The sequence below is a fragment of the Aulonocara stuartgranti genome, assembly GCF_965226115.1.
Source record: "Aulonocara stuartgranti genome assembly, chromosome: 11".
Lineage (NCBI taxonomy): Eukaryota > Metazoa > Chordata > Actinopteri > Cichliformes > Cichlidae > Aulonocara > Aulonocara stuartgranti.
This window is the reverse complement of record NC_138947.1, coordinates 3,533,758-3,673,810: the sequence shown is the minus strand read 5'-3', so window position 1 is coordinate 3,673,810 and position 140,053 is coordinate 3,533,758. Positions and strand designations below refer to the sequence as shown.

Here is a 140,053-nt window from a genome sequence, read left to right as displayed (position 1 = left end):
CACTGCACCCAGCCAGTAAGGAGCTCCCAAGCTGGTCAAATCTCCAGGATGTGTGCTTGTGCGTCCGGGACCAAGCCCAATGTTAAACAGCCCCACCATGATCTGTATGGTCTGTAAAAGAATAAATCACACAGTCATACCAATGAAAAATGAATTTTTTAAATGAATTTGAGTTCCCCTCACCCCAAGAACTGCAAATGCCCCATTAGGCATCGCCCCCCTGAACACTGGACAGCTGGTGAAAGTCTTGAGGGTTTGATGCAGTGGTGGAAATCTGCTCTTTTTTGTGGTCATCACAGTGACTATGGATAACTCTCACATCTGCAAAGTGGCAAAGAGATTTTAGGAGGCATGGTTCAACAGACACACTGAAATTATGAATCCCACTATGAAGCCAAAACAGTAAATCACAACTCAAACAACACAAGACTGACATATCGCTATGACTCAAATATATGCAGTGAGAGTGTGTAGTGACATGCTGCATAATGTAATCCTGCTGTGTCATATAATTTTACATAATGATATTTCACAGATAACTTGTCTCTATACACTTAAGCATTTGCACGTGTGACATATAAAGGAATATGTGTTATATCCTATGTTATAAACACCTGTTTCCAAAGAAATTGAGAAGAGATGTAAATAAAAACAATAAAAAATATAATGATTTCTAAATCACTAATCAATTTTATTGCTACTCTATAAGTACAAAATTTAAAAAGTAAAGAAGAGGTGGGAAAAAACACTCTTCAATCATGCTATGACTGTCCACCAGAGGGCGCTCTGCAACTTCGCTGTTTGCTGCTGTTGGAATGCCACAAAAAGAATAACCAGCAACCTTAGAGCACAAACAAACAAATAAACGGGAATAAAGGGAAAATTGTTCTCATTTTTCTAAAGAATATATATATATATATATATATATATATATATATATATATATATATATATATATATAAAAAAAACACCCAGCGCGCCCCTGCGGGCGGTTTATCCTTCAAGCTCGGGTCCTCTACCAGAGGCCTGGGAGCTTGAGGGTCCTGCGCAGTATCTTAGCTGTTCCCAGGACTGCGCTCTTCTGGACAGAGATCTCCGATGTTATTCCCGGGATCTGCTGGAGCCACTCGCCTAGCTTGGGAGTCACCGCACCTAGTGCTATATATATATATATATATATATATATATATATATATATATATATATATATATATATATATATATATATATATATATATATATATATTAGTCGACATATTGGCATATCGCATTTTGAAATGACAAAATATGTGTATTTTTTAAAATCTAATTTTTTTTTCTTTTAACAAAATAATAAGCACTGGATCGCCTTAATGTAGGTTTTTCTTTTGATTGCCGTTTGTTATCATAACTACCCAAAGTCCCCGAACTGTCAAATTATAAGTTGTTTGCTTTGTTTATGGCAGGTTTATGAGTGTAGGAACGCTTGGATTGTTGGTTGAAGAGAAGAAGAAGTCAGTTTGCTCCGTGGGAAGTGTTAGTGGTCCTTTTCACTATCATATTACACTTCACAGCTACAAACGCTGGAATTTAATGTGATTGACATGCGTAATTTCAAAACAGGAAGCGCTGCTTGGTATTTGAAAGAGTAACTGTGATTGAATGCTTACGAACGGGTTTTGTCTCTCAGCAGATGAAGTTCTGAGAAATCTTTGCACTTCCTTCAGCCTCTTATATTATAGCAAAGATATGTACTCAAATAAGAAATCAGGGTAATTGAAAGTGACCTTGAAAATCAATTATTAACCCAAAACAGCTAAAATAAAACAAAATCGAACAAAATTAAAACGAATAGGCTACATGATAAAAAAAATTAATGTATTCAAAGTTTAAGTTTAAATTATTCCTTGTCTATTCATTTCTTTTGCAAGCAGTGCAAACATTGAGAAAAATCCGCATCATACAGTCCGCGGCTTCACGTTAAGTATTATAAAAGACTGCAAGTGTGCGTTTCGTGCAGATGACTTACCTGGCGAGCTGCCTCAATCCCTGTAACGCCAACAGTTTCGTTCGCTGGTGACAAACTCAGGTAAAAATAAAAGTGAAACTTCCTGTGTCACACTTTTCTTCAAAATAAAAGCCATTTAAAACTGAATGTGCAAAATCTATGACCAGGTTAAAGTTCAGCATTTCTGGAACATAATACAGTGATGCCACCTGGTACTCTGTAAATAATTACTCCCAGCTCTCTTTATTTTGTTCCTGCTGATTCGATACACAGTGGTAACGTAAAGTTTGTTTAACACAGAGACAGTTCTTTGTCTTTTATATAAAGGGACGATTTTCTGCACATGAAAAATATTATGTGCAGACTTTATCTTAACATTAGTTAACAAAAGAGCAGTGACACATCTAAAAAATAATAATATGGTCTATGAATAAAAATACATGTGACGAAGGTTTTTAGATTTTTTTTTTAAATAATAAAATTGTCACGTGATGAAGGTATTCCAGAAAAAAATATGTTCTAGTGTTTTGTTTTCCTCTTCTTCTATCGTTTTAATATTAATCATATTAAAAAATGATAAGTGCTGTAACTGAAGAGTCATCATTGTTTTCATTATGCTTTTTAATTAAACGAGTAAGAACAATACATAAAGCTCATTATTTTATTTTTTTTTTATAGGTTGGTTCATTTTACAGTTTCATTTCTAATTCACTGTGTATTCTTTCTGTTGTCATATGCAGCCAAAAGCTAAAACAACATTTGGGCCCTTTTTCAAAACAAACAAACAAAAACGGGGAAAATAAGTGAAAATAACAGTGAAAATATTTATTAATTAAAATTATCATTTTGCAGTTTGCTCCATTCACTCAGTGAAGTTACAGTTTATTAAAAGAGCTAAAAATACGAGAAAAAACAGACAAACTAGTACTTCCATACCGTGCATTGATGTGCTTTGCTAATGTGCAACCGTGCCATTCAATTACTATTATATGTTTGTAGAATAGAAAATCTGCAAGTTAGAAAATGATTAGAATGAATTAATTGAGTTAAGAAACAGCTTTGCAGTAACAGTCATTAAACATTATTACTGTTGTAATGCAGTTTTGATTTGATTCTGCTAGTAGATCTTGAGGATTTATTTCAAGGATCCAAACATTAGAGTGAATCCTTTTTCAGCACCGGGACTCATCATGAGGACTTCCTTCAAAATTGGCTGGGAAATCTCAGTATCTTTGACACCCTGCAGACACAAAACACAGTGCACTTCAAGAACATTACATCATGATTTACTGATGGGTTATTTTTGTTCTGTGAGTTGTCAATTTTATATCTGCACAGGTGCATTCTTATCATTTATTGTATGTGTGTGTAGAACAGAGTCTTCTCATTTGTTTACACAATGACATCAGAAAATTAGCATAAAGAAATATTTCAAGTACTTCCCAACGGTGGAAAAAGCCAGAAATCCTATGAAACTGAAGAACAAAACAAATAGTTTTGCTTCTTTTTTTATTCAAGCATCAAAGAAATCATCTACAAGCAGATGAGGATTTACAGAGAGATACTGGGCGGGATTATTGTCAATACTTTCTGCTGGAGTTCAGAGAAACAGAAGTAAATGTGCAGCTCATGCATTCATGTGTTCACGAGGTCAGTTTTCATTTCTGGGATGGATCAGGATGATCTCTTCCATGATTTGTGGCAACTGTTCCTCGACATCTTTGTCACCCTGTGGACACAGAGCTCTGATGCCCCAAATAGCATAACGAATATTGACAGCCAGCTGAAGAAGAGCCAGGATGATCAGTGTGATGTCCAAGGATTTCAGTAATTTCTGATGATTTTAGAACACAGTAAAATAAAGAAAAAACACAATTTATCTCAAAAATTGTCATATAGCACTGTCAGAGCAACTCACATGACAACTTTGCTGCAGTTATTGTACACTGTAAATGTGTGTTTAGGCTGGATTACTTGGGCAAAAAGCGCTACATTTCTGCAGTTGTCTTCATCAAGAACAGCATCATCGCTGCTGCGGTCACAAATCCAGAGGAGAGAGGTGTCTCTCAGGTCCATGCCATACAGCACAATGGCAGTAATGGCAAAGATCCCACCAGCAATATTCATGAAAACAGAGAAGCCCATCTGAGAGGAGACATTTAGAAAATTAAAACTTAGAAACAAGTTGTTTAACACATTTTTTATTGACAATCTTATTTAGAGTACAGTCTTAAGTCCTTCATGAGTTTTCTTACCAAACAGGATGAACGGAGTTGTCCAGCCAAAATGGACACAATTCCACTAACAATGAACTGGTGAGAGGTCAGTAGACACGATGTTAGAGGTGATCATAAATTCAAGAAAAGTCCTTTTTTTAAAAAAGAAAAAGGTAATAGACCATTTAACAAATTGTTAATGTATTTATCGAAAAGTTATAGACTTTAGTTTCGGGTGATTTTACACCTTTGCTTAGCAGGTGAGTTCCAGCTGGAAACATAAATTCTTTTGAGATTGTATCAGGAAGGAGATCTGGTGTAAAACTCCACCAGAGCTACCTGCTTTGGTGACCCTTGTGACAAAGGGACAGCTCTGGTCATGTCAGGCAAACAGCCCCACCTCACTGCTGTAAAATCAATCAGCAGAAATTTGACACATAGGGAGAGGAGCTACAACACCAAGCCCAGCATGAGTTATGAAGTAATTGATCTGAGCTATTGTGAAGTCCAATTGAGAGCTGCCACGAAGTGTACAGTTGTAGGTTGAAGAATGACTCCCAACATTAAATATTTGGACCTACAAATGACAGGATAACTAACATGTGCATAAAAGACACGTTAATTTAAGAAAGGCCTTCTTTTTTCCTGCAGGTCAAAATAAAAAACTCTTCTACCACAAAAAATGCTAAATATGCAACAATAAAAGGAAAAAGAAGATTATTTTACCACAGCACCCAGCCAGTAAGCAGCTCCCAGGCTGCTGAGGTCCCCAGGATGTGTGCTTGTTCGTCCCGGCCCAAGTCCAATGTTAAACAGGCCCACTAAGATCTGTATAGTCTGTAAAGGATTCAGAACGATTAAAGTAAAAGCTTAAAATTATCTTTTAACAGCTGGATGATACATTTCTTTTACGTTCTCACCCCAATAGCTGCAGCATCAAAGACCTGCAGCAGATGCAAACAGCAGCAAATCTTTGGACTGCAGCAAAGAAACTTCAGGATGTGACACACTGGTGGAAGCATCTTCTCACTATTTGCCAGCTTCCTTTTTTTGATGATGGACCGACACCTAAAACTTGAAAGACGTTTCTGTCCTTTTGTTCAGCAGTGGGAATGTGCCTCCCACCAAAGAAATGTGTCGTCTTGCTACTGACTAGAGGTTGGAGCTCACGCATTTGGTCTCTCATTTTTGGTTCATGTGTGCATGTGAAGGGTGGGTATTTGCAGAGGACCCACATTTGAATGTGCCAAATTCTCAATGCTTAAAGCAAACAGAGTCACAATTATCAGTCAACAAACCTATCAAATCCAAACATGCAGGTGTATTAAAGCTGTGGGTGTGCTCTAAGGCAGTGAGATAATGCTTGTGTCCTTTGCCTGCCATTATTTATTTAGTAACTGTAAAATATGCAACAGAGGACAAAGTAAAGCTTGTTGTGTTTCTGTCTTTTCTGTCTTATTCTTTAATAATACATATTTTTATTAAATACTTCTGCTTTTTTAATCTTCCATTCACCTGTGATATGTATATATTATTAAGTGCTGTATGATGCAATGGTGGCTTCAAGTGGGACTTGGGGAAAAGGTCAAAATGTGACATTTCTTCTGTTGCAGCTAATAAAAAAGATAACTTGAATGTTGTCATGGTTACTTGGATTATGTATATGTTCCTTAGCTGTTAGTTTCCTTTTGTGATTCCTGTCTCCCTGGTTGTGTCCTTGTGTTTGTCTGGTTTCTCTGTGTTCCCTCTCTTGTGTTGTTATTATATCTGTAGCCCTGCATCCTGTGTTTCTCCCTATCCTGGTCCCACATTCTCCTCTCTGTGTTTCATCTTTTTGTTTTTCCAGTCTTTCTGTTTTTCTTCACTCCCAGTGTCAAGCTTATGTGTCTGAGTCTCAGTGTGGATGTGTTACTTTCCTATTGTGTATATATTGTCTGTTTCTGCCACTGCTCTTTGTTACATGGTCGTCAATTTTTCCCTCATCCTGGCTGGCCTGTTCATTTAGAAGTTTCCTGTTTAGTTCCTTTTTATTTCTAAGTGTCAGCTTAGTGGTAGTGACAGACAAATGAAGCTTTCTGAAGCATCGGAACTTGTATCCATAAAGGGTTCATTACTCAAAGTCTTTCAACATAATCTTCTTTGGTAGCATCTGGTGGCCAAAAATATGAAGCAGGTTGAATCTACAACTTAAAAGGAACTGTTTCCTCATGGTTGCCCACACAAGAGAGCAGAGTTGACAGCTTCTGTTTAATAAAATGTAGCAGTTCTACCTGAAATCATTCTAATCATTCTAACATTGTGGAGTTTTGTACATGTTTCTTTTTAACAGTTCCAGTAGACTGAGTAGTAGTACAGGCTTTTTGATCTAAATCCATCACAGGACAGCAAACTAACCTGTTCATCCTGCAGTAACCTGCAGAGCATTTTTAAGCAGCCTATAAATGACACAGGTAGTCTGCCTCAGTTTGATTTGTAGCACCTTTCACAATCTGAAGAAATATAATGTCACATGTAGCCTACAGACCCAAAAAACAATAACAATCCCCCCCCCCCCCCCCCCCCCCCCCACACACACACACACACACACACTAAAAAGAAAGAAAGAAAGAAAGAAAGAAACACTCAAGTAAACTTCAGATGCCTGAAAATTCTACTTAAGTACAGTGACAAAGTATGTGTACTTCGTTACTTCCCACCTCTGCAATCACCACAAAACACGCAGCGCAAATCCCGTCAGTGATTCATTTTCTTGTAAACTTTTGGAGGATTGGCGCAGTTACGATTTTCTGTCACGTTCACCTGTGTCTTAAATTTTTAGCAATAACGCTGTTTCAAGCTTAATAACAATAGTAGTTATTTAATATTTAAATGCCATCCAAAATTAATTATAATTATGTTGTAATATAACACACTTCTTGGAGGTTTGCTGTGCTTCCACTAAAATCCTACGAACAGTCATTAATGTGCATTTCTACAACAATTTGCTGTTTCACTTAATGCCTAAATAAATAGATAAAAATCGGCGCTTTGATTATTATAATCTGTTTCCTTATCCTTAGGTTAATGTAGTGACACGTCTGATTTCATATGTGTGTCCACCAGAGAGCACCGTAATTCTTTTCAATAGTCCCAAATTTGATGAAGCCTCATAAAAACGTTTATTTGCTAGATTATTGTCAGAAATGATCATCATTTTAGCTAAACTTTTTAGAAAAATTGAAAAAAAAACAACACAATGTCAAAGTAATATAAAAAAGTTTTGCAGATGTTTATATAAATATTTATAATATATAGTTATAACCGGAGTTCATTTAAAATATTGCTAAATTAGTCCACCAACGTTTTCCACTGTGTTGTTCCTTTTTGCTAGTGAGGGTAATTCTTCTATATTGGATTATTTTCAATTATCAGTGTGTTTAACTGGACGTTGAGCAAAGGGTTAATTTGTTTATATCTTCCTTGTGGGCGGAAGAACAACGGGCAAAATTTCGCATCCAACAACAGCTGCGCAACAAACATACAACCAGATATTAATTTGATCTTGCTTGCTTTTCTTCTGCTCTGACAAGTAAATCGGTTTTTGTTTTATTTTGTATTGTAATTTAGGTCAATGTGACGTAATCATTGGTAAACAGGGGCTGGAGATCAAAGCGGGCCTGTAGGACTAACTTGGAAAGCTGCAATGCCCTTCGTGGTGCCAGTCACGGGTGGAGCTGTATTACTGTAATAGTTGAATTACGTCATACTGCGCCATATTATAGTGTCCAGAAAAAAGGCTGACCAAAAGCATAGCTCGATTTTCCGGAACAGTTGACGCAGTTTCGCTCCCTGCCGCTGGTAGCAGGGCAGTCACTTTCAAACATTTACAGGAGTAAAGTCGAGCTTCTTCCGCTTTACAGCAGATTAACGTCGAGTTTTCTCTCTGGTAGGTAACAGCACTTTCCTTATATGAGGATAAAAAAAACAAAAAACAAAGGCCAGACGATTTCAAAAATATCAACAAAGCTAATGAAAAGAGAATTAAGTTCAGAATTTTTCATGCAGCTTTACGCTGTTACTTAATTTCACAGGAAGATGGAATTACAGTACAATCTGTCTGATATTTGTTTCATGATTTCTCAGTCTCGGTTTCAGAAATACTCTCCAATGCCACTTTATCGAGTGCATGCTGCTAATAGGAGCCTTTGCCTTCAGAGCTGGTTTAATTCTGCTTGGCACAGATATGCTTGCGATTCTCAGCCTGTTGCTTCTACTCATTCAGACGTTCTATTCAGACTGCCTTGTCCCAGAGAAATGTCACCCTGATTTTAATTAGTTATGATGTGTAAGCATGTTTGCAAATCCTTCTGCAACTCAGCACGTCAGCCTCAATAATTCGATTCAATTATAGCACTGAATTGATGCTTTTGACCTTTATTATACAGAGTGCCAACTCTTAATGAGCACAACTGGAATGTGTATAAAAAAAACACATAAAAACAACTTATTTAATCATTTTATTCCTAACACCTTTGTTAAAGCTCAAAGCAGTCTGGCCATTCTTCTCTGACCTCTATAATAAACAAGGTATTTTTCTCTCATAGACCTCACTGAATTTGTCATTATGGACATTTTTCTGTAAACCTTAGAAATCATTGTCTAAGTAGATCATCAGTTTCTGTAATATTCAGACCAGCCCATCTCTTACCGAAGACCACTTAAATCACCTTCCTTCACTTTAACCTCAGCAGGTCATCTTTCCAATATCTGCATGTTTAAATACTTTAAAGTGCTTTCATTAGATATTTCACTAACAAGCAGTTTAATGGTTAATAAAGTGACTGTGAGTGTTTTTCTTTAGTACTGTTATTCAGTTAATCATCATCTTTATCTAATATTTAAATGTATAGCACATGGACAGCAAATGTAAACATAACTGCATCACTTTATGTAGTAATTTATTTATATACAAGTTATTTTATTTAATTATAATTAACAGCCATTCAGTATAAGTTACCGTTAATGGAGCTCACCTTCATTATAAGGTGATTTTATAAGAATTAATATAAGACAATAGTGTGACAGGGTGTGGTTGGTAGCTCTGCTGCAGAGGAGGAGTGAAGCAGTGGGTTCAGGGTGTGGTGTCAGGGAAGGCTGGTGTTTACAGTCGACGAGCATCATCTAATCATGCCTTCCCTATTTCAGTAGTGGCCGGGCTGGAGAGGAGAAGAGCTGCTGGAGCAGAGCACTGGTGCAGATCTGGAGCCGAAGAAGTGTGCGCTGGAAAGTGCAAAAAGTGATATTGTAGCAAATAAACAAAGGCAAAACGCACGTTTCTGCATCATGTCGGTGTTTTGGGTTACAGTGGTGCTGAAACCCAAGCTCCCCAGATGACCCCCCAAGCAATTCTGGAGGTGTTCCAGGCAACCACGGTCGCATACTAGTGGAAGCCCAGGTGGCGGCGCTGAGCCTTCTCACAACAGTGTACGTGTCCTTTCTGACGTTAGGAGAGCCATCGTGGACTGATTGGGGCCCTCCCCTGAGGACCATCAGCGCCCCTTCCAGATGGGATGGGAGGACTGGCCCTTGGCGTTCAGGAGGCTGCATGGCGCTGCAGCACTGTTTTGAGAGTGTTTTGCAGTTATGTTCTGCCATACAAATCTCATGAAGCATCACTTTGAAACGCAGGCTGGTGTGATGGTGTGTTCGCACCACTACATGTTACCTGAGCACGAAAGACAAATTGTGCAAAACGAACTGGCAGAAATGTTAAAGCTGGGAATAGTAGAAGAGTCGCACAGTGCTTGGTGTAGCCCCATAGTTAGGTCTATGTGGTTCTGTGTGAAGTATTGCAAGATGAACGAAGTGCCACCGTTTGATGCCTACCCAATGACCCAGGTCGACGAGCTCCTGTGTACATCATTGACTGCCCCATTGTGTACATCAGCTGAAAATTGTCGGAGCATGAGGCCAGGTACGGTACATTAGAAAAGGAGTGCCTGGCCATCTGGTGAGCGGTCAACTCCCTATTTCTGTAGCGGCAGGGCCGGAGATGAAGAGAGCTGCTGGAGCAGAGCACCGGTGCGGCTCCGGAGCTGGAGCAAAATTCGCTGGAACGTGCAAAAAGTGCTATTGTACAAAGAAAAAAACGACAAAGCACAAGCTTCTGCGTTGTGTCAAATCCTTTGGGTTACAAATCGGTATTGAGGGAATTAGATTTTTTATTTTGTTATTTGCACAAGTTAAATAAATGTTTTGTCTTAACACTTCAATGAGTTCAGCCATTTCTCCACAGCTGGGGCCTTAATGTGATTCAGACTATGTTCATTTTTTTCTACTCTTCTCTCTTTCAGTCTCCAGGATCTCAATTCAGGATGTCTGTCACTGTGTCCAAGGCTGATGGAGTCACTATACTCACCTTGACCTCTGACCCTAATAGCCCTTGGCCTCCTCTGTGCCAGATCCTCAAGAACCTTTGCAGCAGTCCAGTGTGCTGCAAAGTGTCTCAGCACCTGAGGCGCCTCAAAAGACCTTCTGAGATAGTGCTGGGGGTGAGCTACAACCTTTAAAGCTTCAGATAAGCCTCCAGATGTTCTATTAACTCATTCACTGCCAGCCATTGGCAGTGAATGGGTTAAACCCATTGACTCATGCACTGCAATTGACGGCTGTAGACGTCAATGGCAGTGAATGAGTTAAAAATGCAAATGAACTGCTAACTTAGTCTGATACACGTTTAGTTAATATTCTTTTAATGAGCTTCTTCTTTGCACCCACCACATACTTCTTTAAAGGCTTACAGACAAACTCACTCATCCACTTGTACATTTAAACATTCAGGAGATAAAACACTGTCAGAACTTTTGTTGCCTCCTATTAATGTCAGAAAGCCTTCCAAGAAGACAGAGTAAAGGTAAATTTTATGTGTCAGGGATGCCACTGGCTTTGTATCAGTGTCATGTTTCCTTACCCCACGTGAGTCTAACTCTCACGTGAGTCTAACTCTCTCACTGACAAATTTATTGGACTTAAAAGTGAGACGCTTTTATCCACTGTGGTTTAAAAGAGGGCAGCACGATGGTTAGCGATGTTGCCTCCTCCTGACTTCACTTCCACCATCAGGCTGGGGTCTTTCCGTGTCGAGTCTGTCCAGGGTGTACTCTGCCTCTCGTCCTAAGACAGTTGGGATAGGCTCCAGCCCCCCCGCAACCTTGTAAAAGGATAAGCAGAAGAGAATGGATAGATGGTTTAAGAGTTTTCTCATCACACTACAGAAAAAGCCTGAGAGAAAGTGCTCCAGTATACAGCATATCCTATGACTGGTGTTGAACACCACATGATCACATGTTGTTCATTCTGTGCTTCTTCTTTCTCAGACTCTGCAGATTATGATTGGGCTTCTCAATGTTGTCCTCGGATCAATCCTTATAAGCCAACACGATGGATCATGGACCATGAGTTATACCGGCTATCCTTGTTGGATGGGAGGGTTGGTAAGCAAGCTAAGCAGCTTTTTCCTCATGTTTTTTGAACTAAGATTGGATCCACATAAGTAAATACTACTCAAAGGAGCTGCTGGAGAAACATTTTGCAGCGTATTAGGTTAACTGGTAACAGGGCAGAAATATCTTCTCTGGGCCAAAGCTAATTTAAAAAGCAAAGTGTATAACTGTTCTGTGGTCAGACGAATCAAAATGTGGAAATAATATCCAAAAACATTTAATTTCTTCGAAGGAAGTACAGGAGAAATATCTGTTTTTTGAAAAGATTTCATTTGCTTTGGCAGCGCTGGACCTCTGTGAAAGCAGCCATGTGACTCGACAAATAACATGACCCTGAATTGGGCAATACAGTTTTATATCCCAACAATAACACATTACTATTATGACTTTCTTCTTCTGGAACTGACGTGGCAGTCCTGTTGTCACCCTTTGAATCTCCTTCCCCCGCTCACGTCTGTTCACATCCCTCATTATCTGCTCCTTTCCTGGAATGACACAGACAAAAAAAAACCCTCCCTGCCTTGCTTTGATATTATCCTGATACCGATTTATTATCTAAGTTTGGGACATTCTGTTCGGACTCACTTGGCCCAGAAAATATCTTCCTGACTGTTATTTGGTGTGATGAAAGACCCTCTGCGCTTTATGCCAATTCTCAATATTTCAGTCCAGACATGGCACTGACAGAGGCTCCCGACCCTCAAAAACACAGAGCGCCAACAAGTTTATGAGTACATGTGATATGTATATAAAAATATCAAAAAACAGATTTTGTCTGTGAAGAATTTAGCGAAGTCTTTGCAGGCCATGGTCGAATGAAGTTCAGCTGAAGTGAAGGCCAGTTGGTTTCAGAGATTTCAGCTCGCCGTGCCCTGCTTGTGATACGTCCTCCCCCTTCCAGGAGACATGATTTATGTCATGTTTATGTCAGAGTTTTATTTCTTGGTCACATTATCTGTGCTCCTTAGCTGTGTGCTAGCTTGCTCATCGCCATTGTTTTGAATCAATGGCGAGGTTGTTTCATTTCTACACAGTGCATTTACCTCCACGTTTACTTCTAAGCGATGAATTTTTGTCTCCAGTACTGCAATCTTCTGCAGGAGGCTGTGGTAGTCATCTGTGGAGAAGGGAGGCATCTTGTTGCCAGTTAGCCTAGCGGTTAGCACCTTTCACTTCACTGGATAACCGGTGTTCCCAGGTGTGCTGTCAGATCTAGGCAAACTCAAAAAGTCAGGCAGAAGCTCCAGGTGTTGTAGTTTGTACCCCAGTTCTTTGTGATGACGTTTGTAATTTTTGGGCTTCAACTTGTAATTTGTGGTCTGGATCTTGGATTCTTACTTGTCTTTCTTTTCCTCTTAGCATCCAATAGCACATTAGTGATGGGATTTCTGGCTCTTTTTAGCGAACCGACTCTTTTGGCTCGGCTCACTAAAAAGAGCCGGCTCTTTCGGTCGCACGACTCAAAGATCGGCTTAAAATGGGCCAAAAATCGCACAGTGTGAGCCCGGCATAAGAGCCGTTTCATTCACGATTGACACACCACTTTAGCACATATCTAAGGTTGTCATCACGTGCTCTCGCTTCTTGTCCATTTCCTTCCTCCTGATTTTCTCCCTTTTTTCGTCCATTCTGCTTGCTCATATTCTTCATTAGCTTGCTTCTCTATTTGGAATATGGTTGCACTCCTGGCTGTTGCCCCCACCCAAGACAAGATGCTATATCTAGGAATAAGGACTCGCTTACTTGCAGGTCTAATTATTATTTATTTCCTTTACTTTGCTGATATGTTTTTTCTCTGTTATTCTTTGAAATTTCTTCATCAATTGCTAAGAATTAGACCTCTATTTGAAAATGATGACAATGCAATGTTTTTCTCTTTTCACAAAACTGCAAACTTCAACTGTAAAGAAAGTAATACTGAAATAAAACTGCAAATGTAATTATTCTAATTTAACGCAAGGAAAATCAAAGCAGTGCAACCCAGCTGGTAAAAAAATTCAAAAACAAACACACTGTACTAAACTAATAAAAGATGAAATCAACAATGTCAAAATGTAAGAATTAACTAAAAAAGAATCTGTATCAATACTTGATTAGAAATGAATCAAACAAAAATAAAAGTCAATTTAGCAATCGACATAGGGGTAATTATCTTCAGAATCAAAACAAACAAAAATGAAAATTAATTTAGAAATTGACTCACGCAATTAACTGTATATATGAATCCAAGAAAATCATATCTGACAAAAATCCATTATAGGATCAAATGCAAAAACACTTGTCATCAACTGATGACAGAAATTAATCCCAAGATCAAATCCAAGGATCAGAAACAAACAGCAGTTACTCTAAGAGTGTTAACTGATAACTCAATTAAATGATGAAGATACAAAGTCCAGATGCAAAAACAAATAGCAGTTAACTCTACAGCAGTTTACTGATAACAACTAATGACAGATCATTTGTTTCACACTGTAAACTGTAAAGCTGCTACGTTGGTCATTTTGAACCGCTTCAAAGTCAGTTCAAAATTTCAATTGTAAATTTTTAGACTGTTATTAACCATTTTTGCCTCAAAGTGTATATTTTACTCCTCTTACCTCAGTCTCAAATTGTACATATATTTATTCTTCTCATTCTTACTCTTCCTATATTTATTGTTGTTCTTTTGCACTGTATAGAACTGGAGCCTCTTCGTCTCATCTCTCTATATACTGAACTGTATATAGCAGAGGTGACAATAAAGTTTACTTTGAGTGGAATTGAAAGGTCAAACTGCAAAAACAAATACCAGTTAATGCTAAGTGATTGCCAAACAAAAATAAATGTCAATTTAATATTTATCGTCAGAAACATCTAATTGTTTATCAAACAAAACAAAGTCAATTTCGACTTTGTTCCTCATTATCTGCTCCTTTCCTGGAATGACAGAGATCATGACCACTACTCATGCTAGTTCCTTCATCTGGGTAGGAATCTTCTCCGGGACCCAGGTCAGGTTCTTTTCAAATATTTATCTATTGGTATTACATGCTGCATCGTCTCACTGCATGACTATTATGTAATATCTCCTTCGTCTTCTTCTGTTTTACTGGCAGTTGGCAACCCATTTAATTAGAGCAGGTAGTTGTACTGTCTTCTAGTGGAAGAGAATGTAATTGTTCTGCCCGTTACTCATGCCAGTTGCTTAGAGTACGAATTAGGTGGAACCAGATTATCTTCCACGGCACACCTGACCATTTCTCACAGCACACCTGTGTGCCACAGCACAGTGGTTGAGAAACCGGGGTTCAGAGTATGTAGAGTATCAGACTTGGTGCTTAAGACAAATCAGGAGGATCTTATGAAATCAAATGTGTTTTATTACTGGAAATCTTAATCCCTTACTTCTATGGTTTTATTGATATATTGCAGTTTCTTGTTGTCACCTTAGACACATGATGTGTCTCCTCATTCAGTTGGAGGAATGTAACTTTATTGTCTTTGTTTTTTTGTCTTGTGTAGTTCATCATGTTTGGAATTGTCAGCATTTTGTCTGACAAGTATCCAAGTCCATGTCTGGTGAGTAGTTCAGATGTACCTTAGAAGGACAACTTGAATTTCGTGTGTCTTCTTTTTCCTGTTTAAGTTGAAGATATGAAAGTAGAAGTATACTATTCTATTTCAATATACAAGTTTACACCAGGTCTCATGTATGCACATCTATGTATATGTATTTATGTAGGATGGAGCTGCAGAGCTTTAATACCAACCATTGCAAGCTTTCCGGCACTGACTGACTGTAAAACTTTTAACCGACCAGCCTTCTAATGTCTAAAATTTTATTTTACACTAACTGACCCATCTTGTATTTCAGGTTATCGTCAATGTGATTCTGAATCTGACTGGCGTTGCTTTTGCCATTGCAGCTATTGTGCTGTATAGCATCAGTGTATCTAATCTATATTGGCCGGAAATGTGTTATGAATGCTACGGCGGCAAAACAGTAATTATGGTAAGTGTAGTTAAGGTTAGTTCAGGTTCAAATACCTAAGTGACAAGTGGAAAATATATGGTTTTAATTGTTTTGTAGATATAATCACAGGTTTCTGCTTCTGAAATCTGTGGATTTGCAGCTGGTAATCAGATAGGTTTTTGACTGTAGGAGGATGTTGCGATCACAGTCACGTCTGTACAGAAGTCTCCGCCCACTCTCCGGTCAAAGGGTCTGAGCCTCTGATCCTTTTATTACTGCAATAAAATTGAGCACTGTTGTTTGTATCCCAACAGATGCTCTACAGAAGCATCATTGCTGTGCTAATTGTGCTGTCAGTCCTGGAGCTCTGCGTCACCATCAGCTCAGTCGTCTTGGGGATCAAGAGTCTGAAGAGCAAAGAAAAGGGACAAACCAAGGTAACAGACTAGCGTCGCAGAAAATGTTGGCTGTAAATGTGGAGGGTTTTTTTGTTTTTGTTTTGAGTTCTTGTGTGGAAGTTTGTGAATATTTGGTGACTTGCTCAAAAGCCAAAAAGATTTAGTGTCATTTTACTTCACCAATCTTTTCTTTTTTAGAGCACTGATGACCCAGAGCTCTACAAACCACTTCTCGAGGAAGTTACCACTAAGCCTACAGTCTGAATGTAATTGTGCTGTGAGGAATTGTAAGCATGTGCCTTCATAGCTTTGACTCTGTACTACGACTATATTGGTCCATGTTACATAAAAATAACGGAATCTGTTGCACGTTTCATCAGCATTTGACTACAGACGTGAGGGCTGTAGGTCTTTAGTCATTGAAGCTGAGGCACTGAGGCAACACTGTCTATATACTTTTGGCAGTGATGTTATTATTTTAGTTGTGACCATCATGGATGCAATGTGTTTTAGTGGCGAAAGCAATCACTTCTAACATTATAACTATGCTTAAAAAAGTGATCACATTTTTAAGCATAGTTATATTTAGAATAAACTTATTTAAAATTTTATAATGATATCTAATTTGAAGCCATCTCTAAGCTTATGAGATCATGCATATACTGTATATAGATCCATGATGTCAAGAGATGGGTTATGAAGCCTTTTTGTGAAGCTGTGGGCTGAGTGTTTTCGTCATCGTAGTGTTTTGAAATGACTCGAGAGTTTTCAAATTTCGTCTCCTTTATTAGTGCTAGTACGACTGGACTGAGGACGATCTGCAGGGCAGTTTGGACAGATACTAGAACCTTTTTGAATGGTTTTGACAACTTCCCATGCTGTGGATTTTTGGATGACATGTATATCTATACCCCAAGTGGAGGAGTTTAAGTATCTCAGGGTCTTGTTCACAAGTAACGGGAGAAGGGAGCAGGAGATCGACAGACGGATTGGTGAAGCGGCCGCAGTACTGGTCTGTTGTGGTGAAGAGAGAGCTGAGTGTAAAAGGAAAGCTCTAAATTTACCGTTCGACCTATATCCTTACCCTCACCTATGGTCAAGAGCTGTGGGTAGTGACCGAAAGAACGAGATCGCGGATACAAGCAGCAGAAATGGGCTTCCTCCGTAGGGTGGCTGGCCTCTCCCTTAGAGATAAGGTGAGACGTTCAGCCATCCGGGAGGGGCTGCCTTCCGGATGAGGGGTCCCGGGCATGTCCCACCGAGAGGAGGCTCCAGGGCAGACCCAGGACACACTGGAGAGATTATATCTCTCTGCTGGCCTGGGTGTTCCCCCGGACAAGCTAGAGGAGGTGGCTGGAAAGAGGGAGGTCTGGCTTCTCTGCATGGGCTGCTGCCCCCGCGACTCAGCCCCGGATAAGCGGAAGAAGATGGATGGATGGATGGATGGATGGATACCTATATACCTGCACTGAACGTCACCAGACGTTTTGCTCCAATGGATTACAACCAAAACATGTCTCTTAAAAAAACAGAAAGTGTGCAGCAAAAATAGTGAACAGATCACAATAAAATCACCTTAAGGATCATAACAGTACTATATAATCATATATACACACACTTTACCTACACTGAAGTGTTTATATATATATATTAGAATTAGCATTTTAAGCATTTAACCTATATATATGTATATATATATATATATATATAAAAATTGTATGTAACCAATATATTTAGGCCAAGTATTATCCACATCATAAATTTATGCATACTGCTTGTTTTGTGATTTAATAATCAGGATTAATGTCTGACATTTGACATGTTGTGGCCTATTGTGACAAAGCACAACAATGGTTTCTTTTTTTAAATTTATTGATTAGCATTCAAATGTATTCATTAAACGTGATCCATCTGAAGATGGCTCCTGGCCACACCCCTGACCTGCACCTGATCCTGCATCTGCTGTTTTTGGCTGGAGGACGAGTGGAAAGTTACCCAGTAGCAGGAGTGATTCCTGACTCCTATAAAAGATGGGTCAGCGGTCCACCAGGCTCTTTTCTGTCTCTCTTGGTGAGACTCTGCAGTCTGTGCTTATGGCTCTACACCCCAGGGTTTGCTTTGCTTCTTTCTATCTGTTGTTTTTCTATTCTGTCTTAATGTACTATCTTGCTGTTCACATGAGTCTGCTTATTAAATTGTGTTTCAAGAATGCCTGCTACTTCTTTCCAGAGGATTTTGTTTTTTTGAGTAATTTGATTTTCATTGGATTTAAAAAGTTGGATCTCCAAACCATTGGCTAGATAAGGTTATCATGTTGGCTTTAAAACCTGCGACCCAACACCTGTCCTGGAAAATCCAAAGAATTTCACTGGAGAAGATACTCTCAACAGTTATCATACAAGGATACATGAAAATGATTTGATATACCTTTATTAGTCCCACAAGGGGAAATTTCATAAGGCTGCCGACCTATTGCACACAATGGCGGCGCCATCTTACCCTCCGACCATACATACATTACACAAAAACATCACATGGGGAAGACAGGTCAGAGAGGTATAACAATGGAAAATGCACCACATGAGGAAAGATAAGGAGAAAAAATAACTCCCCCCAGACTGAGCTCCAACAGGGAGATCAATTTGAGACTGGAAAAAACACCTCTGCACATGAAAAACTCTTAATACACCAAAGAAACACATGACAAGCAACAGTGGTGGGTAAAGGGTGCAGCATCGGAAGGGAATAAGCATCGAAGGCGTTTGGAAATGGAGGGGGGATGAGTGTGTGCATATCAGTGTATGTGTGTGCGTGTCCAGAGTTCAGCTGAGACAGTGTCGTTCGCCCTGCTAGGCTAAGTAAACAGTCTTCCAGCCAACCCAGGTGGCCTTGCATGGAATGGGAAGGAACAGACTAAACACAGACCGCCGCTGGCGCCAAAGGGGCTATCCACATGAAGTGATAATGTGGAAGTTGATACATTTTATTAGCCCATAGAACATGAAAGCAGTAAAGTCAGAGACACTGCACTCTCATTAGGAAAGCCTGGTTGTTAGCCAAGTATTACTCCTTGGATCATCCTACTTAACAACTTTTATAATAACCATAATTTACAAAATTAACTCTTTTTTTCTCAAAGTCCAAAGTATAATTGGCTATTTTGGACTTATTCTTTTCAGCTCAACTTCACGTGTCTGAATTTGGTTGTTTTTTCATTGACATATTAACACAACTGATCTGAAATTACACAAAACACAAAATCCTAGTGGTAGTTTTTTGTTTTGGGTTTTTTTGGGGTTTTTTTTACAAAAAAACTTCATAACTTGAAATGAAAATATAAACTGTAAATTTTGAAAACGTGTGCACAAATTCTGTAAACATATACAAATATATATTTAAAAATGCAGGCATTACATTGGAGGGTTTTTTTTTCATTTTGTGCAACCATTTAAAAACACTACTATAACTAAAATGAAAGAACAATCAGGTGTCACAATAAGATGCCCCACAAATTATTTGTGCCATTAAAAAACATATTTGTCCGCTACAAGACAATCCATTTCCAAAAACCTGTTGAAATCTCAAATGCCATAGCTGGGCTGGCCATCGGGCATACCAGGCATTTGCCCGGTGGGGATGACTTATTTATTTTTTTGTAACGCATGAACAATGAAAGGTGGTGGATTGACCAGATGCTGGCCATGTGTAAAAATAACTCAGTTGTTTGGTGGTGGCTGTGGCAGAGCTTCCACAGAGGCCAGCAGGTGGTGGTCTGAGTGTCAGGTGAACTGAACTTCAGGTAAGAAGTTATGACCTGCAGTCTATCTGGGTCAGATATAAACCAAGTTTAGGTGGAGTTTATTTTCGTTGTGCTAACTTTTTATAATCAGTTACAATAACTCGTACTGCGTACTATCTAGCATGATGGAGTTTCTATACAGCTGGGTGGGTGCTATGATGTTACTGATAGTGAACTTTATTTTATTCATAAGGTTAGTTAGTAGAGTTGCCAACGACTCCTTAAAAAATGGAATGGTTACTTTTACGTGTTTCGTATTGAGCTGAGAAGGGACGCAGTTTGTCCCGGACTTCAGCTAGAATGGAAAAAGGCACAAAGCTGGAGTTATTCTGTGTCTTTGCTGCACAGCTGCATCTTCTTCTGTTATTCTCTGCCCCCCTCCTGTCCTACTTCAATCATGAAACTGATCAATGATCAGCTGATCGGCTTTTCTCTCGTTTGTTTATCGCCCACTTTGCGCCAGAAAAAGGAAACCGGCGGATGTCGTGCTAAACAACAGCAGCATGTTTAAGCTTGATCAGCTGTTGTTATAATTTATTTAATATTAATTTCTAGCAGCTGATGTTTGCTGGAGCCTGTCAGTTTGGATATGTGGTGAGAGGGAAACATGTCCCCGTCCGGCCCTGTGAAATGCCCATGGTTGATTGAAATGTGCTCTGGCACAATCATAGGCATTACCACTGAAAACAAGAAAAAAAAGCGCTAAGGGCTGAACCAGTGCTGGACTGGGACAAAAAAAAATCGGCCCGGCATTTTGGCTGGAGACCGGCCCACCAGGTCTTATACACTGAAAAAAAATTGGAGTGACATTTACTTAAAAAAAGCTAGGCAACTTTTTCCACACAGAAAGTGCTTGTAATCTTTACTCGGGCTATTTCTAAGTAATATTTACTTACTAGAACCATCTATTTTTTATGTGAAATACACAAGTAAATTGCACTGGCAATACTCATCTATAGGTTGTAACTTTTACTCAGAATACCATTGCATCCAATTACAAAACCCAAGTGAACATTGCTGATATTTCTTTGTGTTTCTTACTCATCTTTTCTTTGTTATATTCTATGTAATTATTAAGTAATATTTATTATGAATGTACTAGTTAATATTAATCAAATTGAATAAATATTCTTATTATTCTATTAAATAATAAATCAATATTTTCCAAAACAAATATTTGCAGCTTAAGAGACACTTTTATTTCACAGTTGAAATGGCATAGATATATTTAAAATATCTACATAACATTATAACCACAAAAAACATGGCCATAGAACTTCTTGATCGCAAATTTCAAAACAGAGCATATACACATATACAAAAAAACAAAACAAAACATGCTATTCAAAAACTCAGTGTGCACTGTCCCCTTTCTTCTAATCAACTTTCAGAACACATACATCAACTCTGTCCATTAACAGTTGCAATCACTACCTTTGCAGACATTCTCAGAACGTTCAGGACAGAAAGAACTTGTATAAAACTGAGCAACATTTGAAATTACTGTCAGAAAACAGACAAAATGCAAACAAATTAATTGTACTGGACAAAAGCACAAATAACACTGGAACACTCACGCTAAAAGTTTCTTGTGGAGAGACTGGACCTTTGGTGACATTTTAAGGATGTCAAGCTCAAGAAACAGCTTCTGAAATACCTCAAACGTATATTTCAGTTTCAGTGGGTAACTTAAGTTGACAGCATAGATGACACCCATGAGCAGGAGGCAAGCGTTTGTCACACTTCCGCAGTCCTCCAGAATTTCTGTCCCCTCAATGATGACCGACACGTTCACAGGATCTTGGTTTTCCTGTGCCACATTGGGATGGATTACGATGATCTTCATCATGTGATTACTGCAGTCCTCTTTCAATGCTTCTTGGCTGACGTCCTCCTGTGAAAACAAACAAACCACAATTAGAAATAACTAGAATAGATTCCAAGTAAAAGAAAAGGTTAAGAGAAAAAAAATGTAAAAATAAAAAAGAGGTATACTCAATTTAGTATACTCAAATCAAACAATATTCATATGGCACTTTTCATACGTAAAGTTACAGAACGTGCTTCACAGAGGCTGACCCTGAGACAAAGAAAATCCCTTTTGGGGGCCATCCAGCCTGGAGCTGTCCATGGGACGTGCCGTGTTGGTAGACCAGAACCATTAAATCATTAAAATAGGTTATAAAGGTATAATCAAATTAAATACTCTTTTGCTCATAAAATAAAGTTAATAAGTGATCGTTAAATAGTCAGAAAAAAAACAGACAAAAGGCAAGTTAAAGTTTAAGGCAGATAAGATAAAGATTAAATATGATTTAAAAAATAAAGGGTAAGAGCATAAAGATTTAAGAAATTAGTTAAAAGCCTGATTGAAAATATTAATCTTGAGTCTTTTTTAAAAAACATCACGAGTGTAGAGAATCTTTGACCTTCAATATATCATCACAAGTGAAGACCAGATTATAAGGTTAGACAATTTTAATACAGTCATTATGATCATCAGATACCTGATGGTCTTTGATCAGCTCCTCTCCACTCTCTCCAAGATACTCAACTAAGCAACGAATGATAATGTCCCTTCTGCCATCGACATGATGCTATTAAACCCAAAAAGAAAATTTATTGCAGAAAATACACAACATAACATATGTAACATACATACATAACAGCACATACAGATGTAAACAGAAAGTTACCCATGGAGAATGTAAGCCTGCAGCTACATTCTAACGTTGTGAAGTGTACAACTTAACATGAATTTCTCAACGATGTGTGTTAAGACAAGAGTCCAGTGCATGTCATAATCTGTGGGTCCAGAAACTGTCTCTGCCCAGTGAGGAAAGTTTTCTGCCTCATCACTGGACATGCAAATGAATTTTTTGCAACATATCAGTACCTCCTATCACAATATTAACCAGTCAACAAATCCTGCCACAGAGTGCGCCCCCAAATTATCTGCCACCACACTGACCACAGTCCCTTTAATGGCTTTCCCTAACGCTGGAACAAAAAGACCATCTTTCTCCAAGCTTTGGATATCTGTTAACAGTGGCTCTAAAACTCGCTGGAATCCAAACTGCTTGGTGTCTTCAGCCTTACACAGAATTGCAAGGTAGATTGATGTCAATGTGGAACGTAACTGCACCGGAATGTTTCCCAACACCCAATAGACAGCTGTGACTTTGTGCTTTTTTCGAGATGTCCCAAGAGGATTACATACCTCAAAGTCATCAATGTACAGGATGAGACTCACTCTGTTCTCCTCTACAGAGAAAAACTTGTTGTTTTGATAGTGAGATCCATCACGAAATGTCTGGTACTTAAAGTCATTTTCAGTTTTTTTTTCACCTTCAAATGTGTTTTCTTGAAAAGACTTACTTAGGACCTGCACCAAGGAGGGCAATATTGGGACATACTGGAAGGTTTTGCCCTTTTTTTTAATCAAGTATGTGTTCTTCTGGTTCAACAACTGAAAAATGCTTCTTCATAAATTCTCTTCTCTTGTAATAAGTTGTGAAAGGGCCACCTGTCCCCAAGGCAGTACTTATAGGGTGTGTCTCACAAAGATTTTTCACTAAATCTGAGATAATGGCTGGATCCAGATCACAGTTATGGCTTTTCAAGGTGGACACCACCACATCTCTTAAAAGTGGACCAGATGCAGAGGTGGATATAAACTGAAGCTCATCTACTATTTCATCAATGCATTTGTTTGGGACATTGATCATGCTTTCTAACTTTAAAAATAGATGGCCAAATTTCTCTTTTATATCTTGAGACAACTCCTGTGGTTCCCCATCCCAAAGCTCTAAGCTCTCTTCCACATAGGTCTCATCCTGAGCAAACATGGGTTCATTAGGTTTGCTTTTTAATACTTCAGTTTTAAAATCCTCAAGGGTGTGTGACTGGTGTTTTCTGTGTCTATGTGTAGCAAAGGTGGAATAAATATTTGTACTGAAGTTGCAGTCTTTGAAGACACATGCAACTACTTCAAACTTCCTTAAGTGGTTGTTAAGATGCTCAAAATACTGCTTCTCTGAATTAAAAAAAACAGAGCAGCAAAGTAGACAAGTAAATGAAAGAGGTCCACTTTGTGTGACCATCTTCACATGGTGTCGAGACAAATGGGTCTTAAGGGCATTAAATGTTTTAAACGAGCAAGGGCAATCAGTGTGAAGACAAGGGACTGACTGGCTGCGACCACCATTTCCATGCTTTAGTCTGTAGTGTTTTAACAATCCCAACCTCTTCTCTGACTCAAAGCTACATATCTTACACATCCATCTCATGTTGTGGCACCTTAAACAGACAAATTATGTGACAAGTTAAACCTAATCGTTACTAATTTGATCTTACCTTGTGGAGTTCAAATTAGCAGTCAGAAGGTCCTATGTTCTGTAAAAAAAAAAAAAAAAGAAAAAAAAAGAAAAACGGTTATCTATATGCTTTTCAACTAATTTCTACTAACTCAAGGATGCACACTGATATTAATTTTTTTTTTTTTTTTTTACATATGTTAGTTCGGTGGCAAATTTAAAACAGGTCAATATGAAGACTTGAGTGAAATCGAGTGCGTATATCGTTTTTTGTTTTGTTATTTTTCAAAATACACCTCATGGCAGCTGTGCAGCAATTATTTTAAACTGGACCGTGGTCGTTTTATTCACAAAGACGTTAGTTAAGGCAGCAGGCGTGTGTTGTTTAGGTGGCCATCTAAGCTGTAAAGTGCTGTGGGAAATTCTGGACATACCTCCTGCCAGGAAAGTTAGTCAGCAAGTCTAGCAGGAAAATACACTATTTGCTAGCGCAGCTTCTTTCAGTGCGGAGAAACTGACTTAAGTAGGTGAGCCAACAGGAACGTACAAAGTTTGTTCCGCTTAAAACTTACATTCATGGTTCTACTTCTTCCCATTTCCGTCAAGTCTGCCAACCGTCGAAATGTGAACCATGGTATGTCTGAAGAAAGACCGCTCAAATGTGGGGAGGGGCTTTGACGTCATGCTCCGAATGCAGAGAAGGTGGCCATATTCACTGATGTCACTCCATTACATTTTACTTGGAAATATCAACTAATTAAGCCAATGAATTGGTTTAGTGAATATTACTTGGATCGAATGATTCAATTTACATACAAAACTGAGGACACATAATTACAAACAATCCTCAAGTAATGCACTACAAGAAAAACTGCTATTTTAAAGTAATAGCACTGAATTTGTATTTTTTTGTAAAATTTATATAGCTAATTGAAATAATAATTACAGGGCCAAAAAAACATTTTTTTCAGAGTAGGAACGGCCATAAAGCCTTTGACAACAGGCATCTCCAAAAACGTTAGAGCACTTTTGCAAATATGTGATGGCTTGATAAATCGAGCAGGTATTTGAAGTTTACACAGCACCATTATCGCATGAAAATATCTTTAAATTTTATTTTGTGATCAGAAAGAGTAATATTCCAAACTCTGCCACTCTGTGTTCCTCCGCCACTGCCTCCTTTGAGTTTTGGACGAAATGGATTCTGGGATATTGCATTTCGTCATTTCGAGCTGATTGGAGAGCACAACAGCCAATCAGATTTTTTTGTATCCAAGTCTGTGATTGGCTGGTTTTGTGGCACAAATATAACGGTGTAGAGAAAGAGTTGAGCGCGCATGGGCAGAAATGTTGAGAGCGCGAGCAACACATTGCGAGCGAGCGCAAATGCAAAAACTGAGCTGGAGGGGCTGCTGGTGTTTGTATGTGGATAATAAAAACACTGAAATACATTTTTTGCACGCAGGAATGAATTTTGTTCACTCAAATTCAGCTTTTCTTCGCTCAAAATAAATTTCTCCTCAAAATTCAACACATGCACCTGCAAACTTTTTTTACGTGCGCTCAAATTTTTTTTACGTGTGCTCAGAATAGTGGCACAAAAATAACGCCATAGCTCTCGAGGCCTGGAGTTCCCCCACCTCTGACTTAACACAGTAACCCCAAGTCAATCACACTTCCAGTGAAAGCAAACTGTCCACTTAGGAAACAACCGAAATCCAAAATTCATTTACCTGGATTTCTACAACAATTTGCTGATTCACTTAATGCCTAAATAAATAGATCAAAATCAGTGCGTTGATTATTATAATCTGGTTATTAGTCCTAAATTAGTTTAGTTAAATTAGTCCACCAACGTTTTTCACTGTATTGTTCCGTTTTGCTAGTGAGGGTAATTCTTCCACATTTGATTTTTTTCAATTATCTTTGTGTGTAATTGGATGTTGAGCAAAGGGTTAATTTTTATATTGTCCTTATGGGCGGAGGAACAACTGGAAAATCTCATCCAGCAATAGCTGCGCAACAAACACACAACCAGATATTAATTTGGCTTTTGGTTGCTTTTCTTCTCCTCTGACAAGTAAGTTTGTTTGTTTTATTGATTTTGTATTGTAATTCAGGTTAATGTGACGTAATCATTGGTAAACAGGGGCTGTAGATCAAAGCGGGCCTGTAGGACTAACTTGGAAAGCTGCAATGCCCTTCGTGGTGCCAGTCACGGGTGGAGCTGTATTACTGTAATTGTTAAATTACGTCGTATTACTGTCGAGAACAAAGACTTTGATCAAAGACTTTTTTTACATACATGTTTGTTTTTGTGGTCGTGGCTCGATTTCCCGGAACAGTCGGCGCAGTTTCGCTCCCTGCTGCTGGTAGTGGCGCAGTCACTTAATTTTTTTGGACTTTCACTCACAGGAGTAAAGTCGAGTTTCGTCCGCTTTGCAGCACATGTACGTCGAGTTTTTTCTCTGGTAGGTTACAGCACTTTCCTAATATGCGGAGGAGCCCAAAACAAGTTTAGAGGATTGCAAAAATGTCAACAAAGCTAATGAAAAGAGAATTAAGTTCTGAATTTTTCATACACCAGCTTTACTCTGTTACTTCGTTTATATTCGTTTCATGATTTCTCAGTTTCGGTTTCAGAAAAACTATCCAAAGCCACTTTATTGGGTCCAGCCAGGCTTTTGTTTACACTAAATTCTGACCTGCGTCCAAAATTTGCAACGAAGCTTCGACATGTTGAGCGTTCAGAGCGTTCTCTGCATACGTTGGTCGCGGTGAGTGATTATGGGAGTTAGTCTTGCTTCGTTTATTGTCAAAGCAGTCTGGCCATTTTCCTCTGACCTCTATAATCAACAAGGCATTTTCTGCAGGTCACTGAATTCTTTATTATGGACATTTTTCTGTAAACCTTAGGGATAGTTCTCTCATCATCAGTTTCTGTAATATTCAGACCAGCCCATCTGTCACCAAAGACCACGCCCCATTCAGAGTCATTTAAATCACCTTTCTTCACTTTATCTTTTCAATGACACTGTGGTCAGCAGCACAGGAGCACCACAGGGAACTGTGCTGTCCCCTCTTCTCTTCACCCTGTACACCTCTGACTTCTGCTACAACTCTGAATTATGCCACATTCAGAAGTTTGCAGATGACACGGCCATCATGGGGTGTATCTGGGATGATCAGGAAGAGGAGTACAGAAGTCTGGTGAGGAACTTTGTCGCATGGAGTCACACAAACCACCTGCAACTCAACACCTCAAAGACTAAGGAACTGGTTGTGGACTTCGGGAGGTCCAGAGAAGGTCCACTGCCGGTTCAGATAGAGGGGGAGGAGGTGGAGGTGGTCAACAAGTACAAGTACCTCGGGCTGTGGGTGGACAATAAACTGGACTGGTCATGCAACACAGAGCACCTGTGTAAAAAAGCCCAAAGCCGACTGTACTTCCTCAGGAGGCTGAGGTCTTTTAACATCTGCAGGAAGCTCCTGAGGATGTTTTACCAGTCGGTGGTTGCTGGAGTACTTTTCTATGCTGTGGTGTGCTGGGGGAGCAGCACAGCAAAGAAGGACTAATCCAGGCTGGAGAAACTGATCAGGAAGGCTAGCTCTGTGTTCTATGGTGTTCCTGTCTCTGCGTCTCTCTGCCCCGCACCCCTTTTGTATGGTCTCAGGTTTGTCACTTAGTTTCTCCCAGTTTAGGTTTCCGTTTGTAAAGTACTCATACCTCGTTGCCTGTTTTTGTCACCACCACCTTTGTAAATAAAACATCACTCGTATCATCAGTTTGCTGCATCTTGGGTCCTCCTTTTCCTCCACACCACACGGCTCCCTCCGCCAGCCGTGACAGTACGAGCCGACCAAACATGGACCCAGCAGCATCCGCACCTTCCCAGGAGTTTCGGGAGGAATTAATTGACTCCGTTTCAAGGTTGGTCAACCTATGGCTCGAGCATGAGGGGGAAGAGTGTCTCCGCGCTGTAGAAGCCAGGCTACAGCAGCTCATCTCTGCTCACTCCTGGCTGCTCGGCTCTCTTCACCCGCTCGCACAGGACTTCATTCTTCACGAACTGCACCTTCACCCACCAGCCGCTACCGCTTCCCAACCCAGCCCGCCGGTGAGGATTTTGCCCGGCCCGCCGGAGGTTTTGCCCGGCCCGCCGGAGGTTTTGCCCGGGAAGAAGCGACGATCGCGCCGTCGGCGCGTCTCCACACAGCCGGGGAATAGGACTTCAGAACTGCCGGCTGTGGTGAGTGGGAAAGATGCTCCATCTGTTTCGCCAGCTCGTATGACAGTTTATTCCGGGGCTGTGTTTGTTGAGTCAGCTGCCCAGCAGTCGCTAACTCAGTCATCTGCTCAGTCATCACCTCCACCACAGCCAGACTTATTAGACACTATGTTGCAGTCCATAGCCCAGTCAATAGCTCAGTTGGTAGAAGACTCATCAGCCTTGTTATCAGCTCAGCCACCTATTCAGCCATCATCTTCACCAACCCCTCCTGTACAAAAAGTTAAGTCCATCCAACCCGAAAAGAACTGTTTTTCATCTGTTCATTACAAGCAGAGAGACACACCACATAACGCAGTAGTCAGTCCCCAACAGCTGGCCAGTACAGAGACTGTGACGCACTCCAGGGCCTCCCCAGAGGCTGGGCTCCAGCCCCCAGCCGACTCTGGACCCCTGGAGGTTAAGAAGCCAGCTGAGGACTGCACCGGACTGTCGCTGCCTGAGCTGAGTCACTGCTCTGTGCAGCCGCAGTCTGCTTTGTGTTTGCCAGAGGCCCGTGTGCCTGCTGGTTCCGACCTGTCCCTGCCAGAGGCCCGTGTGCCTGCTGGTTCCGACCTGTCCCTGCCAGAGGCCCGTGTGCCTACTGGTTTTGCTCTGTTCCTGCCAGAGGCCCGTGTGCCTACTGGTTTTGCTCTGTTCCTGCCAGAGGCCCGTGTGCCTTCTGGTTCTGTCCTGTCCCTGCCAGGGGCCCATGTGCCTGCTGGTTCCGATCTGTGCCTGCCAGAGGTCCCCGCACCTGCTGGTTTTGTCCTGTGTGTTCCAGGGGCCCCTGTGCCCACTGGTCCTGAGACTGTTTTCGCTGGGGGGCCCGAGGAGCCCGTCCAGCCTCCTGCTTCGCCAGCTGGGGGGACCGAGGAGCCCGTCCAGCCACCAGCTGCTCCACCAGCAGCCTCATCTACACCCGCAGCAGCAGCCGCATCCACAGTTTCATCCACACTGCCTGCTGCAGCGCCTCCGTCTCCGGCTTCCACGCCGCCGCCAGCTGCAGCCTCTGTGTCTCCACCCACGCCAGCTGCAGCCTCTGTGTCTCCACCCACGCCAGCTGCAGCCTCTGTGTCTCCACCCACGCCGTCGCCTGGTCCGGCCTCCGCTTCTGCTTCAGTCTCGTCTGGTCCGGCCTCCGCTTCAGCCTCAGTCTCGTCTGGTCCGGCCTCGGCTCCGCCTTCGTCTGGTCCCGCCCCGCCCGCCCTGGGTTGGTCGTCTGTTTTTGTTGTGGGCTGTCTGGAGCCAGCCCTTGGAGGGGGGGTACTGTCATGGTCCTGGGTCGTTGACCCAGCGTTTTGTGATTATTTTCCTCTGTTCTAGTTATTCTGTGTCCTCCCCCCTTGTGTCCGGTTCGGGTTCTAGATTTCCTGTTTTGTTCTGAAAGTCTGTGTCTGTTGTCATTGTGTTCAGCTTGTCCTCTGCTCCTCATGTGTATTAGGTTCAGCTGTTCTTCCCTCCTGTGTGTGATTACCTGATTACCTTGCGTGTGTATATTTAGTGGGTGTCGGTCTATGTTCATTGTCGGCTCGTCTGCGTTCATCCATGTATCACTGCATTCATCCGTCTACCTCTGCGTTCTATGGTGTTCCTGTCTCTGCGTCTCTCTGCCCCGCACCCCTTTTGTATGGTCTCAGGTTTGTCACTTAGTTTCTCCCAGTTTAGGTTTCCGTTTGTAAAGTACTCATACCTCGTTGCCTGTTTTTGTCACCACCACCTTTTGTAAATAAAACATCACTCGTATCATCAGTTTGCTGCATCTTGGGTCCTCCTTTTCCTCCACACCACACGGCTCCCTCCGCCAGCCGTGACAATTTATCCCCTTTGTATATTTTATTTATATTTGTGTGTGTGTGTGTGTGTGTGTGTGTGTGTGTGTGTGTGTGTGTGTGTGTGTGTGTGTATAAATAAAACAATTCTGTAACTTCGGTCGTTGCTGTGCTTTTTTCTGGAAGTCGAATTTCCCAGAGGAACCCACCCGAGGGATTAATAAAGTTCTATCTTATCTTATGTCCACATGCTTAAATACTTTAAAGTGCTTTCATTAGATATTTCCACTAACAAGTAGTTTAATGGTTAATAAAGTGACTGTGAGTGTTTATCTTCATTACTGTTATTCAGTTAATCATCATCTTTATCTAATATTGAAATGTATAGCATCTTGTTATAACTGCAAACACAACTGCATCACTTAATGTAGTTATTTATTTATATACAAGTTTTTTTTTAAATTTCATTATAATTAACAGACAGTGTAAGTCACTGTTAATGGAGCTCGACATCATTATAAGGTGAGTTATAAGAGTTAATATAAGATAATAGGTATCGAGTGATTTGGATTTTTAATTTTGTTAGTTGCAGAAGTTAAATGAATGTTTTGTTTCAATACTTCGATGAGTTCAGCCATTTCTCCACAGCTGGGGCCTTAATGTGATTCAGACTATGTTCATTTTTATGTACTCTTCTCTCTTTCAGTCTCCAGGATCTACAGGCAGGATGTCTGTCACTGTGTCTAAGGCTGATGGGGTCACTGTGTTCACCTTGACCTCTGACCCTGATAGCTCTTGGCCTCCTCTGTGCCAGATCCTCAAGAACCTTTGCTACAGTCCAGTGTGCTGCACCGTGTCTCAGCGCCTGAGGAGCCTCAACAGAACCTCTCAGACAGTGCTGGGGGTGAGCTACAACCTTTAAGGATTCAAATACCTCGCTTCTGTCAGTCTGCCCCAGGGCAGCTGTGGCTACACCTGTAGTTTGCCTCCACCAGTGTGTGAATTAATAGTGGAATTGTAAAGCGCTTTGACGGTCTCGAAAACTTGTTGTTCCTAGAGTATTTAAAAGTAGAATGGGAGGCAGAGCCTTCAGTCTTCAGGCCCCTTTTCTGTGGAACCAGCTTCCAGTTTGGATTCGGGAGACAGACACTATTACTACTTTTAAGATTAGGCTTCAAACTTTCCTTTTTGCTAAAGCATTTTCTCACCTTTCTCACTCACTATGTGTTAATAGACCTCTCTGCATCAAATCATACCTGTTATTGATCTCTTTCTCTCTTCCACAGCATGTCTTTATCCTATCTTCCTTTTCTCACCCCAACCAATCACAGCAGATGGTCCCGCCCCTCCCTGAGCCTGGTTCTGCCGGAGGTTTCTTCCTGTTAAAAGGGAGTTTTTCCTTCCCACTGTCGTCAAAGTGCTTGCTCATAGGGGGTCATATGATTGTTGGGCTTTTCTCTGTGTCTATTATTGTACGATCTACTGTACATTATAAAGCGCCTTGAGGCGACTGTTGTTGTGATTTGGCGCTATATAAGTCGAATTGAATATATATAGTTATATATAGCTTTTATAACACAGAATATAGTTTGTACTCCCCTTTACGCGTGTGTGTGTGTCGAGTAATTCAAATCATTTTAAACATTCAGGAGATAAAACACTGTGTCAGAAAGCCTTCCAAGAAGACAGAGTAAAGGTAAATTTTATGTGTCAGGGATGCCACTGGCTTTGTATCAGTGTCATGTTTCCTTACCCCACGTGAGTCTAACTCTCACGTGAGTCTAACTCTCTCACTGACAAATTTATTGGACTTAAAAGTGAAGAAAAGTAAAAAGTTATCCACTGTGGTTTAAAACAGGGCAGCACAATGGTTAGCGATGTCCTCTTCGGCTTCCTCCCACAGTCCAAAGGCATGCGGTTAGTGGGGTTAGGTTAGGTCAGGTTAATTGGTAACTCTAAAATCGCTCTAAGGTGTGTATGTGGTTGTGAATGTTTGTCTGTCTCGATGTGTTTGCCCTGTGACAGACTGGCGATCTGTCTAGGGAGTACCCTACATCTCGCCCTCAGACAGCTGGGATAGGCTCCAGGCCCCCACAACCCTGAATAAGCAGAAGAGAATGGATGGATAGTTTAAGAGTTTTCTTATCACACTACAGAAAAAGACTTAGAGAAAGTGCTCCAGTATACAGCATATCCTATGACTGGTGTTAAACATCTACATCACCAGTTGTTAATTCTGTGCTTCTTCTTTGTCAGACTCTGCAGATTATGATTGGGCTTTTCAGTGTTGGACTCGGAACAATCCTTGTAAGCCGATATGTTGGATTATGGACCATACGTGAAACCGGCTACCCTTTTTGGATGGGAGGGTTGGTAAGCAAGCGAAGCAGCTTTTTCCTCAACTAAAATCCTCTGAGTCGGAAAAGAAAGGGACAACATTCCTCTTCCAAAAGTCCATCGGCTGCTCTCTACAGTTCCCAAATGTTTTGGGCTGTTGTTAAAAGAGGGGAGCTACACAGTAGTCAACATCAGATAAAAAAAATTCTCCTTTTCTTTTTTGTAATTGCAAATTTTCTCAGTTTTACTGTAAAATAAATAAATAAATACATAAGGGCATATGAAGTTTACCAATCATCGCATTCTATTTTCATTTACATTTTAAACCCATTTCAACTCTTCAGAATTGAGCCTGTAGTTCAGAGTATGTAGAGTATCAGAGTTGGCGCTTAAGACAAAGCTGGAGAATCTTATGAAATCAAATGTGTTTTATCAATTGAAATCTTAATCCCTTACTTCTGTGGTTTTATTGATAAGCTGCTGTTTCTTATTGTCACCTTAAACACATGATGTGTCTCCTCATTCAGTTAAATTACACATGGGAAGGAATTAAACTTTATTGTCTTTGGTTTTTTTTTTTTTTGTCTTGTGTAGTTCATCATGTTTGGAATCGTCAGCATTTTGTCTGACAAGTATCCAAGTCCATGTCTGGTGAGTAGTCCAGATATATCCTAGAAGGACGACTTGAATTTTGTTGTCTAAGTTGAAGATATAAAAGTAGACGTATAATATTTCAATATACACACTTGTGCCAGGTCTCATGTATGCACATCTATGTAGATGTAAGATTAATGCCAACCATTGCAAGCTTTCCTGCATTGATTGACTGTAAAACTGTTAACCAACCAGCCTTCTAATGTTGAAAATTTGATTTTACATTAACTGACCCATCTTGTATTTCAGGTTATCGTCAATGTGATTCTGAATCTGACTGCCGTTGCTTTTGCCATTGCAGCCATTGTGCTGTATAGCATCAGTGTATCTAATCTATATTTGTGGAACATTTGTGGGGAGCCCGACTACTGGTATGGCCATCATACAACACCAAGTCCGTCTCCTGAACAGATGATACTACAGGAGAGATGCTTGGAGGCCAAAGCTTTAATTAAGGTAAGCGTTAGTTCAGCAGTTTACATACAAGTTAAATTACCTAACTGACAAGTGGAAAATAATTGTTTAAAGTCGAATAATTATTAAATTGTTTTGTAGATATCATCACAGGTTTTTGCTTCTGAAATCTATGGATTTGCAGCTGGTGATCAGATAATAGTATACAGTGGTCCCTCGCTAAAACGCGGTTCACCTTTCGTGGTCTCACTTTTCCGCAGATTTTTTTTGTGCAATTTTGCATGCTCTTCAGAAAAAAAATTTGACTCCTGTACAGAACGTCAAATTTACATAAATCTTTGATCGCTAGCAGTGTAACTCTGAAGTGCTGTACTATATGTTTGTAAGTTTTCTCTCCAACTGACACAACAATGTCAATGAAACGTTTGGCACCATCAAAGGAACCTGCGCTAGCACCCAAAAGGCAGAGGAAGATGCTAACCATTGCACAAAAACTTGGACTTCTGGACATGCTAAAGGAAGGTAGATGTTAACGTAGTTAATTACCACTATGGTGGCACCACTACCATAGAATTTACAGAAACAGTCAGATAAGTCAAACTTTACTCAACTTCTTCTTGCTTCCTTTATTTCTACACCATTGATTCATTGATGTTGGATTCTCTGGCAGCTTCTCTATTCTCATGTTCTGGACCTGAAAACAGTGTTTGATCTTTGGTTTCATTCTATAATGCTGAAATTATTTTTCTACAAAGGTTTGAACTTTGAGAGCATTTTCAGAACGTTACTCCCATGATAAATGAGGGACCACTGTATATAGGTTTTTGATCTTGCGATCACAGTCACGTCTGTACAGAAGTCTCCGCCCACTCTCCGGTCAAAGGGTCTGAGCCTCTGATCCTTTTATTACTGCAATAAAATTGAGCACTGTTGTTTGTATCCCAACAGATGCTCTACAGAAGCATCATTGCTGTGCTAATTGTGCTGTCAGTCCTGGAGCTCTGCGTCACCATCAGCTCAGTCGTCTTGGGGATCAAGAGTCTGAAGAGCAAAGAAAAGGGACAAACCAAGGTAACAGACTAGCGTCGCTTCAAGGTGAAACTGTTACTTAAGCAGAAAATGTTGGCCGAATATGTTTAGGGTTTTTTCTTTTGTTTTTGTTTTGTGTGAGTTCTTATGTGGAAGTTTATGAATATTTGGTGACTTGCTCAAAAGCCAAACCGATTTATTCAGTGTCATTTTACTTTACCAATCTTTTCTTTTTTAGAGCACTGATGACCCAGAGCTCTACACACCACTTCTAGAGGACCACTAAGCCTACAGTCTGAATGTAATTGTGCTGTGAGGAATTGTAACCATGTGCCTTCATAGATTTCACCCTGTACTGCAACATTATCATGCACTTCTCTTGCACTTTTATATACTGCAAATTGAATGTATTTCTAAATCTCTACTTTTTCTCTTCAGTGTGCCTTCCTCCAGATAGTATGCCACATGCTTTGTATGCTTTGTTGTTGTTTTTCTTTCCTTCTTTCTTTTTTTTTTTTCTTTTTTTTTTTTTGACAATATTGGTCCATGATACATAAAAATAAAGAAATCTGTTGCACATTTCATCAGCATTTGAGGTCCTTTAAAAAATGTTTTCAAAGGTAATTGAGAAGTAAAAATTGTGTGGTAAAATCTGTGGAAAAAGTGTGGGGCTAATTCACTGCAGAACACTTTGTAATGTGCAGCTGTCGAGAACTCTAATCAATAATCAATGGCTGATTGGGATCTTTGATTATCTGCTGTTGTCACTGAATAGAATAGGATAGAATAGAATAGCCATTTATTATCATTTTCCCTGTACAATGACCAACCTTGCCGGAATAAAATATAAACAGTAGACAGCAGGAATAAATGACAAACAGGACAAGTTTATACAATCAAGACGGAAATATAGAAAACAAGAGAAATTTATACAAAACAAACAAATGGTGTTTATTTGCAAATGGACTGATTCTTATATAGTGCTTCTCTACTCTCCTGAAGCACTCAAAGCACTTAAGACAACATACTACATTAATTTTCTTCTATGCTGCTTAAGTACTTTCTATTTAAACATTCACACAAATTGATTCTCTGATGGATGCAACTTGCCCAAGAAAATTTAGCATGCGGACTGTGAAAGCCAGAGATTGAACCACCAACTTTCTGATAAGTAAGCGACCTGCTCTGCCTCCTGAGCTACAGCCATCACCACCGTCAGAGCTGTCTGAACGGTGAGTCTGGAGGTGTGGGAGCAGCAGCTTCTGGTCCAGTTTATTCTTCCTCAGGACTTGGAGGAAGTGCAGCCGCTCCTGGGCTGTTCCAAAACAGGGAGGAGACTGAGTCATCAACTGAGATGTTATTATAATGTGTTTGGTCAGTGAATAAATCTTTAGCTTTGAAATCAGCACAAATGAGTTTCAGTGTTATAAACTACATTTAAAGTAGCCTACACAGATACATAAGAAGACACACGTGCGATAAAACACATACAGTTAAAACCAGATATTTACATACAAAAAGACACGAATACCTTTTTTTCTCTTTTTCGTCAAACATCAAATCAGAGTAAACTTTTTGGTTTTAGATCAATAAATATTAACATATTTTTTGTATTTGTGAAACACTTTCATCAAAGTCAGAAGTATACATACACTAAGTTTATTGTGTCTTTAAACAAAAAGAAACCTTCATACGATTTTATGCTGAGCCTAAGAAGCTTCTTATAGGTTAATTGAGTCCATTTGAGTTAATTGGTGGCACACCTGTGAATGCTAATAAAGGCACACCCCAAACACAGAGACTCTTTCTACACTCCACATTAGTTGGTGGCGGTAATGCACCAATTTGTTGTTTGCCAACTGCCAATAAACAATATGAAGAAGGAGGAGGAGGAGGGCCTCTTTCTTTGACATCATGAGAAAATCAAAAGAAATCAATGAAGGCATCAGGAAAAGAATTGTGGACCTACACAAGTGTGGCTCATCCTTAGGTGCAATTTCCAGATGCCTGAAGGTCCCACATTCAGACAACAATATGCAAGTATAAAAAACATGGGGATGTGCAACCATCATGCCGCTCAGGAAGGAGACAGATCCCCAGAGAGGAATGTTTTTTGGTGTAAAATGTGTAAATCAACCAACAAGGACAACAGCATAAGATCTTGTGAAGATGCTGGTAAGACAGTGTGACTATTCACAGTAAAAATGAGTCCTGTAGCACCATGACCTCACAGGGTACTCTGGAGGAGAAAGCCATTACTTTAAAACCTCAATAAGCTGGACTACAGTTTACAACTGCACATGGGGACAAAAATCTCTATTTCTGGAGACATGTCGTGTGGTCTGACGAAACAACTGAACTGTTGGGCCATGATAAACTGTATATTTGGAGGAAAAAGGTGGAAGCTTTGAAGCCTCAGAACACCATCCCAACTGTGAAGTATGGGGGTAACAGCATCATGTTGTGGGGCTGTTTTACCGCAGGAGGGACTGATGCACTTCACAAAATAGATGACATCATGAGAAAAGAAAATTATGTGGATATATTGAAGCAGCATCTGAAGGCATCAGCCAGGAAATTGAAGCTTGGGCCCAAATGGCTCTTCCAAATGAATTTACAAATTATTTACAAAGTGGCTTAAATACAACAAAGTCAAGGTATTGGAGTGATCTCAATCACAAAGGCCTGATCTCAATCTGATAGAAAACATGTGGGTGGCACTAAAAGGTGAGTGGGAGCAAGAAGGCCTGCAAGCCTGACCCAGGTACACCAGTTCTGTCACGAGGACTGGTCCGTGATGCCCATCAACTACTGTAGAAAGCTGGTGGAAGGATACCTGAAACATTTGGCCCAAGTGAAACAGTGTCGGGGCAATTCTACCAAATACTAAGGAAGTGTATGTATGCTTCTGACTTTAATAAAAGCCATAAAAATACGTAACAGTTCTCTCTTTACTCTGACATTTCACAAATAGCCTACAAAAAATGTTACTATTTATTGATCTAAAAGAAAGGTTTACTCTGATTTGATGTTTAATTGTAAGAATTTTTTGTTGTTTTTAAAGTGTAATATCTGGTTTTAACTGTATGTGTCAGTATTTATCTTTATTTTTATTCTTTTCTAACTTTTTTTAATATTGTCATCATACATTGTGGAATGGCAAAGAAAATAACCCCATATTTCACAAGAATAAACACATTTTTACCAACAAACATAATTGAGTTTAAGGCACTTTTCTCAACTTAATTTTTAGCACAACAATGAAATTATCAATCGATTCAATTTGGTATAATGTCTTCCTTTCAAGAAGCACTTAGGAAGACAAAGTCTTAATTATTATAAATCATCAAGACATCAAGTTAGTTGTAGGTCATAAAGGAACATGATTCCTGGTGACTGATAGAACAAAGACATTTAGGCTACAGCCTGTACAGTGACTTCCTCCAGCAGTGGTTTGGTCAACTCTGAGTCATCAGTGCTCTACAAGAAGAAGAAAGAAATGGGAAAGTACGTGAAATGTGCTGACGATTACACAAAACTGAATGAGCTGTGCTTTTGTGCTTCGTGCGGGGAGTTTTAGTCTGCGCTTCTGTAACCACTCTTTTCTTTTCGGGTAAATTATGAGCCTCAACACTGTCAGACTTTGCATCAACAAAAGTTCAAAAGCATCCTTCTTTCTGTTATACTGAGCCACGGTGCAGTCCCTGAGTTCATTCCCTGTCTGAACCGGCTGTTTTAGCCTCTTATCATTAAAGACAAATTTAATTTGATTTAATTGAATCTGATTGACTGAATTGAACTCAGTTGAGTCAAATTCAACTGAATGCCTGTTATAAGCAGACGATTTGAACAGCATGTGGGTGGGTCCAGTGTTCTTAGACTAAGCTGTTTTCCTGGGACAACTTAGGTCACTAAGGGTATCCTCTCCATGACATTACAAATAGCCAAGAGTTGAAAAATAAACTGTATGAAACAAAAGGTTTAGAGCCGTTTGCAGACCTATTGACCAACAGGGATTACTTTAACAACAGCAAACATTATATGAATCTCTGTTTGAAATTATGAGATTTGTTTTAAAACCATGTCTAATATGAACATCCAGTAAGATGTATATAACACAAAGGGGAAACAACATTTTGGGGAAAAAAAGAGAGAGAGATTTAAATTGACGATTTGAGAAGAAAAAAAAAAAAAAGAAAAGAAAACCTTTATGTTACCAGACAAATGTTTGGGCACCACTACTCATTACATGAAGACAGAATCAAAACTATGACCTAAAAGTAATCTTTTAAGAACTCATATAAAACTACTGTCTACTCAACATTTACAGATTAATTAAGATGTTTATCAGACTGTGTTAGTTCATACTGTATATCTTGTACCTCATTTTTTCCCTTGTCCTTCCTCCTCAGAGATTTGATCCCCAGGATAGAAGAGCTGATGGTGATGCAGAGCTCGAGGACTGACAGGACAATCAGCACAACACTGATGCTTCTCAAGAGCATCTGGTGGGACAAACATCAATGCTGCATTTCAAAACAACAATGTTACCTCAAAAGCTTCTGAAAATAGTTTATCTTTGTATCGATTTAATGAAGAATTTGTTCCTCATGATTTAAATTGTCTTCTTAGATGTCATATTTACACGTTTTTTATTTTGGTTTTTTTGCTTATTTGGTTCAACCAAATAGTTCATTTGGTTATTAGGTTCAAATTCATCTTCTTTGCTATAACGAATGTCTCCCTGTTTGTTTTGTCCAACCAACGGTTGGAAAAAAAAACTTTTAATTTAACTGTTGGCCTTTTTCAAACTTACCTTCATCTTTCCTTAATGATCATCTCCTCAGGAGATGGAACAACTGCGGTTGTTGTACGCATCCGGTACCAGTATGGATTGTAGTCATTATCACACTGCGATCCCCACCACAGGTATATGTTTGCTAAATGGATGCTGTAGAGCACAATGGCTGTGATTGCAAAAGCAACCCCGGCAACATTTAGAGTCACAGTGAGGATGAGCTGAAATAGGAAACATATCACTTGATGTACAACCCAAAAAAAATATCTCTGAATATAACCTACATACAATACAACTTTACCTTTTCCCATTCTGTCACAACAAAACTGACTTTGCAATTTTTCGGCAGCTACAACTCTGTTAGTCTTGTAAGAAATGTTTCAGGCCCAGTCTCAGCTGGTGTACATCCCCACTACTTGTTTTGCCGTCAGTCTGGATCCTTGATATTGAAGATTCCACAGGTCCCTCATCCTTTTTATGTAACCCCTTCCACTAGGATTACTTGCATAGTATCTTTCCAACAGTGCAGTCCAATCATAATCTGCAGAGTCTGTGAAAAAGGAAGGACAGTATTGGTGATAAACATCTGTGGTGCAGTGATGCTGTACAGTGGACCACTTTGCCTTTTTGCTTTTCTAAATAAACACCTGAAGCGATTACATCCATGAGGAGTGACAGCAATATGAAAAAAAAAAAAAATCACTAATTATTTCATCAGCAGAAATGATTAACTCAAAGTTTAGATCAGAGTTCTGAAAAAAAATCGAATACGTATATTAATTGTTACACCCCGGCCTAGGCAACCGGAGTGCAACACGAAAAAAGTAAAAGGGAAAAAAAAAAAAAAACCACACACAAAAAACCCCCACTAAAGCTCACCACCAAAATCCCGAAACGAAAGTATCGACAAATCTATTTACAACAAACTATTTATTTACAACAAAACACCAAACTATTTACAACACGGGGGAGATCGCGACCATGACACACTGAAACACAGGGTTTAAATACCTAGAGGGAGCAATCAGGAAAATGGACAACAAGAGGGAAACACAGCTGGGGCAACTCAGAACTGACGAGACAGGGAAACGTAAACTGAAAAGACTAAGATAACACAGACTTTCAAAGTAAAACAGGAAACACATAACAGTCACGCCAAAAACAACACACTGACAACACCGAAACGTAACAGTTTGATCCAGACAGACGAAGCCGATGAAGGCTGGAGTGGTCCCACTGACCCTCCAGCGAAGGCGGATGAAGGCTGGAGCGGTCCCACGGACCCTCCAGCGACGACAAAGGCTGGGGCGGTCCCACGGACCCTCCAGCGACGACAAAGGCTGGGGCGGTCCCACGGACCCTCCCCTCAGCGAAGGCAGACGAAGCTGATGAAGGCTGGAGCGGTCCCACTGACCCTCCAGCAGACGACGAAGGCTGGAGCGGTCCCTCGGACCCCCCAGCGAATGCGGATGAAGGCTGGAGCGGTCCCTCGGACCCCCCAGCGGAGACGGACAGCTGAAGCGAAGGCAGACGAAGATGATGAAGGCTGGAGCGGTCCCACTGACCCTCCAGCAGACGACGAAGGCTGGAGCGGTCCCTCGGACCCTCCAGCGAAGGCGGATGAAGGCTGGAGCGGTCCCACGGACCCTCCAGCGAAGGCGGATGAAGGCTGGAGCGGTCCCACGGACCCTCCAGCGACGACAAAGGCTGGGGCGGTCTCCGGACCCCCCAGCGAAGGCAATCCCGGACCAGCCCCCATATGTTACACCCCGGCCTAGGCAACCGGAGTGCAACACGAAAAAAGTAAAAATAAAGAAAAAAAAAACACACACACACACACACACACACACACACACACACACACACACACACACACACAAAAACCCCACTAAGCTTACCACCAAAATCCCGAAACGAAAGTATCGACAAATCTATTTACAACAAACTATTTATTTACAACAAAACACCAAACTATTTACAACACGGGGGAGATCGCGACCATGACACACTGAAACACAGGGTTTAAATACCTAGAGGGAGCAATCAGGAAAATGGACAACAAGAGGGAAACACAGCTGGGGCAACTCAGAACTGACGAGACAGGGAAACGTAAACTGAAAAGACTAAGATAACACAGACTTTCAAAGTAAAACAGGAAACACAACAGTCACACCAAAAACAACACACTGACAACACCGAAACGTAACATAATGTATTAGTAATTATATGGAAACTATCTGTTCTATCATAAAATAAAATATTTTTTTGTGTTTACACTCAGTCTTTCAAATAAATGCAAGTGAAACACAGCAGAAAATGAATAAAATCAAAGACTCAGCGGTAGTGATGGGACGTTCTGTATCGAAATGATGACGTCCGAAGCCTCGCTGCCCGGCTGTACCACGTGACTGGTTCATGAAGCGGTTCGAACTTTGCCGCAAATAATCATTTTCCATACTGCCAGCATAAATATACACAGTATACTGCCATCACTACAATATACATGTTTTACACACTCCTTTTGTTGTTGACATTTACAGGCTGTGTGCAAAATGCCACACTCTTCAAATTCATGCCAGCTATTATTTTTACGTCCAGTAGGTGTCCTGCTAGAGCAAATGAAGCTTCATGAAGCTTCGCGTTGGGGTGAACCAATTGGATGAAAAGCTCCAGTGCTTCATGGGGCTTCATCTGCCCATCACTACTCAGCGGTCCTGTTGCTCTATTTTCACCCGTATAGCAGGCGGCGGTTTGCCCTGGTTCAGGTGTGCCGCAGCGGTCAGTGGAAGAATCCGCGAGTTTGTCTGTGAATTTCCCATTATGTGGTAGCGCACTCGTGCTTGCTCGGAAGTTAACCTCTTAACCCCAAAGGGGGTTTCTGAGCTTCCTGCTCGAAAATGTAATGCCCAAATTTAATTGATTATTTCTCTGCAATTGCAAACTCTGTCCTTACAATCTGTCAGAGGTTGTGTGTGGAGGCGAGGAAGGGATGACCCAAACGCAGGACTCACAGTGCAGAGATGATGAGGATTTATTGGAGCAGGTGAATGAACAAGGCAGGAACGACGGACGGACGGACAGACTGGCTGGCTGAAAGACTGAAAGACTGGATGAATGGCTGGCTGAACATACATATGGAGGGACGACATGAACATCAACATCAATGACACGACCGTGAATGGGTAGAAACAGAGGGCTTAAATACACAGACTGGTGATAATGATGATAATGATTGGAAACAGGTGAGTACAGGGCTGAACATAATCTGACTAATGACACGGGAGACAAGCTGACACGGGGAAAAAACAGGAAGTGAGGACATTAATGTGGCGAACTAAACTGAACATGAACAAACTGAAATCACTGGGTCAACAACCCAGGAACCCTGACAGTAACTTCCCCCCCCCCCCCTTCAAAGGCCGGCACCCGACGGCCAAAAGAAAAAAAAAACAGAACAGGGTGGGCGGAGGGGGCCCAGGACGGAGGGACGGAGTCCACACAGAGACAGTTCAGGTGGGCGGCCACGTGGAAGGCAGCAGCGACCACTGAGCCGGTCCGGTGGGCGGCTGCGGCGGCCGAGACGAGACAGTTCAGGGGGCCGATCGTGCGGAAGGCAACGGCGGCCACTCAGGCGAAGGCGGTCCGGGGGCCGATCGTGCGGAAGGCAACGGCGACGACGACAGCGCTGGTCCGGAGGCCGGCCGTGCGGAAGGCAACGGCGGCCACTCAGGCGAGTTTAAACATAATTTGTTTTGGACGATTAGTTTTATAAACTGAAACGAATTCATTAAAAGTTTTTGAATGTGATATAGAGGGTTTTTTATTTTATTTTAGGGCAGTTCCACACAGATCCGTGTCTTCTACCCGTTCCTACCTTCTTTTTGGTTCTGATTTCTAAATTCCCCTGATCACACTTAAGATGAGTGAAAGGATGAATATCCGTGCTGCTTGGTGGAGAAATTGTGCAAAAGCATCAAATCCAAACTTCAGTTTTCTTCCTTCTTAACCACTTATCCAGTATACTTACAAACAATAACGCCATGTAACAGTTATAGATGGCATCATTTTTGTTCTACATGTTCCAAAATTAAATTATTTTTAATAAACAAACAAAAAAAAACCTCACTGGTAGCAATAAAGAAGAACACCAACAATGGTGGAAAACTGACTGTGTCAGAATCAATAAATGCAAGGTTTGAAAAATACAAGCACACAGCAGGAATGCAGTCTTTAAGCAGCACTTCAAGAAGAAAACTTTGTATAACTCAGTGATGTTAAAGGACAGAGGCAACACATTTAGGCTATAAGCTGTGCAGTGACTTTCTCCAGCAGGTCTTTGTAGCGCTGTCGATCATCAGTACTCTGAAAGTGAAAAACAGCATGGGTAAAGTGCATGAAAAGGTGCTGACACATTCAAACCATGAACAACAGCAGTGACCACTGCTCTAACTACTGCGACGACTGCACAGACTGACTAAGTGTGGTGTTTTAAACTGAGCAGACAGTGAGCAGGACAGTCACAGCTGATGCATAGAATCAGAGATCCACCTAATCATTCCTGCTTTTTCCATTTCACAATTTTTGCTGTTAACTATTTAAATATTAAAATAATTATGTGAGTGAAATTTAAATGGTTTCTATCCACTGAATATGAACCTCTCACTATCTCAGTTGACTGACATTGTATGTTTCCATGTATCTTCCAATGAGTTTGAACTTTAAACACAGCATGTAACTTTTAATAAAAAGGTCCTAAACTAAACCTAAACTCAGACTGGTTGCTTGCTGTGCAGTTTGGAAAACAGAAACCAGGAACTAAATGCAGACCTGTTACAATTAGTTCTTCCTCATATTTGGCAGAAGTGAGAATGTGGTTTGGTCTCCATCTGATTCACGATTACGAAATCTGAATAAACACACAACGCACAACAGCTGAACCTTTCATGTTTTATTGAACATGCCAAGAAATACAATCCAATACAACTTTATTTGTATAGCACATTTAAAACCAGAGATACACCAAAGTGCTTCACAAAATCCATTAAAACAGTAGCAAAATACAAAAGCAGATACGCTAGCAAGTGGGAGGCATTGATTAACCAAGTATACAAGTACGCAGATAAGCAAGTAAGACTTAAAAATAAAACTGATAAAACAATATAAGCAAAACAGAGGAAAATGGGGAGGGCAAGGAAGTACACTTAAAAGGCATGCTTTAGGAAGCTGGGAAGGCTAAACTAAAAAGGTGGGATTTCAATCGAGCCTTGAAGGTCTGGATTGAGTCAGATGCGTGAATAGCATGAAGGAGGTTGTTCCAGAGGTTAGGTGCGACTGAAGCGAAAGCATTTACAGCACAGGCTGGGAAAAGTAAATTCTTGAGTTTCTTAACATTTCAAACCTCATTTAAAAGTAAAAACCTCCACCTGACATTCCCTGTTTACACATTAAAAAAGAAAGAAAAGAAAAGAGTTACCAGTTTGTATTTTGACTGAATAAACTTCAGGTTATTGCACAGCGTCTGAGCTCAGGACTCTGACTTATAACAATAATTTTGTTGTTTATCAATCACTTTTTACCAACCCGGTGCTGGGATCTAACTAAATATAAGATATATGTCACTACATTAACACACAGTCATAATTTGTATATTATCAGTTAGCTGTTAGTAAGAATGTGTGTAAATCGCAGACATTTCCAATCACAGAGCCAAGATGTTTATGCCACAGGCTGTGCAGTGACTTCCTCCAGCAGAGGTTTGTGGAGCTCTGGGTCATCAGTGCTCTAAAAGAGAAAAAAATATTTGTGAAGTGTCGACTCCCTCCAATCAAACAACCATGACTGCGCACACTTTAATGACAATTTCATGCAGGAATACAAAAAGGAATCAATGTTTAATGAAATATTTAATGTAAGTCAGCATTAAAAATAAAGTGCAATTACAATTTATTTTATTGTTATTAAAACAAACTGTGGTAAGCTGTTGTTGTCCACACTAACAGAAAGTTGGGCACAGCTGTTCAAACTTCCTCTGGTCTATTTTTTTATTAGTCCCAACAGCTCTTCTTCCTCATGGCTCTCTCTCTCTCTCTCTCTGCAGCAGTTACACCATGAAGCTCTGATTCACACAGTCTCTCCCTAAAATCTGCAGCCTGAACTCTGGACTTGCTGTCCTGGGCCGGTCCACGTGGGAGCCAGTTTCTACAAAGAGTTTGAAGTTCCACAAATATTCTGGACTGACTGAGCTTCATGTCTTAAAGTCATGATGGGCTGTTGTTTTGTTTTATGTTGTCATCCTGCTCTCTGTCTGTACATCAGATATAAACTTTAACTGACTCACTCAAACTGGTAGAGAGCATGAGAACACTGCACAGACTCACTGTTACCTGGTTTCACTGATATTCAGACAAAACAAACAGAATTCCTGCAAGAACACTTCATGTGTTCAGCCAACATCTTCTACTATTTAACATGTTTATCAGAATGTGCTTGAACCATTGTGTTGTCCATTATCTACCTTGTTTTGTCCTTTTTCTTTGTTCCTCAGAGCCTTGATTCCCAGGACAGCAGAGCTTATCACAACACAGAGCTCCAGAACAGACAAGGTGATCATCACAGCACTGATGCTTCTCAGGAGCATCTGATGGGACGCAAACAACAGCGTTTCATCTACAGTCTCAAAATGTTATATACTGCAGTATATAAGATAGTATCATATAGTGTATATGTGCCATTTTTCTTTCCGCTTTCCCTAACTTACCACCAGCACTGCTCGGCCCTCGTAGCATTTCTCCTGAAGGAGTTTTTCCTCCAAAGATGGAGACCTTATTGTTTCCCTGCCATACCCGTAACCATTGTAACCATTGTAACCATTGTAGCCATTGTAGCCATTGTAGTATTCATAACAGTTCCACCAAGAACGAATGTTTCCTAAATTAATGCTGTACAGTGCAATGGCTGTAATGGCAAAAGCACCTCCAGCCAGATTCAGAATCACAGTAAGGATGACCTGAAAAACAAAAATGACCAGTTAATGTACAAGAAAATATCCAAACCATAAATGACACTTAGTGCATTCTTAGACTAAAGTATCATAGCCTCTGTGAGTACGCATGTTTACGTAGTCATGTCTGGATTCCTCATTAATCTAAATGTTGGTTTCTGTCTAGTTGCTGCTTTAGGATATGATGGTTGTGAATTTGGGTTTGGGGTTTCTGTTTTTGGTTTGTTAATGTTATTCTTCACTTCAGATTAATGAAGTATCTGATTCTGATGATTCTTCAGATTTGGAATCTCTGTCGTAGATGTCATGGTCCGGAATCTGGTGAGTCCATGCTTATGTTTTGTGTTTATCAATTTTTAGTTTTCTGATTTTTTTGTTATTTTCTTCCAGTGTTTAGGTGTTCACTGTGCTCCCTTGTGTTCATGTCTTTTTACTTTGACGGTCCCTTGTCTCATGTCTGTGTCCCTAGCATTGTCTCCCCTTAGGCTACATCCACACTAGCCCGGATAGATTTGAAAATGGCGTTTTCATCTGAAAACTCTCCGCGTCCACACTAGCGCTTTCAGTCATTTTCACAGAATTGTGCGTCTACATTGAAACGGCCCAAAACGCTTACGCTCCAGTCCTGCGCAAAAGCGAGTGAGAATTAAAGAACTTAAATAAAAGCTATCTGGAGCACGTACAAACTGATGTTAATCTTTTTTTAGGGCTGTCAAAATTTATACAGCAATCAAAACAACTGCTGTATAATGCACTCCGCTATCTTTGTTTAATTGGTCACATGACTGCATCACATGACTAAAATGCATCATCGTTTTAGAAAGTCTGCGTTTTCAAACATCCACACTGCAATGGGACAGCTCTGTTTGGAAATATATGCGATTTCGAGAGCGCTTTCAAAACGCTTTGGTGCAGTTGTGGATAGTTGTGGACTTTGCTGTTATTCTTTGTGATTTTTTTTTTCTAATGTTTTTTGATTGTTTTGTTTTTTTGTCTGGCAGCTGACACAGTCTCTCAGAGGATGGGATTTTTCATTTTAAGGGGGGTGACAGGAGGAGAGAAGCTGCAGAGACACATAATAAAACTGCAACTCTGCTTCCTGGTCCCAAGTCTAGATAATCACATTTGTGGAGGGGGGTTCACTAATTTGGCCAGATTTCTAAAAAATGAGAGCTTCTTCAACGTGAATTATAATTTTACGGAAGTTACGTTTAAACTTAGGCAGCAGTTTTTTAACCTTAGCCAGCTAATCTGCCTCTTTTTCATTTTCCTCTTCCTTTATTCTTCTTGACATAATGAAATATAGAAACAGAACAAGTTCTGGATCACATCCCCTATTCAGTGTAATGTTCAGGAAATCTATTGTGACTGTTGTCTTCATGCATGCTCAATCATCCAGGCAAGGAAATCCCAGAAAGCTGGTTCAGTGGGAGAAACGTTTGGTCACTCATCCATCCTCTTCAGTCTCATTTGCATACTTACTGAAACTAACACCACTGATGAACAATGGGCTGTGAGGTCAGTTTCTTGACCATTAGTATGCAAATTGTCACGACCGCTGAGCTACAACTACTGATCAAAGACCATTGATCAGTGGCCATGAGTACCATTGAATATGAAAAGTTGCAGGTTAGCCTTCTTAGACTGTAAGATTTCCATCAGTAACGAGAGACATTTAAATGTTGATGTGTACCGTAAAACCACGCATACAGATCAGTATTTAAGGTTTGACTCTCACCATCCAGTGGAGCACAATCTGGGTATCACCAGTGCGCTACAACACAGAATGAACACCATCCCCACAGACAAAGTGGTCAGGGAAGCAGAAGAACATCACCTCAAGAAGGCCCTGAGTAAATGTGGTTATCCCAGCTGGATGTTTGTCAAAGCTGGGAAGGCTCCTAAAGAAAGCTCCAACTGATCCAGGAGAGAAGGACAAGTGCTGCCTAAGTGAAAACCCTTTGTGATCCTGTATGTGTCATGAGCATCGGAACAATTAAGACTCATTTTTTCTAAACACCGCGTCTCTGTGGCTTTTAAAACCCTGAACATGCTCCGCCAAAAATTGGGGAATCAGGGAAACCAAACAACCTTTGGAGAAATGGATGGTACCACACAGAAGAGCTACCTCATCAGGCCAGGACTCTGCAGTCTATTCTCACCTACAGGCCAGTGGACAATCTTTCCATGATGAGGATGTAACATCCTGATTGTTGTTTGTAATATAAACTGTTTCAAGATGCAGTGCGAAAAGTTGGAGGTGGGGTCAGGAGTGGGAAATCATTTTTATCAAAGTATTTTATTTGCTAAAAATAATTTAGCAATTATATGTAGATTAGAGGGGTGTTAAGCCCTCCTTCAGCAAACTTCCCTCCAGTATTTATGTAAGTGTGTGTATGCTGTAGGACATACTGTACATGTTTAGTATATTTATCATGAATGCAAATAAGAATAAGACATGACAACAAAAAGTCCTTTAGAGATCATATGAGAATGTTTTACAGCTGAAATACTCACCAAACATGGACTTGGATACTTCTCAGACAAAACGCACACAGTGCCGAACATGATGAACTAGACAAAAGACAAAATAAATAAATACATAAATAAAGTTCACGTCCATCTTTTTACTGAGTGCAACAGAGAAAACAGAGGGGTCTTTATGGACATTTTATCCCCTCTTCTTGCAGGATATGTTGTAAATAAAACTTTTCACCATGAGAGAGCAATTGTTTGTTTGTGTGAACTGCTATTTTGAACTATAGCTAATTTTTAATGTAACCTAGCAAAACTATGAATCTGTGTTTGTAAATGTGCACTGGTGTCATCACACTTAAAAAGATCTTGGACAAAACTTGGCAATTAAGCTTTCTGTCACATATTTAACTGTGGAAAGATATGTTTGACCCCCAAAATGATCTTCTCGTAAAGATTACTCAGTTGATTCCTATTCCATTACTGTGACAGGTTTGGTTTACATGGCACTTTGTTGGCATTTCATTTCTCATCTTGTGTATCCAGTATGACCTGATGTGAAATGGAAAAACAAATCTGGTCATCTTTTTTTCGTAACCAAATCTCACTAACAAGGGAGCAACACAGGTCACCCATTTATGACAAACAGACAACCACACACTCTCATTTCCACTCCTAAGGACAATTTAGAATGACAAGTTAACATGAAACACATCTTTGGGCTGTGGAGGAAACCGGATCACCCAGAAATAACTCGCACACAACTGACACCCAGTCCAGAACCTTGTTGCTATCAGGCAACAATAACAACCACTGTGCTGCTTATTAGACAATGTGTATATCTATCTATATATATGTATATATATATATATATATGTATAGCAGCTGGATAGCGTAGTGGTTAAACTACACGCCTTTGGAACAGAGGATCGCAAGTTCGATTCCTGCCTGGGGCGTCTGTATCCAGTAAGGGTCCTAAGGCTAGACCCCCTATGCTAAGCAAGCCTACCGCAGACATGAGCGAGACAGATAAATATGAAGGCATGCCGGCTCGGACGTCGCCCGGATCAACAAGGTCCGCGTCAGGTGTTGAGGAACCAGGGCACCCTGACGAAAAGTGGGCTACTGGAACAAGAAGGCATCGGTGGGCAAGGGACGAAAACATGGCGTTGTTGGAATGCTACTACGCAAGTAACCCCGGCGGAAGGGGCTACATGAATAGGATGAGGGACCTATGGATTCTTCGATACCCAACATCCACAATGACGGCGAAACAACTAGTAGCTCAGTGTTCCAACATTCGAAAGAAGGGACTGCTCTCACAGCTAGAGATTGACGAGGTACAACACAAATGCTACGGCAAGGAGGAGTCAGGACGCCAGGTCAGGGGGGAGATATCATCACCCCCACCCGAGATTGGGTACATAGCCCCAAGTGCGATAGGAGAAGGATCGTTGAGTGCGAGAGGAGCTGACCTGAAAAATAGGATCATGGCCAAGCTTGAAACCTGGATCCCCCGTAGCCGGTTACCAAGATTACGTGAAGTACCCTCAGAAGGTCTGCTAGATGATGTTAATGCAGCACTACGGGCAATACCTACAACCACGATTACCGACACTAACAAGCTGATCTACAATACGGCAGCAGTGATCAGTGAGATGCTTGGCTACAAGTTGAACAGCCACAAGGGGCAGTACCCTCCATGGAGAAGGAGGCTAGAGGGCAAGATCAAAGTAGCACGGAGGGAGGTTAGCCAACTAACAGAGTTGCAGAAAGGTGCGACAAATAAGGTGCCTAAGAAATACAGCAAGCTGTCCATACCTGAGGCCTTGGAAACTGCCAAGCAAAGACTCACAGCCTTGGCCAGCCGCTTGAGGAGGTACACCAGAGAGATAGAAGGCAGGAGAATAAACCAGCTGTTCTCCACAGAACCAGCAAAGGTGTACTCTCAGTGGCAAGGGAACAATAAGAGAACAGCACCACCAAGGCTGGAGACGGAGCAATACTGGAAGAGCATATGGGAGAAGGATGCAACCCATAACGGCAATGCTCAGTGGCTAGAGGATCTGAGGGCAGACCACAGCGACCTCCCTGAACAGGGTCCAGTAACCATCACAGTGGCAGATATCCAAGAAAGGGTCTCCAGTATGAAGAGTTGGACAGCACCAGGGCCCGACATGGTTCACGCCTACTGGCTGAAGAAGCTAACTGCACTCCACGAGCGTCTGGCAGCACAAATGAACCAGCTGCTAGTTAACGAGAGACACCCGGAATGGCTAACTGAGGGGCGGACGGTCCTGATCCCCAAGGACCCCAAGAAGGGACCGGTCCCCTCCAACTACCGACCAATAACCTGCCTCAGTACTACATGGAAGCTCCTGTCAGGCATCATATCGGCTAAGATGAACAGGCACATGGGTCAATACATGAGCGGGACACAGAAAGGAATTGGCAAGAATACCAGAGGTGCAAAACACCAGCTACTGGTAGACAGAACAATCAGCCGAGACTGCAAGACCAGACTGACCAACCTGTGCACTGCCTGGATTGATTACAAGAAGGCCTATGACTCAATGCCCCACAGCTGGATACTGGAATGCCTAGAATTGTACAAGATCAATGGGACCCTAAGAGCCTTCATCAGGAACTCAATGGGGATGTGGCGTACAACACTAGAGGCCAACTCCAAGCCCATAGCACAAGTTACCATCAAGTGCGGGATCTACCAAGGAGATGCTCTGTCCCCACTGCTGTTCTGCATAGGCCTGAACCCCCTCAGTGAGATCATTAACAAGACTGGCTACGGATACCGACTACGGAACGGAGCAGTTGTCAGCCACCTCCTGTACATGGATGACATCAAGCTGTATGCCAAGAGTGAACGAGACATCGATTCACTGATCCACACTACCAGGCTATACAGCAATGACATTGGAATGTCGTTCGGACTGGAGAAGTGTAGTCGGATGGTAACAAAGAGAGGGAAGGTAGTCAGAACTGAGGGGATTGAACTACCAGAAGGCAACATTGCAGACATAGAGGACAGTTACAAGTACCTGGGGATCCCGCAGGCAAATGGGAACCATGAAGAGGCCGCTAGAAAGGCTGCAACCACCAAGTACCTGCAGAGGGTCAGGCAAGTCCTGAGGAGTCAGCTGAATGGTAAGAACAAGATCCGGGCCATCAACACATACGCCCTGCCCGTGATCAGGTACCCTGCTGGGGTAATAGGCTGGCCAAAGGAGGAGATAGAAGCCACTGACATAAAGACAAGAAAGCTCCTTACCATGCATGGAGGGTTTCACCCCAAGTCCAGCACCCTGAGGCTGTACGCTAAGCGGAAGGAAGGGGGCCGGGGACTGGTGAGTGTCAGCACCACAGTCCAGGATGAGACAAGGAACATCCAAGAATACATTGGGAAGATGGCCCCAACTGACCGAGTGCTCAGTGAATACCTCAGGCAGCAGAAACCCAAGAAAGAGGAGGGAGACGAGGAACCATCATGGAAGGACAGGCCCCTGCACGGTATGTACCACCGGCAGATAGAGGAGGTGGCTGATATCCAGAAATCCTACCAGTGGCTGGACAAAGCTGGACTGAAAGACAGCACAGAGGCACTAATCATGGCAGCACAAGAACAAGCTCTGAGTACAAGATCCATAGAGGCTGGGGTCTATCACACCAGGCAAGACTCCAGGTGCAGGCTGTGTAAAGATGCCCCAGAGACAATCCAGCACATAACAGCAGGGTGCAAGATGCTAGCAGGCAAGGCATACATGGAACGCCATAACCAAGTGGCCGGCATAGTGTACAGGAACATCTGTGCCGAGTATAACCTAGAAGTCCCGAGGTCAAAATGGGAGATGCCCCCAAGGGTGGTGGAGAATGACCGAGCTAAGATCCTGTGGGACTTCCAGATACAGACGGACAAAATGGTGGTGGCTAACCAACCGGACATAGTGGTGGTAGACAAACAGAAGAAGACGGCCGTAGTGATCGATGTAGCGGTTCCGAATGACAGCAATATCAGGAAGAAGGAACACGAGAAGCTGGAGAAATACCAAGGGCTCAGAGAAGAGCTCGAGAGGATGTGGAGGGTGAAGGTAACGGTGGTCCCCGTGGTAATCGGAGCACTAGGTGCGGTGACTCCCAAGCTAGGCGAGTGGCTCCAGCAGATCCCGGGAATAACATCGGAGATCTCTGTCCAGAAGAGCGCAGTCCTGGGAACAGCTAAGATACTGCGCAGGACCCTCAAGCTCCCAGGCCTCTGGTAGAGGACCCGAGCTTGAAGGATAAACCGCCCGCAGGGGCGTGCTGGGTGTTTTTTTTTTTTTTTTATATATATATATATATATATAGATATATATCTATATATATATATATATATATCTATATATATATATATATAGATATATATATATATATATAGATATCTATATATATATATATATATATATATATATATATCTCCATCATTATTTACTTACCAATGCACCCAACCAAAATGGAAAGCCTAAGTAGTTTAAGTAAAGGGAGTTCCAAGTGCTATAGAGTATAGATCCCAATCCAATGTTGAGCAGCCCGATCATTATCTGCAGCGTCTGTGAAAAATGAAGTACAGTATGAACAGTGAACATTGTGCACTTTAAGAAAAAACTACAAATTAAAAAATAGGCATAATATAAAATGTGATGTGTAGATGGTTGTAGCTCACCCCCAGCACTGTCTGAGAAGCTCTGTTGAGACTTCTCAGGTGCTGAGACACAGTGCAGCACACTGGACTGTAGCAAAGGTTCTTGAAGATCTGGCACAGAGGAGGCCAAGGACTTTGGGGGTCAGTGGTCAGAGTGAGTACAGTGACCCCATCAGCCTTGGACACAGTCACTGACATCCTGTCTTGAGATCCTGGAGACTGAGAGACAAGAAAAAACTGAAATAAGAATCAGATTAAAGTCTTAGCAGCAAAAACAATTTGATCCACACACCTCACTTCCCTTCACTTTCCACCAAAGGAGCTTTAAACAGAATTTTAAAAGTAATTTGTTAATTTAATTAAACCGACTTGATGCTGGGACGCTGTAACATCACTGCACGCTCTCAAGTTGGCTTTAACAGGTGACACGGGTTCTTCATATGGATAACACTGTGCTGATACTAGTTTACAAGAATGTTTTACATGGAAAGGCAACCTCCAGGTGCTGAAAATGGAATCCCGTAGTGATGTACCCAGTCCCTTTACTGTGTCAGCTACAACAGCAGGTCACTGTATGTTGTATGTTTTATTGTAATATGTATTTATTTAGATTGTAAGCCCAACAAGGGACAATTGTTGAAAATTAGCAGTAGCTATAAACCTATGTGCAGTACATCAGTCTCATGTCTTGCACTTGAACTATGTTAAACTGCACTGTCCCTTTTAAATAAATAAATTCAAATTCAAACTTGTCATAAACTTCTATGTTAAAATTTTCACTTCACAGCAGAAAAAAGTTTGTCGTGTGCTACAAAAATGACTTTGGTCTCTATAGATAATTTCTGGCATAATAATAATAACAATTATATTCATAATAAAAGTGTGATGGTCTGTAGTAGGGTGACTCCATGTTTCGGTTTTTGTTTATTCAATGTTCTGGGTTTTTCATGATTTGTTTTTTTGTATTTTCTGTTCCTTAGTTTTTCTTTAGCACTGCTGTGATTTCCTTTAGGTTTTGTCTCTGTGCCTCCCTTGTGTTCCTTCTGTTGTGTCTTATTTTCCTGGTTCGATGTTTGTGTTATTTCCTGTTTTACTTTGACAGTCCCATGTCCAATGTCAGTGTGTCTAATTTTTCTTCCCCTTGTCTTGTTATGTCTAATTAATCCCAGCTGTGTTTCCCTCCTACATCCCATTCCCTCATTATTCCCTTGTATATTTAAACCCTGTGTGTTCCTTTGCCTTTTGTCCTGTTGTACCTCCTCATGTGTGTAAGTCTCCCTGTGTTTCTGGTTTGGAGTTTTAGTTCTAGTTTTCTAGAACTAAAACTAGAGTCCTGTGTTTGCATCCCCTTCCTGCCTGCCTCTGCCTCACATGACAAAAAGTTGTCATTATAAATTTTTTAATCTTTCATTTCTGCTGAATTGTTTCTACTTCCTCCCTCAGTTGTTACATGAAAAATCTCTTTCTCAATAATCGTTGCCACATTTATATCAACAAAGCTAAATAAAAGAAACCTTTTCTATTTAATGCAACACATTTCAAAAACTCCAGAAATGTAGTTAAATCCACAGTTTTAGCAGATAAATGTGCAGCACATAGTGATGTCAGCACCATGCCCCAGCTTTATTTACTGCACGCTCTTGTTCAAGGAACAAGGAAGTCATGTTTTTGTGTTGTTTTCCACCCATAACCTGAAACCCCTGTACCAATCAATAAATATATGTACTATATTTTATATTTATTATTAGACTTCTTACTGTATAAGTTGTATTTTTGTCTTCCAGAAATCATAAAATCAGTTTCAACTTGATGTGTTTTCTGATGTTGTTAAAACTTACAACATGGAGATAAATGAACAACGATTAGATTAAACCACATTTTTTACATAAATACACAACTCTTAATTAGTCTGAATTACAAGCTGAATCAAACATGAAAGACTTACCTGTTAGTGAAGAACAAAAACTTAAACACCTCCGTTTGAAAAGCAAACAAGTCTGATCAAGTAAGCGGTACACTGGAAAGAGGAAACCAAGAGCTGGCCAAACCTGTTACCAATAGCACCTCCTCTTTATGCTCTCGGTTGTGAGAAAGGTGAGCATAAAAAATATGATGTATAAGGTAACACCTGCAGAAAAGGTAGCAGTGACATGAGAGGAGCCACAAGTTTATGTTCAGTTCATGTCAAGAGTTAAAGAAATATTTTCAGCAAACATGGCAAACTTGAACTTCAAACATTCATCAAATAAACTTGATCAGCAACTTTATAATAAAGATTTTTATTACAATTAATTAATTGGGACGTATGTCTGTGAAGGTTCTCAGTCATCCAGGTCATCGTAGTCAAAGGAGCTTGCAAAGAAAAGCGTCTGGACTTCTTTAATTAAGTTGCTTGAAAGCAACTTAAAGAAGTCCAGACGCTTTTCTTTGCAAGCTCCTTTGACAATTAATTGGGACAATCAGTCAAACATAATTAAAAGAATCACCTGTTAACAAACTTGGTGCGTTTGCTGCACAGTTTGGAAAAAGTAAACAGGAAAGAAATACAACAGCACTCTCTGGTGGTCACAGCAACACTCTTACTACACCTTTATTGTACAATTACAAGAAAAAGGTTATGAGCCGTGTCCACTTCTCCACAGGCAACCAGTGATGAATAACAGCGTTCTGCTTCTGTAATAAAACTGTTAGGGGCACACAACCATTTTGAGAACCGCGGCACCGTGTCATGCAGGACGCATCTCCCTTCGAGAAGTAATTGTGTAACAGAATAAAGTGTGAAATGGTGTACTGAGCAGGGTTTTGTCTTCCATCGGATGCCTATGAGAAATCAAAAGAACTCAGTGAAGTGTTGATATTCAACACTAATTACTATTTCTATCGTTACAATGTCGTTACCGTTACCAACAAGAAAATGCGGGGCGGTCGCGTTACAATTTTTCAACAACGGTTGAAGCTGTCTTCAGCTTACTGCACCTTACATCAGTTGCACAGACTTAGCTCTCTATGTAAGTAATCTGGGCGCTACAGCTTTAAGCAGCTGCGCGCGCTCCCGCAGACAGCAATCACTTTCTACCAGATGATCACTTTTTGGCACAACACCTGGAGCTCAGGGGGGGCAAAACAATTGCACGAGTGCTGCTGTTTGACTGAGGAAGAATAAAGTAGTCATGGTAAGCCAATCACATGACCACTTCAAGATGACAAAGCAACAAGGTGATATATACCAGTTTTTAAATGGTGTTGATAGGCCACGTAAACCCAGAGTCATGATAAACAATATATACGCAGCGTTTTTTCCTGAATAGTTTCGTCACATTTACTGTCTAAAGACAGCGCTAGCAAGCACTCTCTGCTTATGAGCAAAAAATAAAAACAAAACAAAACAAAAAACAGCCCTTTTGTATTGGTGGAAAAATAATAATAATACATTTTATTTGAACGCACCTTTCAGAACACTCAAGGACACTGTACACGGTAGAATAATAACAGCAACATAAAAGCAAGCAGTTTACACAATCATAAAAGCATAAGACATAAATCAAATTGAAAATAGCCGAGTGGAGAAGCTATGTTTGATAAGCTATTTTGAACAAATGAGTTTTGAGTTATGACTTAAAGAGAGAGAAGGAAGAGATATTTCTTAAATCAGGAGGAAGGGAATCCCAGAGTCGAGGAGCAGAGTAGCTGAAAGCCCTGCTACCCATGGTGGCAAGACGGGGGGAGGGGACAGAGAGAGAAAGGGAAGAAGAAGATCTAAGACACCGAGATGGGGCGGTGATCTGAACCAGATCAGAGAGATATGGAGGAGAGAGATGATGAATAGCCTTAAATTTGTGCAAGAGTATTTTGAAATTGATGCGATATTTGACCAGGAGCCAATGAAGCTGCTGCAGGACAGGAGTGATGTGGTGGACAGAAGGGGTCCTGGTGATAATACGGGCAGCAGAGTCCTGGACACGTTGGAGCTTGTGGGTGGATTTTTGAGTAAGACCAAAAAGAAGTGAATTACAATAATCAATCCGGGAAGTAACAAGGCTATGGACAAGAATGGCAGCGACATGTGGGGTGAGAAAAGGACGGAGATGATTAATGTTGTGCTACTCAAAATATTTGAATTCTAATTTTGCTGAAAATTTCATGTCATCTTGGTCTGATTCAATAATTCAGAGACAAGTTAAAAATATAATTAATAGGAATAAAAACAAAAAAAACCCATATAAAACATTGCACGGCCATGCTGTGCTAATTATATATTTAAAAAAAATAAATGTAGAGGTAGGAATTGCAATTAATATAAATCTCAAAGTATTCACAACATTCCTGACCAGAAATAGGCCTCTGCACCTGGGGTGAGGGTGTGGCCATGAAAACAATGTGACATGCCATTGGATGTTGGGACACATAATAACATGAAGCTAAGCATTGGCCAATGGATGTGAACTAACAACCACAAGGTCGCGGGTATGGCTGCACTGTGGGAAAAAATCCTAATATGAAAGTATTTTATTGTTCATTTTACAGTTTTGTTCTGTTCTTCTAGAATATCATTAAAGTTACGTAAATAGACTGTGATTCCACATTTCAAATGTAAATTAACGTTAAATCACTGTAATGTAATAAAACATAATTTTCATGATTATTAAATGTATCTGTCTGTACATATGCATATTTAGATTGTTAAAATACATTCACAAATGTATCATGATTTCACAAATATCTGTCCGTTATTTGAAAGATTGAACTGTTGAATTCAAATGTAATGCTATGGAAAAGTATATAACACGATTCCTATAAGCTTGTGTTACTTCACATAAGTATTATTATCATTGCTGTTTAGGGCGATCGTGGTTCAAGAGTAGGCAGTTCGCTTGTGATCAGAAGATTGCCGGTTCGAGCCCCGGCTCGGACACTCTCTGTATTGTGTCCGTGGTCAAGACTCTTCACCTGCTGCCTACTGGTGATGGCCAGAGGGGCGATATGGCAGCCTCGCCTCGCCTCGCCGGAAATTGGCGGGTCATTCCCCTCATCCCCAGACTCTGCTTCCTCCTCGGAAGACGTGTCAGTGGGATTAAGGAGGTCCTCGAAGTATTCCTTCCACCGCCTGACAATTTTCTCAGTCAACGTCAGCAGCGCTCCGCCAGCACTATACCTCCTCTCAATTTTAAATGCATGTAGACATTGAGGGTTCTGAGGAGGGCTCGTGCTACACCTGCTGCTCTCTGGCAGGAAGCACCATGCCCTCCCGTGTTTTAAATGCACTTTAGAACAACACGCAGCACACTACACATGAGCGGGAGGAGGGAGGTATGGGGTCTTCACACACTCCTGTTCTCTGTTAGCCATCGGGGCGGAGGGGCTGGGAGGAGATATTGGCTGTCCGACTGGGGTCTGGGATGTCTGCTTGCCTCCACCCGAAAGGAGAGGGCAACATCTCCTGGGTCTATGTGTGGTTTCACCCTCGGGGGGTGAGTTTACCTGGACATGGGGTATAGAGTATGTTTGGGGAGTATGATTGTGTGTACAGTGTCCATTAGTGTCTGCCTTTACATTGGGTGAGTGCTGAGTATTTGTATATGCGTCCATGGGGGGGAGGGGGGGGGGATGCATGTTTGTGTCTGTGTCTATATGTCAGGTCGGGTCTTAGACTCCACGTCTGGGAACATCTCAGGCCCTCCAGAGTATGGAAGCCTATCTCCTCTCACTACACTCCCTGCTGGTTGCTGATGCCCTCAGGTGTCGGTTGGTGGTTTTTGGGCTGGGCACTCAGGTATGTACCAGTTCACTCCTGGTGGCTCCTTGGAGGGGCCGGGCTTGGTCAGGTCTCCTCCGGGGGATGGAGGGCCCTCAGGCCTCTGGGCCTACGGTTTGGTTCACTTGGGCACAGCTGGCGGGAACGCCACTGCAGCCCCCTCTGGTTTCTGCTCCATGGCTGCTGGTTGGCCTCTTGTCTGGGGCTCTACTCAGTTATTCCCAGGAGGGTGGCAAGGATGCCCCTCCGATGGTCCTCCTTGGGCTCTTGGGGCCTCTGGATGTCTCGGGCCTGATCTCCTCAATGCCTGCTTCATGACCTGGGGGACGGGGCTATGGCTCCCCATACCCCCTAGAAGATGATTATATGGAGAAACCATTTGAATAATAACACGCTCATCCATACAGGTGTGCACACAGGTGTACACACGGGTGTTCACTGTTCATAGACACAAACCACACCTTTCTTGTGTTATGGAAATTTTAACAATAACCTTCAACACACCCAGTGAGCTTGAGTTGAAGTGGGTTTAATAAACACATTGCAATGTGGAGAGAGCATCCCAGTGAAACACCAGGACCATCTCTAAATTGTGGCCATCGCCCTTACATCTTATATACAGAGACACAGACAAAGAACATTCCACAAACTCTTACACGCTGGCCCCTCTCACGGGGGGACTATGACCTTGTTTTTTGCTTGGCCGTCACCTAAGGATTTACATCCTTTTTTTTTTCTCTTTTTTTTTTTGCCTGTCCCGTTTGGCTCTTTTTCCATCAGAATTATTGTCTAAAGACGAGGGAAGATGCCCAACGGATTTACTTTACCACATTGACCATCCCAGCCTTACCGTAATGGTCTATTTGATTCACCTTTTATTGTTTTTCTTCCAAATGCAATGAGAATGTGTTTTGGTCTCGATCTGATTCACGATTACAGGCAAACAATCTGAATTTAAAAAAAAAAAAGCACAACAGCTGAACTTTTCATGTTTTATTGAACATACCAAGAAATCCTTTACAGCACAGGCTGAGAAAAGTAAAAATTTGAGTTTCTTAAAATTTCAAACCTCATTTAAAAGTAACAACCTCCACCTGACATTCCCTGTTTAAACACTTCTGTAAAAAAAGAAAGAAAAGAAAAGACTTGTAACAATTATTTTTTACATACGCAGGTGCTGGGATCTAACTAAACATAAGATATACATCACTACATCAAAACACAGTAATAATTCGTATATTATCAGTAAGTTATTAGTAAGAATGTGTGTAAATCGCTGATATTTCGTGAACAGAGTCAGGCTGTTAATGCCACAGGCTGTACAGTGACTTCCTCCAGCATAGGTTTGTAGAGCTCTGGGTCGTCAGTGCTCTAAAAGAGAAAAATAATATTTGTGAAGTGTAAACTCCCTCCAGTCACAAACACGACTGTGCACACTTTGATGACATTTTCATGCAGGAATACACAAAGGAATCAACATTTAAGGTGACATTAAAAATAAAGTGCAATTACAATTTATTTTATTGTTATTAAAACAATAGCTCCGGAGTCAGCCGACAGGTATCGACAGGCGAAGCGGAATGCGGATCGGGCAGTGGCTGAAGCAAAAACTCGGGTGTTGGAGGAGTTCGGAGAGGCCATGGAAAAAGGCTTTCGGACTGCCTCGAAGAGATTCTGGCAAACCGTCAGGCGTCTCAGGAGGGGAAAGCGGTGCTCTACCTGCACTGTGTATAGTGCTGGCAGAGCGCTGCTGACGTTGACTGAGAAAATTGTCAGGCGGTGGAAGGAATACTTCGAGGACCTCTTTAATCCCACTGACACAGCTTCCGAGGAGGGAGCAGAGTCTGGGGATGAGGGGAATGACCCGCCACTCTCCGGGGGCGAGGTCACTGAGGCAGTTAAACAGCTCCTTGGTGGCAGAGCCCCTGGTGTTGATGAGGTCCGCCCCGAGTTCCTGAAGGCTCTGGACGTTGTAGGGCTGTCCTGGTTGACACGCCTCTACAATGTTGTGTGGAGATCAGGGGCAGTACCCCTGGACTGGCAGACCGGGGTGATGGTCCCCATCTTTAAGAAGGGAGACCGGAGAGTGTGTTCCAACTACAGGGGGATCACGCTCCTCAGCCTCCCTGGGAAAGTCTATGCCAGGGTGCTGGAAAGGAGAGTTCGTCCGCTAGTCGAACCTCAGATACAAGAGGAACAATGCGGTTTTCGTCCTGGTCGCGGAACGCTGGACCAGCTCTTTATCCTCTCGAGGATACTTGAGGGTGCATGGGAGTTTGCCCAACCAGTCTACATGTGTTTTGTGGACTTGGAGAAGGCATTCGACCATGTCCCTCGGGGTGTCCTGTGGGAGGTGTTGCGGGAGTATGGGGTGTCTGGCCCATTGTTACGGGCCATTCGATCCCTATACAACCGTTGCAAGAGCTTGGTTCGCATTGCCGGCAATAAGTCGGACTCGTTCCCGGTGGGTGATGGGCTCCGCCAGGGCTGCCCTTTGTAAACAGTTCTGTTCATAATTTTTATGGACAGGATTTCTAGGCGCAGCCAAGTGGCGGAGGGCTTTCACTCATCTCTGATTTTTGCGGATGATGTGGTTCTGTTGGCTTCATCGGGTGAGGGCCTCCAGCTTGCACTGGAACGCTTCGCAGCCAAGTGTGAAGCAGCGGGAATGAGGAGCAGCACCTCCAAATCTGAGGCTATGGTTCTCAGCCGGGAAAGGGTGGAGTGCCCACTCCAGGTCGGGGATGAGTTCCTGCCCCAAATGGAGGAGTTCAAGTATCTCGGGGTCTTGTTCGCGAGTGATGGGAGAAGGGAGCCGGAGATCGACAGACGGATTGGGGCTGCGGCTGCAGTGATGCGGATGCTGCACCGGTCCGTCGTGGTGAAGAGGGAGCTGAGTGTAAAAGCGAAGCTCTCAATTTACCAGTCGATCTATGTCCCTACCCTCACCTATGGCCACGAGCTGTGGGCAGTGACCGAAAGAACGAGATCGCGGATACAAGCGGCAGAAATGAGCTTCCTCCGAAGGGTGGCTGGCCTCTCCCTTAGAGATAGGGTGAGACGTTCGGCCATCCAGGAGGGGCTCAGAGTAGAGCCGCTGCTGCTCCACATCGAAAGGAGCCAGCTGAGGTGGTTCGGGCATCTGACAAGGATGCCTCCTGGGTGCCTCCTGGGTGAGGTGTTTCAGGCATGTCCCACCGGGAGGAGGCCCCGGGGCAGACCCAGGAAATGCTGGATAGATTATATCTCTCAGCTGGCCTTGTAACGCCTTGGTGTTCCCCCGGATAAGCTGGAGGAGGTGGCTGGGTGGAGGAGGTGGCTGGGGAGAGGGAGATCTGGGTCTCTCTGCTTAGGCTGCAGCCCCCGCGACACGGCCTCGGATAAAGCGGATGAAGATGGATGGATTGATGGATCTTATTAAAACAAATTTTGGTAAGCTGTTGTTTTTCAAACTAACATAAAGTTGGGCACAGCTGTTCAAACTTCCTCTGGTCTATTTTTTTATTAGTCCCAACAGCTCTTCTTCCTCATGGCTCTCTCTCTCTCTCTCTGCAGCAGTTCCACCACCAAGCTCTGATTCACACAGTCTCTCCCTAAAATCTGCAGCCTGAACTCTGGACTTGCTGTCCTGGGCCGGTCCATGTGGGAGCCAGACGTGGGACTGACTGAGCTTCATGCCTTAAAGTCATGATGGGCTGTTGTTTTGTTTTATGTTGTCATCCTGCTCTCTGTCTGTACATCAGATATAAACTTTAACTGACTCACTCAAACTGGTAGAGAGCATGAGAACACTGCACAGACTCACTGTTACCTGGTTTCACTGATATTCAGACAAAACAAACAGAATTCCTGCAAGAACACTTCATGTGTTCAGCCAACATCTTCTACTATTTAACATGTTTATCAGAATGTGCTTGAACCATTGTGTTGTCCATTATCTACCTTGTTTTGTCCTTTTTCTTTGTTACTCAGAGCCTCGATTCCCAGGACAGCAGAGCTTATCACAACACAGAGCTCCAGAACAGACAAGGTGATCATCACAGCACTGATGCTTCTCAGGAGCATCTGATGGGACGCAAACAACAGCGTTTCATCTAAAGTCTCAAAATGTTATATACTGCAGTATATAAGATAGTATCATATAGTGTATATGTGCCATTTTTCTTTCTGCTTTCCCTAACTTACCACCAGCACTGCTTGGCCCTCCAAGCATTTCTCCTGAAGGAGTTTTTCGTCTAAAGATGGAGGCCTTATTGTTTTCCTTCCATACCCGTAATCATTGTAGCCATTGTAACCATTGTAACCATTGTAGCCATTGTAGCCATTGTAGCCATTGTAGCAATCATAGTTCCAACGAAAGCCAATGTCTTCTAAATAAACGCCGTACAATGCACTGCCTGTCATGGCAAAAGCACCTCCAGCCAGATTCAGAATCACAGTAAGGATGACCTGAAAAACAAAAATGACCAGTTAATGTACAAGAAAATATCCAAACCATAAATGACACTTAGTGCATTCTTAGACTAAAGTATCATAGCCTCTGTGAGTACACATGTTTTCATAGTCATGTCTGGATTCTTCATTAATCTAAATGTTGGTTTCTGTCTAGTTGCTGCTTTAGGATATGATGGTTGTGAATTTGGGTTTGGGGTTTCTGTTTTTGGTTTGTTAATGTTATTCTTCACTTCAGATTAATGAAGTATCTGATTCTGATGATTCTTCAGATTTGGAATCTCTGTCGTAGATGTCATGGTCCGGAATCTGGTGACTCCATGTTTATGTTTTGTGTTTATCAATTTTTAGTTTTCTGATTTTTTGTTATTTTCTTCCAGTGTTTAGGTGTTCACTGTGCTCCCTTGTGTTCATGTCTTTTTACTTTGACGGTCCCTTGTCTCATGTCTGTGTCCCTAGCATTGTCTCCCCTTAGGCTACATCCACACTAGCCCGGATAGATTTGAAAATGGCGTTTTCATCTGAAAACTCTCTGCGTCCACACTAGCGCTTTCAGTCATTTTCACAGAATTGTGCGTCCACATTGAAACGGCCCAAAACGCTTACGCTCCAGTCCTGCGCAAAAGCGAGTGAATTTGCGCAAATTAAAGAATTTGAATAAAAGCTATCTGGAGCACGTACAAACTGATGTTAATCTTTTTTTAGGGCTGTCAAAATTGAGACAAATCAAAACAGCTGCTGAATAATGCACTCCGCTATCTTTGTTTAATTGGTCACATGACTGCATCACATGACTAAAATGCATCATCGTTTTAGAAAGTCTGCGTTTTCAAACATCCACACTGCAATGGGACAGCTCTGTTTGGAAATATATGCGATTTCGAGAGCGCTTTCAAAACGCTTTGGTGCAGTTGTGGATAGTTGTGGACTTTGCTGTTATTCTTTGTGATTTTTTTTAAATGTTTTTGGATTGTTTGTTCTTTTTTTTTTATCTGGCAGCTGACACAGTCTCTCAGAGGATGGGATTTTTCTTTTTAAGGGGGGTGACAGGAGGAGAGAAGCTGCAGAGACACATAATAAAACTGCAACTCTGCTTCCTGGTCCCAAGTCTAGATAATCACATTTGTGGAGGGGGGTTCACTAATTTGGCCAGATTTCTAAAAAATGAGAGCTTCTTCGACGTGAATTATAATTGTACAGAAGTTACGTTTAAACTTAGGCAGCAGTTTTTTAACCTTAGCCAGCTAATCTGCCTCTTTTTCATTTTCCTCTTCCTTTATTCTTCTTGACATAATGAAATATAGAAACAGAACGAGTTCTGGATCACATCCCCTATTCAGTGTAATCTCTCAGGAAATCTATTGTGACTGTTGTCTTCATGCATGCTCAATCATCCAGGCAAGGAAATCCCAGAAAGCTGGTTCAGTGGGAGAAACGTTTGGTCACTCATCCATCCTCTTCAGTCTCATTTGCATACTTACTGAAACTAGCACCACTGATGAACAATGGGCTGTGAGGTCAGTTTCTTGACCATTAGTATGCAAATTGTCACGACCTCTGATCTACAACTACTGATCAAAGACCATTGATCAGTGGCCATGAGTACCATTGAATATGAAAAGTTGCAGGTTAGACTTCTTAGACTGTAAGATTTCCATCAGTAACGAGAGACATTTAAATATTGATGTGTACCGTAAAACCACGCATACAGATCAGTATTTAAGGTTTGACTCTCACCATCCAGTGGAGCACAATCTGGGTGTTACCAGTGCGCTACAACACAGAATGAACACCATCCCCACAGACAAAGTGGTCAGGGAAGCAGAAGAACATCACCTCAAGAAGGCCCTGAGTAAATGTGGTTATCCCAGCTGGACATTTGTGTTACGGCCTCTGGCCTTCCTCTATGGAAATCAAAGTGCTCCAGGACTCACGGGGGATTGGCTGGCCTAGACCTATGCTCGCCCCAACTTCATGCAGATCAGAGCGTGTCAGACCACTCACACCATTGGCTGCTGCAGGAGCCTTGAGTACGACAGACCAATGACACAGCTGCTTGCAATTACCTGAGAATATAAAAGGCTGAGGATGCTTCATTCGAAGAGGGACTTGTTGACTCGAACAGGCTGTGTAGATTGTCCCTCCTTTTGCCTTCATTTGAGCCTTTGTTTTGAGTTGCCTCCCGTGAGATGTTTAGATGAATAGTGTTCTACTGGTGTTAGTAGTGTTACTTGAGTTGTTTGTTATGTTTGTCTAAAATCCCTCTATTGCCTAGTGAGCTGTTTCACTAACGGGTCAAAGGAGCTTGCAAAGAAAAGCGTCTGGACTTCTTTAAGTTGCTTGAAGACGTTTCACCTCTCATCCGAGAAGCTTCTTCAGTTCTAAGGTCAAATGGTGGAGAGTCCCAGATATAAACCTAGTGGGAGTGACCCCCACAGAGGGACAAAAGGACCCCCTGATGATCCTCTAATCACCTGAGCCAAGGTGTGAAACTGGGTGTGGGTCCCAATCAGCCAGAGTTTCGGGTGTGTTCATTGTGAAACCTGGCCCCACCTTGTCATGCGAATTCCTGAGGTCAGATGGCCCAGGATGTGAGTGGGCGTTAAGGCGTCTGGGAAGGGATCTCAAAACTGGATTATAGATGGCAGAGAGTTGGTGTCGTAAACCCCGCCTCTGTTCAAAGATGGTCGCTCACAGTGGACATAGATGGCTTCTTTCACTCCTCTTTCAAACCATCTGTCCTCTCTGTCCAAAATGTGAACATTGGCATCCTCGAAAGAGTGTCCTTTATCCTTAAGATGCAGATGGACAGCTGAGTCTTGTCCTGTGGAGGTGGCTCTTCTGTGTTGTGCCATGCGCTTGTGAAGTGGCTGTTTGGTCTCTCCAATGTAGAGGTCTGGGCATTCCTCGCTGCACTGTACAGCATACACCACGTTGTTAAGTTTGTGTTTTGGCGTTTTGTCTTTCGGGTGAACCAGTTTCTGTCTGAGTGTGTTGCTGGGTCTGAAATACACTGGGATGTCATGCTTGGAGAAAACTCTCCTGAGTTTTTCTGATACACCGGCTACATAGGGGATGACAATGTTGTTGCGTCTGTCCTTCTTATCCTCCTTCGCTGGTGTCTGGTCTTCTTTTCTGTGCCTCTCACTAACGGTTTTCAGTTGTGTTAATAAACCTCGTGTGTTTCTTTTTATCTAACCTCCTGGTCTCTGGGCTCATTTATGTTACATCCGCTGTCGCCTAGCAGAGCCGGGTCATAACAATTTGTCAAAGCTGGGAAGGCTCCTAAAGAAAGCTCCAACTGATCCAGGAGGGAAGGACAAGTGCTGCCTAAGTGAAAACCCTTTGTGTTCCTGTATGTGTCATGAGCATCAGAACAATTAAGACTCATTTTTTCTAAACACCGCGTCTCTGTGGCTTTTAAAACCCTGAACATGCTCCGCCAAAAATTGGGGAATCAGGGAAACCAAACAACCTTTGGAGAAATGGATGGTACCACACAGAAGAGCTACCTCATCAGGCCAGGACTCTGCAGTCTATTCACACCTACAGGCCAGTGGACAATCTTTCCATGATGAGGATGTAACATCCTGATTGTTGTTTGTAATATAAACTGTTTCAAGATGCAGTGCGAAAAGTTGGAGGTGGGGTCAGGAGTGGGAAATCATTTTTATCAAAGTATTTTATTTGCTAAAAATAATTTAGCAATTATATGTAGACTAGAGGGGTGTTAAGCCCTCTCTCCGCAAACTTCCCTCCAGTATTTATGTAAGTGTGTGTATGCTGTAGGACATACTGTACATGTTTAATATATTTATCATGAATGCAAATAAGAATAAGACATGACAACAAAAAGTCCTTTAGAGATCATATGAAAATGTTTTACAGCTGAAATACTCACCAAACATGGACTTGGATACTTCTCAGACAAAATGCACACAGTGCCGAACATGATGAACTAGACAAAAGACAAAATAAATAAATACATAAATAAAGTTCACATCCATCTTTTTACTGAGTGCAACAGAGAAAACAGAGGGGTCTTTATGGACATTTTATCCCCTCTTCTTGCAGGATATGTTGTAAATAAACTTTTCGCCATGAGAGAACAATTGTACAGTTTAAGGAGGTTGGAAAGACTATATAATTTGTTTGTTTACAAAAACAAATTGTATGGTTTGTTTGTGTAAACTGGTATTTTGAACTATAACCAATTTTTATGTAACCTAGCAAAACTATGGTAAATGACCTGTATTTGTATAGTGCCTTACTAGTCCCTAAGGACCCTAAAGCGCTTTACACAACCAGTCATCCACCCATTCACACACACATTCACACACTGGTGATGGCAGCTACATTGTAGCCACAGCCACCCTGGGGCGCACTGACAGAGGCGAGGCTGCCGGACACTGGCGCCACCGGGCCCTCTGACCACCACCCGTAGACAACGGGTGAAGTGTCTTGCCCAAGGACACAACGACCGAGACTGTCCAAGCTGGGGCTCGAACCGGCAACCTTCCGATTACAAGGCGAACTCCCAACTCTTGAGCCACTATGAACTGGTGCGTGTAAATGTGCACTGGTGTCATCACACTTAGATAGATCTTGGACAAAACTTGGCAATTAAGCTTTCTGTCACATATTTAGGAAAGATATGTTTGACCCCCAAAATGATCTTCTCGTAAAGATTACTCAGTTGATTCCTATTCCATTACTGTGACAGGTTTGGTTTACATGGCTCTTTTTTGGCATTTCATTTCTCATCTTGTGTATCCAGTATGACCTGATGTGAAATGGAAAAACAAATCTGGTCATCTTTTTTTCGTAACCAAATCTCACTAACAAGGGAGCAACACAGGTCACCCATTTCTGACAAACAGACAACCACAGAAATTTCCACTCCTAAGGACAATTTAGAATTACAAGTTAACATGAAACACATCTTTGGGCTGTGGAGGAAACCGGATCACCCAGAAATAACTCGCACACAACTGACACCCAGTCCAGAACCTTGTTGCTATCAGGCAACAATAACAACCACTGTGCTGCTTATTAGACAATGTATGTATGCACATATATATATACGGTTCAATATCAATACGAATATCGTTGCACCCCTAATATATATATATATATATATATATATATATATTAGGGGTGCAACGATATTCGTATCGATATTGAACCGCTCGATACAGTGCTTTCGGTTCGGTACGCATATGTATCGAACAATACAAAATTTGTAATTTATTTTATCAACTTTCCTTCTGACGATGCTGTCTGTGTTGAGCGCTCAGTGAATCTGCGTTCGACTACTCCGCCTAGGGTCGACAGTGCAGCCTAGGCGGAGTAGTCGAACGCAGATTCACTGAGCGCTCAACACAGACAGCATCGTCAGAAGGAAGAGCGCAGGGCAAGCTAGCGAGACAGAAGTTAAGCTCTCCTTACAACATGGACCTCCCCCACTCTCATTCAGATCTGGCGTTTGGAATTATTTTGGTTTTCATGTGCCGTATGACCCTGAAGGTAAGCGAGTCATGGACTAAAGTAAAACAGTATGTTGGATGTGCCATGCAATGCTGAATTACATGGGTGAGAACTAGTGTGTTAGCGCAGTTAGCTCGTTAACGTGTTGGCCGTCTAGCCCCATGCACGGGGCGATCGGCGGTAGCTCGTTAACGGAGATTTGCCGTGTTGTGGCGTTAAGGTCATTTCAACGAGATTAACCTGAAAGCACTAGTGGGAACACAACGAATATGACTGCACATTTACGCCGACATCATCCTAGTGCAAAGACAAGTGGAAGCAGAAAAAAAACAAGCAAGCATGCTACTAACTTTAGCCGAGTCATTTAGACAGCTGTTTAATATGCTGCTGAGAATATAGCCCGGAAGAAGCGGATAGTATAGCTTTTATTTTGGAAAGAGACATTTCTCTGTAATAAACTCTCTTTTCCAAAGATGAGTGATTCCTCAATCAGATACAGGGCTTGCAATATCGCTAGCCCGACGTCCCGAAGCTAGCGATTTTTTCAGTCGGGCTACCAAAATCTTTCTCTTCCCTGCCCGTCGGGCTATTGTAGGAAGGAAAAATATATGTCAATGCTTTTGCATTCTTTCGGAAATGTAGCTGGGTAATTATGTCATTGGCATCGGTGAGCCACTGTCAATATGTGACATATTGAAGTCGCGTTTGAATTTGCGCTTGTTTTTTTGCTTTCACTTTGCAATGGCGCGAACTGTGTATAGAGAGCGACAGCACTGATCTGTGAGTGATGATAATTTGTGCACCAATTCCTCTGACATCATCTTATTAATTGTTAGCTTACTATGCAAACATGACAAGTGAAATCTCCCGCAGCTTACACATGTGAGAGGTTGATCGCGCAGAGAATCGCTGAGCTTATGTGAGTGCGTGTTTAAAAGCAGCAGGATATATATTTGACTATGACCTGGATGACTGAGAACCTTCACAGACAGATATATATTTTAGTTCTGCTGAGCCAAATAAGAGAGGTCAGGGTGAAGAAGTGACAGCCAAAGAAAAGCTTACCACAAAACAGAGAAGTTATGACAAATCAGACTATAAGGCAAAAATAAAGTGCAGCTTTATGGTTTCATGGACAAAAGAATTTCTGTGGCTGCAATATGATCAGATAAATAAACAGGGCTGCACATAAGTGGTCCGCAGGTGCGTATTCGCTGTCAAAATAAAAAACACGCACAAGGGTTAGGGTTAAATTTAAAAACTGTACTTTTGAGTTAAAATATATATTTATAATTTTAATAAATGACAAATTAAAAAGGCATGAACATTTTTTTTGTATCGAAAAAATATCGAACTGTGACACCAAAGTATCGAACCGAACCGAACCGTGAATTTTGTGTATCGTTGCACCCCTAATATATATATATATATATATATTCATTCATTCCATCATTATTTCCTTACCAATGCACCCAACCAAAATGGAAAGCCTAAGTAGTGTATGTAAAGGGAGGTCCAAGCGTTATAGAGTATAAGTCCAAATCCAATGTTGAGCAGCCCGATCATTATCTGCAGCGTCTGTGAAAAATGAAGTACAGTATGAACAGTGAACATTGTGCAGTTTAAGAAAAAACTACAAATTAAAAAATAGGCATAATATAAAATGTGATGTGTAGATGGTTGTAGCTCACCCCCAGCACTGTCTGAGAAGCTCTGTTGAGACTTCTCAGGTGCTGAGACACAGTGCAGCACACTGGAATGTAGCAAAGGTTCTTGAAGATCTGACGCAGAGGAGGCCAAGGACTTTGGGGGTCAAGGGTCAGAGTGAATTCAGTGAACACAGTGACCCCATCAGCCTTGGACACAGTCACTGACATCCTGTCTTGAGATCCTGGAGACTGAGAGACAAGAAAAAACTGAAATAAGAATCAGATTAAAGTCTTAGTGGAAAAACAATTAAACCCACACACCTCACTTCCCTTCACTTTCCACCAAAGGAGCTTTAAAAAGAATTTTAAAAGTAATCTTTTAATTAATTAAACCGACTTGATGCTGGGACACTGTCACATCACTGCACGCTCTCAAGTTGGCTTTAACAGGTGACACGGGTTCTTCATATGGATAACACTGTGCTGATACTAGTTTACAAGAATGTTTTACATGGAAAGGCAACCTCCAGGTGCTGAAAATGGAATCCCGCAGTGATGTACCCAGTCCCTTTACTGTGTCAGCTACAACAGCAGGTCACGTGTCATAAACTTCTATGTTAAAATTTTCACTTCACAGCAGAAAAAAGTTTGTCGTGTGCTACAAAAATGACTTTGGTCTCTATAGATAATTTCTGGCATAATAATAATAACAATTATATTCATAATAAAAGTGTGATGGTCTGTAGTAGGGTGACTCCATGTTTCGGTTTTTGTTTATTCAATGTTCTGGGTTTTTCATGATTTGTTTTTTTGTATTTTCTGTTCCTTAGTTTTTCTTTAGCACTGCTGTGATTTCCTTTAGGTTTTGTCTCTGTGCCTCCCTTGTGTTCCTTCTGTTGTGTCTTATTTTCCTGGTTCGATGTTTGTGTTATTTCCTGTTTTACTTTGACAGTCCCATGTCCAATGTCAGTGTGTCTAATTTTTCTTCCCCTTGTCTTGTTATGTCTAATTAATCCCAGCTGTGTTTCCCTCCTACATCCCATTCCCTCATTATTCCCTTGTATATTTAAACCCTGTGTGTTCCTTTGCCTTTTGTCCTGTTGTACCTCCTCATGTGTGTAAGTCTCCCTGTGTTTCTGGTTTGGAGTTTTAGTTCTAGTTTTCTAGAACTAAAACTAGAGTCCTGTGTTTGCATCCCCTTCCTGCCTGCCTCTGCCTCACATGACAAAAAGTTGTCATTATAAATTTTTTAATCTTTCATTTCTGCTGAATTGTTTCTACTTCCTCCCTCAGTTGTTACATGAAAAATCTCTTTCTCAATAATCGTTGCCACATTTATATCAACAAAGCTAAATAAAAGAAACCTTTTCTATTTAATGCAACACATTTCAAAAACTCCAGAAATGTAGTTAAATCCACAGTTTTAGCAGATAAATGTGCAGCACATAGTGATGTCAGCACCATGCCCCAGCTTTATTTACTGCACGCTCTTGTTCAAGGAACAAGGAAGTCATGTTTTTGTGTTGTTTTCCACCCATAACCTGAAACCCCTGTACCAATCAATAAATATATGTACTATATTTTATATTTATTATTAGACTTCTTACTGTATAAGTTGTATTTTTGTCTTCCAGAAATCATAAAATCAGTTTCAACTTGATGTGTTTTCTGATGTTGTTAAAACTTACAACATGGAGATAAATGAACAACGATTAGATTAAACCACATTTTTTACATAAATACACAACTCTTAATTAGTCTGAATTACAAGCTGAATCAAACATGAAAGACTTACCTGTTAGTGAAGAACAAAAACTTAAACACCTCCGTTTGAAAAGCAAACAAGTCTGATCGAGTAAGCGGTACACTGGAAAGAGGAAACCAAGAGCTGGCCAAACCTGTTACCAATAGCACCTCCTCTTTATGCTCTCGGTTGTGAGAAAGGTGAGCATAAAAAATATGATGTATAAGGTAACACCTGCAGAAAAGGTAGCAGTGACATGAGAGGAGCCACAAGTTTATGTTCAGTTCATGTCAAGAGTTAAAGAAATATTTTCAGCAAACATGGCAAACTTGAACTTCAAACATTTGAAATAAACTTGATCAGCAACTTTATAATAAATATTTTTGTTATATTCCCTCTATGGTGTCAGTACACTATTAGGGCTTATACAGAGTCAGACTGATACACACAGTAGCTTGTTTACATGTTGACTTCTTCTCTTTATTAACATAACACAGAAGTTACACACACACATAACTGGGCGTGGTGCCCCCTACTGTTGATAGCTTGTACAGCATACCATAAATCTTGGTTCATACATAATATCTCAAACCCAAAATACAGGCAGTTGACTGGTGATGAGCGTGACGTTTATTTACAGAAGTGGCAGTGACAGAACAGGCAGTGAGGAATGACAGATGACTGGAGAAACCTAAACTGGGAGAACTAAATGACAAACCTGAGAGCAAAAGAAACAGGGTGCGGGGCAGAGAGCCGCAGACAGAGGAACTGAACACAGATGAACCAGCAACAGGCAGGAGAACACACAGGGCTTAAATACACACAGCAGTAATCAGGGGACGAGAGACAGGAGGGCAACACACCTGTGAGAAATCAGAGCTGACGGGACAGGGGAAACGTAAAGTGAACACACTCACATGAGACGGGGACCTTCAGAATAAAACCGAAACTCAGACACCGAGAACCAGACAAGACACTGAACTAAACAGACAGATTCACAAACAGACCGTGTGACACCATAGACAGACAGAACACAGAAGTGGGACCAGGGCAGGCACAGCACACAAACCTAACAAATGGCAAATTATAAAAGAATATATACTCAGAATAAACAAAAGCATAAAGAAACACAAAACACTGAGTCTGCAGACTCAGGACCATGACAATGTGACCGTGGCACATGACGTTTCCACACTCCTTGTGCTCCCACATTCACCTTGTATGACACTGGCCCAGTCTTCTCCAGTACGACACCGTGCGTCCACTTGTCCTCTCCCTTCCTATAGTCACACACTAGGACAGGCTCGCCAACAGTGAACCATCTGTCCCTGGAGTGTTGCTGTCGACGCACTGCTCCGACCACACTGGGCTTCAGAAAATCCAGCCGAGAGCGCAGCTTGCGTCCAATGAACAAGATAGCTGGCGTTTCTCTAGTCATTGCATGGGGAGTGTTGCGATATGTCAAGAGGAACGCATCAAGGTGCTGCTGCACAGGTGCTGTACCCCTGGAAGCTTTCAATGCATGCTTGAATGTATGCACAAAACGCTCAGCAAAACCATTAGTGGCAGGATGGTATGGCACGGAGTGGATGTGTTTGACTCCATTAGCTTTCAGGAACACCCTGAATTCCTCAAAACAGAACTGCGGTCCATTATCACTCACCAGGACGTGAGGGATGCCATGGCGACTAAAGAGACCCTGTAGCACTTGTATGGTTTTACCAGCTGTGGTGCCATCCATAATATGCACCTCAGGCCACTTGGAATATGCGTCTACCACCACCAGGTACATGTGACCTTCGAATGGACCCGCAAAATCCACATGGATCCGTTCCCACGGACAGGAAGGCTACAGCCAAGGGTGCAAAGGTGCTAACCCAGGCTCTTTTTGCACACGCTGACAAGAGTAGCAGGCTTTAGCTTGAAGCTCAATTTGTGACTCAATGCCAGGCCACCAAACATAGACACAGACACAGTGTCACATCTGATCTCTGTAACACTGACCGGTAATGTGTCCAGTTGAGATGCGTAGAATACCTCAACCGCTCCCGGTTTCTCTTTTTGTGCAAGGGGCAGAGGTAAACGTGACAGACCGTCAGCACTGGCATGATGTGCACCCTTCCGGTACTGCAAGGTTCAAATTCAAATTCAAATTTTTATTTGTCACGTACACAGTCATACACAGTACGATATGCAGTGAAATGCTTAGACAACTGCTCGTGACCTAAAGAGAAAAAGAAAAAGAAAAAAGGGCTATGAATAAGATAGGAAATAAATATGAAAAATTAAAGTGTAAATTTAACTAGGAAGGAATAAAATATAAAAAATTAAGGTTAAAAATGAAATAACTGTACAACACAAATTAGAATGAAGGGTAAATTTAACTGGGAAAGAATAAGATAAAATATATAAATTAAAGTTGAAAATAAAATAACTGTACAACAAAATACACAATACACAGTATAGAACTATATAAGAATGTATGAGGAAATATAAATAAATAAATATATGCACACACACACACACACAATAACAGCAGCTGTACAAGTATTAACTGGAAATGAGGAATATAGTGACCAGTGTTGTGCAATCCACATTATGTCTTGTGCAGTGCAAATATGCTTAAAGTGATTTAAGTGATAACAATGTCCAGAATGTCCAGTGTGTGTGTAAGAACTATATGTGTGGGTCAGTACTGTGTGGTGGTGTGATTGAGAGACCGTATCGCCTGCGGGAAGAAGCTCCTCCTCAGTCTCTCTGTGTTGGTCTTCAGGGAGCGGAATCGCTTTCCTGACCTCAGCAGAGAGAACAGTCTGTTGTTGGAATGGCTGAGGTCCTTCACGATCTTCCTGGCCTTGGTCCAGCACCGCCTGCTGTAGATTGAGTGCAGGTCAGGGAGCTCGGAGCGGATGGTGCGCTCAGCTGACCGCACAACCCTCTGTAGAGCTCGTCTGTCCTGCATGGTGCTGTTCCCGAACCAGGTTAAGATGTTTCCCGTCAGGATGCTCTCTATGGTGCACGAGTAAAAGTTCCTGAGCACCTTGGAGGGCAGTTGGAAGTCTCTCAAGCGTCTGAGGTGGTAGAGACGCTGACGGGCCTTTTTCACCACGGTGTTGATGTGACAGGACCATGACAGGTCCTGCGTGATGTGAACTCCGAGGTATTTGAAGCTGTCCACTCTCTCCACTGGGCACTCGTTGATGACAGGGGTCTGGTAGTTCCTCTCCTGCTTAGTGCTGAAGTCCACTATCAGCTCCTTTGTCTTACTGACGTTTAGAAGGAGGTTGTTCCTCTGGCACCAGTTCTCCAGATTCTTAATCTCCTTCAGGTAGGCCGTCTCGTTGTCATCAGAGATCAGGCCCACCACGACGGTGTCGTCAGCAAACTTGATGATGGTGGTGGAGCTGGTAGTGGCCATGCAGTCATATGTGTACAGAGAGTACAGCAGGGGGCTCAGAACACACCCCTGGGGGGCTCCAGTGCTGAGAGTGGTGGAGGCTAAGACATGTCCGCCCATCCTTACTGCCTGTGGTCTGCCAGTTAGGAAGTTGGAGATCCACAGACACATAGATGAGCTGAGTCCCAGATGCTCCAGCTTGGTGGTGAGTGTGGAGGGAATTATGGTGTTAAATGCAGAGCTGTAGTCTATGAAGAGCATTTTAACATAATTCCCCCTTCTAGTGTCCAAGTGAGTGAGTGATGTGTGGAGGAGATGAGAGATGGCATCGTCTGTGGAACGATTTGGACGGTAAGCGAACTGTAGTGGGTCCAGTGTGTCTGGTAGTGAAGAAATGATGAAGTCTCTGACCAGGCGTTCAAAGCACTTCATCACTACTGAGGTGAGGGCTACAGGGCGATAGTCATTGAGAGAAGCAGGGTGGGGTTTCTTCGGGACAGGAACAATGATGGACTCTTTGAAGCATGTGGGGATAACCGACTGAGATAAAGAGATGTTGAATATCTCAGTGAACACAGGAGCTAGCTGGTATGCGCAGTCTCTTAGGATACGACCTGGGATGCCGTCTGGTCCTGCTGCTTTCCTGGTGTTCACTCTCTTGAAGGCTCTCCTAACTTCATGCTTGGAGATGACGAGCACGTTTTCGGTGCTGGCAGTAAGGTGTAATTATGTGCTGACAGAAGGAGCACCCAACGCTGCATCCGCACAGCTGCCATTGACCTTGTGTGTACCTTTCACTGGACTCAGAATGGAGGTCAGTGGGCGATGATCAGTGAGCAAGGTGAACTTGTTACCATGGAGATACTGGAGAAACTTGCACACTCCAAAAACAATTGCCAACGCCTCCCTCTCGATCTGAGCATAGTTTCGTTCTGCTTTACTGAGAGTTCGTGAAGCATAAGAAATTGGCCGTTCGTGGCCATCTGGCTTGACATGTGAGAGCACGGCTCCAACTCCATATGGTGAAGTGTCACACGCCAAACAGAGGCAGTTAAGGATTGTAGTGGGTGAGTATTTCTTGTGAGGCCAGACGTTCTTTAGCTTTTTGGAAAGCTGACTCACAGGCTGATGTCCACTGCCATTTCTTCTCTTTACTGAGCAGCTAATTCAGCGGCTTCAGGACCGTAGCTAAATCAGGTATGAAACGTCCGTAATAGTTGAGCATTCCAGGAAAGGATGTTACTGGCTGACATCATCTGGTGCTGGAGCTTCCATAACAGCACGCACCTTTTCTGGTGATTTGTGTAACCCTGCCGCATCAATTATGTGGCCCAGGTATTCCACTGATTCCTGGAAAAACAGGCACTTCTCCTGTTTGAGATGCAGGCCATAGTCCTCCAGCCTGCTTAAAACTGCCTCAAGGGTTCTCAGGTGTGTCTGTTTGTCAGGACCACTGACGAGGATGTCATCCAGATAACAATGGGTGTATGGCAGGCCGAGAAGCACTTGATCCATAGCCTTCTGAAACAATGCAGGTGATGACGCTACTACAAAAGGTAAGCGATTGAAACAGAAAAGCCCCATTTGAGTCGAAATAGTCAACAGCTTCTTAGACTCCTCTTCTACCTCCATCTGTAGATAGGCATTTGCTAAGTCTTCCTTACTGAAATGCTGACCCCCTGCTAGAGAAGCAAACAGGTCCTCAATGCGTCGAAGTGGGTACTTATCCACACCGAGCTGCGAATTAAGAGTGACCTCGAAATCGCCACAGAGTCTCACTGAGCCATGCTTTTTGTTGACAGGGACCACGGGCGTAGCCCAATCACTATGCTCCACTGGTGTGATCACCCCAAGCTCAGTCAGGCGTTTCAGTTCTGCCTCCACCTGAGGGCGGAGGGCATAAGGCACGTTGCGTGGTGGACAGAATTTGGGGACACTATCAGGCCTAAGAGTCAATCTGGCTTTAATTCCCTTCATTGTGCCCAGCTCCTTAGAGAAAAGGGCCGAGTGTTTCTTTAACACAGCCTCCAGATTGCCATATCCACTTTGCTCTCTGGCATGAACCATCTTTAAGTCTTTCCAGTTCAGCCTGAGTACTCTCAACCACTCCCTACCAAACAGTGGTGGAGCATCCACCTTTACCACGTACAAGGGTAGTGTTGCACACTGCTTATTCAGTTCAACTTGCACCTTGATGACCCCTTCTGGTGCCAGCTGTTCCCCAGTGTATGTTTTCAGCATGATGTCATTGGATTTCATGTCATTGGAGCGGCAACTGACTCAGCATACTTTTGTATTGTTCCCATGGGATCAAAGATACAGCAGCCCCTATATCCATCTCCATTTTCTTCCCGTTAACTACAGGAATTAGGGAGATACGTGAATATTTCTCTTTTGGAGACAAAGAATACAGCTCAAACTCACTATCAGTGTCGGGTCTGGTTCCTTCACTTTCACTCTCCTCTGCAGCAACATGATGAACTCTCCTCTTTTTGTCTTTTCCTCTGTTTTTAACTGCATTGCCTTTCAGCTCAGGTTTTCCCTCTTTCGCTTTCCTGTTCCAATCTTGGCTGCTTCTGGCTCTACCTTTACACATGCATTTCGTGTGGCCCTTCCTCCCACACTGGTGACAGTCACGGTCTTTGTACCAGCAGTCATCATCAGTATGATTCATTTTCCCGCAGCGGTGGCATTTATGACCTTTTTGTGACAGCACCGCATTCAATGCTCAAAACGTTCAATATATGTTGCCCATTGCTCACCAACATCATCAAAGGGGTCAATCTGCCCAATCATTCCAGCCATGATGTATCCGCTGTCCACAGCCAACACTGTCGCTTCTGACTCGTCGGAGAAAAAGCAGCTAGCTGCATCCACAGCTCCGATGCTAATTCACCACGCGATCGTCCATTTTCCGTCCAAACTCAGCCACGCAGTCAAAACATGCTCAGTAGACGGCCAAGTCTTCCAGACGTCACAACTCGTCGCCAATTTATGTTATATTCCCTCTATGGTGTCAATACACTATTAGGGCTTATACAGAGTCAGACTGATACACACGGTAGCTTGTTTACATGTTGACTTCTTATTATTATTATTAACATAACACAGAAGTTACACACACACACACACACATAACTGGGCGTGGTGCCCCCTACTGGCGATAGCTTGTACAGCACACCATTAATCTTGGTTCATACATAACAATTTTATAACAATTAATTAATTAGGACAATCAGTCAAACATAATTAAAAGAATCACCTGTTAACAAACTTGGTGCGTTTGCTGCACAGTTTGGAAAACGTAAACAGGAAAGAAATACAACAGCACTCTCTGGTTGTCACTGCGACACTCTTACACCTTTATTGTACAATTACAAGAACAAAGGTTATGAGCTGTGTCCACTTCTCCACAGGCAACTAGTGATGGGAATAACAGCGTTAGAAGTAACGGTGTTACTAATGCCGTTACTTTTTTCAGTAAGGAGAATACTGTAGACTCTCGCTCACGCTTGCCTGGGATAAAGTAGATAAGAGGGGACCATCTCTAGTGGAAAGTTACTGAGACACTGTTGTTTAGACTAGAATGAGAGAGCTTCTGTAATAAAACTGTTAGGGGCACACCACCATTTTGAGATCCGCGGCACCGTGTCATGCAGGACGCATCTCCCTTCTAGTAATTGTGTAAGAAAATAAAGTGTGAAATGGTGTACTGAGCAGGTCTTCCATTGGATGCCTTTAAGAAATCAAAAGAACTCAGTGAAGTGTTGATATTTAACAGTAACTAATTACTATCTCTATCGTTACAATGTCGTTACCGTTACCAACAAGAAAATGCGGGGCGGTCACGTTACTATTTTTCAGCAAACAGACGGTTAACCTGAGTAGCGAAAGACCGCGAGGGTTTGAAAACGATGTGCCGGGAGTTTGCTCTTCTCGTCGGATCACATATTTGAAGTTTGAACAGCTACATTCTCGCCTGAAAATATGTTATAGGTTTATTTTGTGACCCAGAAAGAGTAATAAGAGTAATATTAAAACTAAGTAGCTGCAGTAATAGTAGCCATTGTTGGAAACTGGAATTGGCTGGGCCAATCTGGGATATGGTTTTTCATTTTTGTTGTCCGGGTGAAAAATCGGGAGAAATTCGGGAGAATGGTGACTCCGGGAGATTTTCGGAGGGGCACTGAAATTCGGGATTCCCCCAGAAAAATCGGGAGTGTTGGCATGTATGAGTGGAAGTCACTGAGTGACTGCTGTTCACTGGAGGAAATTTCTTCAACGCTGTTCTACACAATGTGGGTGCATATATTGTATAGGGCTATCTACTGCTACACATATCATGTACAGAATTATGCTGTGATATCTACACCAACATTTTCGCAACAGGTCCATTAAGGTCCTGTAAGTTGTGAGGTGTGGCTTCCATGAATTGGAATTATTTGGCCCGTAAATCCCACAGATGCTCGACTGGTTTGAGATCTGGAGAATTTGGAGGCCAAGCCAACATCTCAAAGTCATTTTTGTGTGGCAAACCATCCCTCAACCATTTCTGCTTTGTGGCAGGGTGCTTTATTCTGCTAAAAGTGGCCACAACCACCAGGGAGCACCGTTTCTATGAAAGAGTGTACATGGTCTGGGGCTTGGGTAAGTGGTCTGTGTCAAAGTATCATCAACATGGATGGCAAGGCCCAAAACATAACACTACACCCACAGCATTGCTTTCTTCCCATAGTGCATCCTGGTCCTACATGTTCCCCAGGTAAGCACACGCACCTGGCCATCCATGTGATGTAAAAGAAAATGTGAAGATTATCTGGTTCCACCTGATTAGTACTCTAAGCGACCGGCGTGAGTAATGGCCTTTTGTCAAACTCACTCAAATCCTATTTTTGCAGCTAAACACAAATTCAAATCCATTCTTGAGTTTTCCTCCATACTTAGAAACAATAACACCATGCAACAGCTAAAGATGGCATCAATTTTGTGCTACATGTTCCAATTTTAAATCATTTTTAATAAAAAACCTCACAATATATGACACATATTTGTGACCTTCACGAATAATTAATATAAAACACTACCCACAAAAAACCTCACTGTAGCGATAAAGAAGAACACCAACAATGATGGAAAACTGACTGTGTCAGAATCAATTAATGCAAAACGTCAGAAACACAAGACACAGCAGGAATGCACTCTTCAAGCAGTGCGGTGGCAGATTCCTTTTCTCATGTATTAATCACATATTTTCACTTTAGTACAGCAAGACCACTCCTGTCACCAGTTTGTATGCATGTGGAATGTGATCACAAGTAGGGCCCAAGTTTTATTGCACCTTCACAGCAGACTCATTTTCCTCTTGAGGGCTCTGGACATCCTGTTGCAGATGAGGTGACGGTTGGTTGGAGCTTTTCTTAGACTGAACAGTTAAGGATCTGCTAATAATTGATCTGCTGTGGAATGTTCTTTGTTTAAGAGTGTCTGCGTCTGCGTATATAGGATGTAAGGGCAACAATTCAGAGATGGTCCTAGTGTTTCAGTGGGATGTTCTCTCCACACTGCAATGTGTTTATTAAACCCACTTCAAATCAAGCTCACTGAGTGTGTTGCAGGTTATTGTTAGATTTTCCACAACAGCAGCACATCAAGAATACTGATACTAAGAAAACTTTGTTCAACTCAGTGACGTTAAAGGACAGAGGCCACACATTTAGGCTATAAGCTGTGCAGTGATTTTCTCCAGCAGTTCATGTATGTTTCCATGAGTCTTTTAATGAGTTTGAACTTAGAACACAGCATGTAGCTTATAATAAAAAGCTTCTAAACGAAACTAAACTAAACTCAGACTGGTTGCTTGCTGTGCAGTTAGAAAAACAGAAACCAGGAACTAAATGCAGACCTGTTACCAGGAGTGGCTCCTTGCATTTGGAAGAAATGAGAATGTGTTTTGGTCTCGATCTGATTCACAATTACAGGCAAACAATCTGAATTTAAAAGAAGAAGAAGAAAAAAAGATAACAGCTGAACTTTTCATGTTTTATTGAACACACCAAGAACTCATTTACAACACAGGCTGGGAACAGTAAAAACTGGAGTTTCTTAAAATTTCAAACCTCATTTAAAAGTAACAACCTCCACCTGACATTCCCTGTTTAAACACTTCTGTAAAAAAGAAAGAAAAGAGTTACTAGTTTTTATTTTGACTTAATAAACTTCAGGTTATTGCACAGCATCTGAGCTCAGGACTATGACTTGTAACAATTATTTTTTTCCTTTGTCAATCATTTTTTACATAACAGGTGGTGGGATCTAATTAAACATAAGATATACATCGCTGCGTCAACACACAGTCATAATTCGTATATTATCAGTCAGTTATTAGTAAGAATGTGTGTAAATCGTTGACATTTCAGTTCAGTTCAGTTCATTTTTATTTCAAACATATACATTCACCAACATTTCATAATATCATTCCATGCAGTTGTTTGAAAAGGAGTAGGCAGAAGTATATACTTATTTAGCTCTACCCCCTTAGGTTTACATCTTAATCATTTCCTCATCATCTAAATTTGAACAACAAAAACTTATACAATGGTTTCAACTTAGAACATGACGTCACAAAAAATATTTTCTCATATTCAACCAATACTATGTTTAGATTTACTCATTTGCAAAGGAAAGCAAACATCACTTTGACTGCTTTCTTGGGTTAATTGCGTTTTCTTCATTCTTATACTTATTTAAAATTTCTTTTTTGAGTTTTATTTTAAACTGGTTTATATCACTACTGACCTTTATTTCTTCTTCTAACTCGTTCCAGAATTTAACTCCCGCTATAGAAATAGACATTCTTTCCAAAGTTGTTCTTACTCTTTGTAATTTTAAATTCCACTTCCCTCTAAAATTATATCTCCCTTCTCTCTCTAAGAACCATTTACTTATTTCGATTGGGAGCATCCCTTTCCTTGCCTTATATATTATTTGCACTGTTTTGAACTTGACCAGATCCTGGAATTTTATAGCTTGCGTCCTAATAAAGAGTGCATTTGTGTGAGCCCTATACCCCTCCTGATTTATCAATCTAATAACCCTTTACTGCATTATGATTATAGTCTGAATATTACTTCTATATGTATTTCCTCAAACCTCTACACAATAACTCATGTACGCTAATAGTAAAGCACAATATAACATATACAATGTTTTCCTATCCAGAAATTGTTTTGCTTTCCCCAAGACAGCAATGCCCCGTGCTAACTCTCCCCTCAGTGATGTGTGATTTCCAACAGACCTTATGATCAATGATCACACCAAGAAATTTTATAGTATTAACTCTTTCTAGATATATATTATCAACACAAATTTCAATGTTAATGTTTTTTCTTATAATTTCCAAATAAAATAAATTTTGTTTTATTTAATGTTAATGACAATTTGTTTCTATCAAACCACTTCTTTAATATCTTTAACTCCTGTGCGATCACATCCAAAACCTGTTGCAATTTCACACCTGAACAAAGTATATTGGTATCATCTGCAAAAATTACTTTAGTATAAAACTTTAGTATCTTTGATACATTACAAATATCATTTATATACATAATAAACATTTTCGGACCCAATACTGATCCTTGAGGTACTCCACATTCAATATCCATCAATTTTCCATGCACAGAGTGAAGATGTTTATGCCACAGGCTGTGCAGCGTCTTCCTCCAGCAGAGGTTTGTAGAGCTCTGGGTCGTCAGTGCTCTAAAAGAGAAAAATAATATTTGTAAAGTGCATGAAGTGTCGACTCCCTCCAGTCACAAACCATGACTGCGCACACTTTGATGACAATTTCATGCAGGGATACAAAAAGGAATCAACATTTAAGGTGACGTTAAAAATAAAGTGCAATTACAATTTATTTTATTGTTATTAAAACAAACTGTGGTAAGCTGTTGTTGTCCACACTAACAGAAAGTTGGGCACAGCTGTTCAAACTTCCTCTGGTCTATTTTTTTATTAGTCCCAACAGCTCTTCTTCCTCATGGCTCTCTCTCTCTCTCTCTGCAGCAGTTCCACCATGAAGCTCTGATTCACACAGTCTCTCCCTAAAATCTGCAGCCTGAACTCTGGACTTGCTGTCCTGGGCCGGTCCACGTGGGAGCCAGTTTCTACAAAGAGTTTGAAGTTCCACAAATATTCTGGACTGACTGAGCTTCATGCCTTAAAGTCATGATGGGCTGTTGTTTTGTTTTATGTTGTCATCCTGCTCTCTGTCTGTACATCAGATATAAACTTTAACTGACTCACTCAAACTGGTAGAGAGCATGAGAACACTGCACAGACTCACTGTTACCTGGTTTCACTGATATTCAGACAAAACAAACAGAATTCCTGCAAGAACACTTCATGTGTTCAGCCAACATCTTCTACTATTTAACATGTTTATCAGAATGTGTTTGAACCATTGTGTTGTCCATTATCTACCTTGTTTTGTCCTTTTTCTTTGTTCCTCAGAGCCTTGATTCCCAGGACAGCAGAGCTTATCACAACACAGAGCTCCAGAACAGACAAGGTGATCATCACAGCACTGATGCTTCTCAGGAGCATCTGATGGGATACAAACAACAGTGCTTCATCTAAAGTCTCAAAATGATATATACTGCAGTATATAAGATAGTATCATATAGTGTATATGTGCCATTTTTCTTTCTGCTCTCCCTAACTTACCACCAGCATTGCTCGGCCCTCCAAGCATTTCTCCTGAAGGAGTTTTTCCTCCAAAGATGGAGACCTTATCGTTTCCCTGCCATACCCGTAACCATTGTAGCCATTGTAACCATTGTAACCATTGTAGCCATTGTAACCATTGTAACCATTGTAGCCATTGTAACCATTGTAGTATTCATAACAGTTCCACCAAGAATCAATGTATCCTAAATTAATGCTGTACAAAGCAATGGCTGTGATGGCAAAAGCAACTCCAGTCAGATTCAGAATCACAGTAAGGATGACCTGAAAAACAAAAATGACCAGTTAATGTACAAGAAAATATCCAAACCATAAATGACACTTAGTGCATTCTTAGACTAAAGTATCATAGCCTCTGTGAGTACGCATGTTTTCATAGTCATGCCTGGATTCTTCATTAATCTAAACGTTGGTTTCTGTCTAGTTGCTGCTTTACGATATGATGGTTGTTATTTTCATGTTAAGTTTGGGTTTCTGTTTTTGGTTTGTTAATGTTATTCTTCACTTCAGATTAATGAAGTATCTGATTCTGTCTGTGAATGGAATTTTGTATTTTTAGTTTTGTGGGGGTTAACTTTGGCTAACTTTAATCTTAGCCAAACCGATCTATTCAGGAACAAACAAAACACTGAAAAAATTCAGTTCAGTTCAATTCAATTCAATTTTATTTATATAGCGCCAAATCACAACAAAAGTCGCCTCAAGGCGCAAAAAACAAACAATAATATTTTTAAGTTATCTAAATGATTTGTATATCATGTTTAGCGAAAGACCATGGGTGGGTTTAAAATGATGTGCCAGGAGTTCGCTGTTCTCGCCGGCTAACCCTAACCCCCGGCTAGCTGTCAAGCTGGTGGTAATATATGTCTTAAAAGTTTAAAACTAAGTGCTATGAATCCTGGGATAGGTTGGGCCACGAAGGATACACCCGACCCATCCTTCAAATCTGGGGAAAAGGAGGACGCATTTGGAGGAGTCTTTGAATTTGGACAGTTTTTGTTGCATCGCTGTAACGTAATCGGCCTACAAATGCAGCCTCTGAAGGATGTGGCCCCTAAATTTGGACACAGCTACTTCTTCTTGTTCTTCTTCTTTGGCATTTAATGGCAGCTGGCATCCTTGTACATACAGTGCTGCCATCTTCTGTTCCAGTCCATTATTACACTCTTAAATCCTACTACTTATTCCTACGTCTTTCAGGATCTTACAAAGTTTCAAACGACGTGCCCACTATTAAATTAGTTGACGTAATCATGACAACTCGACTAATCATGGCAGCCCTAATCTGGATAAATGTTTTTGTCATGTAATTGGATTGCACTTTTTAAGGCCTCTACCCTAAGACCTGGTGTCATGGTCCTGGTTCGGTGACCCAGTGTTTTGAGTTTTGTATCATTATTGAATTTTGATTTTGTCATAGTTTATCTTTTCTAGTCTTTTGGTTCCTCTGTTCTATGGTCTGCTGTATTCCCTAGTCAAGTGCGCATCTGTTATGTTTCCTATTTTACTTTGGAAGTCTGTGTCCAATGTCAGTGTATTTAGTTTCACTTCCCCTGTTCTGTCTTTAGGTTCATGTGTGTCAGCTGTGCTCCCATGTGTGGCCACTTCCCTTGATCATCCCTTATGTGTATTTAGTCTCTGGCTGTATCCCAATTCAGGGTCTGCAGCCTTAAAGGCCGCATTTTAAGGCCAATTACAGCACAGCGACGCGACAAAGGCTGTCCCAATTCGAAGGCTGCTTGAAATGCGGCCCTCAAATGCGTCCTTCATTTCACTGAATTTTAAGGATGTGGCGGTGTAGACTTCGTGGCCCAACATATCCCAGAATGCTTAGCGCGTCGGTGGGTGTGGATAATTTTGCCGGAAAAAAAAACGGCGGAAAAGGGGCGGCCGAAGAGTAAACTTTTAAAAGTAAGTACTGCATATTATGTTACTTATTTATGTGCGAATGTTTAATAACGAAGAACATTAAAACATTACTGCTGGCCACATGTCGGCAAAGTTATGTGACATTAGTGATGTCACATGACATCAAAAAGTCCTTTAGAGATCATATGAAAATGTTTTACAGCTGAAATACTCACCAAACATGGACTTGGATACTTCTCAGACAAAACGCACACAATGCCGAACATGATGAACTAGACAAAAGACAAAATAAATAAATACATAAATAAAAAGTTCATGTCCATCTTAAGAACAGGAGAGAAGTTTCTTCAGTTCCGGAACTGAAGAAACTTCTCGGATGAGAGGTGAAACGTCTTCAAGCAACCTAAAGAAGTCCAGATGCTTTTCTTTCCAAGTTGTAAATAAAACCTTTCATCATGAGAGAACAATTGTATAGTTTGTTTGTGTAAACTGCTATTTTGAACTATAGCTAATTTTTTAATGTAACCTAGCAAAACTATGAATCGGTGTTTGTAAATGTGCACTGGTGTCATCACATGTAGATATTACTTGGACATAACTTGGCATTTAACCTTTCTGTCACATATTTAACACTGTGGAAAGATATGTTTGAACCCCAAAATGATCTTCTCTTAAAGCTTTCCAAGTCTATTCAATGCCTAAAAGTAACCAATGAGTGAGCAAATAAAGAGGTTCAAAAATCATCCTAGCTGGAACTTGAAGATCAATCTAAGAGTTTCGATCATCCACAAACAGAGTACTGACACTTTTTTTTTTGTCTTCAGATTTTTTTTTTTATATATACATATACCCATGATTATTTACTTACCAATGCACCCAACCAAAATGGAAAGCCTAAGTAGTTTAAGTAAAAGGAGGTCCAAGTGCTATAGAGTATAGATCCCAATCCAATGTTGAGAAGCCCGATCATTATCTGCAGAGTCTGCGAAAAATGAAGTACAGTATGAACAGTGAACATTGTGCAGTTTAAGAAAAAACTACAAATTAAAAAATAGGCATAATATAAAATGTGATGTGTAGATGGTTGTAGCTCACCCCCAGCACTGTCTGAGAAGCTCTGTTGAGACTTCTCAGGCGCTGAGACACAGTGCAGCACACTGGACTGTAGCAAAGGTTCTTGAAGATCTGGCACAGAGGAGGCCAAGGACTTTGGGGGTCAGTGGTCAGAGTGAGTACAGTGACCCCATCAGCCTTGGACACAGTCACTGACATCCTGTCTTGAGATCCTGGAGACTGAGAGACAAGAAAAAGCTGAAATAAGAATCAGATTAAAGTCTTAGTGGAAAAACAATTTGACCCAAACACCTCACTTCCCTTCACTTAACTTCACTTTCCACCAAAGGAGCTTTAAACAGAATTTTAAAAGTAATCTTTAATTAATTAAACCGACTTGATGCTGGGAGGCTGTCACATCACTGGACGCTCTCAAGTTGGCTTTAACAGGTGACACTGGTTCTTCATATGGATAACACTGTGCTGATACTAGTTTACAAGAATGTTTTACATATATAGGCAACCTCCAGGTGCTGAAAATGGAATCCCGCAGTGATGTGCCCAGTCACTTTACTGTGTCAGCTACAACAGCAGGTCACATGTCATAAACTTCTATGTTAAAATTTTCACTTCACAGCAGAAAAAAGTTTGTCGTGTGCTACAAAAATGGGTTTGGTCTCTATAGATAATTTCTGGCATAATAATGACAATCAGATTCATAGTAAAAGTGTGATGGTCCGTAGTCGGGTGACTTGGTTTTTGTTTATTCAATGTTCTCAGTTTATGTGGGATTTTCATGATTAGTTTTTTTTTTTTGTATTTATTTTTCCTTATTTATTCTTTAGCACCGCTGTGATTTTCCAGCCTTTAGGTTTTGTCTCTGTGCCTCCCTTGTGTTCCTTGTGTTGTGTCTTGTGGTCCTGGTTCATGTTCATTTTATTTCCTGTTTTACTTTGACAGTCCCATGTCCAATGTCAGTGTGTCTAGAGGGGTGTCCAAATTCATGGGCTGCATCCTCCTGAGGACCCGTCCTTCGCGGTCTTCGTGGGCCGGGTCCTCAGAAAGTCGGGTAGGCCGGAAGTAAACGGCTGTGAAATTGGACCGTCTAGCCTTCAGATTTACGTCACCGCTGTCTCGGTGGAGTTTAATAAACTCGGCCGTCTGCTCCTTGCTATCTAAAATATAACAGGACACTGGTGTAAATTCCCGACCATCTCACACTTCTGTTTAATCAGTTTTCTGTTTGACGTTTAGTCAGCTGTGTGAAAACCAAGGAGGAGGGGGATTAATAAAGTTTTATTTTATCTAATCTAATAACCTTAATCTCAGCCAAACCGATTTACTCACGAACAAATAAAACACTGAAAAAAGCCAAAAAATTACATTTTTAGGTTGTCTAAGTGACTTATATATTATGTTTAACCTGAGTAGCGAAAGACTGCGGTGATGTGAAAATGATGTGCCGGGAGTTGTGCCGTTCTCGGCGGCTCTAGTGACCCTCGAGCTCCCGACTAGCTATCGAGCTGGTGGGTAACAGATGTCTCCGAAAACGTCGAAGCACTTGTGCAAATATGTGATGTCTTGATAAATCGAGCAGATATTTGAAGTTCACACAGCTACATCCTCGCCTGAAAATATGTTAAACGTTTACTCTTTCTGGGTCACAAAATAATAAGAGTAATATTAAAACTTAGTAGTGGCCATTCTTGAAAACTGCAATTGGCTAGTTTTGTTTCCCCTTGTCTTGTTATGTCTAATTAATCCCAGATGTGCTTCCTTCTGGTTCCCCATTCCCTCATTATTCCCTTGTATATTTAAACCCTGTGTTTTCCTTTGCCTTTTGTCCTGTTGTACCTCCTTGTGTGTGCAAGTCTCTCCGTGTTTCCGGTTTCAGTCCTATGTTTCTAGTTTCCTGGAGATTTAATTTTAGTTTCCAGTGTTCTGTTCTTATTTATTCTCAAGGTTTTTTGGTTTGTTTTTCTGCGAGTTTATTTTTATGAAGGAGTTTCCCCACCAATAAACCTGCCGACCTAAGTTACTTTTTCGTGTTTGAGTCATGAGTTTGAGTCCACTTCCTGCCTCTGCCTCACATAAAGTTGTCATGATTATTTATTTAATCATTCATTTTTGCTGAATTGTTTCTCCTTGCTCCTTCAGTTTTTAAATTAAAATCTCTTTCTCTCTCTCTCTCTCTCAATAATTTTCACCACATTTATATCAGCAAAGCTAGATAATAGAAACTTTCTATTTAATGTAACACATTTTAAAAACTCCAGTGAAGTCAGCACCATCCCCCAGCTTTATTTACTGCACGCTCTTGTTCAGGAACAAGGAAGTAATGTTAAAATTGGCCAGTTGCCTCTTTTGTGTTGTTTTACATCCATAACCTGGAACACCTGTACCAATGGATAAATATATGTACTATATTTTATATTAATGATTAGACTAATATTAACTTTAGAAGTTGTATTTTTGTTACCCAGAAATCATAAAATTAGTTTCAACCTGTCTTTTCTGATGTTGTTTAAACTTACAACATGGAGATCGATGAAAAACGATTAGCTTAATCAACAATTTTTTACATAAAGACACAACTCTTAATTAGTCTGAATTACAAGCTGAATATTACCGCGGAAGCACCCGCTGCTAGTCAGACCGTACACGTGTTCTTGGGCAGTTGAAAAATAATCCACAAAGTCCGCTAGTTGAAAACAAGCATGCAAACATTTATTTCCAAAGTCTGGAATTCACCGTTATCACCCTGAATGTCCCTGTACACTCCCAAACACGGTGAGAAAACTGACTCCGAAGCAGTTTAACCCTCCATTACTACACTCCACAATGCCGTCGCCCTGTGCGCAATTAACATGTATTAACAGAACCATATGTAAAAAATTAAATAAGGCAAGAAAACACTACTTAACGGTAAATATTACACTAAACCGAATTGTAAAGTAAAAACTGAAAATCAGCATTATCTTACACTTTATCCTCATCCAAAATAATTCAAGTCAAAATATTACCAAATACACATTCTGCGAAATGCGAGTAAAGTAAGACAAAATTTGGACTTTTATCTTTTACTGAATCAAACATGACTACAAGACTTACCTGTTAGTGAAGAACAAAAACTTAAACAACTGCCTATGAAAAATAAACGAGTCTGATCGAGTAAGCGGTACACTGGAAAGAGGAAACCAGGAACTGGGCAACACCGCTACCAATAGCACCTCCTCTTTATGCTCTCCGTATATTTAAAAAAAAAAAAAAAAAAAAGATGTATAAGATTAAACCTGCAGAAAAGGTAGCGGTGACATCGGAGGAGCCACAAGTTTACGTCAGTTCATTTCAAGAATCAAATATGTTCAGCAAAGATGCCAAACTTAAACTTCAGACATTCACCAAATAACAAACTTGACTAGTTTAAAACTGTAATTTTATGGTAAAGATTTTATAACAATTAATTAATTAGGGCAATCAGTCAAACATGACTAAAAGAATCACCTGTTAACAAACTTGGTGTGTTTGCTGCACAGTTTGGAAAAAAAATAAACCAGGAAAGAAATACGACTGCGCTCTATGGTTGTCACAGCAACACTCTTACTGTACCTTTATTGTACAATTATAAGTAAAAGCTTATGAGCCGTGTCCACTTCTCCACAGACAACACAAACAAATCTTTTGATGTTGATTTGATTTACGTTCATACACAAACACAATCTGACTCAAATAATGAAACATTTGTATTTTTAATGCTTTCTTGAACACGCCACGTTGTTTCTCTTTGTTCAGCCCAGGCTGGTCAAAGTAAAGGAACTCTTTGACTCTGCACTTCCAGATATCAACTATTCATTAGATACCCAGCAGATATCTTTTAAAGTTTTCTATAAAGTTCACTGGAAAAAAAATCCAAGCATTAATGAATTATGTAAGAGTTACAGATGATTGCAGTTGAAGTGCTGGAGGCTGTACAGTCAGAATGTAAGAATGTAAATCGCTGATATTTCAGTACACAGAGTCAAGACGTTTATGCCACAGGCTGTGCAGTGACTTCCTCCAGCAGTGCTTTGCAGAAAAGATACTGAAAAACTTCCAAACCACAACCAGCATCCTTTGTCTTCATTGATGTTTTCATTATGAATGTCCGCTGATATTGAGCTCTATCTTCATCTTTAAGTCAAGTCAAGTGTTTTTATCGTCACTGCAGCCATGTAAAGTGATACAGTACGTTGTGAAACAAAACAACGCTCCTCCAAGACCACGGTGCTACAAATCACATATAACAGACAGTCAACACGGGACTACATAAAGTGTAATGTGCAAAAATTGCCAAAAATAAAACAATCAGTTCCTTTCCTGTGCTGGTCCACATGAGGGCAGGTCCCAGCAAGTTTGAAGTTTTTTCACTTCACCTAACTGAGTGCTACTCATGCTGTAATATGGATTACTTGTAATATGGATTACTTGATGTGCTGGACAGCTGACCACAACTCGGCTGTTGTCATGGCTGGGTAGCCAGTGTGTTGAAGTGTGGACTAAGAAGCAGACACACGAGAGGCAGGACTGAACTTGACAAAAAGTGAGCCTTTATTGTGGCCAAAAAAATACATAAAATAAACGAAAACACAAACAGGACGAGAACTAAGAAAACCCTAAACACTGAGAAACTAAAACAATGAAACCTGGAAATATCTGAAAACATGAACCATGGAGACAGAGGGGAGGTTAGCAGATGAACCCAAAAAAAGAGGAAAACAAACTGGAGCACAAGAATCCATTAAAAACAAAGTTCTGGACAGCTGGGAGAGCAGTTCAGCCTCCGGACCTGCTCCGCCGCTGCTGCGGTCGCTCCCCTTAACTCTCTCCGTGTGCCTTCAACCTCCAACCTCATTACAATTGTGACAAGAGAACAGTGCTCCCTGGTGGACAAATTGTGTCACAGCAACAGTGTCGCAAAGGTTTGATCTCACATTCTCAGGCAAACATTGTTGTGTGTTTATGTCTTTACTGAACGGGTCGAGTAATTGATTACAATAAAAAGTAACTAAGTCTAAGTTCGTCAGTAACAGAGTAAATATACACAGTGCTATAATTCAGATATTCTACACCATGACACCTAAAAATGTTAGTAACGGTAATCTTCAGACATGTTCCTGTTTTCACACAAAAAGCTTAATGTTGAAGTTTAATATAAAATTCTCTAAAAATAAAATTTCAAAAATACAAGCAAAATGAATTATATAACAGTTACAGGGGACTTCTTTAAAAAAATTAAATATGATTATTTTTAGGAACATTTAGAAAACTCTCAGAAGTTGGAGGCCGTACAGTCACAATTTTTGTTGATCGCTGATGTGACATTACACAGAGTCAAGATGTTCAGACCACAGGCAGCGCAGATACTTCTATCAGCACTGGTCTGTGGAGCTCTGGGTCATCAGTGCTCTAAAAGAGAAAAATAATGTGGGCTAAGTTCCTGACAAGGTGCTGACACACTCAAATCTCAAAGAGCAGTGACCACACAGACTTCATGTAGAGATACACACGTCACTGTTTGTTGTCCACTGTCCATATTCATTCAAAACTCAGTGAACTAGGCAAGGCAAGGCAAGTTTATTTGTATAGCACAATTAAACAACAAGGTGATTCAAAGTGCTTTACAGAGACATTAGAAACAAAAACAAAAATGAGATACAAAATCATGTTGAGTATGACCTAAAATACAAGACTTGTGTCACTTTATGCACAACAAAATATGCATTTAACACTCAGACAACTTAAAAAGCCAACAAATGCTTCAACTTTAACAGTTTGTCTCCACAGTGGAAGTCACTGTGTGACTCCTGTTCACTGGAGGAAATTTCTTCAACGCTGTTCAACACAATGTGGGTGCATATTTGGAGATATCTACTGCTACATGTATCATGTAGAAAAGATGATGGTGTAATATTTGCACCATCATTTTAGCCACAGGTCCCTTAAGGTCCTGTAAGTTGTGAGGTGCGGCTTCCATAGATCGGAATTGTTTGGCCAGCAAATCCCACAGACGCTCGACTGGATTGAGATCTGGGGAATTTGGAGACCAAGCCAACACCTCAAACTCATTTGTGCTCCCCAAACCATCCCTCAACCATTTTTCCTTTGTGGCAGGGTGCTTTATTCTGCTGAAAGTGGCCACAACCACCAGGGAGCACCATCTCCATGAAAGCATGTACATGGTCTGAAAGAATGCTTAGTTAAGTGGTCTGTGTCAAAGTATCATCCACATGCATGGCAAGACCCAACACAGAACAATGGCCAAAGCATCACACTGCATCCCCAGCATTGCTTTCTTCCCATAGTGAATCCTGGTGCTACGCGTTCCCCAGGTAAGCACACACACCCAGCCATCCATGTGATGTAAAAAAAAAGAAAAAAGATTCATCATACCAGACCACCTGTGCAGCCATGCAGCTCCATATGCAACAAACAGTGATGCACTGTGCATTCTGACACCTTTCTGTCACCTTTTGTAAACACAAATGTTATGCTTGCTCAGTATATGTATATATAATAAAGCTGAATTACTCACCCCAGTTGGGTGCTTATCAAACAAGAGGGCTTTGATGCCAAGCACAATGAACTAGAAACACACACACACAAAAATCAATATTTAATCAAGTTACATACTTCCGTTTAAATACTCTATACAAGTAATTCCTTTATTTTTCACTGAGTAAACAGCAACTTGCGCACCAACATGGCCCCCAGGAGGTACCGATGGAGGCAGATGGTGAACCTCAACTGCTGCCCTAATTGTGTGTGATTAAGTGTGTGTATAGTAAAATGATATGAATTTTAACTAGTTGATAACACTATGTAAATGCATTATCTTCCATGTTCTCATTATCCACTTGTCTCTAATGTTGCCTGAGAACTAAAAGATTTAGCTCAGTTAAAGGTGATTGACTCTGATTCGCATGTGAAAGAAAACACTGGCCAGGTAGGTTGACCTTTGTTTGATAAAGCGACATCTAAATGATTTTAATGACATCTGAAACTGCAAACTGAACCTAGACATGGAGAGTGATTTGTACAACTGGCTGTAAATTCTAAAAAGTTATTACAATACATTTTTACAGCCCTTGAGTTAAAATTGAATGTCTACACTTCACTGATTACAGAGGCAACATTACTGATTTTGTGCCTGTCCACATTCTTATGGTCCTCACTTTATGTTGTCAGTACTATGTTCCTGCATGAGAGGAGGAGTCAGATGTGATTTAACAAAACAGCCCCAAAAAGCTGTAGGGGTCTGGGAAGGAAATGCTGTTTGGTTTGATGGTCACACAAAGTTTCTGAAATAAATAAAACACTAATTAAACATTAGCTTTCTTACCATTGCTCCTGACCAATATGGGAAGCTAGAGAAACCAAGATAGTTTAGACTAGTACATGAAAAGATAACGCCGAGTCCAATACTGAGCAGCCCAATCCTAACCTGCAGAACCTGTGAAACAGGAAGTAAGATAACTGTTTATTGTCATTGAACAGTCATACATGGCATAATAGTACAATGAGCACTACTATTAGTAAACGTACAGAATGAACAGCAAACATAAGCATACTTCTTATGGCATGTTATTTTCTTATGTTTCCATGCTGTTTGTTAAGGTGGACCTATTACTTCCATCTTTGTTGGGACACCACTAGGGTAGCGTTGCAGGAGTCATGGTTCAGGCTAAAAAATGTTTATCTTATTGGCCTTTATTCAGTCCTTTGGTTAATCTGCTGTATAAAACAAACCATTTTAGCTCCCTTTAAGCTAGAATAAAGACCTGCAGGTGACTGCAGTTTCTGTGCTTACAGCCAGTATGTATGAAATGACCATATAAGTGATATCTATTAGAGACCAAAAGTAAAACAAAAAAGCGTAACATTAAATCACTCAAAGTTTTAAAAGTAAAAAATTTTACACAATAATTTGACTGTTTGAGGTTTTCTCACCCCCGACACTGTCTCAGAAGCTCTCTGGGCCCCCTCAGGTAAAGAGGGTCATTAGGAGGTACTTACAGAGGTAGAGTACGATGCTGAACCCCAAAAATTCCCTACTGTATCAAAAGTTTGTATTTTTGTGTGTCATTGTTAAAGGACTGTATGTTTATGGTAAAAGTGCTTCTGAAATTCTTTTTAATAATATCCCCAATTAAGTGTTAGCTTGCTTACTAATGATCCTGACCAAAATGTGAAGCCTGTGCAACCAATTTGCCACAAAAACCCTGATTCGGCACATGAGTGGATAACTCCAAGTCCAATACTGAGAAGCCCAACCATAATCTGCAGAGGGAGCACTAAATGAACAACAAACAGTACTTTATTCTACACCTCGTTCTCCTATGCTTTTAAAGAAGAGCGATTAAGCTCACTTCCAACTTCTTTTTAGTTTGGGGACTCTGCAAAGTAAGTTCATTTATCTTATGAACCTTTGTGCAGCCCCTCAGTTTATTCAGGCAGAAAATCTACAAATTTGCACTTTGAGCTGGTGTAAAGATTTAAACAGTAGGTGTGTGGGGCTTATATATATATATATATATGTGTGTGTGTGTATGTGTGTGTGTGTGTGTGTGTGTGTGTGTGTGTGTGTGTGTGTGTGTATGTATTTTTGCACTTTTGATCTTTGTATATACAATAGTTTGCTTGGACACAGCGGAGAACAATGGCCTGTAGCAAGGGCTCTTGAGGATCTGGAACAGAGGATGGCAGGGACTTTGGGAGTTGGAGGTGAAAGTAAACATAGTGATCCCAGCAGCTTTGGGCGCAGACATCTTGCATAGAGATCCTGGAGACTGAAACTGAAAGACAGTGATAATCATTTGAATTTGAAAGTCAGCACAGCACAAACTTTAACTTTCTGTCCTTTCCTGTTTTACTCTGATCATCTTGTGTCCTGTGTTCAGTGTTTTGAGGTTTGCTTCCCCTTTGTCTCATTATGTCTGTGCTCTCCTCCTGTGTCTCATTCCCTCGTCATCCCTCTGTGTATTTAAGCCCCGTGTCTTCGTCTGTTTATCGCTGATCCATCTGCTTATTACCAACTGCATGTCCCATGTCTCAGGTTTTTATTTTCTTTGTTGTTGTTTTTTCAGGTTTCTCCCAGTTTAGGTTTGGCTTGTTTGGTCTCTGTCCCCTTTTGCTTTTGTTTGTATTCTGCTCTGCCGTAATAAAGGCTCACTCTCAGTTCCAGTCCATCTTCAGTGCATGCTGCAATCTGCTCTCCATGCCTCTGCCACAGCAGACGTGACAACTTTTGGCAATAAAGTGTAGATTTTGATTCGCTGCGTCACTTTACAAACAAAAATCTACTAAATTAGAATTAAGATTTTCAGTTATTGGTCAAAGTGCAGACTCCTTTAGATATAAAGAACAACAAGAAGGGATGTGTGTAATTTAGATTGCCTGCTATTTAATTGATTTGCATTGTAACCCAAAGTAAATATGAACACTTAGCTGTTAAAGTAGAAACAAAACAGAAACACAGTGAGGAAGGAGCTTAACAGGCCAAACCTGTTACCTGAAGTTTCCTCCTCTGTGGGAGTCATACAGAAACTTTATCAAGTTCAACTGAACATTCAGCTAAACACAAAGAAAAATAAACATAATAAATATCATGGCATAATGCATTTAGTCTTTATTTTTTACTAGTTTTTATTCGTTTTACAATACTTTTAATTATAAAATGGGCATATTTGGTGTGAGATTAGATGACAGCTTAGAGGCTAAAGTGCAAGATTCCTTTTGACAACTATCAGTATTTGAAAACTATAATCTCCGTATTAAATGTCACATAATAACTTTAAAAATATTTTAGTGCCCCATTAAATTTAGGATGCTGAAAAGAAAAACAGCAGCGCTCTCTGGTGGAAAGAAATATTACAGTTTTATTCAACTCAAAAAAAGTTGAATACATTGATTGATTGATTGATATTGATTATTCTTAAATGTGTTTGAACTCAGTCTGATTAAACTCACAACACTCTGTTATTGTTGAACTTTTCAGGCTGATACCTTGAATTTATGCAGCAACATCCTCTGCCAGATATTTCCTGTTAATTATGAGAGTTGCACAATGAAAATACATGTTGGGCCATTGTTTTATAAAAAAAAGATGGTTCACCTCATCAGTATTTTCATTCTGTCTCGATTGAAGATCTCGCTTCAGGTTATGCTACAGAATCTCAGCTGGGTTGTGGTAACCTGGGTAAAACTAGGACCATGTCAGGGACACAGCAATGACAGTGTCTACTTTCTACCTCGTTTCTTCTCTGCTGGAGAGCTTTGATTTCCAAAAATTAAGAGCTTACGGTAACACCCGTCACCAGATCTGAATCAGACACTCAATCTGTTCTATGCATGTGTATAAAACGACCTTCTCTTGTTCTTTTATTTCACACTGATATGAAGGACAGCGTGACCTGCACTCAGGCAGGAGTGGAGTGAACTCTGCTCAGTTGCTGATCAGAACCTAAATAAAATATCTCTGAGAAATTTAAAGCAGATTTGAGCATTTAGGTAGAATTTTTCTTTGGTTTTATTAGCTGTGATAAATGTAACTGTTTCCGTTTCCTAGACGATGTTTATAAGGTTTTGTTATTTTTGTGAACGTCTATAATAAAATAAAAGACTACATTAGTTTCCCTTTCGTATATGAAGATAACTTTGCATGAAGTTTCATGAAGAACTCCCCCCCCCCCCCCCCCCCCCCCCAAAGTAAAAATTACAATTAAAATGTTCAAAAAAAAAAAGAAAAAAATTATGAAACTAATTTATGTAATGGATATATGTTGTACAGTTGATTGAAAAACTCACACTGAACACTTTAGTAATTTTTTTGTTTAATTTCCAATTATCAAAATAATTTGCAACTTTAATTCAAGCTTTTCCTTTTCCTCATCTTGTTCCTTTCTTTCACTCAAACACTAAATTAAAAGTAAAATATGTCATTTACGTCTGCTTAAGCTGCTTAAGCTGACCCAAGAGGGTCATTAGGAGGTACTTACAGAGGTAGAGTACGATGCTGAACCCAAAAAATTCCCTACTGTATCAAAAGTTTGTATTTTTGTGTGTCATTGTTAAAGGACTGTATGTTTATGGTAAAAGTGCTTCTGAAATTCTTTTTAATAATATCCCCAATTAAGTGTTAGCTTGCTTACTAATGATCCTGACCAAAATGTGAAGCCTGTGCAACCAATTTGCCACAAAAACCCTGATTCGGCACATGAGTGGATAACTCCAAGTCCAATACTGAGAAGCCCAACCATAATCTGCAGAGGGAGCACTAAATGAACAACAAACAGTACTTTATTCTACACCTCGTTCTCCTATGCTTTTAAAGAAGAGCGATTAAGCTCACTTCCAACTTCTTTTTAGTTTGGGGACTCTGCAAAGTAAGTTCATTTATCTTATGAACCTTTGTGCAGCCCCTCAGTTTATTCAGGCAGAAAATCTACAAATTAGCACTTTGAGCTGGTGTAAAGATTTAAACAGTAGGTGTGTGGGGCTTATATATATATATATATATGTGTGTGTGTATGTGTGTGTGTGTGTGTGTGTGTGTGTGTGTGTGTGTGTGTGTGTGTGTGTGTGTGTGTGTGTGTGTGTGTGTGTGTGTGTGTATGTATTTTTGCACTTTTGATCCTTGTATATACAATAGTTTGCAGATACCTTTACTGATTTTTGAACTATGCACTTTTCTTTACATTTATAGTGTTGCTTTTACCTACTATAAAAATCAGATTAAACCATATTCAACTGTCACTGAGATGAAACAGCCTGAAACAGGCTTCACTGAAAAACAGGCAACAAAATAAGATTGATTGATTTATTGATTTCACTTTCATCAAAGTTAACATCAGAGGTTGTTGTGCTGTTCAGGAAACACTGCCTTACAGTGAAGAATGACAGAAATGTCATAGGAACAATTTCATAGTAATGCATGTCATTTTAGCTCTCGATCTTTTGATTAGGAGTTAAAGCTACTTAACCTCTACCACCAGTTCAAATTGATAACAGTTTGAATGAGGTCAAAGCCAGGGAAGTCCATGGCAATAATCCCAAAGCATGGTCTGGGATGATTGGGATAAAACTGCCTGAGGTACTGATTGAGCCATGGGTTCACCTTTTCTGCCACTCTTTTTGGGGTCAGAAACATTCCTAGGAAAGTCCCAAAGCCAGTGCCACTTGTGTAAGTCAAAACAACGTTATCACCCCCACAAGCCTCAGTGGCTTGGGCCAGCTGTTTGATTAGTTTGTTGTCCTCTTCTTTAACTCTGCTAACCTTGTTGCTGCTATTCTCATCCGTCTCTGTGAGGGGAATTCCTAGTGTGAAGGTGCTTTTCTGCAAAAAGACCAATTTCCCCCTCACCTGGCCTATATTCGGCATGCCAGAGGTCACCCACACGTGCTGGTCATTGCTAATCAGATTCTGCACCATTTCATTTACCTTATTCTTGTTCAAAATCGCTGGCACCACTCTAATGAGCACAGCCTCACTGTTAAACTCAGACAAGAAAGCTTTAACAGTGTCCAGAACATCTCTGAATGTGCTGCGCTCATATATCACCCCATGCATGACGTAGAGGGTGCCTTCCAGTTCCAACACTTTGAGATCCAGGAAACGAATCCCAGCTCTGAGCTGGTCACTCAGAGACAGGACCTGGTATTCTGACTCAGGGCCTCCATGCCGAGCCATGCTGCTGTGACTGCCGGGGATGGTGATAAGAGACAGGGGGCGGAAATCCTCAATGCCAGCCATCCACGGAATATTGTAGGACGCCGGAAGTATGAGGTTTTTATTATCATTGAAGAAAGGATTGTTGCCATGGCATGAAACCCTGAAGATTTTGAAGATTTGTTGAAGTTACAATAAAGCCAATGCAAGTTAAAAATAATGTATTCCTGTTTTTATGATACATATGATACCTACATGGCAGACAGAAGAACACAATGAAAAAGAAGACGCTTGTCACCAGCACTCATCTTGAAGAAATGTGAGCCAACTGGAAAATTGCAGAAAATACAAGAATAAGTTATGCATTTTTTATGTTAACATCCCATTTTTTAAATAAAAAATACCTATGCAACCAAATTAATTGTGCAAGATAACTGAAAGATTTCAGTTATGTTACAGGTTTCAACTGTACCTTGTAGCCAGGGAAATTTCACAGCCAACATCCAGAGCAGCAAAAACCTGAGACTTATATGGTTCAGTTATCAGAAAAATTCTAGGTGTATGCCACAGATTGACTGATCTCGATAGGTCTTTAAATGTTTGTTCAGATTGTGATGTTTGAGAAGGTGTTCCCTAAAATCCAAGCAGTCATCTGAACAGATTGTTCTCTTCATAAAAACAGGGTTAAAACTGATAAGATTACAGGGCATTTTAGTGCAGATTGAGGATTTGAGTAACTCCAGTGAAGGTAGTGTTTGCAAAGTTTAATCAAAAGCGATACCAAGTCTGTTGTTCAGAGAGGGAGGTGGCTGATGACTAAACTTATCACTGACTGGGTGTAGCGCTGTTGACCGAGCTTACTGAGCAGATCTGTTGATAATCATCACCCACGCTTTGAAAATATAGAACTATTTACTGACCTTTTGCACTGTAAGTGAGTCCCTCTATATGGTCTCAGCTGCTTGAATGATCTTTAAATAGATATCTGGCAGTTCAAAGCATGTTGTTTTAAAGACATGTTTATTCAGTACGATTGAATGACTAAAATCAGTATCTCCTGTGAGAATATACAGAGGAAACTGCCCATAACAAAAACAAAATTCTAACAGGAAAAAAAACAAGAATGTTGAAGATCAAGGTGAAAATGATGTCGTAGCTATTTGGGCAGAGAAGAAAAATACAATAAATGTCAGCTCTTACTGGTTTCAGAGAGAACTTGTGCCAATAAAATGAAGACCTTATGGTAAAATGTTGCTGTAGTCTGGCAGACTCGTTAGGTTGGCCTTGATTTAGAGTTGATGTTGCAGGAAAGTTGTCCTGACTGGACTCGACTGGTTATTCTTTCAGTTTAGTCTTCCTTTCTTTGTTCTGTTGATAGGAAAATGAACCCAAGAACAACTTGATTAGGTAAAATGTGTAGTAGCAGAACATGGGCAGGCTTTCTTTGTTCTTCAGATCAGGTGTAGAAGGTCACTACTATGACAGGAACACCCAAGAATACCTCACCGGTTCCTGTCCTCTAAGAAGAGAAATAGTGTGTTACTAATGACATTCAGATTGATCCCAGTGTTTGTAATTTTCCATGAAGATGCAGAAATCCAAACTTTTAGCAGACACTGATTCTGAGAGCACTGTTGATGTTGACCAACCCAAGACTATTGGTGGATGCAAGCCAAGTCATACAGATTCAAGGAGCAGGTACCAGCTGGACCTCTAATGTGTATTATTATTTAAATCAGGAAAAGAAAAATGTTATGTATATACCACGATCTTTGTAATCTTATCAGTGTTAGACATGAAATTGTTAGAATCAAGGCTCTACATGTCAAAGTGAGTAATAAATAGGCAAATTAAGGGTCTCTTTAATATTGTAATGTTGGTAAACATGGGATAGCAAGCATGGTAAAAAAAAAATGCATATTTTACAAGTGTGTAACAGGACACTGAAAAAACGGTTAAAACGCCATAAACACATACACATTTATGAGGGTCAAAGACAGCATAAAGGATATTACTGGACAGGACTATTGATGGTCTTCTAATTTTGTTTTCTTTGAAAATTGAATTGAGGTATTCAGTCTAGTGTCGGGGGGACGGTTCATGGGGCGAATGACAGGATACCCTTGGACAGATTGCAAAGCTCATCAAATAAAAAAAAACAACACAATTTTCCATGTGTTTTTTCACAAATTTGCATCTGATCTAAAATCTGATTTTATGATATTTATATTTATCAGAATATTTGATATTTTGTTTAAAAGGTGTTTTAAAAAATTGTATTAAAAAATGAAAAAATAATTTTCTTAGTGATTTTGCTCCCTCACGACGTCCATCCACTCACTCCCTTTTTCCCTGGTCTTTTTTTAACCTTCACTGACCCTGACGCATGCGTTGTGGTCTGTGTGTGGTATTTATAAAAGAATTTAGGGGTGAAATAAGGTTTTGAAATACCTACATTTCCCGTGATGCATTGCGATCGGACCCGGAAATGAAAACCGAATCAGCTGACTTGGTTGTGTGTTTCTGAGCAGTTTGGGCACTTTAAAGCTCTTCGTCGCGTCCCGTAAATTCAATAAGTGTTATTATATTCGATCTCTTATATCAGAGGGTGCACAGCCATGTTACGGCCGAAGGCGCTGACGCAGGTTCTCAGCCAGGCGAACACAAACGGAGTCCAGAGCACTCTGTGAGTACGGCGAGCTAGCCGCAAGCTAGCCACATGCTAACTGCTGCTGGAGTTTCAGCGGTGCATTTTTTGACGATTACATATAAATTTAAAGGCAATACACATGATAAGTCTTCTGAATATTCGATAAAACTGAATATAACCCCTGCGGGGCGACTAAAACGTAATTATATGAAACAGTGTGCATCCTGCATAAAGGAGCTTCTAATGTTTCACGACCAGCACAGTCTGTTTGAAAGTGCTCAACGCAAACTTCGGGGTACTTTATTATATAGTCAGTGTATCGGATCATCATCTCCGTCTCAGTATAATGTCCCAAATAACTGATAAGGGTTCATGTCAGGCATTTTTCCCCACAGGGGTTTAATTTCCTTAAGCATAAAATAAACAGTTGTTTGTTTACCTACTTAGTTTTGTAAATTTGACAATGTTGTCCTAATTTTATATCAAAATAATACACAGTTGCAAACTAAAATAACCGTTTATGTAATGATATTTTCCACTAAGAGGAAAAAGGGCATCAGATATGTACTAAAACGATTTTTTTGTGTAAGATAATACAGACGGAGACTATATGTTGATCAGTTGTGTTTACCTGAGTAGGTGTCACCAAAATTCCTCTTTGAAAACGAAAAAGAAATCACACCTATAGAATCAAGTAGTCATCACTATTTCTGTCATTAGTTGGTATATGACACCATTTATATACGCTTTTAATGGGGATAATAATAATTTTAAAAAAAAAACTCTTGCCACTGCAGGGGTCCTTCAAGCTCCCAGACCTCTACCCTGGGAGGCCTGGGAGCTTTTAGGGTCCTGCACAGTATCTTTGCTGCCCCGAGGACTGTGCTCCTCTGGACAGAGATCTCCGTTGTTGTTCCTGGGATCTGCTCCGTTACCACTGGGACCACTGTACATATGGTGTTTTTGTCCTAACTTTCAAAGTAGTCCTAAACTACTTAAACAGACTTGCCTAGTAAAATGGTGTAGTAAGAAATCCTATACAAATAAAATACATTTTCGTGTAGTATACACCTTAGAGTATATATTCTGTTTAGTTGGTAACTTTGTGCTCTGAAAGTTATTATATTAATTTAATATTAATCTGCTGGTTATGTGGTTTCTCATCAGCTTACTGAATAATGAAGGCTCACTGCTGGCGTACTCTGGGTACGGGGACACCGACGCTCGAGTGACAGCTGCTATCGCCAGCAACATCTGGGCAGCTTATGACAAGAACGGCCATCAAGCCTTTAACGAAGACAAACTCAAATTCATTCTCATGGATTGTATGGTGAGACATGCTGTTCCATCATCTTTTATTACTTTTTTTTCAGGTATATGTGAAAGATTTGTGTGATGTGAGAAAAAGTGGAGCGATCATTAAGTAATAAACTGAGATACTGTGGTCTTCTTCCCTTTAACATTGTCGTTCTCAGGAGGGAAGAGTGGCCATTACTCGTGTCGCCAACCTGCTGCTGTGCATGTACGCCAAAGAAACGGTGGGCTTCGGGATGCTTAAAGCCAAGGTTAGAGGTTAAACTCCGCCTTTTCATGAGATAATGTTTCATATCCTGAATGTGGATCATCAACAACTGTTACTGTTTCTATTAATGATTTAGGGCCAGGTTTGAAAATACTGGAAATTTACTCATATAAAGTAAAAGTTCTCTTTGTTGCCAATTTGTGAGTTGTTTTTTTTAAGTTAAAAAAAATCAGAAATGTAATTAATTAATATTAATATTTATTAAATCCATAAGTCGTTAATTATATTATTAAGCATCTGAGACAATAACTGATTTCCCAGCATGTTGTTTTACTATTTTAAGTGGACTTTACGCGCAGACTAAGTGTTCTAGTCAAATCTAAATGGACAGAAAAAATAGAAACCTTAACATCTGTAGCATATTGAATTTGGCAGCCGGCCGGTGTCTTTGACGCATTGAATCAACAGTTTAATATACTGATTCTGTAACTGGCAATTATTGCCTGTCATGCTTTTCTAAAGCCTGTGAGATGTCACTAAATACTTTTATTTTTTCCGACTGGCAGGTTTAAATTCAGTTTACTGTAAAGTTTAAAAGAAATCTTCTTAAATCAGCGTAAACATTGTAATAGTAATAAGCAGCTTCTTTCAGTAGCTGCTTATTACTCTTCTGCTATTGTCAGTACCTGTGACTGAACATGAATGATCGCAGTACTTTTATGTCTCTTTAAATCATATAGAAGCTCTCGCATGCAAAGACAAAATAATGAATAAAAACTCTTATTTTGAGCCTCCAGACCAGCTGAGAATGGATTTAATATAGAAACAGCTGAGGGTAAAGTGTGGCTCATTATTTGTTTGCACATAAATACATGAAACAACAAGGATTTTTATTTATTTTTAGCTTTTTGTGTTTTTAATTTTACCTCCGCTTTACTTCAGAGTTCTTTTACGGAGGCAGAGGATTTCTGCTAATGAAGGAAGTTCAGCAGTTTGATGTAATTTGGCAAAACATGCTTTTAGTTTAACAAAAGTCTGACTCAGAGGTAACAGTGAACTAGTGCCTCTTATAATGAGTTCAGTATGACTGAGCTTTGTTTTTGTTTTTTTAAGACTATGTCCATCTTTTTGAATGTGCTTCCAATTTTTCTTATTCAGAACTTTAGCCACTTTTCCCAGTCAGCTAATCTGCTGACACAGCCTCCGGAGGCTGACTAATCTCGTATTGTATTCAGGACGTCCGGGTAACAGATAACAGATGTCTGAACAAGGCAAGGCTTTCTGTTCCATTTGTTTTCCATTGTGGATAGATTCAACCAAGCTGATTTATAAAAATTAATTAATTAATAAATACTACATCACTAAATTTTCTTCTTCCAAGAAAGCAAAATTTTCTTGCAAGTTCATGACATGTCACAAGAGACGTTTAAAATTTAGTCTCAATCACATTCTCAATGATAATGATTAACATTTATAAGCATCATAAAACATGTCACCCGCTCATCATTTAACATTTATGTTGATCAAAATTAAAATTTAATGTATTGAGTCAAATATCATGTCACAACGAAATACAGGTTGTCCTGTTCACATCAGAAGGTTGTTATGCAAGTAGAATTTATATTGATTATTTATAATAATACTTTGTTATGCTGAAAAGATATGTATTTATTCCAAACATAACTGTGCTGTGTGTGTTGTGATTGTAGGCAGAAGCTCTGGTCCAGTATCTGGAGGAACCTTTAACTCAAGTGGCAGCGTCGTAGTCGAGATGTGACTCACGCTCTTCTGGATGCTTATGTCATGTGATCCATGTGATCCATTCATGGACTACTGTGCCACTCTGCTTGTTCACTAAATGCATAATGCATATATGTCAATGAACGGGCAAGCTTTTGTGTGTGTGCGCGTGTATATATGTATCTATGTGTGTTTGTACTAAAAAATTACCAGCTTGTATGGTGCGTAACTCTTTCCGCTCGCTTGTGAATACGTTCCCTTCAAAATTTGGCTAAATTTGTCTGTTGAAATGATTCCATTATCAAACGTTCCCACAGTCGAGTTGTTCATTTGCAGCTTTCGCTCAGGCATGCTGATCAAGGCTACACAGAAATTTGAGCATTTTGAAACTTGTCAGGAGCTCAAATCTCATGAAAAGAGAAATATGTGTGGAAACTTTGAACTTTCTTGAGCTGCAGTTAAGAATGATTGTATTATTTCAGAGGTGTTAAATAAAAGAAATGTACATTCAAATTTGCACAATCTTTGTTCTCTACGCTGACGTGACCGAGAGGAATGATGGAGGTGTAGATGTATATTAAAACTAACAGTGTGATGTACAGAGGGCTTTAGAAAATAAAAATGTTGTCACGACCTGGAAATAACATGCCAAAAGAAAAAAACTGAACATGCATTTTAAAATTTTGACCCAGAATCCCTGGAATTAGTTTTAATGTCTAATTCTTAGAGGCAGCGTTGACGAGCCGGGGGCTCGCCCTGCCTTGCTTCATTTCCTGGCACCACAGAAGAAAACATGATGGAAACGTGGGGCAGGAAGGGTAACGTAGCAAGCTTGCATCTACGACAAGAACCCAGAAAGCATAAGTTTCACTACTTTATTGTTCCAGCGGTCAGTCGCTGGGTAAATGGCTGCTTTTGTTCTTTATGCACAGATACTGAAACATGACAAATCACACTGAAATGTTGCTGAAAGAATGACATTTGTTCAACTTATATTTTCATTTTTAAGGCGTTCCAGTTCGTCTGAATCATCAGATATTTTAAAAAGAACCAAATGCAGAAGAACAGAACATTTTAATAAAGCTTGCTGATGCACAAAGAAGTGCTTGCTTTCAGAACACAGAGTCCAAAACACCACGCAAACAGAAATAAACAAAAGCAGTGAGATAATTACAGAAGTACAAAAGTAAGACATTAAACCTTTAAGTAAAGTGACTCAGGAAAACACTAAAGTACCATAAAGTGCCAATAATCTCAGCAGCACTGACACGTTACTCAGGCTGCTGTCAGTATCTCTCTATCGTTTTACGCAGTTCAGGGTCACGGTGCTGTGAGGCCACAGGCAGCGTATTTTCATGGAAGCGCATAGAAACAGCTGTTCATTCAGCAACTTTAACTTCTTATTGAACCCTTTAATTTGAATGTGTTTAATACTCTTATTTTGTTTGGCTCCATCTGTTTTCTTTAAATATACATTTTAAACAGGTTTTTACACATCGGGATTTCATTTGTTTCTTTTACTGCGTGTGACTATTTTCTAGCGACCTACAATTATTTTAATATTTTAATTGTATACACTGGTATCATATCTGTGCTCTCAGCAGTCACATCGTCCTCCCATTTACTGTTATCACTCTCAACAGACGACTGATTTATTTGCTGCTCGAAGGAGACAAAACTCTTTAATGAGGAAGACGTTTTACTGCATACGCAGGCTGAGTATCATCATTTCTTTAAGTACGGTATTTTGTTTTTCTATTAAGTACCATTTAAGGAAAATACTGAGTGATATTGGGCTATTACATTTCTTTTAGTAATGAGTTGATGATGTTGTGTTCAATACTAATTACTTCTCATTATCTACAAGCAGCTGTGCGTTGATTTGTCCTCTCAGAAACACATTTGTGATGAAAACTGAAAGCTAAAACTGAGCCCAACCTTTTACACTGATCTTAGAAACTCGTTTTTAACTTAAAGAAAGTCTGTTTGTTGTCTGCACTTTGGTCTGTTATTGTCCAGGAGCTTGACCGGACAGGATGTACAGTGACAGGTGTGGTGATGCAGGGTAAGGTTTTTTGAAGGAGCATGTGAGCTCTGTTTCAGGGCAGTTTCGCTTCCTGGAGCCGTCTCCTCCACCAGGAGGCGTTTGAGAGTCCGCCTCTGCTGTACCTGCCACTGGCCCCACCTGTCCAACCTGCCCTGCAGTGACTCCATTATTTGGACACACCTCCACTGCTGCTCTGCCTTTTCCTGACTCAGGCCCCGCCTGCTGCAGGAGAACAACCTGGATACGCTCCACATGTCCTGTTTAAACAAGTCAGCCTTCTCTTAACTCACACGGGAGGGGAAGGATGTGAAGGTCAGGAAAGCTGTTGACTGCCACTCGTGTTAAAACCTTTTTTGCTGCCAGTTTCTTCCCTGAAGTCAAGCTGATTTTGGTCTCTGCTCAGTGTCATCTTACATCCTGTGATCAGACTGCTGTAAACTGGGAGGAGGCAACACTGAATGGACAAAACATGGGGTCAGATGAGGCTTACAACTTTGTCTTTAAGGGTGAGTAAATATCCTTCTGCACGCTTTAGTCAATCACCAGGCATATTCCCAAAGTGTCAGAAAGGTATCACACAGTAATGTCCAGTTGGACTCTAATTATACTTCCTTGTTTATGATTAACTTGGCAGTTTCCAGGAACAAGAGCAGAGGAGTATGCATGATTGTGTGTCAACAGAATGCCACAGATCAGTAATAAACGGTACACAGTGATGCACGACAGTGTGCACGTACAGTAGGTCTCTGGATGCAGCTCAGTCAGCTGTTTGAAATATTTGCTCCAGGTGAAATACAACAAAGCCGAGCAGTACTGTAGTGATATCATCATTTCAGCATATTGTTTCTGTGGGCGGACATGCATAATAGGGGCCATTGTTTAAATCAGGATGTGAACTTTCATTCCTGCTTGTCAAACTAGAGTGTCAACAAGAGCCAGTCTGCAGATGTCACATTAGTAAATCTTCACTGTAAACAAATTATTTTCTGTTATTAAAAAAATCACCCGCTTTAGCTTTGATAGCACATTTTAATAATTTTATTTAGAATTCAGAGGAAGTATTTGCTCTATCGTGCTTTTCCACATGGTAGCATTTAAGGACCAGCACGTTTCAACCAAGTGGACACAACCGGGGCTATAATAATAATATTAATAATAATGAAGACAACTAACAGCCAGACCAAAGCGCTAATGTAGAAGCTTGGAAAAGCAGAATGGAAAACCAGTGGGTGACCTCACCATGCCTGTAGCCATCTTTTATATACAGTCTGTGGATTCAAATTTACATTGAAAATTTACATTCAGGAAGTTGGGGCTGTTGCTATGGGCAGAGAACTTTTTCTCTTTTTTTTTGCTTAAGTCATTTCCATACACACTGACTTCATTTATTCCAACTTTTGATACCGTCTACTTTCACAGACTCCCAATTAATGGAAAAACTAATATCCTGCTGCTTAAGGTGCTGAATTTCTCTTAATGAGCTCATCTTTATTCTTGGAATTAAAGTAGCTTTGCATGAGTCATGCTTGGGCCTTGGATCAGCCCCTCAGTTTTAGCTTTAATACATTTTTTTCTGAACGTCTCCCCTCTCGGAGGAGGGTGGAACAGCACAGTGGGTCTCCTGCATCCACAGCCAGAAAGAGCAACCCACTCTCTGTGACATCATATCCAAAAAAAGAAAAAAAAACCCAGTCTGAAACGTACTGTCATGCTAGTGTGAGTTTCCACTTCCATGAATGTGAGAGTCCGAATCAGCTAGTGAACACGAAGCCCTGCAGACGCCCACGCTTTTTGTGGCCAGATGGACGCGACTGCAGAACACTACAGTGCAAAATATACTTCACCTTGTACTTCAGTATAATAGGCAGGACAAGTCATAATAGCAGGCTTTTTATTTATTAAGATGCTACAGCAACTATTCATTGTCCACACACCGACCCCCTACCTCAGGTCTACATTTGCCTCCAAAGGCACTGGGATCACACACAGACTCACCCAGCAAATGGTATTATTGTGGATTATAGAGCATTGTGGTGTATGTCCTAACGCTCTGTGTCCATATTCCCAGATAAAATCAGAACAACCGAAAAAGAATCTTAAAAATCACGACACAGCTTTGCCACAAAAACTCTGTCGGTATGATAAAGACTTTAATCTTTAAACACTTCACAGGACAAAGGGGGCTTTATTGTAACCAAAGCATGCAGGCGTGTGTTGGCTACTCCTTCCACAGTGTTTTCACACCAAACATTTTAATTTATCAGCACGCAGCCACAAGTGAATTCATCACATTAATGACTCCTGTCTTCTGCTTAAGGAGAGCCTCAGCACTGTGAATGCTGGCTCACTGGACCAGTTTACTGAAACACTTAATGAAGCTGGGGTCATTGTTGGTGTAGTGAAATCCATACCTGTGCTTTTCCTGCTTTGACAAGACAAATAATCTGTTGTGAAAAAGGCCTACAGGCAATGAGATGCAAATGTGACTCATAGTAACTCTTACAAAGGGGTAGCACGGTGGTTTGTGCTGCCGCCTGACTGCATCAGTGATCTGGGTGTGAACCTGCTGGTCTGTATTGAGATTTTTCCAGGTTCCCCAGATTTCTGCCAAAGTCCAAAGACATGTTAGTCAATTGGTTAATTGGCCTAAGGTGTTAGCAAACGTGGGTGTATCTTCAGATATTCACCAAGTATCATTATACCCTAAATAGTGCACTAAAAGTATCTAACTGTGCCTCATAATAAGTAGTGTGCAACCAGTGGTCACCATCCAGACACTGTAAACCATCATGCATCCTGCTGTAGGACAAATTACTGCATGCACGAGGAGCGAGAGCAGCACATCACCACCAAGTTTTTGTGTTTCTGAAAAGAGCTCTCACCAAAATGAGGTTTTAAAAATCATTTTTCCCTGGAAGTTTTGCTTCTAATGGACACTCGTTATTGCAGTATTGATCTTGACAGTGAAGGGATGTTTCTCTGGCTGATAAACGTTAACAAACTTCCCAGGAAACCAAATCTACCAAACCAAAACTAGAGGCCTTTTTCAGCATGTGTGCAGGCCTCAATCCATCCAACGATAGCTCAAAGAAACTAATCAGTGAAATCAGTTTGAGCAGATTTTTGGAAAAGGAGGTATTGTATTAGTGTTCAATTCAATTCAGTTTTATTTATATAGCGCCAAATTTGGTGTTCCTGTCTCTTCATTTTGCCTAAAATGCTTTGCTGTATAAATTTAAATAAAATTGAATTGGTAATTAGATATTAAAATTAATTAGCAGGCTTATGTACATACTAATATTGACTCTTTCAAATGAACATGTAGGATGCCATTATGAACATTTAATGTGGTTTTGGTATTGTTAAGTATAACTGTAGATCTGAAGGCAGGGTTGAGGTGACACGCACACATTTGTCCCCCAGTAAAATTAAGAATTATGATTACAAAGGTGCAAAAGTAAATAAAACAATATACAAGAAAAGAACACTACATGCACTGTATACATGATATTTGGGTTACAGGAAACATTGTAGGGTGTGTACCATGGCATCTTAATAAAATATAATAAATAATGTGGTGGTGGAAGCGCTATTACTGAACCTTTTGTGGAAAATGTAGTTAGTAGAGTAAGTTATGCAATAGTTTTTTCTCTTTGTTCAGAAGTGTTTTTGCTAGGTTGCTGACTAATCTTAAGATAATGTTGCCTGTCCTCCTTAGATTTAAAGCCAGTTGAAATGTAAATGATTTATAAAAATCATCCAAAGCATTTGCAACTGCAGAGAGTTTTGAGCATGGACACAAATCCTGCAAAATCGTATTTGAGCTATAAAGTCCAGGTGTTTAGAAATGACAGCAGGTTTGGCTCTACGTGCATATTGAAACAGGCTGCTGCTCAAACAAAATAAAACTGATATCGGACAGAAGCCTCAGCTCTCACAGGGACCAAAGAGTTAATCATACCCACATGTGTGCTAACTCGGGAGGGACAATATTAAATAGAAAAGCTTCAGCAATATTCCCCAAATGAAGTGTTTCCTGGGGGATGACCAGCAGACCACAAGCTCCTCCCACTGCTGTAAGTGAACCCTACATTCACCCGTTAAGGTGTTTAGTTTCAACCTGCAGCAGAACTGTGTACATTACACCAACTACATTTCCAGGCCTGAAGGTCATGACAGCAAAGTAAAGCAAAGCAAGTGAAAATTTAAGCTTTTGGCCTCCTGAGGATCAAACCAGACTGGCCACATGCTCGAAGGCCGCTTGTCCTGTGTTGCTATGGAAACATGAGGCATTGTTTGATTAGAAGTTACTCAGTAGACAAGGAGAAAAGGGGGGAGCAAAAGCAGCGCACTTATCTTGGTGAACAATAACCTAAAATATTCTTCAGCAGGACCTCAGACTTCAGGTCAAACATAGGCACAGCTTACTTATTTGTCTTTTTAGATTTTATGGGACTCAGCCGGTGTTAAGGTGCGGAAAATAGCACTTTTTATGTCCTGTGGCTCAGAGAGTTAAAAAAAAGGAAAACAAATTATTTTCAAACCCTGACTGATGTTGATTCAAGGAAACAGCAGTGTGGAGAAAACAATCTCCCAGAATTTATTTGCTTTTCTGCAGCTTTCAATAAATCCAAAACAGCAGATGGAGTTTTGCTCAGTTGTTGTTTGGTTTTGTTGGAGTTCTTTTTCACATTTTTGAAAGCTGTTGGCCATGTTAGACAAGGTTCAAAGTTCCTTCGCAAGACTTAGAAAAGAAGATAAGTTAAAAAAAAGTGTCACTCCACAGTTAAATTAGTAACTGCTCTGACATTGGAAATCACACCGGCTTTTTCAGCAGATGGAAGTGGAAAATTAACACGTTGCATTAATGGGCAACCCTGATGATGAAGAACAGTTACGAAGAACTAGATCTTATGGTGAGATTGTTTTCTCAGCATTTAGCGTGGTAATGGAACATTGCTACAGCTCCAATAGCGTGTTCATGCAGTCAACAATTTACTGCTATCAAGGTGAAGAACTGATCACGTCTTTACTTTAAATATCTTCAACCCTGCTGAGAGTCTGTCTCTAAAAATAACAGTTTTCAGCATATGTGAGTTTAAACTGGCAAATGCTGAATTTAGTCTCGTGATAAAAATCTTTAAGTACTTTAGATTTCCCGGTAACTGCACATATACACAAAAAAATTTATCTTTTGCTATTTGAGAATTCTTGATTTAAATTTTCCATGCAGTTGCAGGGAGAAATAAGCTCTTCACGTTTGTAATAGTTAGACTGATGAACGGGGGTGGGGAATTAATGTTTCCAAGGAGCCATATGAGAGCCTGGGACTGCTGTGGAGGGCTGCACCACTAAGCTGAACTCAATTCTGCCCAAATTTATTAAATTGAACTTGTATAAGCTTACTGGTATGGCCCTCCTGGGACAACAGTCCCAGTTTACTTCACATCCCTGTTTCCAAAGGCAGACTTACCACTCAGCAGCTGTCTGTGTAGAGCTCCATGGAACTTATTTGCGCAGTAATTTTAAAACATTATTAAAATGTAACTTTTACTTTAATATTCACTGGGACATCATAGACTCACTAGTTATTTATGTAATAAATAAATAATACTTTTGTAGAATCCTCTTATTCTTGGACATGTGTACACCCCGACATCACGCATTTCTTTGTTGTGGACGGCTGGTCACTATAGCGGTCGGTCCAGGCTCTGGTTGCCCAGGTAAACCATCTCTGTCATTGGTAGGGTTTTTAGCTCACCTCAAACTTAAAAGTTTCACTAAACCACTGAATAACTTCTTGCATTGATGTTTTTTTATAATGTGCATGGATAGAAATTGCTTGCCAGCTGACTCTATCCAAAAAATCTATTCACTACCACATCTAAAATTTCACTGATTTATCCCTTAAAACACCTTTAGAAACTCTTTACAAAATGACATTTGATGCACTGAGTAGGTTTAGTTTTATGGGACAACATTGCCAGGCTAGTTGTTTGCCTCTTCAGTATTTATTTACACTAATCTAGATAAAGATACAGAAAAACTACATTTTTTAGAGCCACATCCGGGCAGGAAGTATAGACATCAGGCTTGTATTTCCTCGTTAATAATGAGCTGAAGCTGAGATTAGGAACAAGATGGGGTTAACAAATATCAAAAACAGTATGTCATAATTAATGGCTTTGAAGATGTCATAACACCTTGGCTCACTGAATCTACAGCAGTTACATGTAACTTCATCTTATCCAGTTATTCACTGGTCTCATTTTTTCTGTTTTCTTTGTGTGGTCATACTTTTTTATCTTTGTCAATTAAGCCAAGCCTCTTTTTTCTCTCTGAGTCAGCTACTTAACAACTGAAACCCAAATATTAGTCACTGACATGTACACAGGGGGTGTCTGTGTTACTTCTCCTGTTTACTCAGTAGGTAGGTTGCTCTGGCAAAAAGGAAGTAGCAGTTGAACTCGTTCCACCTGATTTGGAATAACTTTGCAGATGGTTTTATTTCCAAAAACAACGGCTTGTTCGTGAAAAAGAGAAAAAGACCCCAAAGGCTTTCAGTTTTCCAGGAGGGAAACGTGTGTTTCACAGAATTTATAAATGAAGGAGAAAAAAACACAATCTGCAGCGCATTAAAAGAAAATACATTTTAAAAATATTAATCAGTCACACCAAGAACAATGAACGGCCCAGAAAAAGGTTAGGATCTGTGTGCTGCACAGCTTCACTCAGAAATAAAAACACTGCCTAAAGCCAAACTGTGAAAGAAAAAATAAACTGTCACACTTATTTACTGCTGTTAATAAATCAAATAAGCAGCTGATTGTACAGCCACCCTCTCGTCCAGTGTACACTGAGATATACTCAAACCCCACAAACTACAACTAAGCAGAGGCGTTTAACTCTGTTTGCCCTCTATCTGCATTCTTTCCTCTGCGTGCTTTAGCTCAAATAATTAACTCTTTCACCATGAAGTTATTTCCTGATTGTGCAATTAGCCCAATGTCAGACAGCAAATACTGTGGATTTATGGAGCAACTACAGGAGACACACCTAGGCATAAGACAAAAATGGTTGTAAAGGATGAAGTGGATCTCGGGGGATTGGCTTTGTTAGTTTTGCAATGGCTGAGTGCAGGCTTTCAACAAAAAAAGAAATGTCTAATTAAAATTTCTCTCTGTCCTCTGCAGTGGTTCTAATAGGAGAGTCTGGTGTAGGAAAGAGCAATTTGTTGTCCCGCTTCACCAAAAATGAATTTAACCATGACAGCCGCACAACCATCGGGGTGGAGTTCAGCACACGGACAGTGCTGCTCAACAACTTCACCATCAAAGCTCAGATCTGGGACACTGCTGGGCTGGAGCGATACCGGGCCATCACATCTGCGTGAGTATATACTACTAATATCCCACTAATAAATGAGAATAATTACAGAAGGTTATGGTAGCTCACTACCCAGTAATTATATTGTAATTATAAAATGCACATGCATAATAGGGGTTATTGTTCAAATCAGGATGTGAACTTTCATTCCTGCTTATCAAAATACAACGTCAACAAGAACCAGTCTGCAGATGTCGTGTTAGTAAAACTTCACTGTGAACAAGTTATGTTCTGTCATTTGTTAATTGACAGAAAATGTCCTTTTTTAAACTGTTGAGTTGTAAAAAAAATCACAAATTTCTATAGTAGATAGTGAAAAGCACTTTCTTTAATTGTTTCTCTAATATTTAATTACTTTGGCATAGCCTAAATGGCTACAGGGGAAGTCTTTATCAGTAGGAAAATCTGCACAACTTATGAACATCCAGTGTGCCGGATTGAAGTCTGTGCCAGGCCAACTCCGACCCCCTGGCTTCATGTTTGCTTTACGTCATTTTGATCAGGTTCCTGTAGGAACTACTTTCTTTCTACTCAACTACGCATACCAACTGTGTCCTTGTGCAGGAGCAGGCGTGACAAAAATCCTGTGCTTAACAGGACACAAAGGCAACTCCCTCAGATGATCTGTATTGACAGTTTGCTTCCCACTTGGCCAGCGTAGTTGGGCTGAAACAGCTAAATTCACTAATGAATAACGCTACAGTCCAGAAAAAAATCATTACATTCTTTTTCCAGGATGTCACATAATGCCTTCTTGTCAGCTGTCACCACAGTCTCACCATTATGCACAAGGTGTCTGTCAACATCAGTGTTGTCATACAACAGTCCCATTTTATAGACCTACAAAGTCCACATTAGGAGGCTGTAACCTAGTCATGTCATCTTGCATGACCCTATTTTATCTAGGTCATTGTATCAGTCCATATGGGATAGGGGGAACTAGAGACTCCAGTTTTCATAGGTCAGGGCAGGTTGCCATTCTATCTGAATGCTAGCACATGCAGAAAACTCTGCTGCAATCAGTGTTTGTTAAAATCAACAATCAGTATGTGCAACTCTTGTCTTAAATAAAGTTTATTAATCTAAACTGGTGGGTATAAAATAATGGTTCACATTGCAATCTTCTTTTGTCACTAATATGTGTTCTTCATTAAGAATGCATCTTAAAAATGTGTGACTTTTATGCACACCTGCAAACCGACACGCACAATGCTTTTGCAGTCCACATGCCTGTTTTCCTGCTGCTTAGTTGTTGAGCAAACCTGTATGTCGACATCTTAAGGCGGTGCTGTTATCAGCCAAAACAGCCACGAGGACAGGTGCTGATCCTCGGTTACCTCCCGCATTACCTGAAAAACCACAAGCACATTCTTGTCTCCATTTTCTTTCCAACTGGCACATTTAAAATCCACTTGTTAGGACAGTGATGTTCCTTTGAACACTCAGTGCTTCTCTCTTCCAACTGATTCAGTATTTTTTTTCTTCCCTAATTAAACTAGAAGGATTAAGAGTGTGGAAACGGGTTTTAAAACAATAGAACCATGTCCGTTTTATTTTTAAGACACGGGGAAATCTGAGGATATGCTACACCACTGGATTAGCTCTTTTCTGACAGCGTGGCTTTTTGAGTAATTACTGGCCAACTTATTCCAGTATGCAAATTCTCACTCCCATGGAATTTCCCATTTGTGCTGTAACAAGCAGCTAAAACCTATTAAAGTGGAATTAATTATGCTGCTGGAAGAGGAGAGCAGAATTGTGATTGTCGGGGAAGTATTGACTGGTTCGTAACTTCAGAGCAATCAGAAGTCATTAATTAATTTTTTTCAATGGACGGCGGCAGGAGCTGCCTATTATGCTTCCATACTGGCGACAGCTGAAGCTAATACCATAAGCACTTGAGTACATATGTCCATCTACTCCCTCCTTATGAACACGATGTCACTCTGATGATTTTTAATCTGATTTTTTTTTTAAATCACTTCATAATTATTGCTGTCATTTAGCTGCTTAGTTCAAGCGTAAAGATTTCTGTGTGCAACTGTAAAGGCTGCCTCATCCTAACAGGTATTACAGAGGTGCTGTTGGAGCCCTGCTGGTCTATGACATCACCAAACACCTCACCTACGAGAGTGTGGAGCGCTGGCTAAAGGAGCTTTATGAACATGCTGACCCCCACATTGTGGTAATGCTGGTAGGCAACAAGACTGACCTGGAGTCAGAGAGATCAGTGCCTAATGAGGAGGCCAAAGACTTTGCAGGTACAAAGTCAACAAGTGCTAAACCTAGAAATTAGTGCATGTGTTCTGTTCTATTTACCGTTAATGGGAATTTTTTGTGTTGCCCCAACAAAACTGAGAACAGCATTTCACTTGAGAGAAAAGGTACAGAAAGGATCTCTGTGATTTCACAGAACCTGTCAGCTGCATGTTTCCTGTTTTTAGCAACAACTAAAAGCAAAAATATGATTTTTGCAAGAAGAGGAGATTGAGATTTTAAAGAAGAACATGTTGATACAGAGTGAAATTCTATGTTTCCAACATATAATGATGTTCAAATGCAGCTTCAAACCCCAAGACGTATGTCAGAGAATTATAAAGACTAAGAAATGTTACTCAAAAATGTTGCGCCTGCATTTCATTTCCAAAGCAAAACATCTTTGATGTTTTTGAAATGTTATCAACTTTTGTGAAAAATGATTATGTTTTCACTTTTGTGCTTGCTTTATTCACATCCAGGACTGCAGCAGAATTTAATTTCTGATAATTATGGAGACTATTACTGTGTCTATGAAATCAAGTCAAATTCCTGTTCAATCATTCTTTGTGGCTCTAATTTCCTATTATTTGATTAAAGCTAGAGTATGCAATGTTATTACAGAGCGCATTTCAAACACCCCAATGTTAAAACTAGAGACACAATTTGATAAAAGTGAAAAATAAAATAAGCACAGATGTGAATTTAATCATGAATGTTTGTATCATTATTAATACAGAGAAGAAAGGCCTTTTCTTCCTGGAAACCTCAGCCTTGGATTCTACAAATGTAGAAGCAGCATTTACCACTGTCTTAGCAGGTAATATATATATTTATTTATGTTTACACATGCTTCATGTGTTTTTATATTGCTGATATAAATGAATGCCATTTCTCCTTGCCTTTCCTTTTCCTACATTTTGTGAATATTTACTATAAATTATGCATCTGTTACCCTTACTCTTACCAATTTTTCCACTCCTGTGGTCAGTTCCTCTTTCCAATATAGAATATGTTCCAGAAACAGCAGGAAATCCAGTGATATCTATTTATATCATGCTTTTCACAGGCAAATGTTTTACAGAAGACAAACGTAACAATAAAAATTTAATAAAGAAAAAGAAAAGCAGGAAGGTAAGGGATTAAATAATCTAAAAGAATACATTAAATATACAATAAAAAAAGGATGAAAATGATCCCAATTAGAAGAAAAGAGACACAGTAAACAAAAGCCAGTGAAGAACAATGATAGCATTATACGACAAAAGTGTAAATATAAGCAGAACTGACAAAACTTAACCCGTACTGCTTTTATAGGAATTAAGAGGTTGTTGCTACTCAAATGCACTTCAGCTGTCAGCTATCAGCTGATCATCGGCGAGTGTGAGCACCTGTATAAAAGGCTCGCAGGCCTGGAGCATTCAGCTGCCATGGAGGAAAGACATTTTGGAGAAGCAACTCCTGAGAAGGGCTATAAACCCGTTTACAAACAATTTAAAGTCCATCATTGTGCAGTGGAAATAATTCAAGGCAGTTACCAGATATCCCAGGAGGATAGGTCTCATCAAATTCACCCCAAGATCAGATCATGCAATGCTAAGAGAAACCACAAAGGACCAAAAGCTACCTCTGAGACTACAGGCCTCAGTTAGCATGTTAAAGGTTAAAGTTCATGACAGTACAATTAGAACAAGAGTGAATAAGTGTGTCTTGTTTGGAATAGTAATCAAAAGAAAGCCTCTTCTCTTGCATCTGGACAAACCACACATTTTCTGGATCAATGTGCTTTGGACAGACGACCCAAATCAAACTCAATATATGAGCACAAACACCTCCGACCAACTGTCAAGCACAGTGGTGGAGCCACATTTTTGAAAGGTTTGAGCGCTGCTTATTACATAGCATAGAAAATCATGGTGGACGTGCCAGTTATTAGTAAATTTCTAATCATAGCCTTCTATACTTTTGTGCGGCCCAGAACCATGGTATTACTGTGTTTTATTTTGTTAACCACTTTTCTACTTTTTCATTCTTTCTGCGCCATCATATATATATCAATTTCATGCCATTAGAGATTCACAAGAAGGTAAGCAGTAAGGAAGTGGTCCGAGGCCCCATGAGTGCAGTTACCCTGAACAGCCCTAAAGCAGAAGACACAGAGAAGAAGTCCTGCTGCAAGAACATCTGACCCCACCATCCTTCAGGACTCGGGCGTCACGGTGGGGAACTCCTCCTTTTGCCCCAAGCTGGAATTTGTTGGAGGCAACCTCAGGCACCAGTATAAATGGTTCTGGCTTGAATGCTGCAACTTTGAATTGACTGATTTAAGAGTGGTAGAGCCGGCATGGTGGTAAGATGCATTAAAGCGACAGTTGAAAATGTGAACAGATGGAGCTGGAAACCACCAGCAGTCTTTTAAGTTACTTCTTCACTACTGAACAAAGGTCAAAGGTGAAACTAAATTGTGTTACCTGTCAGATTATTCATAATCCATTCAGGGAATTGAAAACACATCATAGTGTGTATGATGTCTAAAATATGAGGACGCATGTTTCAATGTTTTTTCTTATAATCAGCAGCTTGATTGGTGGAAATGTTTGTATTCATTGTGAGTGTTGCTGTCACTGCTGAGCGTGTGCTCCAGCTGGTTATCTATGATGAGACTGATTACATATCTGTTAAGAAATAAATGGAGACAAATTACCCACTGTGTATTTTTGTGTCTGTCCCTTTGTGGGTTTTGTGCACCCATCTTCTGATGTCTGCTTCCAGCAAGATAACCTGCCATGACACACAGCTCAAACCATCTCAAACTGGTTACGTGAACACTAAAGGAATTCACTGTACCCAAATCCCTCCACAGAGGAATGGGAGATTAACATCACTGCTGTGGAGCTGACAAATCTCTTGATGTTATCATGTCAATATGGATCAAAATCTGAGAAATGTTTGCAGTACCTTGATGAATCTCTGCCGCACCGAGGCAGTCCAAGCTAATACTCACAAGGTGCACCTAAAAATGTGTCCACTGAAGCTCTAAGCTCTGGAAACAATGAGTGAGCAGCTCTGAGGGCTTTACCGTATATGTAAATCAGCAAATGACAATAATTTACAGAAAGCACATTTACATTGTTTTCAGTTTAATTTCAACTTCAGCTCGAGACTGAGACCATAAAAACATCACAGAAATGTTTAAGGTTGAACTAATAACCCAAGTGAGCAGCAGGACTATTTTCTTATAAAGGTTTTCTAACCAGAGGAGTTGCCTCCTGCTGGCCATTAGACAGAATGCAGGTTTAAGGACCCTCCATATTGACTTCACTGTTTAAATGCTGAGCCACATCAAATTTTTGTAAATGTTTGTAACATCTGTGGTTTTCCTTAACGTCTTCAGACTATATTGTGACTATCCAATTCAGCTTTGCCAGGGCGATGGAGCTTATTCCAACCAGGCATGAGTCAGGGTACATCCTGGACAGGTCACAAGTCTATTACAGGAGTAGCACAGAGGCAGACACCATTAACACCTACAGTCACTTTACCATCATCAGTTTACAGAATAGGCATGTCTTTGGGCTGTGGGAGAAAGCTGGACTACCTGGAGAGAACCTCAGAACAGAAAGGCCAGCCAGAGGATTTAAACACTTACTTTTTATTTATCATTGTAAAAAAAAAGAAGAAGAAATAAAAAAAATTTAAAATAAGATGAATGGAGCCACTGTGATGTCACCCACTAGTTGTGGACCTTGCATTTTAAGGTGCAAAGTATCCACAGAGACCCTGACTCCTTCTTGTACCGCTCTGTCAACAAGAGTTTTAATGCTGTTTAACAGGAATAACTGATGAGACTGTGGGGGCTGACCTGCTTTTGAACACAGAGGAACTGCAGTCATTGAATCTAAAGGTTGCCACTTGCAAAAGCATTAGTAACATTTATAATTTCCCAATAAAACAGTAGTTTTTAAATCACAGAAGCACACTCCAGTAAAGTGAGATCATTCCTTGTAGTGAGCTCAGCTCTCTTGGAAACTCTGTGAGCTAGAGTACTAAAACATTTGGCTGAAGTCTGTGTCCGACTCGGACTTGCTCATTGCTCCACATGAAATGCTTAGCCGCACCAAGGGTCATAACCTCTGAGGAAATCTGTAATGAGGTCTGAAAATTTCAGAAACTTCAACACATTTGAAGACACTAACACGTGGAAAAAGTTCTGGGGGAAAAACTCAAATGAATTTTAGATGCACAGCAGCACGTCCGTCTAGCAGAGCAGGTCAGGGCAACCTTTTCAACCGTGACATCGTCTTTCCTCTCACTGGGTGCAGATAATTAACTGGCCCAATCAATGATGGTCAGATGATGATGCATGGAGATTAAAAGGTGATTTCTTTCCAGATCAGCTGTTGTATGGGAAGGTAGGGGATTGCCTGATAAACAATGAGCTGAACCAGCAATGACTCTTTATCAACCACCGAGTATCAGCTGATCTGTGCTGTTAATGTGTGGATTCATGTCTCTGACCACATTGTTGAAACAGTATGAATAAAAAACAATGCAGTGAAATCTTATCTGAACATATTGTTGATTAGTACACTGCGGAATTTCATAAGCTTTCTCAATCTGAGTGTTTCATTCTTTAACTGGTGGTTAATGTGCTTAGGCTATGTGGTCTGTTTATTATTATCAAGTCTCTTTTGGCACTGAAGTTTATACAGAAAATAAATGTGGAGCAAATCTTTATATCTTACACATGCAAGTGGATTGAGCTTTGTTAGATTAGGGGTTTGACGGGCCATCATAAAATCAGGATATTTGAGTAGAAATAGATTTAAAATGTGACTTTCAGTCTTATGAGTAGCCCCATACCCTAATATATAAGGAATTACATGAAAAAAGAGAGTTAAAATATTTTTGTCTATTGACTAACCATTTTTCAAAGTAGCAAAATAATGTATTTTTAAAGACCATAAAAACTTGAGAATAAGTAGAAAAGTCATGATTCTACTTGAATAGCCTAATTGTGTGAACATTTTAGCATCAAAAACTCCATACATACAGTAAAAATTTTCATTATGCAGAATGATATATAGTACCTAATCACAAGTACTGATTAATGTATGCAGCATATCATGTTAATATTGCAGCTGGAGATTATTTTAGTTACTTTTCTGTAGTTTTATCAATAATGATACCATATAAGGTATCTGTCGATTTGTATTTAACAAGTAAAGCTTTCAACTAACTTATACAGAGAACAAATTGCAATATTTGCAACCAAAAGGCTGTACCTGACTGGATCTCTGAAACATGAGGCTTGATTATCTTCCATATATAAATTTTTTTTTATTAAGAGTTAGTACCTGGTACCACGGACTTTTAGCACCTACTTGGCTTGGGTTCCAAGCAACCTGAGTCCGAAAATGTTACGTCTACAGACTGCACGCCTCCGATAGGCCAGTCAGTGTCGTTGTTGAATGAGTCATGAGACCGACTCTTTCACACAAGTCCAAACCATCATTTTTGACCCTACAAACAAGGGAAATGGTTGCACAAAAACCAATAAAAAAGCCATAGACTGAGCATCACCTCCACATCCTACATTGTTGTGTTTTTTGTCACATACAAATGACCCCACACAGATTGAGTTGGTAATGGGAAAACGATTGAAATCAAGCAGAGTCAAGTGGAATAGAGGCTTAAGATTTCATAATGCCATGGTGTATGTTGCAGGTGTTTTAGTGAACTGTAATAACCTTTCTCCATGCTCCCCCTTCATTTCTTCTCACTCATCAACCAACCCAGATAGCTGCCCCTCCCTCAGCCTGGTTCTGCTGGAGGTTTCTTCCTGTTAAAAGGGACTTCTTCCTTCCCACCATTGCCAGGTGAATGCTCATAGGGGATTATATGACTGTTAGAACTCTTTCTGTAGTATCATAGCATTTTAACCTTACAATATACAGGCATCTTGAGAAGACAGATGCTGATGTAAATAAAACAGGATTTAACTGAACTGGATTTGGTTATTTAAACTAACATTTTAAATACCTATTGGGGGAAAGGTTATTTTTGCAGGCTAAAACTTCAACTGTCAGTGCCTGCTTAAAAGTTACCTTTGTCTGGGGCTCGGTATTACCTGTTGAGGCTTGGGGCTGCAGACGTCATCCCAGTTAACGACCGGCAACTAAATCGTGAACGACAGCACAGCGGACCAATCACATCAACGGCCGTGACAGGTGTCGAGCAGCTATTGACCATTGGGAGAGAGCGGGGGGCGGGACTGATGACTCGACGTGACGTCACAGCTTCGGTTATGGCAAGTGACAGAGAGTGAGGAAGAGGAGGCGAAACTTTCCGAGCTCGGAGTTGTGCTCGCAGCTATTCATGTGTGACACGAATCGAGCCTCGCTGTCGTCGGAGTGACAACTAATCGCTGGTCGCGCGAGGTCGGAGTCGTGAGCGGGTGCTGGGTCGCTGTCGAAGTAAAAGTGAATACGCCAGAAGTTTGTTCGACTTCGAGTAAAACAGCAGAGGAGACACTATGACCAACAGAGAAGACGAGTATGACTACCTCTTCAAAGGTAAGCGGCCGCTAACCTGTAGCCTCCTGGCTCTGTTTTCGCGTCACCTGTGAGCGGCTGTCATTTGATGCCGAGCGGCGTGCCTAACAACAAGGTGAAAGGAGACGCAAGCCACACGTCGACTCGACGGCACCTGAATCGACCTGTAACTTCGAGTGCTTTTAGTTATAACCCAAGTTATGAAGTGGGCTTATAGCCTCACTCGTAGCCGTGGTATTGGAAGAATGGGAGGCAGCTCAGAGCTCTCATGTATGGCGTTAAGCAGCATCTGCCGGGGAGTCATCATCTTGCAGGCCTATGATGCAATCGTCTTGGGATGCGGCGTTGGTCAACAGGGGGATCGTACGATGTGGCTCGGAGGTCTCTTAGAGTCAGGGCTGAATACTTGAGTCTGAATGTACACAAAGTTTCGGAAAATCTCACCAAACCGCTTTCTGTGACAATCACACCCTTTCTGTGATCACTAAAAGTTGCTAATATGCTCTGGTTCCTCCCTGGATACCTTGAAATTACAAGTCTTTGCTTCATTTGTTGTATTTGTTTTGCTCTGTCCGACTTCTGAAAGCCTTAATTAGGCACAGAGGACATGACTGAGACAGACAAGACAGTTTCATTTTCAAAGAGTACAATTTAGTTTTGTATATTGGAACAAAATGTCTACCCACCCCACCAAGGATGAGCAGGAAATGCTGATCCTGTATTTCCTGCAGGTGTACAGATAATATTTAAAGTGTATGTCACTGCTCTGCAGATGTCTGACAGACTTGATTAAAAACAGATTAACAACACATCCTTATTTTCATATATATGTGTATATATTGGCACAAAATGTCCACCAACCTCTAGGAAGAGGAGGAAATATGACCCCTGTTTTATTGGCATGGCCTTCACTTCCTGCATGTGTGCTTATGCTGCTGTTCATAGGATTTTAAACATATATTTCTTAAAATTAAATAACCTTAGAAGTTGTCTGCCTGAAAGGCACCAAGGCCGTAACAAAGAAATCAATACAAACATTGATACTTGAGGATGGGACAAACGTTCATGTTTGCTGGCACATCATACAAAGCAAAATGTCACATTTTTAGATTTGATTTCTTGCTTTAAATGCCAGCAGAGCTGTTAAAAGGCGTGAAGAGTTAAAAGTACTCGCAGCTTATAAAACTGTAAGCTTATACACTTTCGTAGATCGTGTCACCAAAGTGCCAAATGCATTGTAACTGGAACCAATTGTTTAAAGTTGTCTTGTCATCGCCCGTGATAAACGACGCACTCGCAGGCTTATTTAAATATAGAAGACCAACCATGCACGTGTTGTCGAACTGGAAATACCTGCACGAGTGGGCCTCAGAGAAACTCCTCGTCAAGGACGAGGAAGCAAAGACTTGCGGGCTCACTCACCCTCCTCAGAGTAGCCGTGGTTTTTGGTGACCAAATTTATCTGAATAATGAGCAGCAGTGTGGGAACACTGATAAGTTTATCAGCCGCCACTTAAACCAGGGAAGGGTTTTTACTGCACTGCTTTCTTTTCTTCTTCCCCTTACAAGCTCCTGTTGCACCTTGCTGCTGGACAGCGTGAGTCAGGTTGGGTGAGCTCGCAGTGAGTCACATGAGCATTGTCATACTGACGGAGACATCGGCACAGGAAGTCGTCCTGCTGTCCTGCTGCACCTCATCCTTTCACAGACATTTTGACACGTATGAGTCTGAATTCTGGGGTTTTCTTTGCACCTCGTGCTACTTCACATCTTCACCTCATGTTCACGTTTCATATGTATTCTCTCTTTTTCTTATCTCATCCACTGATTTCTTAAAAATACTGATGAAAAAAGCAATTATCCTGCTGGCCTTCAGCATTAAACACTACATTAACTTCGTGTATGATAATCTAAGCAGGACTAGTTCACTTATGTAAGGTTAAGTTTGGGGTCTGTTATCATAAATGTAGGCCTTTCTTTCATATTCCCAGGCATTTAAAAACAATAAATTAACTTCTGTTTAAAAAAAAAAAATACAACAACAACAAAAAAGAAAAGTATTTTTAATACTATCATTTTATGGCAAGAACAAGCCTGGCAATCCTAATAATAGTCATTTTATTCTGTGTATTGGCGCTCGAGGGGATATCATTACATTCATTAATGTCTCTGAACAGACAGACTCGGGTTCTCAGTATTATTTTAGCTTCGTTCTTCACTCCCACATGTACTGGGTGCAGGATTGTACAGTATAATAGACGGCTGTCATATCTTTTTTTGGAGGAATTTGAGCTCAACAATAGGTGAGTGAATGGGTGTGTAACGCAGCCATGGAATTACCTGTCTGTTGGCAGAGAGAGGCCTTGAAAAGGTTGCATAATGATTTCTTGTCCTCCGCCCAAGATCCTTTGTGCAAGACAAAATGGAGTAACACCGTCATCTTTTTTAAATTTTTTTTATTTGGATGCCCACACTGTTCTGATGCATAGTCCTTGTGTACTTCTGAAATTGTCATTATTCCCGAGTATCTAACTCAGGCAGGAAAACATGGAGCTGTTTCTACTTCTGCCTGTCACGTGCTGGTAAAACTTGAATACACGGTTTCATTTTTGAAAGAACAGCATTGCTTAAATGCGAGTGCAGATGCAGCGGTTGATTGGTTATTGCAGTTTGAACTTTCCAAACAAGTTCCTGTTACCTAAGAGTAGGAGTGGCGAGCTGGGGTGGTAGGTTCCTTTTGACAGAGTGATGCACCTGACAAATGTGGAAGTGACAAACAAACAAACATCCTGGTTCCACTTTTTTTTAAAGTATAAATGAAACCCTGTTTAGTGGGAAAGTTGATCTAATATGCTTTTCTTTATTTTCTGTCACGTGTCTGAAAACTGTAAGTCAGTAATCCTTGTGAGCCAAAGACTCGGGCTTCAAAACGCTCAGTTTCTCAGTTTTTTTTTGTTTTTAACACTCTTCAATCTTCATGATGTCACAGAGAGGGTGTCCCGAATGGTGTGTTCACACCAAACATGAAGCCTTGTGTTATTCACACAAGTACAGTCACTGGAGGGTTTTTGGAGACGATCAAATATTTACCCGTAACAGCCAACAAGAGGAGGAGGAGAGTACTGCCAGTAGCTGGAGTGGAGTTACAGTAGACTTTCACTTTTCACCAACATCTGCTACAATTTTGATAATTTTTTTGTCTTTCCTGTGCAGCATGAAGCATTTTTTTTAAACTTTTGTTGGTTTGCCTCCGTTCGTGTTCTTGTTTGGTGTAAACACATCATTAAGACTCCACCTGAGACTCGCTTGTTTTCAGTTCCTAATTTTCTCCAACGAGACATTGAAGTTAAAAGCAGTTTTCACACCTGCACTGCACCACTTCTGAACTTTTCTAGATATCACCAGAGACTGATGCATAAGAATGTGCTAGATCTGACATTAACCACTCTATAACCTGCCAGCTCGCTAGTACAAAGTCTCAGATGTGCGAGTAGTAGAGCAGATACTGTGGTGCAGTTATCATATAGCAAGTCAGCATCATGTGTGGTGCCTTCTGCACACCCTACTGTCTACTGATGTGTGCGGCATGTGAGAAAGGACCACTGTGGGAAATTCTGATAGATCATCTGCAAGCGCTCCCGTCTCTGCTTTCACCTCTACAGCACAGACACGGAGGAAAGCTTCACTTTCAGCTTCACCTTGAAAAAGACAAGAGGAGATGAATGAATGTTGGAAAGGTGTTCAGCTGACTTTAAGATTTAACTCTTTAGGTTCAACTGTTGACAGTTTTGCTTTAACTGTAGTTTATAATGTTTGACTTGAGCAGCGATTCCCAACGTACGGGCAGTGAAGGTACTGCAGGTGGGCCTCAAGAAGCCATTCGCCAAAAATACACTTTACCTTTAAAAAGAAACAGAGCCATGAAATTGAAACATCAAATCATATATCGTAAATGTTTCCTTTGACTCTGATCTTATCTTGTATATTAGTATGAAGATTTTCATATTTTCAGTCATAAGTTTTGTAGTGGCTCAGTGAAGAGGTCTCTTTCTTCACGTTTTCATTCTGATTGTTTGGCACAGATTTGATTTGTCAATGTTTGGGTTTTGTAGTGTTCACGCTGTGTCCATTAGTTTATTTGGGATATTATTGCACCGTCTTCAAGGCTCAGAGACACAGAGGGGAAGGTAAAGGACAGAAAACCTACTTTCTTGTCTTAAGTGGCTCATTTCTTTGCTTTTGTTATGTGTTGTAATTGTCAGTTTAACTTCTGTTGTTATGTACTCATCTTCTTGTTCATCTATTTAGGATGCACCAGCCACCAAAATTTGTTCTACATCTCTTATGTCTAAACGTTTACTTTGCAATAATACTATTAAAGACGATCGGGACAGCTTACTGATGCAGTGAATGCTACACATGTGTGCTGTAACGCATGTTTCAGCTCTGTATGTTTAAAAGTGTTCTTCTGCCCTTCAGTCTAATGCTGCTGTGCCTGACGTGTATTTGATGAGTGCACGTCAGCGGTTTCACCTGGATTTCTGTGCTCAGCCTGCGTGCATTTCCTGAAAAGAGCAGGTGGTTCTGATATTTTGTGTACTCAGTGGGAGTCCCCTGAGTTTCTGCTGTGCTTTGCCTGGGAGCCACACATGTGCGTCACTGGCGAGGAAGGCCATCTAACAGAAATGAGGATCAAATGTAATTAAGAAATGAAAAAGAATCACTCCATCTTGTTCAGTTTAACGTCTTTATGGCATAATGGACTGTTGGCCTTCTGAACTTTTGCTTTTCCAGCTGCAGCTGTAAAGTGAGCTGTGGTGCTAAAACACGCCCACCTAATATCCACTTATAGAGTAGTGTAGTTTATTTTCCTTTGGCATTTTTTTACTGTAGCATTAAGACGAGCACAAACAACCCCCTGCAGGCAGACTTAACAGTACACGTTGTGACTCTGCTGACTGTTCCTCTTGTTCTTTATTTCCCTGCAGTGGTGCTGATTGGAGATTCGGGCGTAGGGAAGAGTAACCTGCTGTCCCGCTTCACCCGAAATGAGTTCAACCTGGAGAGCAAGAGCACCATTGGTGTGGAGTTTGCCACACGTAGCATCCAAGTAGAGGGAAAGACCGTAAAGGCTCAGATTTGGGACACAGCTGGACAGGAGCGATACCGGGCTATCACTTCAGCGTGAGTTCATCACACACACATGCAGAGATGCACACTTCACACAAGTAAAAACCTTTTTCTTTTTACCTGTACACACACAGGTCCACATGCATCAGTTAGAAGAATCATATAGAATTAAGTGGCACAGGAAAGAAAAAGGCTTTTTTAAATGTTTCCTTCCTTTTAACTAGGAAAACATGATCTCTTCACAGCAAGTGTCTCTGTCTAATCAAGTGGTTACTTAGACCAGTGTCTCCCAAAGGGTGTGTCCTGAGACGAGTCTAAATGTGCTGTAGCATTTTGTGACACCTGCAGTTTATTATTGCAATAAACAACTGCACAAAACATTATAACTGAAGGGTTGATTTATTTTATTGGTACTGTGAATGCACTTGTTTCCCATACAGAGGCAGAATCTTATACCCTTGAACAATGATTTTTGCTTACCAGTTGCTGAATAGTAGGAACCTAAATAGGCACTGGGAAACAAAGCGGCTCTTCTGAGGGAAACTTGTCTAATTTAAGAGCGTTGGATCTGAATCAGAAGCAGAAAACCATTTAGGAGATTTGAAGTATCTGAGAAGGCGACAGAGACGAGGTGCGCGGTACAGGAGTGTGGAAAACCTCGCTGAATAACTGCAGCAGTCCAGAAACAATCGCATGTTCATGCTTTGTCCAGATGCTGCAACTAGGCTTTAAAAAGTGCTTTTGTGTTATGATAATCTGAGAGCATGTCAGGTGATGTGAAGGCTATTTTGGGCAGATGTTACTACAGGTGTGCCTTAATATTTTGGGTTTGATGCAGGGTGTGTCCTAGACGCACAAAGTCAGACAAAGGGATTATACACATGAGTGCACACGCAAATGCATGTGCACAAGAAAGCGTGATGCACCGAATCTGTAGTAGTTCCCTAAGATTTATTTAATTTTACTGCTACTTTCAGTTTTTTTTTCTTTTCTCTAAATTACAAGCTACAGAGCTCAAAGTCTGTAAAGACAGAGTGAATAATTCTTAGGACCAAACATCACAACTTCTCATACTTTGATGGCTAGAGGAGAATAGACGGGAGCAGATCAAGAATAGCCTTTTAAATAAGAATATAGCAGCGGTTGAGCCCATGGAAGGACATTGAACCCAAATATATAAAGTAAAGTGGTGAGTAAGTAGGTTTAACTTTAGTGCCCCACTTTTTTTCTTTTTTTTAATAACATTCTCAAAATCCTGAACATTCGTAAAGAGATGGTGACAAGAGTGTTTCTTGCCTCATTAGAAATGCAGGGCTGGGCTCTAGAATACAAACGTTAAAAGTTTTAACTTGTGACTGAACTTTTTTTCTCGAAACCATCATCTACAGCTGCATGACACTGGACTGCATTACGAGTGTGTTATCAGGGCCATCCATGAATTCTGTTTAGTCCGTTTCTCAATTTTAAAATGGCTAGAAAGTGATTATCAGAAGTAATTAAAACTCCAAAATGTACCTTTGTTTGCCTTCAGACAGGAAGCCTGTAGCTCGTCATCTCTGTTCCTAGTGGGGTTTTTTAAAGTTATCTTCCTTGATGCTGCGCTCTTTACCAGCATGAACTTTGTGAAGACCCCACAGGCTGTGAGGAATCGAGCGCACTGAGTCTTTTAAAACAAGAAGTCAGTGCTCATTTGCATTATGGGCTTTGTGTGCAGTCGCTGTAGCTTCACAGCTTATTTCTTTGTTCAGAGCTGGCTGAGTCAGTGTGACACACACAGTGAATCCTGATAGCTACAGGCTGCTGCGACAGCGAGTCGCGTCCTGAGTTTCTAACTTGTTTGTCTGATCTCACGTTGTCCAGGTACTACCGTGGAGCCGTCGGAGCTCTGTTGGTTTATGACATTGCCAAGCACCTGACGTACGAAAACGCAGAGCGCTGGCTGAAGGAGCTGCAGGACCACGCAGACAGTAACATAGTTATCATGCTAGTGGGTAACAAGAGTGATCTTCGCCACCTGAGAGCGGTGCCCACGGACGAGGCCAAGGCCTTTGCAGGTAACGTAACTGTAACAGCGCTGCAGTGTTTCTCCCAGATTCTGTTTGCAGAAGTCATCTGTAAATATTCTCCAGGATACTTAAAACACGAGAACCAGCTGAAATCCACAGGATGTTCACAGATGCAGATCAGCTTCAGCTCCATGTGTCAGGACACCTGTCAGTCTAGGTGGTAACTCCACCTAAGTTCCCCCATCATATAGTTGTTATGAAGGGGACTGTCCATAGGGGGTAAAAGTGTTTTGTAGCAGGGTTTAAATATATTTTTTCTAATGTAAAGTTGAGGAGAATCTGCATTGTTGGCACTTTACTCAGAAAGCAGCTCAATGATATCCATCACTTCCAACAGTCATCTGGTCAGTGAGCTATGTCTCTTCAGGTGTCTGCACTTTCAAAATAAGAGTGAGAGGTTTGTCCACTAGTAATTGAATAATGCTGCTAAAAATAAATTTCCAGTATTTCTAGGAGGTCATTAATAAATGGCAGGCTGCACTAGTGAAGTGTTTGTGTGGGGAAATGCTACACCTTGTGTGCACAGAGCATGTGTGCTGTATTGATTTGTGAGGTTCTAGGACACGGCCTCATTAGATTATTATCAGGTTAAAGCTGCGATAATGAATGCATGGGATGAAGTGATCTCTAGCTGCTTTAATTGGGTCCTTAAGTACTTTTCAACATGCCGTCTGTGTTCCTGACGGTTAATATGTTTACATCTGTCAAAGGTTTTATTTCAGTTCTGTTTACACTGTTTGTGTTTTCTTTTTTTTCTTTTTTTTTTAAACCCGCTCTGCCTTTCAGTGCACACGTTTGTTTTTGCCCATGTCTGCAATGCTTCTGATGCTGTAAATTCTTTTACTTGGATGTGTTTAAGTACTTTAATGAAAGAACACAAAAAGGATTTGTTAACACTGAAAATGTAAAGGCTTCTGTTTGCTTTTGACATGCTGATTGGTTTTCAGCAGCTGGAGGTTTCTTTACTTCTGAACTTGAACTTGATGAATTTTTTTTTAACCTGTGTTGCTGCTTTCACTGAAGACACTAATCCTGTTCCTGTCTGTAGTCACGTAAAGAGTGTGATTGTTGCTGTGAGAGTTTTAACAGTCAGTGCTGCTACTTTTGTATGCAACTCTGACCTAATTTATGATGCCTCGTTTACATGAAGACCATGTGGTTTACACATGCATGCAAAGTGTGATAGTAAAGGCTTCTCTCAAAAGAAGACAACACACAGACTAGGTTGCCTCTTATTATTATTTAACTATGTGTTTTATATCTGTAGCTGATCAGATTGGCAGTTGATTTACCCAGTAAACCACTTTGCATGTTAGCTGACATGATTCATTTCACTTTTTATAATGTAAATTCAACTTATTTATAGAGGCTAACATTTTACCACATGTACAACATTCAACACCCTCTGTTCTTAACTGGAAGGAAAACTGGAAGAAGACTTGGAAAGGACTGAATGTACCGTGTGCTCACGCACAGAAAACAGATTTGTGTCATAGACGAGCTGGATTACAGTTACAGAATTTATCTGACATATTCTATGTATCACCAAATGTTGGATAAACGGTTATCAAAATAGTTAATTAATATTCGTCAACTAATAAATTTAATCAAAAACATCAAACTACGACGTGAGCCGTCAAACAGGAAGTGGCTGAAAGAACTGCAGAGGCCCTGTAGTGAGCACATAATGCAGGGGAAAAAATCAGTCCCAGTAAAATAAACCTCAGCTCAGTGACGATGTTGAAGCTAGAATGGTGTTGGCCTTTAACACTAATTGGTCTTTTGTACATGTTTGTTTTCCAGAGAAGCACGGCTTGTCTTTCCTGGAAACGTCAGCGTTAGACTCGTCTAATGTGGAGCTGGCTTTCCAGACGATCCTCACAGGTGAGTGTCACGTTTGTGGATATTTTCTACTGCATTTACCTCATATCAAAATGTGTTCTGGTACTTAAGAGAAGCACCGTTTAATAAAAGGTTTTGTATGCAATATACGAGAATACGTAAATATTCTCGTCTTTGAGTTTATCTAACAATACCTTACCTTTGCCACTAGATGGCAGCAAAATCCATCTAATCAGTCCTCGGCATCCACGCCTGTGTGCAGAAATACCACCTTGATCGTTTTTTAAGGTCAAAAACAGGAATAATTGCTACACTGAAAGACCAGTCGGTTTTGAGAGATGGCACAAATGCGCCTTACCAGATGCATCTACAACTTGTTCAAGAAAGAAAATGTGATGTGGGTTCGCAAATGTTTCCCTAAGTGAATGTCTATGAGCCGTTTCCCTAGGAGGCATATGGCCACACTAACAAGTGTAAGATTGGATAACATGGAGAAAAACAGCAATTGTTGTGACTCAGTCAACCCCTGGAGTGCCTAAAGGGACAATCCAACAGTGAGTGGTGCTTCCACTTGAATTGCCCCAAGGGCTATCAGCCTGCACGTATGCGCCTCTTCCAGTTTGTATTCTTACTCTGCTCAGGCAGTTTGAGCCTTTCTTCCGCTTTATCAGTAATTTCTAGTTCACGTAAACTTCAAACCAACAAGCCCCATTTAGGTAACATTGGTAACTGGCTCATTAAGAGAGAAGAGTAACCGTGCATCAGCAAGCTAGTAAGAACTGAAGTTTAGACCCACTGGAGCAAAGAAGTCATCGCTCATGTAGCAGAGGATAGTTCTTGGGTCATCATGTGTATATGCACTGCAGCTGGGGCTGTGTATGGTTCGTAGTAATCAGTTGTGTTTTTGCCACCTGACACGTCACATCAGAGCGCCGAGCCTTGCTTTGCTTTAAATGTTCTTGCTTCATAGGCAGTTTTTATTTCAGGACCATTTTGTTCCACATCTGGGTGCAGTTTAGTTAAAGAGGGAGTATGCAACAGCAAGCCAGAGGTGTTTGCACAAGTCCTGACCACTCCAATGACATCCAAGTCAATGTTTGGTTGAAATATTTTCACGTAGGCTTGATTGATTGTGTTCAGAAACCATAACTATGATGCTTTTGGTCAATAATTGTTATTGTGATTATTCAACACAGTGATTCATAAATTAAACAAATGTCTTACATTCATTGAACTTTAAAAGCATGGGACTTTTTGCACGAGTTTTCCTTGGAAATGAAAATAAGGGGGACGTGATATGGGGGTTATCTGGTAGGGAGTAAGTTTTGACTAAGCCCGTGTTGTAAGAGCACTCACTGTTCCCTTGCAGCCTCTGTAGAGAGATATCTGTGGGTACCAATGGGACAAGAGGCCCACGTGCTAACAAACTATGTAGAGCCTATTATATAGCCTGTGTATACTTTAATTCAAATGTATGGGGGGAAAAAATGGGAGGTGAATCCTGTAGGAAGTTGGATCCAAACTTGCAAGGCCCACTCCCTTCTGGTCCTCTGCCTCCATGATCCGCGCACATGGGGAGAGCCAGCAGCCGACCAACACCTGAGTTCCACACTGGTGAAAGTGGACCACATTAAAAACCCTCGATAATCAGACAAAGAAAGCTGCAACCATTAATGATCTCTCCATAGCTTCACATACGGAAACCAGACTGAAAGACCACTCAGCCAAACAACATTAACTTCTTTAAGAAGGATCTTTTTGTCCAAACATTCCCTTCCATCATATTGGTTCACGATGAACAAAGTGAGCGTTTAGGAAGGACACACCAAAATGAGGCCTTTTCTTAACGGCTTATTTAGGTTTTTGGCCCTGGAGCCTAAAGGTGCCAATATACCCTCTGCAGTGGTCACTTCACTCGTTGCTGTGCCATCGTCACAAAGATTCAGCCATGTGTACCCACGTTAAGGCACAAGAAGCCGCTCCCTCCTAAACGATAGGCGTCGCGTCTCAGACAGTATCGCATCACACACGCTGATAAAGAGGACAATGTTTTTTTGCAAAGTTCTTTTTACAAACTCAGGTTTCCAAAGAGTTGCAAAATCTCCCTCTGTGTGTCAGTGTGTCTCTGAGCTTCTCTGCAGGAGTATCATTAAAATAATGGTAAAAACCTGCACCATTGTAGAGGCGCGCCACAAAGATTGTGCCTCACAACACAGGATATGACGTGAAAATCGTCACGAGACAAGCATGAAAACGGCCTAACCCAGCTGTCACGGGGTGAAAGACAGTTCACTAGTCCTTCACACTCATGCAGTGACAAGAAAACCACTCACACCCACATCCACACCTGTGGCCGATTACCCTAGCTAACATACACATTAGCTACAAGAAGAACAAATAAACGCAACAAAGAAAGGGTCTGGGTGGTAGGAAGGTTTAAAACCAGGAAGATGAGGTGACCACTAAACCACTTGAGCCTTTAAAAGGATAAATGAACTGCTATAAAGATTTGTTACTGCTCTTTAGGAAACCTGCCCCCCCAAAACATTTCTAGTTTAAACTATTCATCCATCATCTTCCCCTTATCCGATTCAGAGTCGCTGGGAGGCCTAGAGCCTATCCCAGCCGTGAGGCGAGAGGTGGGGCGCACTCTGGACAAGTTACCAGTCTGTCACAGGGCTAACACAGGAAGACTGGCAACCATTCACACTTATGAACAAATTAGATTCACCTCTTAACCTAACCCCACTACCTGCATGTCTTCGGACTGTGGGAGGGAAGATGGAAACCTGGAGAGAACCCACGCAGACAAAAAAAATCTGAATCAATTATCTGTTAACTTAAACACATAAAGTTAGTAACTGAAATTAAAATCTGATTACTCTCACAGCCCTGTTTTGAAGTGTAGTAGAAGCAGATGGATGAGGAGAAGAACCGATGCTCGCTGTGTGTTGGAACGCTTCTTGTGTATCGCCTGTGAAACTTGGTTGCATTCTCTGCTTCTCAGCATGAGCATGCAGGATCAGAGGAGCAGATCACAGTTCTTGCAATTTTAATATAAAATGTATTGCATCTTGCAGCTTTGGGGAATGCCTAAATTGAGACTTGATTCTGCCACATGACATAACGATGCCAGTTTAGGATGGAAAGAATCCGTCAGTGCTGCCAGGAGTCTGGATAGAGCAGTTGTTGTTCAGTTTGCCATGCTGCTTGTCCTTATCACAATATGTCCCACTGTTGGCTGGATTTATAGGCATCTACACGTAACTTACTCCCTCTCGCTCTCTCTCTCCCATCACAGCCATCTACAACATCGTGTCACAGAGGCAGATGTCAGGACGCAGCGACTCAGACTTCTCACCAGCCTCCAACGTAGTGCCCATCACCGTTGAGCCCACCCAAAACTCATCCAACAAGGGCGCTTGCTGCCAGTCTAACTGAGACTTTCCCGCTGACCTCCTCCTCCTTCACCTCCAGGCAAATGGGGGAAACAGCCAGATAGGAAAGACAGGCAGATGGACAGGGAAAATGGAGACAGGTAGAGAGAGTCACACGAGGACACTTGGGTCTGATTTGTCTGTTTGATACAGTGAAGAGGAGGGGATGGTGAAGTTTAAATAAGCAAGCGGGACGTTTTCTGAGGGAGGATTGGTGTCGATGGAAAGAAAACGGGTGACTTGCACTGTTCATTAAAGACGCACATGATCAGAATTGATTTGCAATCTAAGAAAAAAAATTTATTAAGGTTCCTTTCGTGTCCTTCCTTTGAAAGCTCTATTTTACAAGCTAGTAAATGGTTCCTTTCAGTTTCACTCTAGCGGGATATTGGGCTGTAAAAATCCTCTTCCAAGAGACTGAATTGCAACCACTGTCCTTCCCATTTTTGCAAAATGTAGATTCTTCCGAAAAGAATGTCCCCTTCTAATATTTATTGAACACTAGATTGATGTCTTGTTTGGCCAAAGGGTTTAGTTGGTTTATAGTTTTCACTCTGATTTCTTCATAGCAAGGGGAGCTCGCTCGTTTTATATATGTTTTGTTTTTTTAATGCTTTTGCCTACAATCCTATTTGTGTATGTTTAAGGGTAATGCTCCCTCACTGATGTAGGGGCAAGGGGCTCAGGCCGTTTTTCCTAAGTGCACACGCTGGAATTTGGTTGTGTTCCACCAGGCCTCTCAGAGCAATAACATCCCTTCCCAACACTGACATGCAATTTCTTTTTTGATTGCTTTTGATCTTTGTTTGGAAGGCTTTCCTGCTCTGTGCACACTTTGTACTCCACAGATGAGTCATGCTCCAAGCTTTGCTAAGCGTTAACTCTAAATGAGATGGGATAGCTGCGTCGCTAGTGGACGGGTTAACTTCCTCACACGGCACTGGCTCTGCCCGTGACCATTTCACCCCTGCCCTGAACCCGTGGAGAGGGAGAGATCAAGGAATTGGTTTTAAATGCACGGACAGCCCTGTGCTACCGCTGCCTGCTAGCTAGGATAGATGGCTGGATAATATTTCAGGGGATGAGGTAGTGAGGGCACTCAGCCCTGCCCTGCTCCCTTGGTCTCTGATGTACCCGAGATGGCTTGTTTTACTGTAAATGAAATCCTCCACTGCCTGCTCACCTACTCCTTTCCATCTCTCCCTGTACACTGTATGTAACTGGAACAGGACTCTGCCTTCTGGGATCTCCCCGAGGTCTGCCCTCACTTTCACTCGTCTTTATTTCCTGTGGAAGGGTGGGGCGGGGGGTTGTATCGGGAGTCAGGATTGGGTTTGTTAGCATCTAATAGTTTAATAGATGAGAAAAGGGAGAAAGGACGGTAGCGTTTGGAGGGGCTTGATTAAATCCAAAGGTTATGGACACAGATGGTGTTTATCCTGCTGATGTGTTTCCACATCAGCACAGACTTCTGTTGAATTCACAGGTCTTAAACTGGGTGGTGTTAGGTTAGGGCTTTTAAAACATTTATTCTAATATGTATATTTGGACTGCATATGTATAAATAAATCTCATTTCTTATAGCCTTTGTCTTCTCGTGTCTTCTCGGGATTTTGTTAAACACGGACAGGTTGAAGCAGCTGGCTTCTTTATTGACAGAAAGGCAGAATTCATTGAGTGAGTCATGTAGGCCGGGATAGCTCTGTAGGTAGAGTGGTGGCCCCATGAATCAGAAGGTCAGGGGTTCGAATCCACCGAACAGCTACCCTGAGGTACCCCTGAGCAAAGTACCATCCCCACACACTGCTCCCCGGGCACCCAATGGCTGCCCACTGCTTCAGAGTGACTGGGTTAAATGCAGAGAGAAATTTCCCCACAGAGATCAATAAAGTATACATTATTATGATTTTAGCTACTGTGTGATTGCTTTGTGCAGATACATTGACAGGGCTATATTTTAGTAACCTAATCCTTAATGTACGCTCTAATTTAATACGACATTTGCACAGTGCTCTAGAATGACACGTTCCTCTGATCGCTGAAATTAAAATGTGACAATTGAGAACTCCCGTTTCAAAGGGGGGAAAAAACGACTGGTATCGATTGGAGGTCATTTCATTTTTGTTTTATTAGAAACATTTACAATACATCTTGAATCTTGAAAAAATAACAAAGAACCAGAACTAACATGGCGCAGATACAATAATAATAATAATTATAATAATAAAAATGTCTCCAAAAAATGTAATTCACAAAAAAGCATGTGCTATAAGAAATAAACCTGCAATATCACATGCCTTGTAGGGCATGGCACACTGTAACAGAGTTCAAAGACTTCTTTATTATTATTTTTTATTTATTTTTTTTCCCATCCATCAAAGTTGACGGTCAGCCACAGAGGGCCGCAGTGGCAGCCCTCCTTCACTGTTCACAGAGAAACCAGAAACTATTGCCAGCTGATGCTGGCCCAAAAACTAATGCACTACAACCACTATTAGACCGGTATGAAACACTTCTACTGTGCTGGAAAAATTGGAAACGCTACCAAAGACAAACTGTCAGACTGCATCGGCCTCTCTGGAAACGGTTGCAAGTTTCACCAGCGAGCGCCACTTCAGTCCCCAACCTCTACATGCAGCAGAAAACGTGCATCATTTTTGCCAAGTTTTTAAAACTGTATCGTGTCTTTTACAAACCAAGAACTTTGAGTTAATTCCTGCGTGTCACAAGCAATCTTTCATCACTAAACGGGGAACCCGGAACGTTGACGTGGGGACTGAAATGGACTTTGTCTGGCTCCAAACTCAAGTCAACTTTCCACTTTCCAAAGAGGCTCCAACTATGAAAATCTACAGAGGAGAAATGGCCCAAGTGTTAGTCAGGCCTGCACCATTTCTCCCATCTAAGTGACCATACAACATACATGCAAACTAGCACGGTAATGAATCTGTTGTGTGTGTGTGTGTGTGTGTGTGTGTGTGTG

At 40.9% G+C, this 140,053-nt stretch overlaps 11 protein-coding genes and 3 long non-coding RNA genes across 25 annotated transcripts in view; 6 read left to right on the top strand and 8 right to left on the bottom strand.

The window, feature by feature from the left end:
* The window catches only part of LOC309717821 (uncharacterized protein), a 4,436-nt gene extending 2,282 nt beyond the window's left edge, over positions 1-2,154 (bottom strand). Inside the window, exons 1-3 of one of the 2 annotated variants that reach the window (XM_082552681.1) lie at positions 2,009-2,154; positions 184-321; positions 1-111 (exon numbers count right to left, since the gene is read on the bottom strand). In XM_082552681.1, coding sequence (XP_082408807.1) covers positions 1-111; positions 184-294 — 222 coding nt within the window. In that variant the 5' untranslated portion in view covers positions 295-321; positions 2,009-2,154. The remainder of the gene's footprint in view (positions 112-183; positions 322-2,008) is intronic. The other variant, XM_082552682.1, reaches the window with a different exon arrangement.
* A 574-nt stretch (positions 2,155-2,728) lies between these two features.
* On the bottom strand, positions 2,729-5,374 carry LOC309717637 (membrane-spanning 4-domains subfamily A member 15-like). 3 transcript variants are annotated; one of them, XM_082552354.1, is made up of 5 exons: positions 5,124-5,374; positions 4,930-5,040; positions 4,243-4,299; positions 3,906-4,132; positions 2,729-3,227 (listed from the first exon to the last, which is right to left on the bottom strand). In XM_082552354.1, the coding sequence occupies exons 1-5, from the start codon at positions 5,223-5,225 to the stop codon at positions 3,191-3,193; spliced, it is 534 nt and encodes a 177-aa protein (XP_082408480.1). In that variant the 5' UTR covers positions 5,226-5,374; the 3' UTR covers positions 2,729-3,190. The 3 variants fall into 3 exon arrangements, with proteins under 3 accessions (XP_082408480.1, XP_082408478.1, XP_082408479.1); XM_082552352.1 differs by lacking the exon at positions 2,729-3,227 and adding an exon at positions 3,317-3,821 and having other exon boundaries at positions 3,962-4,132; XM_082552353.1 differs by lacking the exon at positions 2,729-3,227 and adding an exon at positions 3,317-3,821 and having other exon boundaries at positions 3,980-4,132.
* Positions 5,375-7,710: 2,336 nt separating this feature from the next.
* On the top strand, positions 7,711-18,246 carry LOC309717182 (membrane-spanning 4-domains subfamily A member 8-like). 5 transcript variants are annotated; one of them, XM_082551532.1, is made up of 8 exons: positions 7,711-8,128; positions 9,388-9,666; positions 10,536-10,733; positions 11,559-11,675; positions 15,189-15,245; positions 15,541-15,678; positions 15,954-16,076; positions 16,236-18,246. In XM_082551532.1, the coding sequence occupies exons 3-8, from the start codon at positions 10,557-10,559 to the stop codon at positions 16,299-16,301; spliced, it is 678 nt and encodes a 225-aa protein (XP_082407658.1). In that variant the 5' UTR covers positions 7,711-8,128; positions 9,388-9,666; positions 10,536-10,556; the 3' UTR covers positions 16,302-18,246. The 5 variants fall into 5 exon arrangements, with proteins under 5 accessions (XP_082407658.1, XP_082407657.1, XP_082407660.1 ...); XM_082551531.1 differs by having other exon boundaries at positions 9,388-10,382; XM_082551533.1 differs by having other exon boundaries at positions 7,712-8,128; positions 9,391-10,156.
* Positions 18,247-21,021: 2,775 nt separating this feature from the next.
* On the bottom strand, positions 21,022-25,025 carry LOC309716463. 2 transcript variants are annotated; one of them, XR_014279445.1, is made up of 4 exons: positions 24,587-25,025; positions 24,193-24,231; positions 22,344-22,433; positions 21,022-21,730 (listed from the first exon to the last, which is right to left on the bottom strand). It is a non-coding gene; the product is annotated as an uncharacterized lncRNA (long non-coding RNA). The 2 variants fall into 2 exon arrangements; XR_014279446.1 differs by having other exon boundaries at positions 24,725-25,025.
* A 1,087-nt stretch (positions 25,026-26,112) lies between these two features.
* LOC309717053 (membrane-spanning 4-domains subfamily A member 5-like) lies at positions 26,113-35,208 on the top strand. Its single transcript, XM_082551298.1, has 7 exons — positions 26,113-26,232; positions 30,899-31,096; positions 32,449-32,565; positions 33,124-33,180; positions 33,433-33,639; positions 34,546-34,668; positions 34,865-35,208. Exons 2-7 carry the CDS (start codon positions 30,920-30,922, stop codon positions 34,910-34,912), a joined length of 729 nt encoding a protein of 242 aa, XP_082407424.1. The 5' UTR covers positions 26,113-26,232; positions 30,899-30,919; the 3' UTR covers positions 34,913-35,208.
* A 4,243-nt stretch (positions 35,209-39,451) lies between these two features.
* Positions 39,452-40,212, bottom strand: LOC309716835. The gene is made up of 3 exons (XR_014279527.1): positions 40,072-40,212; positions 39,726-39,974; positions 39,452-39,645 (listed from the first exon to the last, which is right to left on the bottom strand). It is a non-coding gene; the product is annotated as an uncharacterized lncRNA (long non-coding RNA).
* A 4,145-nt stretch (positions 40,213-44,357) lies between these two features.
* Positions 44,358-55,660, bottom strand: LOC309716834 (uncharacterized protein). Its single transcript, XM_082550892.1, has 7 exons — positions 55,538-55,660; positions 53,614-53,811; positions 53,387-53,500; positions 48,942-48,998; positions 46,182-46,430; positions 45,939-46,061; positions 44,358-45,205 (listed from the first exon to the last, which is right to left on the bottom strand). Exons 2-7 carry the CDS (start codon positions 53,788-53,790, stop codon positions 45,140-45,142), a joined length of 786 nt encoding a protein of 261 aa, XP_082407018.1. The 5' UTR covers positions 53,791-53,811; positions 55,538-55,660; the 3' UTR covers positions 44,358-45,139.
* Positions 55,661-60,322: 4,662 nt separating this feature from the next.
* Positions 60,323-72,846, bottom strand: LOC309717869 (uncharacterized protein). The gene is made up of 7 exons (XM_082552746.1): positions 72,728-72,846; positions 70,975-71,181; positions 70,748-70,861; positions 67,698-67,754; positions 63,530-63,793; positions 63,287-63,409; positions 60,323-60,715 (listed from the first exon to the last, which is right to left on the bottom strand). Exons 2-7 carry the CDS (start codon positions 71,158-71,160, stop codon positions 60,641-60,643), a joined length of 819 nt encoding a protein of 272 aa, XP_082408872.1. The 5' UTR covers positions 71,161-71,181; positions 72,728-72,846; the 3' UTR covers positions 60,323-60,640.
* Positions 68,966-81,102, top strand: LOC309717870. The gene is made up of 3 exons (XR_014279835.1): positions 68,966-69,322; positions 80,640-80,720; positions 80,809-81,102. It is a non-coding gene; the product is annotated as an uncharacterized lncRNA (long non-coding RNA).
* Positions 81,103-82,098: 996 nt separating this feature from the next.
* On the bottom strand, positions 82,099-90,965 carry LOC309716833 (uncharacterized protein). Of its 3 annotated transcripts, XM_082550890.1 has the most exons (8): positions 90,849-90,956; positions 88,135-88,912; positions 87,780-87,977; positions 87,553-87,666; positions 86,900-86,956; positions 84,795-85,079; positions 84,552-84,674; positions 82,099-83,828 (listed from the first exon to the last, which is right to left on the bottom strand). In XM_082550890.1, the coding sequence occupies exons 3-8, from the start codon at positions 87,954-87,956 to the stop codon at positions 83,763-83,765; spliced, it is 822 nt and encodes a 273-aa protein (XP_082407016.1). In that variant the 5' UTR covers positions 87,957-87,977; positions 88,135-88,912; positions 90,849-90,956; the 3' UTR covers positions 82,099-83,762. The 3 variants fall into 3 exon arrangements, with proteins under 3 accessions (XP_082407016.1, XP_082407015.1, XP_082407017.1); XM_082550889.1 differs by lacking the exon at positions 88,135-88,912 and having other exon boundaries at positions 90,849-90,965; XM_082550891.1 differs by lacking the exon at positions 88,135-88,912 and having other exon boundaries at positions 87,780-87,995; positions 90,849-90,945.
* Positions 90,966-99,629: 8,664 nt separating this feature from the next.
* LOC309717733 (1-phosphatidylinositol phosphodiesterase-like) lies at positions 99,630-100,752 on the bottom strand. Its single transcript, XM_082552515.1, has 2 exons — positions 100,696-100,752; positions 99,630-100,603 (listed from the first exon to the last, which is right to left on the bottom strand). The coding sequence occupies exons 1-2, from the start codon at positions 100,746-100,748 to the stop codon at positions 99,757-99,759; spliced, it is 900 nt and encodes a 299-aa protein (XP_082408641.1). The 5' UTR covers positions 100,749-100,752; the 3' UTR covers positions 99,630-99,756.
* A 2,164-nt stretch (positions 100,753-102,916) lies between these two features.
* lamtor2 (late endosomal/lysosomal adaptor, MAPK and MTOR activator 2) lies at positions 102,917-106,865 on the top strand. Its single transcript, XM_082550226.1, has 4 exons — positions 102,917-103,126; positions 104,258-104,420; positions 104,566-104,655; positions 106,322-106,865. Exons 1-4 carry the CDS (start codon positions 103,059-103,061, stop codon positions 106,376-106,378), a joined length of 378 nt encoding a protein of 125 aa, XP_082406352.1. The 5' UTR covers positions 102,917-103,058; the 3' UTR covers positions 106,379-106,865.
* A 1,726-nt stretch (positions 106,866-108,591) lies between these two features.
* Positions 108,592-120,744, top strand: LOC309717735 (ras-related protein Rab-25-like). Of its 2 annotated transcripts, XM_082552518.1 has the most exons (6): positions 108,592-108,711; positions 108,803-108,905; positions 115,593-115,788; positions 117,853-118,046; positions 118,781-118,861; positions 120,114-120,744. In XM_082552518.1, the coding sequence occupies exons 2-6, from the start codon at positions 108,869-108,871 to the stop codon at positions 120,227-120,229; spliced, it is 624 nt and encodes a 207-aa protein (XP_082408644.1). In that variant the 5' UTR covers positions 108,592-108,711; positions 108,803-108,868; the 3' UTR covers positions 120,230-120,744. The 2 variants fall into 2 exon arrangements, with proteins under 2 accessions (XP_082408644.1, XP_082408643.1); XM_082552517.1 differs by having other exon boundaries at positions 108,604-108,905.
* Positions 120,745-124,354: 3,610 nt separating this feature from the next.
* On the top strand, positions 124,355-138,653 carry rab11al (RAB11a, member RAS oncogene family, like). Its single transcript, XM_082552516.1, has 5 exons — positions 124,355-124,616; positions 129,584-129,779; positions 131,586-131,779; positions 133,595-133,675; positions 136,935-138,653. Exons 1-5 carry the CDS (start codon positions 124,577-124,579, stop codon positions 137,072-137,074), a joined length of 651 nt encoding a protein of 216 aa, XP_082408642.1. The 5' UTR covers positions 124,355-124,576; the 3' UTR covers positions 137,075-138,653.
* The last annotated feature ends 1,400 nt before the right edge of the window (positions 138,654-140,053 follow it).

Excerpts from the sequence above, each read along its gene's own strand:
- LOC309717735 (XM_082552518.1), top strand. The coding sequence starts at position 108,869 with ATGGGGTCAGATGAGGCTTACAACTTTGTCTTTAAGG. Across the intron at positions 108,906-115,592 it reads TTACAACTTTGTCTTTAAGG|TGGTTCTAATAGGAGAGTCT; the intron begins GTGAGTAAATAT and ends TGTCCTCTGCAG. Across the intron at positions 115,789-117,852 it reads TACCGGGCCATCACATCTGC|GTATTACAGAGGTGCTGTTG; the intron begins GTGAGTATATAC and ends TCATCCTAACAG.
- lamtor2 (XM_082550226.1), top strand. The coding sequence starts at position 103,059 with ATGTTACGGCCGAAGGCGCTGACGCAGGTTCTCAGCCAGGCGAACACA. Across the intron at positions 103,127-104,257 it reads AACGGAGTCCAGAGCACTCT|CTTACTGAATAATGAAGGCT; the intron begins GTGAGTACGGCG and ends GTTTCTCATCAG. Across the intron at positions 104,421-104,565 it reads TCATTCTCATGGATTGTATG|GAGGGAAGAGTGGCCATTAC; the intron begins GTGAGACATGCT and ends TGTCGTTCTCAG.
- rab11al (XM_082552516.1), top strand. The coding sequence starts at position 124,577 with ATGACCAACAGAGAAGACGAGTATGACTACCTCTTCAAAG. Across the intron at positions 131,780-133,594 it reads CGAGGCCAAGGCCTTTGCAG|AGAAGCACGGCTTGTCTTTC; the intron begins GTAACGTAACTG and ends TTTGTTTTCCAG. Across the intron at positions 133,676-136,934 it reads TTTCCAGACGATCCTCACAG|CCATCTACAACATCGTGTCA; the intron begins GTGAGTGTCACG and ends CTCCCATCACAG.
- LOC309717637 (XM_082552352.1), bottom strand. The coding sequence starts at position 5,225 with ATGCTTCCACCAGTGTGTCACATCCTGAAGTTTCTTTGCTGCAGTCCA. Across the intron at positions 5,041-5,123 it reads TTGATGCTGCAGCTATTGGG|ACTATACAGATCTTAGTGGG; the intron begins GTGAGAACGTAA and ends AATCCTTTACAG. Across the intron at positions 3,822-3,961 it reads ATGTAGCGCTTTTTGCCCAA|AAATTACTGAAATCCTTGGA; the intron begins GTAATCCAGCCT and ends TAAAATCATCAG.
- LOC309717869 (XM_082552746.1), bottom strand. The coding sequence starts at position 71,160 with ATGTCAGTGACTGTGTCCAAGGCTGATGGGGTCACTGTGTTCACTGAA. Across the intron at positions 63,410-63,529 it reads AGGGCCAAGCAGTGCTGGTG|ATGCTCCTGAGAAGCATCAG; the intron begins GTAAGTTAGGGA and ends GCGTCCCATCAG. Across the intron at positions 60,716-63,286 it reads AAGAAAAAGGACAAAACAAG|AGCACTGACGACCCAGAGCT; the intron begins GTAGATAATGGA and ends TTTCTCTTTTAG.
- LOC309717182 (XM_082551534.1), top strand. The coding sequence starts at position 10,557 with ATGTCTGTCACTGTGTCCAAGGCTGATGGAGTCACTATACTCACCTTG. Across the intron at positions 10,734-11,558 it reads CTTCTGAGATAGTGCTGGGG|ACTCTGCAGATTATGATTGG; the intron begins GTGAGCTACAAC and ends CTTCTTTCTCAG. Across the intron at positions 16,077-16,235 it reads AAGAAAAGGGACAAACCAAG|AGCACTGATGACCCAGAGCT; the intron begins GTAACAGACTAG and ends TTTCTTTTTTAG.
- LOC309716833 (XM_082550889.1), bottom strand. The coding sequence starts at position 87,956 with ATGTCAGTGACTGTGTCCAAGGCTGATGGGGTCACTGTACTCACTCTG. Across the intron at positions 84,675-84,794 it reads AGGGCCGAGCAATGCTGGTG|ATGCTCCTGAGAAGCATCAG; the intron begins GTAAGTTAGGGA and ends GTATCCCATCAG. Across the intron at positions 83,829-84,551 it reads AAGAAAAAGGACAAAACAAG|AGCACTGACGACCCAGAGCT; the intron begins GTAGATAATGGA and ends TTTCTCTTTTAG.
- LOC309717733 (XM_082552515.1), bottom strand. The coding sequence starts at position 100,748 with ATGAGTGCTGGTGACAAGCGTCTTCTTTTTCATTGTGTTCTTCTGTCT. Across the intron at positions 100,604-100,695 it reads TGTGTTCTTCTGTCTGCCAT|GGTTTCATGCCATGGCAACA; the intron begins GTAGGTATCATA and ends CAAAATCTTCAG.
- LOC309716834 (XM_082550892.1), bottom strand. The coding sequence starts at position 53,790 with ATGTCAGTGACTGTGTCCAAGGCTGATGGGGTCACTGTACTCACTCTG. Across the intron at positions 46,431-48,941 it reads AGTATCCAAGTCCATGTTTG|GTCATCCTTACTGTGATTCT; the intron begins GTGAGTATTTCA and ends TTTGTTTTTCAG. Across the intron at positions 46,062-46,181 it reads AGGGCCGAGCAGTGCTGGTG|ATGCTCCTGAGAAGCATCAG; the intron begins GTAAGTTAGGGA and ends GCGTCCCATCAG.
- LOC309717053 (XM_082551298.1), top strand. The coding sequence starts at position 30,920 with ATGTCTGTCACTGTGTCTAAGGCTGATGGGGTCACTGTGTTCACCTTG. Across the intron at positions 32,566-33,123 it reads CTTTTTGGATGGGAGGGTTG|TTCATCATGTTTGGAATCGT; the intron begins GTAAGCAAGCGA and ends TGTCTTGTGTAG. Across the intron at positions 33,640-34,545 it reads AGGCCAAAGCTTTAATTAAG|ATGCTCTACAGAAGCATCAT; the intron begins GTAAGCGTTAGT and ends GTATCCCAACAG.